We start from the raw sequence: 139,068 nt of genomic DNA, 5'->3' as shown, positions 1-139,068 counted from the left end.
CCCCTTCCCTCTTAATAAATTCTCCATAAAAGCAGCATAGCAGAAACGTTACACACCCTACCCTACTCCTTGTGCACACTGGAGTCCGGACCCGCCTTAAGTAGATTGATTATATATATATCTGCTAAGGTCCAGTATGCTTTAAGGATCTTGTAAACAACCTCTTATGTGACTTTATAGAAAAATTAGGCTGCAGTCCATAGCTCTATGTTCACAAAACTGATGTAATTTGCAGCATCCTCTTTAGCTGTTGATGTATTTATCTTCAGAGGTGTGGGGACCTCATGTTACCAAAACTTTAAGCAAGCATTGTGCTTTGCAAACCTGCATTGTATAAGGTTTATTTATTTTTGCAAACATATACAATGGAGATTAAAAGTGTAAAAGTAATATAAAGTAAAATACCAGAGATCCAGTTGTGGCTAGCGGCAGGGCAAAATGGTGGGGCAGGGGTCTGTGGGGAGGCCGTTTTGGTGGGCTGAACAAAACCAAAAAAATAACAATAAAAAAAGAAACCTACCTCAATCCCCGCCACATCAAAGCACTGCCGCACCATGGCTCTGTAGGTCTCCAACTCTCCACCGCAGGCAGGCACTGGCTATCCTATTGCTGGCAGCATGAGAGCATGAGAGAAGCGTTAGGATTGGCCTGAGTGCCCTGGCTTTGCGCTCCCAGGCAGACTGGGAGACTGTGCCTTCTGCCTTCAACCCGGCTACACCACTCAAGTTGGAGACAGCTCAATGCGGATGTGGGTTTGGCTGTCCGGAGATGGTCGACAAACAAGTTCAGGGCCTCATTAACAAGGAAATTACGCAGCCTGGCGCTGCGAGCCAGCTTTCTTTGGCATGCTGCATCATTTCAAAAGTGCAGGGATGCGTTGTATTTACAGAAATACGACGCATCTCTGTACTTTCCTCTGCTCTGGTGTGCAAACTGCTGCCTTGCGCCAATGCAGGAACCACTGATGCACCATGGTGCAAGGGTGCCTGCGTTGCAGGGATGATTGTTTATGTGCAGGAAGGGACGTGTCTGCCAGAATGAGATGCATATGATGAGCAATTCTATTGTGGCTGGAATGCTGACTTTTCCAAAGTCTTCCCTACTCAATTACTCACTTCAGCTGTGCTCTGAAATGTCTATGCAGTCACCATGCCAGGATCAAATCTAAAAAACTATAAAGTACATACCAAGAGATAAACTGGTGAGAGAGGGCTGCCATTTAAAAAAAAAATGATGTGTTTACAAGTTCAGGCTAATGTGAATAGACACAAAGGACTACTGGTAAAAGGAATGAAGTTGTTAATGTACAAACAATTGAGGCACATACAATAAACTAATAAAACATAGAACAGACAAAATCAATGTTACTTGTCTTTGGACTTATAAAAAGTTGGAGAAATGAAGGGTGCATGGCATTTCACCAGGAGATGCAGTCAATGTCTTCATGTGATGAGCTGCTTTTTAGTGTTATTTTAAAGTTTGGGAAAGAGAAGGGGTTTGTTGTGGGAACATCATTCCAAATTCTCGGAGGTTTCCCAGAAAAGAGCCAAAGGGCTTTTTCTTATTTTAATAAAAAGAGATGTTTCTACTAAGAGTTTATCCATGGGTGAATGAATGAGATCAGCATCTGGACTTCAGCACAGAGTGAATATCAGGGCTACGTGCAGCTTCCGTTAACACAGTTTTCAAAGTGGTGCAATATATCTTGAGAATGTTCAGATGTGGCTGGAGAATGCAGCCCCCTGCCTACTCAGCATTCGCTCACTCTTTTTATCCATTTACTTGCACATAATTTGCCTTCAAGAGGCACGTGGCTCATAGTATCAAATACAACATCTCAATTGCAGGCATTTAATAGGAGTTAATCAGCAATCCACTGGACAAAATTCGGATCTCTCATCAGCAGTAACATTAATCACCAGAGTTATATTGACATGTTTATTGTTGCCTAAAACTGTACGGGCTTCTTTACAAGCGGTCTGCACTGCTGGTGCGTCCCACCCGTAGTGCAGGCTCATATCTACAGGCCACGCACAGCCACTTTGCGTGTCTTTTCATGGCCTTGTAGATATGGACTAAGGCAATGCAGTGTAAGTCACTCCTTTGTCTTACTTTGCTTCAAAGAGGCATTCCATAGGTGTTGCAGTGTTGCAGTACACGCAACACCTATGGATTTTGAGGCATTCCCAGATTTACAAGATTTTGTAACCTGTGAATGCGTCAAAAGTCTACACTTCTCAGGGGAGGCGCAGCGAGGAGAAATATCCTTATTCCTCCTCATTTGTCCTCTTTCTATGTGTTCTGCATTCTGCAGCACACACAGAAGGAGGAAAACACATCCAGTGATTGTTTTTATGCAGGAAGGTGTCCCTACCTGCCCAAAAACAATCATTCCTACAATGCAGACATCTGTGCTCCATGGTGCAAGGGTGCCTATATTGGCGCATGGCCACCAGATGTGCGCGAGCACTGGGGGAAAGGACACGAATGTGCCACATCTCATAGAGTACAGTGATTCCTACCCTTTCCTTTTGATGCACACCAGTGCAGCAAGAACCCTTGCAGCGCTGCCCTGCACCAAAGCCTTGTAAACGTGACCCAGTGTTTTTAAACACAGCACCGGCACCCAAGTCAGTGCACCGGTCGTACCACCCTAAAGCCGGCCCTGCCCTCATGTTCTGGGCCAGGGGCCTGTGCACAGTGCTTGAGGGGCCCCTTGGATCTTTGGGGCCCCCACACCACAGGGGCTATGGCAACACATCTGACTTTCTTGCAATGCTCACTGTGGCACAAAGGGCCAATATTCCGTACATTTGAAATTGTTAAGAAGAAAATGACTACAAACTTTCACCAACCGAATAATGTAGTAAATGGTAGTGCAATCACCCGCGATATGCCACAGCCTTCTTGCACTATTAATATTATTAGCGCTCATAGTAGACAGCTAAACTCTGGGTAGCTAGATGCTAACCATGAGTTCACAGCATTTTATGCTCTGGTCTAAGACAGTCAAGCGATTCAATATCAATAAAGTTAAAGAAATGTCCCACAGTACAAATTCCAGTTGTTTCCCACACTAGAGATATATTGGTCCATACTTATGGGCTTTGTGGTGCAGCGTAGCGCAGCCGTTCACATTAGTGGAGAAGTGTGGCACAATCGTTAAAGTGGCAGACCCTGATGCAGAGATTTCTCCCGAGACCAGGGTTCAATTCCCACCTTGGTGGGTCTTTGGTTCAATTCCCTTGGACCAGATAATTCTTGCTTCGGTGCCTAATCTAATTAATGGGTCCCACTCTGTAACTCTCGGCAATATCTCGTTTAGGGCCAGATGTAGGAAACAGTTTGCGACTCGCAAACGGCAAAAATTGCCGTTTGCGAGTCGCAAACCAGAGTTTCCTATGCAGAAATGCATTTTGCGAGTCGGACCGACTCGCAAAAAGCATTTCCGACTCGCAAATAGGAAGGGGTGTTCCCTTCCTATTTGCGCGTCGCTGTGGGATGCAATTCCATTTGCGACCACGTATGCGGTCGCAAATGGAGTCGCAGTTACCATCCACTTAAAGTGGATGGTAACCCACTTGCAAATTGGAAGGGGTCCCCATGGGACCCCTTCCCCTTTGTGAATGGACCCCAAAATATTTTTTCAGGGCAGGTAGTGGGCCAAGGGACCACTACCTGCCCTGAAAAAATTCCGAAACAAAAGGTTTCGGATTTTTGTTTAAGTGCAGCTCGTTTTCCTTTAAGGAAAACGGGCTACACTTGAAAAAATAAATAACTGCTTTATTTACAAGCAGTCACTGACATGGGGGTCTGCTGACTACAGCAGGCCTCCATGTCAGTGAGTGCCCATAGTCGCTATGGGGCCGCAATTTGCGACCCACCTCATTAATATTAATGAGGTGGGTCTTTGCGACCTCATGTCTGAGACACCGTTCTACATAGCAAATTGCGAGTTTCAATTTGCGAGTCGCTCGGACTCGCAAATTGCAAGTCGCAATTTGCTTTGTACCTACATCTGGCCCTTGATCTCCACAACGGCCCTGACAGCGCTTGGATGCCTGACTTCACCCTGGGGCTGTCCAGGAGTGGGCACCTCACAGGGAAAAGCCAGGAGGGGTTCCACAGTGGTATGCGTGCAGTGCCTTGAGACCTTAACGGGTGAGTAGTGCGCTATACAAGTGTGAAATTTACATTTACTGTGCTGCCCTGCGTCACAGGGAAAGGGCAGGAATGCACCATGCTTATCCAATATGTTGCATTCCTGTCCTTTTCCCCTGCACTGTTCCCCTTTTGGCAGCCTGGCACCAACGCAGGCATCCTTGCACCATGGAGCAAGGGTGCCTGCGCTGTGTACAGGATTGTTTTTCTGCACAAAGGGACACCTTCCTCCACAAAAACAATCCTGAGAAGTTTTTCCTCTCTCTATGTGTGCTTCAGAATGCAGCGCACATAGAGAGAGGAAAAGAAGAGGAGAAATAATGATAGGGGCATTTATGAGCCCCTTGCACCACCATTACACCACTTTTTGTGATGCAAGGGTGGTGCAAGCCTTGAAATCATATCTATGAGACCACACCAGACCACTTTGTGTGGCTTTGCCTGGCCACATTGATATGGAGTAGGGCAAGGTAGCACAAATCACAAGGTAGGGATTCCATGGGCGTTGTGGTGGGTGTTCCCACGCTGCACCTATGGATTTTGACAAATCCCAAGATTTACTAGACCTTGTAAACCTGGGGATGTTCCAAAACCTTACTGCTCCCTAGGCGAGGTGCAACAAGGAGAAATATCTTTACTTCTCCGCTTTTTTTCTTCTTTTTATGTGAAAGAGGAAAAAGCCTCCAAGGATTGTTGTTCAGGAAGGTGCCCCTCCTGCACTAAAACAATCCTGCAGACAACACAGACACCCTGGCACCATGGTGGATGGGTGCCTGCGTTGGCTCTAGGCTGTGGAAAGTACAGGAATGTGATGTATTCGCACCAGATCCCCATAAATGAGGGCCATGGAGCTTGGGAGAATATGTTTATTTCCCATTTTTAAATGGCCCTCTGCTGTCAATATGTTTCCATTTTCAAGATGCTGATTGCTTTCTTTCATTTTATTAAGGCTTTACAACTAAGATGCCACACTGTTCTTGCCTTCACAAACAATAATTCTCACCTCCCTAAGGTAAATTTCAGATGTGGCCGCAGATCTGAAAATGAGGCAAACCACAAATAGACGCCTTCCTGCGTTCCTGTACTGAACACCAGCCATCCAAAAAATATTCATAGAATGGATGCCTGCTTAGCAGCTAATGGAAGTCTATTTCTACGGAAAAATATTGAAAAGAGGGAGCAAGCTGTCTCTATTTGCACAGTAGCAGTTTTTGATTGGCTCACTGTCTAGAGGCTTCAGCAGAAGACATTGTGAAGTCACAACTCAACTGTGATCAGTTGTTGCAATAATTGTGGGTCATGTTTGAGCTCACAACTGGACTGGGCTTAGGAAGAGTGTGTTTTATACAATTGCACACTTTCATGACTTGTAGCATTACAGCCCATTGCTGAGGGCTGTACTCATTGTTAAAGGCTCTGATCCAGAATTACAAGCTCAAGTCACAGGCCGGGCTTATAGCAAGAGAGAGGGCCTTTAACAACCAGTATCACCTAAGGAAGAAAGCAGTTAGAACATTCCACCCACCGAGGGAAGAATGTTCTAAATTCAAAAGGGAGAAACAGAAAAAAAGATGTCCCTGAGCGACTCTATTCTCTTGAAAGGTACTCTGGATATTCCAGAGTTTTATAGCCTGGAGACAGTCATTATGTACCCATTGCCCCCCATCTCCAATGAAATCTCACCACATTCACATTATCTTTCCTGTTTTAAATTTGTGAAAGGTTTATATTTTTATATAACTACTGGAACGCAGATTATTAAGAGGGGTAAGTACACACCAACCACTAGCGATAAGGCCACCAATCCAATGTTAGGTCTAGTCAAGGTCTCAAAACATTAGTCCCTAGCTCAACCCCTGGTAGCTTGGCAATGAGCAGGCAGGCTTAACTTAGAAGACAGATATGTAAAGCATTTAAATACAACAATACAGTAAAAATTAAAGACACAACACACAAAACAAATCCCACATCAATTTATAAAAATAGGAAATATTTTTATCTTTAAAAAAACACCAAAACAACAAAAATCCAGTATAGGGAACTGGGGATATGAATTTTTAAAGATTAAATCAGAAATGTGCTTTCTACTGCTTAGAAATCTATAACAGTGACATCTGGTCGCACTATACTGGGACCAAGGCACGATCTGAGGTCAACCACAATGGAGCCCTGCTCTGATACACTGAGTGGGAGACCTCGGTCAAAGTTTTACCTTCTGACGTACTCGTTTTTCTGAAGCTTTTTTTCTCATTGTCAGGCAAAGCACCTCATCAGCCCAGGATCCAAATGGACATTGTCAGATTGAATATCTGCGAAGCTCTGGTCAAATCCTGGAAGTCTTGTGGACGGGGAAAAGTTCTGGAGCTTCGGTAGGATGAACCTGAAATTCAGGACGGGTCACGGTTTGTCGAAAATAAAACTCTCAGCGACGGGTTGGTCACCTTTTAAAGCTTTTTCAAAAAGTTGCTCGAAACTTCTTCAAACTTCAAGAACTTCTTCTCAAAGTATCCACAACACAAATCCAAGGGTCTAGAAGCTCTGAGATTGTCATTTGAAGTTTAGGACTACAATTCCCACAATGCACCTGACCAAATCCTTAAAAGTCCACTGGTCACATTCCAGGCTGGAGACTTTTCTTACAGTTGGTGCAGGCAAGCTCTGTTAACCTGGTGCTTTCAGGGAGTCCACTTCTTAGTACTTTTTGAAGCAAGGCAAAGTCTTTAGGGCTGTTGTTCTAGTGTGCAACAGGTGCAGTCCTTCAGAGTGCAATCCTTTGGGTTGCAGACCAGGGTTCCAGCAGGGCAGTCCTTCTTCTTCTTCTTGTGGTTTCAGGCAGATTTAAGTTGCAATGCAGCTCAGCCATATTTATCCAGTCATCTTATGGGACAAGCAGGGAGCACGCCTACCCAATGAGATGCAGGGTGCCACCCAAAAGAATGACAGCTTCCTCCAGAGTGTAGCATTTTCTTGTCCAACAAATCACTGCACTTTAAATTCAAGATGGACAATTTCTCTCCAGAGGAGCAGGACCTGTCTAAACCAAGCTATTGATGTGGTTCATTTCCATTAAGTCTCTCCCTCCAGACCATCTGCAAATTCTATTCCTTGGCCTGCTATCTGTCTGTGGGGTACAAGGTGAGGGAGTAGACTTAGCTGGCATTCCTTTCTGTCCTATTTTCTTTGAAACCCAGTTTGATTTACTCAACCCATTTCTTGGCCTGGCCTCTGCAGCTGCAGAGCTCCCCTCACCAGATAACCTCTGCTCTATGCAGGCCACTTATCACCTAATCAAAGCAGCCTGGCTAATCCTGTTGAGCCTGACCAATCAGGAGAGATGACTAGCAGGCTGGATTTGGCTTATAGAAAAGAAAGCCCTATAACTTCTGTAATATTTCAACAGTGCCATGTTGTCGTATTTATCATTACCAATCTTTTGAGTCCTTGAATGACACATTTAGCTTCTTACTAGCAATATTTATGCTTATACGAAATATTCCAATGTTAGCCTATAGAGCTAAGTATCTACAACAGGGAATAATGACATGAGCAGCTTGTGCCTCATCAGGGCTTATAAAACACCATTTACAATGTCCCTGCTTATAGTTACATGGCGCCCCCACCCATGTGGCGCCTACAGGAGACCTTAGGGGTGACACGTATATGGAAAACTAAGGTAGATTAACAATTTGGAAGTACCTTTCATTCCAAAGTCGAATATGCACACATTTTACCTTTTAAAGACAGTCTGCAAGGCAGGGCTGCCTTTACAAATGGCAGCAGGCAACACAGCAGTGCACACTCAAGTACAGGAAATCTACTGGGCCTCTAAACCTCCCTCACCTATTACATACTTTGGGCGTATTAATAGTTTGAATCTCCCACTCCCTATTATATACTAGGGACTTACAGGAGTCTGTCATTGCCAATTGCGATTGTACCACATTACCATATACCCTTTGATACCTTTTGATCAAAGCACTGGCCCTGGGCTTGGTTAGCAGATCCCAGGGCACAGTCAGGGTCAGTTACCACCAGTACCAGGCAGACACATTGAGGGTGAACATGCTGAAAGGATGACTTTCTCACAATAACTAAGAATAAACCTCTACAAGGTGCATTCTTGTTCCTACACATCACCTGGAAAGCAGTGTACACCATGGCAGACCAACTACATCGACGTTTGTTTTCCTGCTGCAAAGTGAACTGCTGAAGAAGTAAAGTGGTAAAATATTCGAGATCATCCAGTGATATAATTGTACCAACTAACCAGGTCTCTGTCTACGTTCCCACAAGGTGAGGCATTAGGAATTGTGTGAGTGGGTATCTATGTGAGTTAAAGGGGGAAATATTCTGGAATATTGGAACCATGACGCACCACCTTACACACGCTATCCTGTTCTGGACCTGATAGACTGAGGTCCCGTGAAGAGGAATGGCGCATTCTGTTAGAACTGAAACAGATGAAGGGCCTGATTTATATTTCGGAGGAGGGATTAATCCGTCACAATGGTGACAGGTATCCCATCTGCTGAAATCTAAATCCCTTTGTTTCTTGTTGTTGCCCTAATCTGCTTTGGGCCTGTGAGAAGAGGGCATAGAAGGTTCATCTGGGAGGGCCAACGTCTTTGATCATTTGAACATTGAGATGTTTCTTCCTCATCCTTTACCTTCTGCATCCAGCTGTTACTATGGTGCCTTTCCTGGCATCTATGGTGTCAGGGAGCATTCACGTGGCATTCAGAATTCTCACCCCTTATGTTGGTCTTACATTGTTACTTGATTTCCTAATGTTGAGGACTGGGGAACCTCTCTAGGCACTTCTCCTGTCATTGTTTTAGTGCTGTTGCGATCTGTCCTGAAGGTGCTGTCACTATTAGCGTGGCGACAGTGGCTGACCACTCTTCACCTGCGGGGACCCTATCATTTATTTCTTTATCACAATACATAGATGTTGGTACCTGGTGGGTTGTGCAAGGAGGTAGCTTCGTGATATGCACAAAAGAAGTGATTCATACTGTATTCAAACTCAGTTTTTTGTTTGACTCCAACTTGCATGGTCTTTCTGGTAACCATATTTTGACTTTTTCTGTGGCCTGTGGCCAATTGGGGGTAATAGCTTACTGATGTATGTTGACTTTCTCTAGTAGTAGAAACTCAGGCACTAAAAATGGTGGGAAGTTTTCAGTTATGACTTCATCAGGCATGTCATAGGTGTCTGTAAAGTTCCACTTCACAGACTTCTTCTTATTCCAAGTTATCTTTATTATAGTTAGGAAGTCACAACACCTTCAGCAGATACAGACACAGCTCCTCTTTCTCCTCCTCCAGATCCTTCTCTCCCACCCATCATTCTATTCCACACCTCATCCTACTATTCTAGGTTCCATAAAGGAGATGCTACAATGAATGGTGAAATCTCCACACACCTCCCCCTTTCATTATAAAAAAAAAAAAAAAAAAAGAGAACAATGAAAACAATATAATCAACTATGTTCAACAATGTAAAGCACCCCGGAAATTTTAGCGATCAAGTTTGCAAACGTTCCCCAAGTCCCATGTAGATCCATTTTCTAAAACCACCACATTTTTCCTTACATTCAACACTCGTTGAGGAGGATAAAATTAGCTTTCTCCTTTAAGAACAATACCTTTCTTCTTTACTGCCACCCAATCTCCACTTCGTATGATGCTAGATTTCACACACATCCTCCTGTTATAGTATGTGGCACCCTTTTCCTGCATTTTCTCAACCTTTGCCCTTATTGACTCTCTATCAACCACCACCTTCTTATTGGTCTTCAACCACACCTGACACTCTAGCACACCAGGTTCCCTTCCTTTTAACGATACAAAAGGTGACACACCCGTTACAGAATGGGGAGTCGTTCGATAGGTCCACATCATTTTTCTCAACTCTTTTTTCCACTGAAGTTGATTCGCCAAAGATAACTGTATGTTTTCCATAATCAATCGATTTACCCTCTCCACTAGACCATTGGCTTGCGGATGGAAAAGTGCTACCCTCTTATGTGTGATCCCAACTCTCCGTAAATAATCAGTCATCTCTGATGATACAAATTGCACCCCATTATCGGACACATTGTATTTTGGTATGCCCTCTTCCATGAATACCTCCTCAAAGAACTCTATTACTACGGAAGTTCTCACATCCCTAACCACCTTAGTAATGAACCATTTAGAGTGATAATCCACTAACACCAGAATATATTTACACCCCACTCCCAGACTGGATATAGGTCCAATGAAATCCACAGCCAGTTTCTCCCATGGACCATTAGGGAATTTTACAGGAGCCAGAGGTACATGCCTTACCACCTTAGTCTTGTCACTGTTGGCACATGCCACACAATTTTTTACAGCCTCTTCCACTTGTTTGTCCATCTCAGGCCACCAGAATGTTTGCCTCACCTTCCTTTTCATTGTTCCCCTGCCCAGATGCCCTTGATGGGTAATCTCAATAATGTGTTTACGTACACTAACAGGTGGAACAAGTTGGTCCCTTCTTAATAACCTCCCACTGACTATACTTAGTTGATCCCTAATTCTAAAATACCTTACTAAGTCACAATCCTGCTCATCACCATTCCTCCAACCATTAACTACTCTTTCCTTCACAACCTGTATAGTGGGGTCACTCACCTCTGCCTGTTCCCATTCTTGCACCGTTATAGCCACGTCTCCTAAAATAGTGCTCACTACATCTTTTGACTCCTCTTCCTGGAACTCTCCTTCATTCACAGGCGCTCTAGACAAATAGTCCGCCATAACATTCTTACTACCCTTCACAAATTCCCCACCGTAAAGTTGTAGCTCAAAACTGACAACAACCATTTAGAAATTTGCGGGGTAATACCTCCTTCCAGTCCGCGTCCCCCTTTAAAAATGTAGGTAAGTGGCTTGTGATCGGTCTTCAATTTAAAGGGTAAACCCCACAAATAAAATTTAAAATGGTTTATTCCCCAACAACAAGCTAGGGCCTCTCTCTCTATTACGGAGTATGAAACTTCAGCACCTTGCAATCTTCTAGACGCAAATCCAATGATGCGTTCCTCACCTTCCTTAACCTGAGTTAACACAGCACCAACACCTACATTACTAGCATCAGTTGTCAAAAAGGTTTTGGCACATGAATCAAATATTCCCAAAGTGGGAACCTTTGAAATATTATCCTTTAGTTCTCGAAATGAGTACCTACAACTTTCATCCCACTCATACGCTACTCCCTTCTTCATAAGTTTTCTTAATGGTTCAACGATCTCAGTAAAGTTCTTAACAAACTTGGAGCAATACTCTGCAAGTCCCAGAAATGACCTTAACTCTTCTTTTGAGCCGGGTTCTGGAGCATGCCTGATCGCAGAGACAATGCTCTTCTTTGGCCTAATCCCATGCTCATTTACTGTGTGTCCCAAATATGTCACCTCCCGTTTACGAATCTGACACTTCTCTCTCTTAATCGTCAGGCCATTCTTTTTTAACCTATGTATTACTTCATGGAATAAAAGATCATGATCAGACTCATCTTCCCCTACGATCAGTATGTCATCTTGGAAGCATAACACACGACTCATGTCCCCAAAAATTCGCTCCATTATCCTTTGGAACACCGCAGACGCAGAGGCAAGTCCGAAAGGCATCCTCTTATATCTAAAAGCTCCTAGCGGTGTCACGAAGGATGTTAAATGCCGCGAATCAATATGCAAGTTTATTTGGTGATACGCGGAAGACATGTCCAAAACACTAAGGCCCTCATTCCGACCCTGGCAGTTTGAAACCGCCAGGGTGGAGGGCAACGGAAGCACCGCCAACAGGCTGTTGGTGCTTCCAGGGCTATTCTGACCGCGGCGGTAAAGCCGCGGTCAGAAAAGGGGAACCAGCGGTTTCCCGCCGGTTTTCCCCTGGCCCAGGGAATCCTCCGCGCCGCCATGGGGATTCCGACCCCCTTCCCGCCAGCCTGTTCCTGGCGGTAAAACCCGCCAGGAACAGGATGGCGGGAACGGGTGTCGTGGGGCCCCTGGGGGCCCCTGCACTGCCCATGCCACTGGCATGGGCAGTGCAGGGGCCCCCTAACAGGGCCCCACCATGATTTTCACTGTCTGCTATGCAGACAGTGAAAATCGCGACGTGTGCTACTGCACCCGTCGCACCCCTGCAACTCCGCCGGCTCCATTCGGAGCCAGCTTCCTCGTTGCAGGGGCTTTCCCGCTGGGCCGGCGGGCACTCTTCTGGAGATCACCCGCCGGCCCAGCGGGAAAGTCAAAATGACCCCCGCGGTCATTTGACCGCGGTGCGGTCTTTGGGCGGTTTCCGCCCGGCGGGCGGCGCCCGCCGGACTCGGAATAAGCCCCTAAATGTATTGCCCTTCGCCCTCACTGATAGCATCTCTGTAATGTTTGGAAGGGGTTGTCGGTCAACCCATATGCACTTGTTGAGATCTCTAAGGTCAATGCATAGGCGAATCTTTCCATCTTCCTTCGGTGCGACGACGACCGGAGCCAACCATTCTGAAGATTCGATTGGTTCGATGATATCTTCTTTCAATTGTTTCTCTAATTCTTGTTTCAATGGCTCCCTCATTAAGTTTGGGACATTTCTTACTTTATGCACAATAGGTGTAGCATTCCTTTTCACTATAATCTTATGCACAAACCCCTTTAAAAGTCCCAATTTAGAAGAGAAAACCTCAGGATATTTTGCAACTAAACCATGTTGTATAGATTCCGTCACAACACCAATATTAATCTCCTCAGTGAGTGACACAGGTTCCTTTGCGTTAGGATTCAAAATTATACCAAGATCTTTCTGATGGCGCCAACCAAGAAGATTTGTACCAGAATCTGTGATATACACCTTCCCCTGAATGATCCTTTCTTTGAAGGAAATGATCATGCAGCACATTCCTATAATCTCTATTTTTCTTCCTGCATATCCCACTGCTTTTATATCAGGCGTTGATAGATTTTTGCACAAAGAATTTGCCCATCCAGATTCGAACACTTCTTTTGAAATAAGAGTGAATAAGGTCCGGAATCCACCAATAACCTAACTGGAACATCATCTAACATAGCTTGGATATACGGTTTATCAAGTGCCTCAGTGCTCTCCTTTTTGATCCTTTGAAGTGAAATTTCTTCACAATTGTGGGAAACCAATTCTCCATGGACCGTCAAGATTATATCTTCCATAGTTTCACATATGTCTTGTACCTCCTGAACCATCTTGTTATCAGTACCCAAATTGAATTTCCAAACTTTGGCAAAATGCCCTCTCTTTCCACAATTGCGACAAATAGCGTTCCTGGCAGCACACATTTTACTGGAAGCTAAATGCCCTGGAGCATCGCATCGATAACATTTTATTACTCTCCATTCCTGCATTTTCCGTTTCTCATCTTTATTCACTCTAACACCATCATTATCCTTATCAGACTTATTCCATCGCACTACACCGCGAGGTTCTTCTTTCTTCTTGATTTCTGCTACAATCCCTTATTTGGCTTGTGTAGATTTTACATCCATTTCTTGCAGCATACAGCTGCATGCTCCATTCTTTTAGCAATCTGTATTACCTCTTACAAGTTCGGATCCTTCATTAATAATTTTTCGCGTATCCTTTTATCACTCGCACACCTCACAAGTTGATCCCTTTATTAGGGAATCAAGTAATTGATCAAATTCACAAGATAGACCTAGGCCCCTTAAACTCGCCACATAAGATGCAATGTCTTCGTCTTTTTTCGGTATCCTTGAAAAAAACTTATGACGTTGCAATACCAAATTTGTCTTTGGGATGAATTGTATATCTAACATCTGCATAGACATGTCAAAGACGTTAGAAGGCTGACCATCTCCCATTCCTAACGATACCTCTGGTAGATTTTCATATATCCTTCTACCTTCAATACCGAGGTGATGCAATAATATAGCTTGGCGTCTAGGAGGGGCATATCGATCACTGCCAATAGCCAACATATAAGTGTTAAAAAATTTCTTCCACTGTTTCCAAGGTATGGGTGGATCACCTGGAGTCGCTAGAAATGGTGGCAGCGCTAATATACTTTGATCGCCCATTTTTTTCTTTTTTTTCTTTGTGCACTAAATATTCGTTATTTTCTCCAATAACATGTATATTTATAGCAGTTATACATTTATTCTCATAAGTATAGTTGATAATGAAGAAATATGAATAGTATGTCTTCACTTTCTCCTTTTAACCTTCATTCACTGTACGAATGAAATAGTCTTTGTTCAGTTTCTTTTTTTTTTTTCTTAGTCCCTCTTCAACTCCTTTCCTTGATCTTCATCCAAATCTAGGTAAGATTTATAAGCTTAAAACTATTTGCGTTAAAACCGTGTACTCCGGTATGCTGATTTTCTTTAAAGAAACATAGCACACTTTGAAATGTTCCTAAATGTGTTGCAAGCAGTGTGCGCGGGTGTGTGTTTATCTTTCCTTTAAAATCAATCAGCACGCGTCAACGCGTGCACAGTCCTCGTGTTTACTTTTCTTTTGAAAATGAATTAGCGCGCGGCACACACAGACAGTTCTTGAAGCGTGAGGCAGCTAAAATCAATCAGCGCGTGTCAACGCGCGCACGGTCTTTGAGTATTTTCTTTTCTTTTTGAATGGATCAGCGCGTGGCACACCAGATAGTCCGTTCAGCGCGAGCGCGCACAGTCGCAACGGTAATAAGGGATTTAAAAAGGATTTGCGTGTTAACGCAACAGTAATTTAAAGTTTGAAAAGTCCAAAGTTGAAAGTTGAAAAGTAATTCTAATGCAGGCAGATAATACTAAATATTATTGTTCTGAGTACCTTCTGTCGAAGTTCCCTCGAAGATCAGTATTCATAACTGTTCATATAATCCAGGAGTGAAGGTGTCCCTCAACCTGTCTCCTGCACAGGGCCTCGTCGCCAATGTAAAGTTCCACTTCACAGACTTCTTCTTATTCCAAGTTATCTTTATTATAGTTAGGAAGTCACAACACCTTCAGCAGATACAGACACTGCTCCTCTTTCTCCTCCTCCAGATCCTTTTCTCCCACCCATCATTCTATTCCACAGTGTCCCACGTTTGGTTCATTTTCATAATAAGGTGTCATCATTCATGCAATTCATAATCTCTACAAGGAAGTACCTGGGAAACCTATAAAAAACCAAGCATGGTGAAAAGTATGACACTGGTTTTGCTCCATGGCTCACAGCACTCCTCCTTTGTGATGACTGAAACCTACCAGAATGGGCACCAGTTAATCATTCACACAACCTGAACTTCCAGTGAACCTACCTTTCTCCCTGACCCGAGAAGGTAATGTCCCCTGATGTCATACACCTGAAGCTGCAGCACCTACTTGTAATCTCTAGGTGGCGAATGATGGAGGATGGTCTAAACCTTTAAACAGGAGAGTGAGCATTTTGTGGTTTGTGATCTTGAAAACTGGTGACTGTAGAGGTGTAAACAGAAGCGCTGACATCCCCACTTGATGGCCTCCCTACTGCCCTTCATCAGAAGGACGCTATGTTCATGAGGGCAGAGCTGAAAAGGCACAGGGCCACCATTGAAGCACTATTCTTAGAGGAGGACTGCTCTTTGGCTACTGGGTCCCACATCAACTGCGGGAAGTTAAGGCATCCTTTGGGGATTTCACAATTTTGATGTCCTGTTCCCGTTTCCTGTCTGCCTTCTACCCTGCTTGAGAAGACACAACCAATGAAACGTACAGTGCCTTTTATGAACTTGCATTTGTTTCTGAGGAGCATGAGTCTTCATTCTGCTATGCAATGTAGCACCTCTTTCAGACATGTAGGTTGCTCAAAAATGGTGATGGTGTACATTAGTGTATCATCACTGACTGTTAGAAATGGGGTCTTTGGTTGGCAGTCAGGTTACCCCCTCTCCAAGCAAGGACCCTCACTCTAGTCAGGGTAAAGGAGACTCACCCTCAGTTAACCCCCACTCACAACCTTGGTAGCTTGGCACGAGCAGGCAGGCTTAACTTTAGAAACAATGTGTAAAGTATTTGTACCAACGCACACAGTAATTCAGTGAAAACACTACAAAATGACACAACACAGGTTTAGAAAAATAGGTAATATTTATCTAAGCAAAACAAGACCAAAATGACAAACATCCGACATACACAAGTCAAGTTATGAATTTAAAAAAGAATACGGTCCTCATTACAACATTGGTGGTCGGCCGAGCCCGACCGCCAGTCGGCCCCCTATGCGGGCAGGAACCCGCTGGCCGCATTTGGACATCCCCGCTGGGCCGTAACATTGCCGCCGGCTCCTAATGGAGCCGGCGGCAATGTGGCCGTGCGGTGGGTGCAGTGGGCAGTGGATTGCGCGATGGGGCTGTGCCTGTGGGCCCCTGCACTGCCCATGCCATGGAAAGGCTGGTGGTAAGGGGAGTCAGGATTACGACCGCCGGGACCACCATGGCGGTATTCCACCAGTCTGGGCGGTATGACCGTGGCGCTTTCGTTGTGTAGTACCGCCAGCCTGTTGGCGGTACTACCGTCACATTTACCCTGGCGGTCACCGACCTCCAGGGTTGAAATGAAGGCCTAAGAGTCTCAATCCTTAGAAAACAGTGAGAATGTTGTTATTGCACAAAAGTACCTGAGTAGTGTCAAAATAATGCTGCACCGGCGAGTGTGCGTCGAAAAACGCTAGCAATACGTCGATTTCTCACTAACAAGCAACACCGGGCGTCGTTCCTCGTCCGGTCGGGTCGGCGTGTGCCATTTCTTCTGTCCCACAAGAGAGCGATGCATCGATCCGGACCGGCACCTCAGGTCCGGGTAGGCTTTGCACTGATTTTCTGCGCCCAGCGATGTTGCGTTGAAATCCGGTCACACGTGTCAAGAAACTGCGCTGCATGAGTCGCTGCGGGTGTTGCACGTCATTTCTCCAGCCATGTTGCGTCAATCTCACAGCCGCAATGCAGATGGAGCATCGATTTTAGCCACGAGCTCGACGGTGTGTCGTTTATCAGCTGTGAGGTGAGTGGTGCATCTAAAGTTTCCCCGCACGACAGTCTTTGCCTGGATTTCTGTCCTTTTCCACCAGCTTCACCTTTCCGGGGCCCAGACACAGGTTAGGATGCCACTTGGCAGGCAGGACTCTCAGCAGAAAGCCCCAGGTGCTGGCAGAGAGAAGTCTTTAATGTCCCTGAGACTTCAACAATAGGAGGCAAGCTCAGTTCAAGCCCTTGGAGATTCTTCACCAGTGGGAAGTCACGCAAAAGTCAGTCTTTGTTCACTCTCAGGCACAAGCAGCTACTACAAGCCAACCCAGTAAAGCACAGTCACAGGCAAAGGGGCCGTACTCCTCCTCCTTAAGCTTCCAGCTCTTCTCATTGGCAGAGGTTCCTCTTGGTTCCAGAAGTAATCTGATTTTCAGGGGTTTTGGGTGCTCTTCTTATACCCCTCTCTGCCTTTGAAGTAGGCCTGCTTCAAAGAGAAGTCTCTGTTGTTTACAGGATCCTGCCTTGCCCAGACAAATACCAGGGGGTTGGAGACTGCATTGTGTGAGGGCAGGCACAGCCCTTTCAGGTGTAAGTGACCACGCCTCCCCTCCCCTCGTCCAGATGGCCCATCAGGATATGCAGGTTGCACCCCAGCTCCCTTTGTGTCACTGTCTAGTGTGAGGTGCAACCAACCCAACTGTCAAACTGACCCAGACAAGGAATCTACAAACCAGCAGAGTCACAGAAATGGTTCAAGCAAGAAAATGCATACATTCTAAATGTGGCATTTTCAAACGGACAATCTAAAAGCCAACTTCACTAAAAGTTGTATTTTTAAATTGTGAGTTTAGAGACCCCACATGTCTATATGCTCCCAAATGGAATCTGCGCTTTAATAATATTTAAAGGCAGCCCCCATGTTAACCTATGAGAGAGATACACCTTGCAACAGTGAAAAATGAGTTTGGCAGTATTTCACTGTCAGGACATGTAAGACAGATAAGTACATGTCCCACCTTTACATACACCGTACTCTGCCCATGGGGCTACCTAGGGCTTACTTAGGGGTGCCTTACATGTATAAAAAGGGAAGGTTTAGGCCTGGCAAGTGGGTACATTTGGCAAGTCGAATTGACAGTTTAAAACTGCACACACAGACACTGCAGTGGCAGGTCTGAGACATGATTACAGGGCTACTAATGTGGGCGGCACAACCAGTGCTGCAGGCCCACTGGTAGCATCTGATTTACAGGCCCTGAATACCTCTAGTGCACTTTACTAGGGACTTATTAGTAAATCAAATATGCCAATCATGGATAAGCCAATGTACACATACAATTTGTAGAGGGGACACTTACACTTTAGCACTGGTCAGAAGCGGTAAAGTGTCCAGAGCAAACAAAAACAGCAAAAACAGAGTCCATCACACAGAAACAACCTGGGAAGTCGTTGTAAAAGGTTAGGGGAGACAATGTCAATGATGCCAAGTCTAACACTGACATATATTGGCTTGCAATCCAGTAAGGGGGTGGTATTTTGAAAAAGTTGGCTCTTGAGGATATCTCAGATTTCAGTCTCTTGTGGTGATTAGGCATAATGCTATTTGTTCTGAAAATAAAGTTATGTATCAAGTTTCTTCTTCAAGATAAGCATCATCTAGGTTGATGTTAGGAAAACTACCCCCCTTTAAATCTGCTAGATGATCTTCAATGGAGGTTGTGAGGTGCTTCACTTATTTGATTGCTTTGTTTGGAACCCTCATATCAACATATACCCAAAGAACTTTCGGTGAGTTAGGTTTGGTAGTGGTTAGCATAGGAGAGATCCAAGGGGTAATGCCAATCAGTCTGTCACCTGCTGTGAATTTTACAGTGGGGAGAATGTGCGTGTTCACTGTCCTAGTCCTCAAGCATCCAAGGTTCTTTATCAAATGTTTGTATCTATATAAGTTTTGAACTCACACGTGTAACACCCTCTCCCTTTGGAAATAGGTGTGATGGCTGGGGAGGAGTAGCCTCCCCCAGCCTCTGGAAATGCTTTGATGGGCACAGATGGTGCCCATCTCTGCATAAGCCAGTCTACACCGGTTCAGAGATCCCCAAGCCCTGCTCTGGCGTGAAACTGGACAAAGGAAAGGGGAGTGACCACTCCCCTGACCTGCACCTCCCAGGGGAGGTGCCCAGAGCTCCTCCAGTGTGCCCCAGACCTCTGCCATCTTGGAAACAGAGGTGTTGCTGGCACACTGGACTGCTCTGAGTGGCCAGTGCCAGCAGGTGACGCCAAGACTCCCTCTGATAGGCTCTTACCTCTCTTAGTAGCCAATCCTCCTTCCTATGTAGCCAAACCTCCTTTTCTGGCTATTAAGGGTCTCTGCTTTGGGGAATTCTTCAGATAACAAATGCAAGAGCTCACCAGAGTTCCTCTGCATCTTCCTCTTCACCTTCTGCCAAAGGATCAACCGCTGACTGCTCAGTACGCCTGCAAAACCGCAACAAAGTAGCCAGATGACTACTAGCAACCTAGTATTGCTTCATCCTGCTGGCTTTCCCGCCTGTTTCCTGGTAGTGCATGCTCTGGGGGTAGCCTGCCTCCTTCTTGCACCAGGACCTCTGAAGAAATCTCCTGTGGGTCGACGGAATCTTCCCCCTGCAACCGCAGGCATCAAAAGACTGCATCACCAGTCCTCTGGGTCCCCTCTCAGCACAACGAGCGTGGTCCCTGGATCTCAGCAACTCTGTCCGAGTGACTCCCACTGTCCAGTGACTCTTCAGTCCAAGTTTGGTGGAGGTAAGTCCTTGCCTCCCCACGCTAGACTGCATTGCTGGGTACCGTGTGATTTGCAGCTGCTCCGGCTCCTGTGCACTCTTCCAGGATTTCCTTTGTGTACAGCCAAGCCTGGGTCCCCGACACTCTAACCTGCAGTGCATAACCTTCTGAGTTGTCCTCCGGCGTCGTGGGACTCCCTTTTGTGACTTTGCATGGACTCCAGTTCACTCTTCTTCCAAGTGCCTGTTCAGGTACTTCTGCGGGTGCTGTCTGCTTCTGTGAGGGCTTCCTGACTTGCTGGGTGCCCCCTCTGTCTCCTCATCCAAGTGGCGACATCCTGGTCCCTCCTGGGCCACAGCAGCATCCAAAAACCCTAACCGCAACCCTTGCAGCTAGCAAGGCTTGTTTGCGGTCTTTCTGTGTGGGAACACCTCTGCAAGCTTCTTCACAATGTGGGACATCCATCTTCCAAAGGGGAAGTTCCTAGTCCTCTTCGTTCTTGCAAAACACCAAGCTTCTTCCATCCAGTGGCAGCTTCCTTGCACCCTCAGCTGGCATTTCCTGGGCTCCTGCCCGCTCTCGACACTGTTGCGACTCTTGGACTTGGTCCCCTTGTCTTACAGGTACTCAGGTCTGGAAATCCACTGTTGTTGCATTGCTGGTGTTGGTTTTCCTTGCATAATCCCCCTATCACGACTTCTGTGCTCTCTGGGGGTTGTAGGTGCACTTTACACCTACCTTACAGGGTCTTGGGGTGGGCTATTTTTCTAACCCTCACTGTTTTCTTACAGTCCCAGCAAAACTCTACAAGCTCACATAGGTTTGGGGTCCATTCGTGGTTCGCATTACACTTTTGGAGTATATGGTTTGTGTTGCCCCTATCCCTATGTGCTCCTATTGCAATCTACTGTAACTTTACATTGCTCACATTACTTCCTTTTGCTATTACTGCATAATTTTGGTATTGTGTACATATATTTGTGTATATTTCTCATCCTCATACTGAGGGTACTCACTGAGATACTTTTGGCATATTGTCATAAAAATAAAGTACCTTTATTTTTAGTATATCTGTGTATTGTGTTTTCTTGCGATATTGTGCATATGACACCAGTGGTATAGTAGGAGCTTTACATGTCTCCTAGTTCAGCCTAAGCTGCTTTGCCATAGCTACCTTCTATCATCCTTAGCTGCTAGAAACACCTCTTCTACACTAATAAGGGATAACTGGACCTGCCACAAGGTGTAAGTACCTCTGGTACCCACAACAAGCCAGGCCAGCCTCCTACATTGGTTGTGCAGCGGTGGGATAAGTACTTGTAACTACTTACCACTTTGTCATTTTGTACTTTTCATAAGAGAATAATATAGTTCAGTGTATGTACACCTAACCAAAAAGTTTTTCTTTTCTTCTCTTACACTTTCTACTAAGTGCTGAAAAGTACTCCTAAACTTCTAAAAGTTTCCAAAAAGTTTGAAAAATATTTTTTTCTGTTCTTTAAAAAGTCCTGAAACTTTTTCTCTCTTCTCACTGTCTCTAAACCTTCTTCTATCATGTCTGATGTAGGAACTTCTCTTAAAATGGTCAATACAACTTATGACAATTTAGACTTTAAGAGCCTAAGGAGTCTCTGCATTGATAGAGGTTTAGTGATAGGAAAGAACCCTTCTAAAGAATTTCTGTTTAACATGCTCATTGAGAATGATACGTCCCTAGCTGGCACTTCAACTGAGAAGTTAGTAGATAGCTCCCATTCTGACTCAGGGGAACCCCTTGAGGGAGGAGGGGAGGGTTCTCTTCCAAATCTGCCCCTCAGCAGACCTCATAGCAATGCTGGTAGTAATAGAAGCTCCCATCATAGTAGGGATGTTTTTGTTCCTGGAGGCCAGGTTGTTAGAGTCCAGACTGTTAGGGACAGATCTCCCTCTGTTATTTCCAATTTGTCCTCAGTGTCTAAACATTCCCAACCCACCCACCCTGAAGACAACATGTTAGAAAGGGAACTCAAAAAGTTGAGAGTGGAAGAGACCAGACTGAAGCTTAAACAGCAACAGCTGGCTCTAGACAGGGAATCCCTAGACCTGGAGAAGGAGAGACAGAGATTGGGATTTGGACCCCATGGTGGCAGCAGCAGTATTCCTGATAGTAATCCTGTTAGAGAGCATGATTCCAGGAATCTGCATAAGATAGTTCCCCCTTACAAGGAGGGGGATGACATCAACAAGTGGTTTGCTGCACTTGAGAGGGCCTGTATGGTACAGGGGGTCCCTCAAAGGCAGTGGGCTGCTATATTGTGGCTATCTTTCAATGGAAAGGGTGGGGATAGGCTCCTTACTGTTAGAGAAAGTGATGCTAACAATTTTGCAGTTTTGAAGGATGCACTCTTGGATGGATTTGGCTTAACCACTGAACAATACAGGATTAAGTTCAGAGACACCAGAAAAGAGTCCTCGCAAGACTTGGTAGACTTTGTTGACTGTTCAGTGAAGGCCTTGGAGGGGTGGTTACATGGCAGTAAAGTTTCTGACTATGAAAGCCTGTATAATCTTATGCTGACAGAGCATATTCTGAATAACTATGTGTCTGCCTTGTTACACCAATATCTAGTGGGCTCAGATCTGACCTCTCCCCAAGAATTGGGAAAGAAGGCAGACAAATGGGTCAGAACAAGAGTGAACAGAAAAGTTCATACAGGGGGTGACAAGGATGGCAAGAAGAAGGATGGTAAGTCTTCTGACAAGGGTGGAGACAAATCTACAAATGAGTCTTCATCAGGCCCACAAAAATCCTCTGGTGGGGGTGGTGGGTCCAAATCCTCTTCAAATCAAGTAAAAAAGCCTTGGTGTTATTTATGTAAAGTAAAAGGCCATTGGACAACTGATGCCAGTTGTCCAAAGAAAAACAACAAACCTCCCACTACCACAACCCCTACTGCAACCTCTAGTGTCCCTAGTAATAGCAGTGGTGGTGGGAGCAAACCTACTAATAGCCAATCCAAGGGAGTAGCTGGGCTCACTTTTGGTAATTTATTTGGGGTTGGTCTTGTTAGGGAGACCACAGAGGTTGTGTTAGTCTCTGAAGGTGCCATTGATTTGGCCACCTTGGTTGCTTGTCCCCTTAATATGGATAAGTACAAGCACCTTCCCCTAATAAATGGTGTTGAGGTTCAGGCCTACAGAGACAAAGGTGCCAGTGTTACCATGGTAATAGAGAAACTGGTACACCCTGAACAACACCTACTTGGTCACCAGTACCAAGTGACAGACGCTCATAACAACACTCTTAGCCACCCCATGGCTGTTGTGAATCTCAACTGGGTGGGGGGGTTACTGGTCCAAAGAAAGTTGTGGTTGCTTCAGATTTACCTGTAGACTGTCTACCAGGAAATTATTTAGAGACATCAGCTTGGGCAGAAGTGGAGTTGGAGGCTCATGCAGCAATGCTGGGCATTCCTGGGCATATTTTTGCTTTGACAAGGGCTCAGGCCAAAAAGCAAAAAGGACAGGGTGACTTGGATCCTGGAACAATGGACCAAGTGCTCCCTAAAGCTAGGGGTAGCAAGGGTAAATCCCTACCCACTATTCCTCCCTCTACAGATGATTCTCCTTCTGAGGAAGAAGAATTTCCTCCCTGTGCAGAACCTTCACCAGATGAGCTGGCAGCAGACACTGCTGAGCTTTTGGGTGGAGGGGGGTCTGCCAGGGAAGAGCTGAGTGTGGCACAGCAATCCTGTCCCACATTAGAGGTTCTCAGACAGCAAGCTGTCAAGCAGCAAAATGTGGATGTCAGTGACTCACATAGAGTTTACTGGGAGGACAACCTCTTGTACACAGAGGCAAGGGACCCAAAACCTGGAGCAGCCAGGAGATTGGTCATTCCCCTGCAGTATAGAGAGTTCCTCCTAACTCTGGCACATGACATTCCTTTGGCTGGGCATTTGGGCTAGATCAAAACATGGGAAAGGCTTGTCCCCCTGTTTCACTGGCCTAGGATGTCAGAGGACACAAAAGATTTCTGTAAGTCTTGCGTGACCTGCCAAGCCAGTGGCAAGACTGGTGGCACACCAAAGGCACCCCTTATTCCACTACCTGTGGTTGGGGTTCCCTTTGAAAGGGTAGGGGTTGACATAGTTGGCCCCCTTGACCCTCCTACTGCTTCAGGCAATATGTTTATCTTGGTGGTAGTGGACCATGCCACAAGATATCCTGAAGCAATTCCTCTAAGGACCACTACAGACCTACAGTGGCAAAAGCCCTCCTGGAAATCTTTTCCAGGGTGGGTTTCCCAAAAGAGGTTGTATCAGACAGGGGTAGCAACTTTATGTCTGCATACTTGAAGGCTATGCGGAAGGAATGTGGTGTAACATACAAATTCACCACACCTTAACATCCACAGACAAATGGACTGGTAGAGAGGGTTAATAAAACTCTCAAAGGAATGATAATGGGACTCCCTGAAAAACTCAGGAGGAGATGGGATGTCCTGTTACCTTGCCTCCTTTTTGCTTACAGGGAGGTACCCCAGAAAGGAGTGGGCTTCAGCCCCTTTGAACTCCTATTTGGGCACCCTGTAAGAGGTCCACTAACACTTGTGAAGGAGGGTTGGGAACAACCTTTAAAAGCTCCCAAACAGGACATAGTGGACTACGTACTTGGCCTAAGATCCAGAATGGCTGAGTACATGAAAAAGGCCAGTAAACACTTCAGGCCAGCCAAGAGCTCCAGAAGCAATGGCATGACCAGAAGGCTGTTCTGATTTAGTACCAACCAGGACAGAAGGTGTGGGTATTGGAGCCTGTGGCCCCAAGAGCACACCAAGACAAATGGAGTGGACCCCACCTCATTGTTGAAAAGAAGGGCGAGGTCACCTACTTGGCTGACCTGGGCACTGCCAGGAGTCCCCTTAGGGTGATTCATGTCAACCGCCTAAAACCCTACTATGACAGGGCTGATCTCACCCTGCTCATGGCAACAGATGAAGGACAGGAAGAAGAGAGTGACCCTCTCCCTGATCTCTTCTCTTCCACCGAAGATGATGCTTTAGTGGAAAGTGTCGTTTTGGCAGACTGTCTTACTGCAGAGCAGAATGACAACTGCATAAATCTCATTGGACAGTTTTCTGAACTCTTTTCAACTGTGCCAGGCACCACATCTTGGTGTGAACACACAATTGATACTGGAGACAGCTTGCCTGTCAAAAGTAAAATCTATAGGCAGCCTGACCATATCAGGGACTGCATAAAGCAAGAAGTTCAGAAAATGCTTGATCTAGGAGTGGTTGAACATTCTGAAAGCCCATTGGCCTCTCCTGTGGTGCTTGTACCAGAGCCTCACTCAAAAGATGGAAAAAGGGAGATGAGGTTTTGTGTAGATTACAGAGGTCTCAACCAGGTAACAAAAACTGATGCTCACCCTATACCCAGGACAGATGAGCTCATAGATACACCGGCATCTGCCAAGTATCTAAGCACCTTTGATTTGACTGCAGGGTATTGGCAGATCAAATTATCAGAGGATGCTAAAGCTAAAACTGCATTTTCAACTATAGGAGGGCACTACCAATTTACAATGATGCCCTTTGGTTTGAAAAATGCACCTGCCACTTTTCAGAGGTTGGTGAATACAGTCCTGCAAGGGTTGGAGGCTTTTAGTGCAGAATATCTAGACGATATAGCTGTCTTTAGCTCCACCTGGGATGATCACCTGGTCCACCTTTGGAAAGTTTTGGAGGCCCTGCAAAAGGCAGGCCTCACTATCAAGGCTTCAAAGTGCCAGATAGGGCAGGGAAAAGTGGTTTATCTGGGACACCTGGTAGGTGGAGAACAGATTGCACCACTTCAGGGGGAAATCTAGACAATCATGGATTGGGTTCCCCCTACAACTCAGACCCAGGTGAGAGCCTTCCTAGGCCTCACTGGGTATTACAGGAGATTCATTAAAAATTATGGCTCCATTGCAGCCCCACTTAATGATCTCACTAGCAAGAAGATGCCTAAAAAGGTATTGTGGACAGCTAGCTGTCAGAAAGCTTTTGAGGAGCTCAAACAGGCCATGTGCACTGCACCTGTCCTAAAAACCCCATGTTACTCCAAGAAATTCATTGTTCAAACTGATGCATCTGAATTAGGGGTAGGGGCAGTCTTATCACAACTGAACTCTGAGGGCCAGGATCAACCAGTAGCTTTTATCAGTAGGAGGTTGACCCCTAGAGAAAAGCGTTGGTCTGCCATTGAGAGGGAGGCCTTTGCTGTGGTCTGGGCACTGAAGAAGTTGAGGCCATACTCACTTCATTGTTCAGACAGACCACAAACCTCTACTTTGGCTAAAACAAATGAAAGGTGAAAATCCTAAATTGTTGAGGTGGTCCATATCTCTGCAGGGGATGGACTATACAGTGGAACATAGACCTGGGAGTACCCACTCATATGCAGATGGACTCTCCAGATATTTCTACTTAGACAATGAAGGCTCATCAGGTCATGGCTAGTCTTATTGTCCTTCGTTTGGGGGGGGGTTGTGTAGGAAAGTACCATCTTGCCTGGCATGTTACCCCCATATTTCACTGTATATATGTTGTTTTAGTCTATATGTCACTGGGACCTTCCCAGGCAGGGCCCCAGTGCTCATAAGTATGTGCCCTGTATGTGTTCCCTGTGTGATGACTAACTGTCTCACTGAGGCTCTGCTAACCAGAACCTCAGTGGTTATGCTCTCTCTGCTTTCTAAATTGTCACTAACAGGCTAGTGACCAATTTCACCAATTCACATTGGCATACTGGAACACCCTTATAATTCCCTAGTATATGGTACTGAGGTACCCAGGGTATTGGGGTTCCAGGAGATCCCTATGGGCTGCAGCATTTCTTTTGCCACCCATAGGGAGATCTGACAATTCTTACACAGGCCTGCCAGTGCAGACTGAGTGAAATAACGTCCACGTTATTTCACAGCCATTTACCACTGCACTTAAGTAACTTATAAGTGACCTATATGTCTAACCTTCACCTGGTGAAGGTTGGGTGCAAAGTTACTTAGTGTGAGGGCACCCTGGCACTAGCCAAGGTGCCCCCACATCGTTCAGGGCAAATTCCCCGGACTTTGTGAGTGCGGGGACACCATTACGCATGTGCATTATACACAGGTCACTACCTATGTATAGCGTCACAATGGTAACTCCGAACATGGCCATGTAACATGTCTAAGATCATGGAATTGTCACCCCAATGCCATTCTGGCATTGGGGAGACAATTCCATGATCCCCTGGGTCTCTAGCACAGAACCCGGGTACTGCCAAACTGCCTTTCCGGGGTCTCCACTGCAGCTGCTGCTGCTGCCAACCCCTCAGACAGGTTTCTTCCCTCCTGCGGTCCAGGCAGCCCTGGCCCAGGAAGGCAGAACAAACGATTTCCTCTGAGATAGGGTGTAAAACCCTCTCCCTTTGGAAATAGGTGTGATGGCTGGGGAGGAGTAGCTCCCACAGCCTCTGGAAATGCTTTGATGGGCACAGATGCTGCCCATCTCTGCATAAGCCAGTCTACACCGGTTCAGGGATCCACCAGCCCTGCTCTGGCGTGAAACTGGACAAAGGAAAGGAGAGTGACCACTCCCCTGACCTGCACCTCCCAGGGGAGGTGCCCAGAGCTCCTCCAGTGTGCCCCGACCTCTGCCATCTTGGAAACAGAGGTGTTGCTGGCACACTGGACTGCTCTGAGTGGCAAGTGCTAGCAGGTGACGTCAGAGTCTCCCTCTGATAGGCTCTTACCTCTCTCAGTAGCCAATCCTCCTTCCTAAGTAGCCAAACCTCCATTTCTGGCTATTTAGGGTCTCTGCTATGGGGAATTCTTCGGAAAACGAAAGCAAGAGCTCACCAGAGTTCCTCTGCATCTCCCTCTTCACCTTCTGCCAAAGGATCGACTGCTGACTGCTCAGGACTCCTGCAAAACCGCAACAAAGTAGCCAGACGACTACTAGCAGCCTTGTATCGCTTCATCCTGCCGGCTTTCTCGCCTGTTTCCTGGTGGTGCATGCTCTGGGGGTAGCCTGCCTCCTTCTTGCACCAGGAGCTCTGAAGAAATCTCCCGTGGGTCGACAGAATCTTCCCCCTGCAACCGCAGGCAACAAAAGACTGCATCACCAGTCCTCTGGGTCCCCTCTCAGCACGACGAGCGTGTTCCCTGGAACTCAGCAACTCTGTCAAAGTGACTCCCATAGTCCAGTGACTCTTCAGTCCAAGTTTGGTGGAGGTAAGTCCTTGCATCCCCACGCTAGACTGCATTGCTGGGGACCGCGTGATTTGCAGCTGCTCCGGCTCCTGTGCACTCTTCCAGGATTTCCTTTGTGCACAGCCAAGCCTGGTTCCCCGACACTCTAACCTGCAGTGCACAACCTTCTGAGTTGTCCCCGGGCGTCGTGGGACTCCCTTTTGTGACTTCGCATGGACTCCGGTGTACTCTTCTTCCAAGTGCCTGTTCAGGTACTTCTGCGGGTGCTGCCTGCTTCTGTGAGGGCTCCCTGACTTGCTTGACGCCCCCTCTGTCTCCTCATCCAAGTGGCGACATCCTGGTCCCTCCTGGGCCACAGCAGGATCCAAAAACCCTAACCGCGACCCTTGCAGCTAGCAAGGCTTGTTTGCGGTCTTTCTGCGTGGGAACACCTTTGCAAGCTTCTTCACGACGTGGGACATCCATCCTCCAAAGGGGAAGTTCCTAGTCCTCTTCGATCTTGCAAAACACCAAGCTTCTTCCATCCGGTGGCAGCTTCTTTGCACCCTCAACTGGCATTTCCTGGGCTCCTGCCCACTCTCGACACTGTCGCGACTCTTGGACTTGGTCCCCTTGTCTTACAGGTACTCAGGTCCGGAAATCCACTGTTGTTGCATTGCTGGTGTTGGTTTTCCTTGCAGAATCCCCCTATCACGACTTCTGTGCTCTCTGGGGGTTGTAGGTGCACTTTACACCTACCTTACAGGGTCTTGGGGTGGGCTATTTTTCTAACCCTCACTGTTTTCTTACAGTCCCAGTGACCCTCTACAAGCTCACATAGGTTTGGGGTCCATTCGTGGTTCGCATTCCACTTTTGGAGTATATGGTTTGTGTTGCCCCTATACCTATGTGCTCCTATTGCAATCTACTGTAACTTTACATTGCTTGCATTACTTCCTTTTGCTATTACTGCAAAATTTTGGTATTGTGTACATATATCTTATGTATATTTCTCATCCTCATATTGAGGGTACTCACTGGAATACTTTTGGCATATTGTCATAAAAAAAAGTACCTTTTTTTTTAGTACTTCTGTGTATTGTGTTTTCTTATGATATTGTGCATATGACACCAGTGGTATAGTAGGAGCTTTACATGTCTCCTAGTTCAGCCTAAGCTGCTTTGCCATAGCTGCCTTCTATCAGTCTTAGCTGCTAGAAACACCTCTTCTACACTAATAAGGGAAAACTGGACCTGGCAGAAGGTGTAAGTACCCCTGGTACCCACTACAAGCCAGGCCAGCCTCCTACACATGCCTACATGCAGTTTGACATGTTTATTGGCATAAAGGACAAAAAAATCAATCTATGAATCGCAGAATTGGCAACAAGAGGGTAGCCCCAACACCCGGTGACCATAACTTAAATACACAAAACACAAGCTAGATTATTTGGTTTTCATACACAACCCTTCTAACGGGGATTGCATGGTCGGAATTGAAAGTAAGACGGTTTCAGCAAGTGCCAAGACAAAATGTGCATAGTACACAATTGAGCTTCAAAAATATTCCCCCAAATAACTTCTGACCAGTGGTTCAGGTAGTCATTTCAAGAATTCATTATGTTAACTCTCTTCTGCTAGGCACCCCAACATCTGCTCAAGCACCAATTAATGTTGTACTCCACCCTGCTGCTAGACTGATAACAGGCATGAAGAACTAAGATCACATTACCCGTGGCTCATGGATATCACCTACGTCAGGTGGCTCTTTATGGTATTATCTGTTAAATGCCAGGCATGTAGTTTTTTTAAATGTATAGTCCACCGATACCACATGGGTGAGTGCACTGTTTAAGAATTCTAAAATACATTTTAAAAACTCTTTAGAAACCCAGAGTGTAAGGCTTTTTGAAGTCTTCATCAGGATGTAAAGGTTTAATTCCTCTGAGTGGTCTGATTTCAAACCACGCATCCTAAGTAAAAAACCTGGATGCGAGCTTTTAAGTTAAGGTTCTTGTCCATATGAAGACTATAGACGTGGCACAAGCAATGATGCATAGACTTCATATCCTCAGTGAAAGTTTGGAGGCGAGCTTAGAAACTAAGATTCTTGCCCACATGAGGACCATGGATGTGGCGCATTCAGTGATCCATTGACTACATATCCTCAGTGAAAGGTTGGAGGCGAGCTTGCAGGTTAAGGTTCTTGTCCACGTGAAGACCAGGGACATGGTGCATTCAGTGATAGCTAGACTACGTATCCTGAAAGATTAGAGGTGAGCTCAGAGGTTAAGATTCTTGTCCACATGAAGATCAGGTTTTTGTTGATGCATAGACTGCATATCCTCAGTGAAAGGTTAGAAGCAAGCTTAGAAGTTAAGATTCTTTCCCACATAAAGACCAGGGACATGGTACATTCAGTGATAGTAAGACTACAGATCCTCAGTGAAAGGTTGGAGGTGAGCTTTGAGGTTAGAATTCTTGTCCACATGAAGACCATGGATGTGGCACATTCAGTGGTGACTACACAGCCTTAGTGAAAGGTTGGAAGCTAGCTTGGAGGTTAAGATTCTTGTCCACATGAAGACCAGGGACATGGTACATTCAGTGATAGTAAGACTACAGATCCTCACTGAAAGGTTGGAGACGAGCTTAGAAGTTAAGATTTCAGTCCACATGAAGATCAGCTTTTTGTTGATGCATAAGCTACATATCATTAGTGAAAGGTTAGAGGTGAGCTTGTATTTTAGGATTCTTGTCCACATGATGTGGCACATTCAGTGATGCATGGACTACATAGCATTAGTGAACGGTTGGAAGTGAACAGTTGGACGTGAGCTAGGACGCTAAGATTCTTGTCCACATGAAGATCAGGGATGTGGCGTAATAAGTGATGCATGGACTATATATCTTTAGAAAGGTTAGAGGCGAGCGCAGAGGATAAGATTCTTGTCCACATTAACCCCCTGGATGAGGAGATTTCAGGGGCCTATAGACTAATTTCCAGGGTGTTTAGTGTCCTTAGCCAGCTCTAAACAGATGGGGCTGATTACAGAGTAGAGATCAAAAAGAACGATGGGCCAGATTTATCATAGTTTTGAGCTGTCCTTGCGTTACGCATGCTGTCACAAGGGCAACGAAACACTAAAGTCAGATTCACCAAGTAACGAAGGCCACCTTGTGTAGCCCTGTGTTGCTTGGTAAACTGGACTAGGGCAGGGCGAGGCAGCGCCGGTCACAGTCTTGTGTTACTCTACCCTGGGAAAGTGTTCCATGGGTGGAGGGCAGGGGTTCCTAAACATCCACCCACGGAATATGGTGCAATCCTAGATTTACCAAAACTAGTAAACCTGACAAAATGTCCACATATAATGGATTCCCAGGGGAGGTGCAACAGAAAGAAATATTTTTATTTCTCCGTTGTAGGAAAGTCCTCGTTTTTGCCCTGGTCACCCCCACACTTTTTGGACAGGTACTGGTGGTTACTGACTCTTGGCTGTGCCGTCGGTATTGCTTACCAGTCCCAGGGGCCAGTGCTCTGTGTATAGTGGATATGCAAATTAGGCTAATTATAATTGGCTAAGTCAACCTACCTATAAGTCCCTAGTATATGGTAGGGCATGTAGGTTTAGGGACCACAGCATAGGTAGTGCACCCATAGGTGCACTGCTGAGGTGCCCAGTGTCATTTTAAAGGCAGGCCTGCCTTGCTGGCTGCTTTTAAATTAAAGTTGCATGCAAATTCGACTTTGGAATTAAAAGTAGTTCCAAAGTATTAAACTACCTTATTTTTACATATAAGTCACCCCTAAGGTGTGCCCTATGTGCCCCTAGGGCTGGGTGCCATGTAATTATTAGCAGGGACCTTATAAAAATAGTTTTATTAGCCCTGGTGCGGTAAAACAGCCAAATTTGTTTTCCCCTCATTGTAGTGAATGGCCTCCATAGGCTAGAATGGGGAGACTTTGTTTTAATTTTAAAAGTCCCCTTAAGTGACAGATGAAAGAGTTTGGTATCAAATTCATTTTTATAATAAATCCCACAACTTCCAGTTGTTGGATTTAATATAACTTGTTCAGGTAAAGAGTTTTAAACTTTACCTGAAAAGTTGCCAACTTCAGCCCTGCATTGTTCTTGCTGCTGTGCTCTGATTGGCCAGCCCCTGGCAGCCTGGCCAGGCTGCCTTGATGAGGTGTGAATTGGCCTGGCTTCACACAAAGAGATGTGCCTGTGGGAGGAGATCTCCTCTCAGCAGATGGTGAGGCAGGAAGGGGGAGGGCTGCCAAACTGGTCTTCAAAGGCAGAGAAGGACATTTGGAGCAACCCAGCAACACCCCCACATCCTGCAAACCCAGACAATTAGGTGTCCCCTTGATTAGATTAGGAGAGGGTAGGAGTTTTAGCCACACCAGTGGGTGGGCTCAGCCAGTTGTAACCTAAAAAAACCACTTTCAGCCATGATGGATTTTTGAGGAATGTTGCGCCCTGGGATTGATTTTTGCCACACTTCCTAGGAAGTGGTTATCAAAGGGGGAAGGACCCTGCACCTGATTGGAGAACCAGGCTCCCCCTGTTTTTCACCCAAGAGCAGGGATAAAACTGGCAGACCTGCACCCACACCTCAGATCCCCATCAGATTCCAACAAGGAAGAACCACAGAAGAAGAAGGACTGCCCTGCTGGGATCCTGGCCTGCAACTGAACGCTGCACGCTGAAGGACTGCACCAGCTGCACACTTGGGCTTCACCACAAGAAGGACTTTGCCTGGCTTCAACTGGTTCAAGGAGGGACATCCTGTTTGCTACAGGTGAAAGATTGCTAACCAGAGTCCCCTGCACCAACTCCTGAAGAAATCAACCAGCTGACCACTGTCCAGTGGCCAAAAAGGAGTTTGCGCCAGGTGCATTCTGGGAGTTGTAGTCCACACCCCCGAGGATCATCTCAGAGCTTCTGGAACCTTGGGGTGAGCTGTGGAACCCAAAAGAACCTTAAAGGAACATCTGGAAGAAGATCCAGAAGTTTGGAAAAGTTTGGAGAACTTTTGGAAAAAAGCTCCATAGAGGGACTGACCCGCCGTGGCAAATCTAGCTGGCTTGCCTCAACCGCGACCCGGCCTGATTTGCAGGTTCATCCCGGTGAAGAAAATCTCCAAAAAAGAGACTTAAGGGGGTCATTTCAACCTCAGCGGTCTTTTCACAAGACCGCTGAGGGACCGACATGCAGAAGACCGCCAGTGGTGGCGGTTTTCCGCTCGGCGAATTATGACTGCGGGCACCCCTCTGTCCTTTTCCGGATGGAGAGCCGCCAGCAGCCATACTGGCGGTCGGCGGGGAAGCGGAGGTTGCTCCACCTCCACCGCCCGTCAACAGAACAGCGCCCACCGAATCACGTTACGTGATTCGGCGTGGCGGTGTTCTATTGACGGGGTGCTGGCGGCGGAGCAGCCCCCATGGATCCCGTCCCCTCTCGGAGGATCAACGGACCAGGTAAGTTGATCGTCCGTTAGGGGTAGGGGATGGGGGTGTTGTGTGTTGTGTGCATGCATGGGGGTGTGCGTGTGAGTATGAAGAGGGGGGTGTGAGTGCGTGTATGCATGCAGGTGTGTAGTGTGTTTGGAAATGTGTGCGTGCCTGCCTGTATGTATGTCTGTATGGATGTGTGCATGTATGTCTGAATGTGGGTGTGCGTGTATGACTGTGTGTGTGTCTGTTGGCATGTTTGTTCGTGTGTGTGCGAGTATGTGTGTTGGTGGTGTATGCATGCGTGTCGGGTGTATGTCTGTGTAGTGATGTCGGGGTAGGGGTGGGGAGGGGGGGTCCTGCCACCTTTGGGGAGTTGCAGGGGGCTGGGGGGTGTCGGGGAAGGACTTGGGGGTAGGGGACACCCCTATCAGTGCCAGGGAAGGGATTCCCTGGCACTGGTAGTGTTTACCGCCATGGATTTCATGGCGGTTCCCAACCCCATGAAATCCATGGCGGTCAGCCGGGTCATGATACCGCCGGCAGTCTTGTGACGGCCGGGTAACCGCCATGGTCATGATTCCAATTTTTTTACTGCCTGCCTGTTGGCAGTAAGACCGCCACTTCTCCGCCAACCGCCAGGGTCGTAATGAGGGCCTTAGTCCGAACGTAGAAAGTTGACCGGGACCTCCCAGCCAGCGTATCCGAGGAGGACTCCAAGGACGTTGGATCAAGATCCAGGTTTGCCCCGGTCGAAGGATTTTTACCTCGAAAAAAATGACTACGTCCGAAGATAAAAGTCTCCACCGAGGGCTCACGCGACGCGTATCCGGAGAAGAGTTCCAGGAGGTTGGATTGGACTGGCAGGTTCGTCCCGCTGAAGAAAATCTTCAGGAAAACTACTAAGTCCAAAGGTAAACTTTTGACCGAGGTCTCCCGCGTGCTGTAGCCAAGCCAGGCTCCATCGCGGTCGGCCTTAAACTTAGACTTTGCCCCGGTCGAGGTGCGACCAGATGACCAGATTGGCGCTTTTTGTTTCTAGGCGCTAGCAAACAATAATTCTTAAAAAAATCATATCTCTGGTTCCCCTTATCCGATTTTATTCATTTTTGTGTCATTTTAAAGATACAAATATAATCTTTTATTATTGGATTTTTAAACTGTTTCCTGTGTTTTATTTAATTACTGTTTTGTGATATTTGAATGCTTTACACTCTGTCTCCTAAGTTAAGCCTTGTTGCTTGTTACCAAGCTACCAAGGGTTGAACTGGGTTTAATTTACTGAGGCCTAACTGGACATAAGTGGAGGTTAGTGGCCTGTTGCTAAGGGTAGGTACCTACCTGCCCTTACCAATAACCTATTTTCCAACATCCGTGTTGTTTCTTGTTTCCAAGTGTGCTATAGTCTGCAGCTCACTTAGAAAGAGGGAGAAGCCTTAGAGGATTGTTTTTGTGCAGGAAGATGCCATTCCTGCACAAAAACAATCCTGCCTGCAATGCAGGCACTCTTGCACAATGGCATAAGTGGTGTGCCTTTGTTGGCGCTATGCAGCAGATTGTGTGCCAGCAGATGCAGAATGCTGGAAATGTGCCATATATTGGTAAATATGGCACATTCCTGCCCTCTCCATTTCACGCAGCATCACCTAGCACAGCAAGTTGTGTTGCTGCATTGTATTGTGTGACACATTGATAAATATGGCCTTCGTTTTTTTGGATGAGTCTGATTTTAGATTAAGGCCCTCATTCCAACCCTGGAGGTCTATGACCGCCAGGGTGGAGGGCAACGGAAGCACCGCCAACAGGCTGGCGGTGCTTCCAGGGCCATTCTGACCGCAGCGGTAAAGCCGCGGTCAGAAAAGGGGAACCGGCGGTTTACCGCCGGTTTTCCCCTGGCCCAGGGAATCCTCAAGCGGCGCTGCTTGCAGCGCCACCATGGGGATTCCGACCCCCTTCCCGCCAGCCTGTTTCTGGGGGTTTACACCGCCAGAACCAGGATGGCGGGAACGGGTGTCGTGGGGCCCCTGGGGGCCCCTGCACTGCCCATGCCACTGGCATGGGCAGTGCAGGGGCCCCCTAACAGGGCCCCATGAAGATTTTCACTGTCTGCTTTGCAGACAGTGAAAATCGCGACGGGTGCTACTGCACCCGTCGCACCCCTGCAACACCGCCGGCTCCATTCGGAGCCGGCTTCTATGTTGCAGGGGCTTTCCCGCTGGGCCGGCGGGCGGCCTTTTGGCGGTCGCCCGCCGGCCCAGCGGGAAAGCCAGAATGGCATCCGCAGTCACCTGACCGCGGAGCGGCCATTTGGGGGTGACCGCATGGCAGGCGGCGACCGCCGCCCGCCGCGGTCAGAATGACCGCCTAAGATAGTGGTGCATCCTCCAGGTCTGGCATTTTGTGACGCTGGGATGTCCTCTGGGGAAGAGACTGTCACATGATGCTGAGTGTCACCACTATAGACATGGGAGCAGATGTTGGTAGTTAGGGTGTTTCAAGAGCTTACTTAAGAGCTCCCTGTAAAATCAGTAAACATTGAGCCTTGTGGAACTTTGTTTGTTCAGGTCTGTGGCCAGGGTAGGGAGAACAACCCTGCAAATGTCTAAGAGGAAGAGAGGGCATAAGCCTTCTTTGTCTAAGATGAGGAGGGCATCATTGAAGATGTGCATCATTGCAGTCTCTATGCTGTGTCACTACGGACAACCTGACTTGAGGTTGTCTAGTGACTTAGGGGCATATTTACAAGAGGCATGCAGCACTGGAGTGTCACTTTTTTTGACGCTCCAGTGGAACAAGCCTCTCAACCATGTCAGTGAGGCCACGCAAAGTCACTTTGCGTGGCTTTGAACGGCGTCATAGATATAGAGTAAGACAAAGCAGGGCAAGTCACTTTGTTGCCTTACTCTGTGCCATGGGGCATTCCACGGGCATTGCAGTGGATTTTACCAGGCAACACCCATGGATTTTGACGCTGCCCCAGATTTACTTAATGACATAAACCTGGGGCAGCACCAAAACCTTACGCCTCTCCAGAGCAGGCGTAATGAGGAGAAATATTTTCATTTCTCCTTTTTTTTTCTTCTTGCCATGTGTGCTGCATTCTGCAGCACACATAGAATAAGGAAAATGCCTATTGGGATCTTTTTTATGCAAGAAGATGCCCCTTCCTGCACAAAAACAATCCTGCATGAAACACAAACACCCTTGCACGTGGTGCAGGGGGGCCTGCATGGCGCTAGGCAGCAAATTGTGCTCCAGCGCAGGGGGAGAGGACAGGAATGCACCGTATTTTATAAATACGGTGCATTCCTGCCCTTTCACTTTGGCACAGAGCAGTATAGCAAGACGACTTGTGGCGCTGCCCTATGCCAATTCCCCATAAATATAGGCCTTAATTTCAGCTCTTACTTGTCAGAGCTGGTTCTCCATACATCTTCACAGGATCTTAACCAGGGAGGGTATTTTAGATACAAAGTGAAAGTGAAAGTGAAAGTTACTTGCATCTTTGGAATCAATTCCTGATGTTTTCTGTGAAAGTATTACTTGTAATACGTTTTAGTCAGTTTGAGATGACTTGTGAATTGCTCAGATTGGTGTCGAAGAGGAGCTGGTGTCTTTGATAAGAGATGGAGGAATTATATATTTAAGATGGTCTGAGGTTTGAAATAGATTTGCTTAACTCAGAGTGGGTGACTTATTTGAAAGCTTGGAAGCATGACCAGAGTTTTCTGCATTGGTTCAAGGTTATCTTGGATACTGTGTGACTGGGTGATGAAGGTCCCAATCTTTTCGATTTATTCTTAAAGTACTGGGAGAAGTTTTCACACATTGTCCCTCGATGCTCATGTTTAGTGCAGTGATGGAAGGAGCTTTTCTTCACCCTGATCCATTGTTCCATGTAGACTGAATATTAAGTAAATGAAGTCCTCCCCAGCAGGACATTCATGCACTTTTGTACCACATTAGTAACGGAGTAGGATAATTTTGACTTCACCCCTATATGTTACAAACGTAATATAAAAATGTAATCAACATCATATACTCTGTGTTCCTTAACATTAGTAATGTAAAGTGAAGCATCAAATGTTTTATTGAAGATGTATTCACTGTAGAAGCTAGAGTTTATACCTGCGTGCGTATTAATATTTAATCTCAACATGAAGATTTGCAGTTGTCATTCGCATTTATACATGTATTTTGAAATATTGCATTTACTGAAAGTATCTTGCATATGTAATCATGAATTCATTTGCTTTGCATTTATTCTGATTTTGTGTTTGTACTTATAGTTGTGTATTAGAAGTGCATGGCGACAATGATTCACTAAGTTTGCTTAATTAGGCCTCTAGTTTAACACAGGTTTATTTTTCCATATGCTGCATGTTTATCTTTTGCAGGTGTGCATTTGTGATTTCTTAGAGAAAAGAGTAGTGTGTACTAGAGATAGAGGGGCCTGAGAAGAAAATCTCGGCATGGACTGGATGATTTATTGAGCAGGAGAAGCCTTTTATTCATTTTTGTATCAGGGATGGAGACCTTCAAAGTTTTGCTTGAGTTCTGTGGGATTGGTGATTCGACTAATGTTGCATGTGTGCTCCGTGAGAAGGAGAAATAATTGGGCCTTTGATGATGTGTTTAGAGCTCTGGATGCTCCTGGAACTTTCCCCTTTAAGTCAGGGTTCACACTGTTAGAGACACAGCAGATTCCTTTAGATGTGGAGAGTTTGTGGAGCTTTGCAGAGCTTCATGCTAACACTGCGGCGTCCTATGATATTGACACCTGCCTTCCATCATCCCAGAATCCCTTGAGACGCTGTACCTCCCTGTTTTAGCTAGAACCTGAGGTCAATGACCTTAAATCTGTTCATGCTTAGAGGGAGCGGCTCAAATCCCTTTAGGGAATGTTAATTGTTGTTTTTTAGCATCTGTATTGTGATTGTACTTTCAGTAAGGGTCATGCTGTTGAGATTGATTCTATTTTGGAGTTTCAGCTTGCGGTTCTGATTCTGTACCTTTACAATTTGATTTTGACATGCGCATCTATTGGAGGAATAACAAATTTGTAATACATTTACTAATCTTCAATATTAATTTCTGGTCCTCATTGTGTGGCTAAATTATGTTTCTCGAGTTTCAAATTGTAAATCTGTTGCTAAGTCCTTTGCCTCCAAGACAACTTAAAGATCCAGGAGATGGAGACCATCATCCGCTTCCAAGCGCTCTCTCAGTAGCATCTGTATGAACCCACATCAGTATTCATACACGTATCCATGCGGCATCACCGTAGAGGCCCCTGCCTACCACACAACACCCAACCCAACAGGCACTCCATTCTGCAGAAATATATGTACATGCACACAAGGGGGTAAAGTACATGCCAAGCATATAGCCAGCCAATGACACATCCCTGTAGCAACCCCACATTCATATCTGTGCATCCCATGTGTAGACTGGCACACGTGCTCCATATGGACTAAATACACATCTGCCTCACCCTTGGACACGTGTGTATGTACACGTGCGCCCACTCCAGCGTAAAGAGGATTCTATAGGTATTGATAATCGATAATCCAAAATATAGCATTTGGACCCTCACACACCACAAGAAGGCGAACTCAGAGTACGAGTATCCTTACTCAAACCCAGTGATTTATTTTAATCGGACCAGCACAGATGTGATAATTAGTCTATTTGTAAAGTAAGGCTCACAACCAATGGAGTTAAAAACTTGAAAATAGTAAAGTCTAAAATATATGGAAAATAGGAGGATTGGATGGCATTTTAATTACAGATCAGTCTTGGTTGTATCAGGAAAACTTGTTTTATATACTTTGTTTTAATGAATACAGGTTAAATCCTAAGGTTTATTTAAAAGGCTGTTTTACCACATAGTACGATATTTAGTGTACGTTTAGTACAACTATTTAAAATATTTACAATACTTATACTAACTATATTTATAGTACACATAGAACATATATGTATAGTAGATATAGTAAATACCTTTATAGTACACGTAGTACATATATTAATAGTACGTAAAAATGCATATATTTAATCATAAAGTGTGCAAGGTAACCCAGTGACAGAGTGGGAGGAACGGAAAAAGCCCTTCGAAGCGGATGCATTTTTCCCGGTGCTGGGGGTATAGCGCCTCGTCAGTAACACGGCGCTTTGCCCTCTGCTGTATCCTTGAGATAAGTGCGCCAGAGGTACCTGCCTCTTCCCGGCAGAGGTTGCCCAGATGCACATTCCTGCAGGTGGACACACCTGCATGGGATGCGCGCGTGCACCAGGGACATCGCGCACCGACCCCGTGTGTGATTAGCCGAAGAGTGTCCCATCATCATCTTAGATCAGCACTGGGCTCTTTCCTAAAGTGCCCACCACCACGCCGTGCCCAGCAGCAGGATGCCGGCAAGGGAGGCCCCGCTCACTTGCAGGCTCCTGCCCCCACTGAAGTAGGATGCGATATTTCCGTTGTTGCACAAGTTTCCCTGGCAGCAGTACAAACTCTGGTAGGAGGGCACCGAGAGTGAGGCCGGCAGGCCCCGGCAGACATCCTCGGAGCAGCAGCCTCGCATCAATGTCTTCCCTTGGCCGAAATCTGGGGAAGGAAGCGCAGAGGTGTCAGTCAGGGGAGCGAGGGATGCTGGGCACAGCCGAGGTACAATGGACCCAGTAATGTGTGTCTGTGACCCGGACACATTCAGTAATGTGTCTGTGACCCAGAAGTATTCAGTAATGTGACGTCAATGTATTCAGTATTATGTGTGTGTGTGACCCCACCATTGTGGGGACGATGTATTCAGTAATGTGACCCCCCAATGTGAGGACGATGTGTTCACTAATGTGTGTATGTGATCCCACCGTTGTGCGGATGATGTATTCAGTAATGTGTGTTTGTGACTCCCCCCATTGTGGGGACGATGTATAGAGCAAAGTGTGTTTGTGACGCCCCCCAATGTGGGGACGATGTATTCAGTAATGTGTGTCTGTGACCTCCCCCCCTAATGTGAGGATGATGTATTCACTAATGTGTCAGCGATCCCACCACTGTGCGGACGATTTATTCAGTAATGCGTGTTTGTGACTCCCCCCAAAGTGGGGACGATGTATTCAGTAAGGTGTGTCTGTAGTCCGCCATTGCGAGGTCGACTGATTTAGTAATGTGTGTCTGTGGCCCAGCCATTGTGAGGATGATGTATTTAACAATGTTTGTCTATGACCCAGCTGTTGTTTGTACAATGCTTTCAGTAATGTGAGCGTATGAACCAGCCTTTTTGTTAGGTACCACCAGCGAAGATGGGAACCAATGTGTTTTTGTCTCCCAGTCTCTGGTGCATTCAATGAATTTAAGTGGGACACATTGTGATCAGCACTGTGCGTTTTTGGCCCAATCTTTGACATGTACCATGGCCTGAGGGGGAACACACTGTTGTTAAGAATATCAATCAATCAATCAAAACATTTTTATAGAGCGCGCTACTTACCCGTGAGGGTCTCAAGGCGCTAGTGGGGGTGAGTGGTGAGGGGGGTTACTGTTCGAATAGCCATGTCTTGAGATTTTTTCTAAAGAGTAGGAGGTCTTTGGTTTTGCGGAGGTTGGTGGGGAGGGAGTTCCAGGTTGTGGGGGCGAGGTAGAAGAAGGCCCTGCCTCCTGTGGTGGTTCGGTGGATGCGGGGTACTGTAGCTAGTGCGAGGTCAGCTGATCAGAGGTTGCGGGTGGGAGTGTGGAAGTTCACTCTTTCATTGAAGTAGGTCGGGCCGGTGTTGTGGAGGGATTTGTGTGCGTGGATGAGGATCTTGAAAGTGATTGTCTTGTCCATGGGGAGCCAGTGAAGAGATTTGAGGTGTGGTGAGATTCGTTCGTGGCGGGGGAGGCCAAGGACGAGGCGTGCGGCTGTGTTCTGGATTCTCTGGAGTTTGCGTTTGAGTTTGAATGTGGTGCCGGCATAGAGGGCGTTACCGTAGTCAAGTCTGCTGCTGATGATTGCATGGGTGACTGTTTTCCTGGTCTCTGGGGGAATCCATTTGAAGGATTTTTTTAGTGTGCGGAGTGTGTGGAAGCAGGAGGAGGTTAATGCATTGATTTGTTGTGTCATGGAGAGGGAGGGGTCCAGGATGATGCAGAGGATGCGTGCGTGGTTTGCGGGGGTGGGTGCGGGGCCTAGGGCGGTGGGCCACCAGGAGTCGTCCCATATGGATTTGTTGGGGCCGAAGATGATGATCTCGGTTTTGTTGGAGTTAAGCTTGAGGTGGTTAGTTGTCATCCAGTTGGCAGTGTCGAGGAGAGCAGCATGTAGGTTGGTTTTGGTGGGGTTGCGGGTGAGGGAGAGGATGAGTTGGGTGTCATCTGCGTTGGAGAGGATGGTGATTCCGTGTGGTCGGAGGATGTTGGCTAGGGGTATCATGTAAATGTTGAAGAGTGTGGGGCTGAGGGAGGACCCTTGGGGGACTCCGCAGATGATCTTGGTAGCGGTGGAGTGGAAAGGTGGAAGGCGGACTCTCTGGGTCCGGTCGGTCAGGAAGGAGGTGATCCAGTCTAAGGCTTAGTGGCGAATTCCTATGTTGTGGAGGCTGAGCGGAGTGTATGGTGGCAGACAGTGTCAAAGGCTGCGGAGAGGTCTAGGAGGATGAGTGCGACGGTCTCACCTTTGTCAACTTTGGTCCTGATGTCGTCAGTGCATGCGATGAGGGCGGTTTCCGTGCTGTGGTTCTTCCGGAAGAGTGTTGTTTTCTTCGAGGAGGTGGGATAGGCGGGCGTTGACTAGTTTTTCAGCAACCTTGGCTGGGAAAGGGAGGCGGGAGATGAGGCGATAGTTGGAGAGGATCTCCGGGTCGGCTTTGTTTTTTTTAGGAGAGCAGTGATTTCCACCTGCTTCCAGGGGTCTGGGTAGGTGGCGGAGTTGAAAGAGGAGTTGATTATGTTGTGGAGTATGGGGGCGATGGTTGGGCTGGCTTTGTTGTAGATGCGATGTGGACAGGGGTCAGAGGGGGATCGGAGTGGATGGAGTTCATGGTTTTTACGGTTTCTTCGTGTGTGGTGGGGGCCCAGGTGGTGAGTGTGGTGGGGTGGTCGTGAGTGGGGGTTGAGTTGGGTGAGTGAGGGGTGTGTGTGGTGGGCGTGTGTGGTATGAAGCTGTTGTGGATGTCCAGGATTTTGTGGAGGAAGTGGTTAGAGAGGGCGCCACATAGGGGCTCTGTGTGTGTTGGGTCTATGTTGCTGGCTTTGGGCTTGGCTAGCTCTTTAATGATGGTGAAGAGTTCTTTGTTGTTTTGAGAGTTGTTGTCAAGGCGTGTCTTGTAGTGGTCTCTTTTGGCGGTGCGTATGAGTTGGTGATGGGTGCGAATGGTGGCTTTGAGGGTGGAGAAGTTGCGCTTGGAGTTCGGGGGTGAACCATGGGGCGTACTTGATGTTGCGGGTGGCGATGTGTTTTCTGAGGGGGGCTACTGTGTCTGCGCAGGTAGTGATCCATTTAGAGAGGTTGTGTGCTCCTGCGTTGGGGTCGTTGGTGTGGGTGGGGAGGTTGTGAGCCAGTTGTGTGTTCAGGTGTTCTGTGGGGATCTTGTCCCACATGCGGTAGGGTGTGGTGTGTTGATGGTGGTGTGTGGGGGGGTTTGTGAAGGAGAAGTGGACGCAGTGGTGGTCAGTCCAGAGGAGTTCGGTGGTGTGGGTGTAGGCTAAGTGTTGGCTTGAGGTGAAAATTGCGTTGAATGTGTCTCCTGATAAGTGGGTGGGTGCGGTGACCAGTTGTTTGAGTTCGAGGTTGGTGAGGTTGTCTATGAGGGAGGTAGAGTTGTGGTCTTGAAGGTTCTCCAAGTGAAAGTTGAAATCACGGAGGAGGATGTAGTCTGTGGAGGTGAGGGCGTGCGAGCTGATGGTGTCGGCAATGGTGTCGCAGAAGGCGGGGCATGGTCCTGGTGGTCTGTAGATTAGTGTACCTTTGAGGGTGGAGTTGTTGTTAATGTGGATTAGGAAATGCATGTGTTCTGTGTTGTCAATAGTGTCTTGGGAGCTGGTGGTGACTTTGATGGTGTCCCTGTGTAGGATGACAATGCCACCACCTGGCCTATTGAGGCGGGCTTTGCATTGGAGTTTGTATCCCTTGGGGGTAGCGGTGGCTATGTCGGGTTCCGAGGAGGGATTGGTCCAGGTTTCCGTGAAGAAGGCGATGTCAGGTGTGTGTGATGTGATGAGGTGCCAGAGTTCTATGGCATGTTTGTGAAGGGAGCGGGTGTTTAGGAGCAGGCAGTTGAGGTGGTTGTGGTGGGTGGTGTTGGTGTGGTGCATGAGGGTGTTGTTGTGGAGTGTGTTCTGGTTGTGGGGTGGTGTGCTGCGGGGCTGGTTGGTGGGGGTGGGGGCAGAGCAGGTGTGTATTGGGTTGGGGCTGTTGTGATTGTTGTCGGGGGGTCGCTATGGTTGGTGTGTGGCGTGAGAGATGAGGAGCAGGAGAAATGACAGGTGTGGCAGATGAAGGGGCCATGAGTGTGTGTGGGGCTGGAAAAAGTGCAGGTGGGGCGAGGGCCTGAGTTGAGTTAGTGGAGGGTGAGTGGGGAGTAGATTTGTCTGAGGGGGCCAGGGGGGCTGGTGCTGGGCGCGGTCTTGGCGTGGACGGGCACAGACGGGCTTGCCTTTGGCGCCCCTTTGGCGCGCCAGCGGCGCGTCCGCACCGCGGCACGTCCGCACCGCGGCTGCCATAAATGGGGAGGAGGGAGGGAGTGGCAGCTGGGAGGAGGGAGGTCTGGGCGAATGGGAAGGCTGGGGGGGTGGGGCCGCAGGGATTAGCGGTGGCGGGAAAAAAGAACAAAAGGAAAAACGGACGGTGAGGAGGTGGGGGGAGGCGGGAGGGGCCGTGGGGACGCAGCGGCAAGGGAAAAGAGGAAAAGTTTGAAGAATGGACGGTGAGGAGGTGGGGGGAGGCAGGAGGGGCCGCGGGGACGCAGCAGCGGGGATGTTAAGCAGGAGGGAGCGGCCAAGTGGAGGGGCGCGGGGCGGCGGTGCGAGGAGCGACCAAGGGTTATGTGTACATAGCCTTGCCTGTGGTGTATGTATAATGTCACACAGCAACAATTTCATTGTGATTCTATGGTGATCATGTATTTTTGTCTGATGGCGATTTAACGTTTTACTAAAAGTGTGACATAAAAGTGTTTTACAGAAAGCAGTGCTCTGCCACTTCAGGGTCTGTGAAGGGGCTGTGGGCTCTAAGGCCCACCGGCTCTAGAGTGATCTCCAAGTACTGCCCTGGCACTCACCCACAATGTCCAGACAGCGGTTCATCTGTCCGGTGCAGTTCACCGTGGTGATCCTAGTCGCATTGCATTCGTTTTTGCCTGTCTCATTGCAGGCAAAGCATTGTAGCCCGTTCAGGGTGTTGTTGACACTCACTGCAATGGAGGAAAGAGGATAGCTTATGAAGGTGTAAACTAGACACGTCATCAAGGTCTGGACATCAACAGGGCTCTAGGAGGCTAATCTCTGTACTCAAGGACCTGGCCATGAACCATGAGCTCCTATAACCTCCACAAAGATGCTTCTGCCTATAGGGAGCCAGTCATGCACTAATGTCCTGTTTTAAAGGTTGCCTTACATGCACACAGGACATGTGCCCAATATCCCTGTTTTAAGACTTTCCTCCAGGACACACCCTCACTGTATTTGAGATCACATCACTTGTGCATAGATCTGTAATGGGTCGAATGTCGGTGCTGAAGCTGTATTATGCTGTTCTGCTCCTGATTTTATCAATCTCTGACAGACACCGGGGGGGTCATTCTAACTCTGGCGGGCGGCCAGAATATTGACTCCTAAATATGAAATGAATATATATATATATATATACATATACATATATATATATATATATGTATATATATATATATATTTTTCATATTACTACTGGGTTGTTATAGTTAGGCCAGCTGTTCCGTAGGAAAAGCATTTTTTTATGTTGTTAATAACTTAGGCCCCCGTTTGATGAGTCTCCAAGAAACGTTCTAAAAAGGTGCTACTTTTTGACTAGTTTATGCATGAAATGTTTTGGTGTGATCCTTTAAGCAGGGGCTGAGGCAAAAGTGGGGTCTCAAATCCCATAATCCCCATGCATTTTCTATAAACTTCTTTAAGAAAGGCATTAACTGCTGAACTGAATGACACCAAATTTAGCAGGAAGCTAGACCTTGGTCCACGGATTGTGCTTTGTGTGATTTGGTGTAAATCCATTCAGTAGTTTTTTAGAAATTAAGAAATTAAAGATATTTCTATTTATGTGGACGTGGGTTGGCAATTTATAAATCGAGCATTCTGATTGGCCCAGGGAGCTTTTTTCTCGATTGGCTGCCAGCATCGTCAGAAAAATGTTGCTGGCATCCATCACAGGATACGTCCCTGTCTTAAAGTGTCAAAAAAAAATAAGGGGCATAGTAGGGATACCCTTCCCCCTTGGCCCCATGCAGGGAACTCAGAGGGTCATTTGAGATGTCAGTGATATCATAGAAAATGTCATGAGTGATGTAATATGTGAGGTCATAAGCAGTGCTTGGCGGGGGCACACGTTATATTTAGCTCTGCTAGCTATAACTGGTGAATTTTTCTGTTTTTTTTTAGTTCAAAACATTATTGTTGTCGCTAACATAGTCATCTAACTATAAAGTTACTTTAACCTTTGCATTTTTCAGTGAATTCATGAGGTTTGTTTTTGTACAAAAACAGATCTTTTTATCACACCTATCTATAACTGTACTTTAAACTCTGTTTTTTTCAGTGAAAAAAGATCTATATATACATACACACACACATCTATCTATCTATATATACATATACATATATATCTATATATACATATAAATATATATATATATATATCTATACATATACACTACATAATATTTATATATATTACACAGTGACAGTTGGTTTAAGGTCAGAGTTTTCATAGGAAAAGCCTATGGCTTCAGCATACGGATGTCCATTGCACAGAATGCCATCCAACCCTGTCTCCGGACAGTTTTTCAGTGGATCATTCACAATCAATTGAAGTACAACACTAAAAAGATGGAGGTCCTCAGTTTTGGACACAATTTCACTCAATCTGGATGTTCACTGGCCTGCTGGGGTGTCTCCACCGGACACCCAAGCAGACTCTGTAAAAACCTGGGTATTAAATTTGATAATAAAATTGCTTTCCACAATCAAATTATTATGTTGGTAGGCGTCTGCTTTGACATTTTTTGCATTTCCTGTCACTTTCAACCAGGATCACAGTGGGATTGGCGTTGGTTATGTCCAGGCTGGACTATGCCAATGCCCTGTATGCGGGTCTGTCCAAGCATCTGCTGAGAAGTCTCCAGACTGTGAAGAATGCAGCAGCTAGGCTGGCCCTTCGTCTGCCAAGACGAGAACACATTACCATGCATGTGCGCAATCTGCATTGGTTCCCCATGGAAAAACTGATTCTCTTCAAGTGCTCTCTACTAATGCATAGTGAAAAGACGCCACTGAAATCTTCTTTTTCTTGATTTTATTCCAGACAAGTAAAGTACTACCAACCCTGGCAGATACCAACGACCACTGCCAGGGCAACAGCCCCTCAACATTCCCTTCCATCCCACTACGTTGCCAAGCAACATTACATCCACAACATTCCAACATAAACCCAACATATCTCCCTCCCAAACTAACAAAAAGTTTCTTGCATGAACATTGCAAAATAACCAACAACAACTTAATAACTTACCTAAATATAAACTACAACATCTACATTTACACCATGTAAAGATAAAATACTATTACACACTATTCAGTAAATACCTAAATCCAGATCACACATTGTCACTTAAATTACATAATCTTTAAAATACTCTGGACTCTTCACTACTCTTTTTTTCTCTTCCCCTCAATCCCACATGGCTCTCTTCCCGACCACCATCCTCTATTTCACTTTTCCATTTCCTCAACTCTAACTCATTGCACTTTACCACACTTTCCACATTCCACCTCCTTCCATCCTCCAGTTCCACACTATGGTGGTCATTCTGACCCTGGCGGTCTTTGACCGCCAGGGCGGAGGACCGCGGGAGCACCGCCGACAGGCCGGCGGTGCTCCAATGGGGATTCCGACCGCGGCGGTAAAGCCGCGGTCGGACCGGCACCACTGGCGGGGTCCCGCCAGTGTACCGCGGCCCCATTGAATCCTCCGCGGCGGCGCAGCTTGCTGCACCGCCGCGGGGATTCCGACCGGACCGCCGAGATCCGGATGGCGGTAGGGGGGGTCGCGGGGCCCCTGGCCCCTGGCATGGGCATTGCAGGGGCCCCCGTAAGAGGGCCCCTACATGTATTTCACTGTCTGCTGCGCAGACAGTGAAATACGCGACGGGTGCAACTGCACCCGTCGCACAGCTTCCACTCCGCCGGCTCGATTCCGAGCCGGCTTCATCGTGGAAGCCTCTTTCCCGCTGGGCTGGCTGGCGGTCTGAAGGCGACCGCCCGCCAGCCCAGCGGGAAAGTCAGAATTACCGCCGCGGTCTTTCGACCGCGGAACGGTAACCTGACGGCGGGACTTTGGCGGGCGGCCTCCGCCGCCCGCCAAGGTCAGAATGAGGGCCTATATCTCCTCACTTTCACAATACGTTTAGGGATAGACCACTTGGAACCGCCTTTCTTAGTTTTGTCTCACACCTTAGTTCGCACCCAATCACCAACTGCCAACTCTCGCTCCATCACACTTCCCATAGCCTTACCTTCGTACTTTCCCTGCATATCCGTCACACGACCAATTAATCCTCCCTCATCCACTCTTTTCCTACCTGCCTTGCCCATCCAACCTGGAACCGCTCTGGTACAAGGTTTCCTACCTTTTAACAACATGAAAGGGGTCTCCATCGTAAGGGAATGTGGGGTGGTGCGGTAGCTCCACAACATATCTTTGATCTCCTTTCTCCAATTCAACCCACTTTGCAATGCTAACTGAATGTTTTCTCCTAACACTCTGTTAAATCTCTCTACCAATCCATTCTCCCTGGGATGTGCAATAGCCGTCTTAATATGTTTAACCCCACAACACTCTAAATAATTTTCAAACTCGCTAGACGTGAATTGTGGACCATTGTTAGTTACTAAAACCTCAGGATAACCTTCACGCCTCCATATTTCTTCACACAACTCAATGATCACACTTGATCTGACGTCACGGACTAAACTGACCTCAGGCCATTTCGAGTGATAATCCATCATCACAATGGCAAAAGTTTTCCCTTCACCCTCCAAATTAAATGGACCACACACATCCATACCAAGTGGGGTGGTGCGGTAGCTCCACAACATATCTTTGATCTCCTTTCTCCAATTCAACCCACTTTGCAATGCTAACTGAATGTTTTCTCCTAACACTCTGTTAAATCTCTCCACACACATCCATACCTACCCTTTCCCATGGTTTATGTGGAAAAGGAATGGGAACTACAGAAGTACTCTTGCCAATATGCGTTTTATCACTGCATGCACAGCACAAACAGTTTCTGACAAACTTCTCCACATCCCGATCCATACCCGGCCACCAAAAATCCTCCCTCGCCTTCCTTTTCATACCTGACATACCCCCATGGCCCTCATGCAGCATTCCCAAAATATTTTCTCTCAGCTTGTGCGGCACAAGCACTTTGTTGCCCCTTCTTAACACTCCTCCCTGCTCAGATAACTCCGACCACACACATTTAAAATTCGATAACATCTCCACCACATCCTCTCCCAATTCCCCCCAATGTTTATTCAAATTGGTTAATATCGTTTGCATCACTACATCCTCCAACATTTCTGTCTTCCATACCTCCTCCTTTATAGCCTTTGTCTCAATTGCGTGAATACCAGCCACAACCCAATCTCCATCCTCTTCATATTTTACACCGTCCATTGGGAATCTCGACAAACAATCAGCGTTCACGTTCGCCACACCCGGAACATATTCAACAGCAAAATTATATTCCTGAAGTCTATACAACCATTTTGCTATCCGAGGTGATGCACGGCTGGCTCCCTTGGTTGTAAAAATATCCGCCAATGGTTTGTGGTCCGTCCGCAAGTCAAATTTTCTTCCCCATACATAATTCCTGAAATGTTGCACCCCCCACCAACAAGCAAGAGCTTCTTTCTCAATAGCCGAGTAGGTCGTTTCCACCCCCCTAAGTGTTCTTGAGGCAAAGGCAATTACATTTTCCTTGCCCTTCCTCACTTGTACCAAAACCGCCCCCAAACCGTACATGCTAGCATCAGTATAAATAACGGTATGATCACTTGTCACAAAAGGCTTAAGTTCCACAGCATTTATAATGTTCTTTTTTAGTTCAATAAATGCTTGTTGGCACGCCTCCGACCACTCAAACGCCTGGTTTTTCTTCATTAATGCGCGTAGAGGATGAGCTATGTCCGCAAAATTTCTCACAAATTTCGCATAGTACTCTGCTAAACCCAAGAATGATCTTAGTTGATCCTTATCCCGTGGATTAGGCGCTTTCTCAATCGCTTCCATCAATCCTACCCTGGGTTTTATTCCATTTCCAGACACCGTATGACCCAAATATTCCACACTCTGGCATTCAAATTTGCACTTTTTCATCTCAACACTCAAACCTGCCCTTTCCAAAATCGAACACACCCTATTCAGCACCTTATCATGTTCCACACTATTTTCTGCCCACACCAACACATCATCCTGGAAACACGTTACATTCTTAACCTTGCCCAACAAGCACTGCATCACTCTTTGGAAAACTGCAGAAGCAGATGCCAGGCCAAATGGCATTCGCACAAATCTATACGCACCCTCAGGCGTGATAAACGAGGTGAGATGTTTAGAGTCCGGGTGTAATAAAATCTGGTGATATGCATTAGACAAATCAAGGGTGGAAAACACCTTCCCCCCATGAATACTGGCCAGCAACTCATTTATATTCGGTATGGGATGTCTGTCTATCCATATATTCTTGTTTAAGTCTCTCAAGTCTATGCACATTCTAATTTTACCATTAGACTTCCGAGCCAACACCACTGGGCTTAACCACTCCGAAGACTCTACTTCTTCTATTACGCCCAATTGCAACAACCTTGCTAATTCCACCTTTAATGCATCCCTTAATGCTAATGGTACTGCCCTCACTTTGTGCACTTTGGGTATCGCACCGTCCCTTAAAATGATCCTATGTTGAAATTTCTTAAGACAACCCAACTTTTCCCCAAACAACAACGGAAACTTGGATCTCCACTTCTCTATCATAGGATCCTCATGTACCACAGTCAGCACCTGTTCCTCTGAGTTTGGGTTCATCACTATACCTAATGCTCTCTGCTCACTCCAACCCAACAAGCATCTTCCTTTTTCCACAACGTACACACACTCAAGAGTCTCTCTCCATTTGAAAACAATCTTCCCTTGAAAGCATCCGACCACAGGTATTTTGGTACCTCCATAACCCACTAGATCAATCTTAGATTTAAATAACTCCAATTTTCCTATCTTGTGTCACTGTCAATAAGTGTATGAGGAGAACACAAATCTGCCCACATATCTATTACCACACCATTCAAGCTCACACTACATTTTGGAGGCTTGTAACACTCACTCCCTATTTGCATCACCCTGTCCGCAACTGTCGTTTCTTCCGTAAGGGCATCACTTAACATTAATATTTGTATGTGGTCTTCTTCATCATCAGAAGACGTTCTCTCCACCTTTTTACAGTCGCCCTGTAAACAATTCACACTTTTTTTTTTCATTGCCGTTACACCTTTCTTTTGGTTACACACTTTAGCAAAATGACCCATTCTGTTACAATTAAAACATTTAACATTAGTTGCTGGACAATTCCCAGAAAATGCTAGATGTTTCGTACTACCACATCTATAACACTTTTTCTTTTTCTCTTCCAACTTATTGTCATTACTGGTGTTTTTAACTCTGTCAACGTCTCGCACAGTCACATTCTCTGCCGTGTTTTTACTCAATTCTTTTATATAACGTGACGTGTCTTCGATACGCCGTGCAATAAGTATTGCTTCATCCAAGGATGGATCCTTTAAACTTAAAAGTTTTTCCTGGATTTTCAAATTCCTCGTGCGATTAATTAATTGGTCTCTGATTATTTCCTCATGCAGGTCCCTAAATTTGCAGCTACCAGCCAAAGTTCTTAATGCACTTACAAATTGGTCAATCGATTCACCATGCGCTTGTGCCCTGGAAAAAAACTTGTGGCGTTCCACCACGATACTCACTTTCCTGCTAAAATGACCTTCTAACGCTTGTATAGCTCTCACGTATACATCGTCACCTTCCCCTTCTTCATCGGATCCTTCATCATTCACAACAACAGCATTGTATGGCAAAGTTTTCAATACTTTCCTGCCTTCAATACCTAAATTATGTTTCAACAAGGCTAATTTCCTTTTTGCTCTGAAAATAGCTCCTCCTAATGCCTCCAAATATGTTTCAAAGGTCTCCTGCCAATCTTCCCATGGCACAAGGGGGTCACCAGGGAGCGGTAAAAATGCAGGTGGTGGTGCTATGGACTGCATAGTATTTGATGTATTTCGCCTTAGATTCTTTTCCTTTCAGCTGACTCACCAAAACACACGTTTTTTTTTTTAATTACTATTTTTATTAGACTACTGCTCTTCTTCTTCTGTAGTCTGAATGTTCCTTTTCATTTTCAAACCCTTTTAGGTCCAGGCAAAAGTCCTCCTCTTATCGAAGGACTACACGACAGCAACCTGTTATCGAGCGTGGAACGTGTCGCCTAGGAAACGCCAATGGCAACACACACGCGAAGACACCAGCGCACGACCACACCCACCTCGGCTCGCGCTGGCACGAGCGGTAGCAGCCTTTGAAAACACACAAGTCTCTGCGCGCGCTAGCACCGTTGCTGCGCCATCGTTGCTCCTCTGTAAGCGCAAGCAGATTCACTCCGCGCGCACCAGCACCCAACAACAGGCCTCCAAAAATAACAATCCAGCGTGAGGTGCTCACATAGGTGAGTAACTTCGGCAGATGAATGACGAGCACAATCTCCGTACAGCGCTCAATTCGATAGGTTGCACAAACACAATGCCAATTAGCCGTACCTCAATTATACGGCAAACCTTGACATCAACGCACACTTCCCCATACCGAATCGCCGACCATCTTCTAGAATCTCTTCAGGTCGAATATCACCTGACGTTATGCAAGTTTCTCACCAGCCACACCTGGATGCTCTGTTCTTCGTGATGTAGGGATGTCGCTCCACCAGGGTTGGTCACTCGTGGCATCCCATCCTCGTCGCCACTGAAAAGACGCCACTGAAATCTTCTTTTTCTTGATTTTATTCCAGACAAGTAAAGTACTACCAACCCTGGCAGATACCAACGACCACTGCCAGGGCAACAGCCCCTCAACATTCCCTTCCATCCCACTACGTTGCCAAGCAACATTACATCCACAACATTCCAACATAAACCCAACACATAGAGCACTCCATCTTTCAGGACCTGAATATTTGCCTACTATAGCCTGAGTAGAGTCTTACGTTCCTCCAATAACCATCTGGCAAGGGTTCCAAGAGTGCATCAGGCTAAAGCTGGCGGACGCTCTTTCTCTTTTTTAGGCCTCTGGGTTGGAATAATCTACCTCTGAATTTGCATCAGATACAGGATGAAGCATCTTTTAAGAAAAAACTCAAGGCATGGCTTTTCTCACAGTAGTTGGCATATTCCTTGGTTTCTCTGGCTAAACCGTGCAGGCCGGACACTCCTTTGAGTAGCAGCGTGCTCTAAAAATCTCTTTACATAAACATTTTTTTTTCTTCAATAACTTTTCCACCGTTTGATCAACCTGTGTGAATCTTTAAAAAAAAAAGTTAATACACCCTTGGTCCTTCATGGAAGGTTTCCTGTCAATCCATCAAGTGGGGACCAAGAAAAAAAGAGGGGGGACAAAAGTGAGATTTCCCTTGTTATTTCCCATAGGTAACTTTGCTCTCTGATACAGAAAGAACAGCTGAACAGAATTACACCACACTGGAAAAACATTTAGAGTTTAACTCAGACCGCGTCCTTTTTGTTCTTGTGTGAAAATCAGTTCAGCCATTTTTGAGAAATCAGCTTTTAAAAAAGTGCCAGGGTGGCATGAAGAGGTTAAACACTGGTAAAACGTTAGAGATATCTGGACCTTGGATGTCTCAGATTGGCCCTTTAAAGTGAATGGGTGAATCTTGATTTGCTGGCCAAAACATGGAGAATATGTTGTGGCACCATTATAGGACTTGGGGACTCAGCTCCTGAATTCTGGAAAAAATTAAATAAAAGACCCCATAACAAAGCATGATGGGAACACTCTGTCCACCCAGGGTAATGTGGTGGGGTGAGGGTGTGCCCATGACCAAAAACATATTTCAGGACGTGGGGCTCGTGGTACTTAATGTAACACCCTCCCTGGTGCCATAGTGCCTGTCACGTGGCACTGTGCTACTGCGGTACCGTGGTACAGTGCTTCAGCAGTACCACTACAGATTACAAAAACAAAACACTGAAAAGGCTCTGCTTGTAGCCCAGGTCATGTGGCCAACTGCCACTGTGTAAGCCATAGGCCATGCGTATTGGGTGGGGGTTGACCTTCCGCAGTGGGTTGGGCACAGGGAGATCCACCACCGCTCATAGCTAAAGGCTGTGCGTTACAGGGGGTTTGGGCACCTGCAGGTGGTTAGCCAACCCCCATGGCGCACAGCCAAAAGCTGGTTGCAACGGGTGGTTGGCCACCCACTGGGGGGTTGGAAGGAGAGCCTGGCCAGGCTCAACCCCCATTCTGCACTGCCAAAGGTCACATGCAGCAGGGTGCTGTGTGCCCACAACAAAGGCTTTGTGCAGCAGGGTGCCCACGGGCAGTTCCTTGCAGACCTTGGCCAGAGACCGTGCACGTTGGGTGGTTGTGCACCCAGTGGGGGTTGGATGCAGGGTCTGCACAGAGGCTGGACGCAGCACCCAAACTCAACCTGCGCATGCCAAAACAGTGCCCAACGGGGGAGTTGGGTGTCTGTAGGAGGTTGGACTCCCTCAGGGGGGAGAGGGTGGGTGAAGGGCATCTCAGGAGGTTGGGCACCAGCAGGAGATTGGGCTCCTGCAGGTGGTTGGGTGCAGGTCCAGTCCATAGGCTAAGTCCTGGGGCTAACCCCCTGTACACAACTGTAGTCCATGCTCAGCTGAGGGGTTGGCCACATGGTCAACTTTGAATATGATAAAAGAAAACATGATTTCAACGAAAAAAAGAAGTAAAGTGACATTATAGTTCTATGTTGAAGTGAGATAAGAACTAATGTGTAAAAAGGTGAAAAACAACTGAAATTCACCAGTTATAGTTTTGCAAGCTCACTATAACTTTGCAACCCATCACGCAGTCCTTATACCCTCAAATAGTTCATCAGTTGTGACATATGAAATGACATCATTAATGACAGCACTGATGACGTGTCAAATGACATCGTCCTTAATACTGCTCTTCACATTAACCCATAGACCTTTACATTGCTTTAAGAAATGTAAAGGTCTTTTAGTTTTATACAACATAGAGGTACTGTGTGTACATGTGTGGGTGCAGGCAATGAAAATTGTGTAAGTCCTGTCGACAAATGTTGTTCTTCCTGTTGAAAGAATTACGGGGCACAATTTACAAACTGGTAAACTTTGCGAGGAAGGAGATGTTAATCAAGGTAAAGGCTGAGCACACCCGATGTGGGTTGCAGAGGTATATTTCACAGTAGGCCATGGCTTAACACCAAAACCTGTTGCAAAATATCTGTGAGAAAAGTCAATGCTTCTGTTGAAAATAGGTTGTTTACCAGTGAATGTCTGATGGCAAACAGGTTTAATCTAGTTCCAAAGACAAACTCTTTGTAACAAGGACTTTTATACGGTGTGGATGTTTATTTCCAGAATTTGGGATGAAGATTCTGAGGCATTGCAGATAGTTGAATAATGTAGAATGTAGGGGTGACCCACTCAGCAGCTGTTTAAATCATACTGGGGATCTAAGCTTGGCTTTAAGGTTGTGTAACATTTTGCCATCCTCAGGAATGTGTAGTGCAGTTTCCAAACTAAGGAGAATTGTCCATAGGTAATTCAGCTATGCACTGGCCTTGCTCCCAGGCCACTACACACCTCCAACACCCCCAAACACGACCTAAGGCACGAACAATGGTACTTGGCCACAAGATTTGGTCAAAGACCAGACATTTGTAAATTTGTTTAGTGGTTGTCACGATACCCATACTGTGGAACCACAGTACGAGAGTGTTATCCAAACTAAATGTAAAAATATTTTTTACTTAATGGAGGGTTTCTTTGGAACACCGCACACGGCCCTGGGTGTGTGTGTGTGTGTGTGCTTACCCTTCTCCCTCACGGCACTGTTGAAACTTTTTTAAGGACGCGAGGGCTGAGCTTCTGAGTTGTGTAACTGTGGCCACAACGTTTTCTTCAGTGTGGTGCCAGCCAATCAGATGATTTGTTACCATGGAACCAGTACCAGGATCACAGCAACAAAATGACTGATGGGAGAAAAAGCTCCCTTAGCCAACCAGAAGAGCCCATTGTTAAAATGTTCGTTCTACTGGAGTGTTGTGGGAATTCCATAGGACCAACCCTCCAGATGTCTCTATAGCTTTCTGAGGGTTAAACCATTTTCAACCCAGGCCCGTCTTTAAACGCTCATATTTAAAAAACAGCTGAACAGATTTACACAAAATCACAAAAATTGCATTACATAGTGGCTTTCAGCACTGTGGAGTTATGCTTCAGTTTTAGTTTCCATCGAAAAGGAATTTTTTGATTTGCCTACAATTGTTGACCTCTCGTGGACGGATGTCCACGAAACTTGGCAATCTACCTATTAAGGCTCCCATGTCTCATCATACCAAGTTTCACAAAGAAGTGTCCATGGGGAACAAAGTTGCGTATTTACCCATTTTAGCCCCATAGGAAATTTTGGAGAAGGACAGAGAACAAAAATCCTGAACAGATTTAAACCCAATTTGGCATGAATGTATAAATTCAGTCAGTATTTTTGAGGGATTTGTGTTAAGAAAAAGGTGCTGGGCAGGATATAAAGCGCCTATGTATATCTGAGACAATTCGTTCAAAGTAATTCAAAATTCGATTGGTTGAATTTGGGCTGCAAAATGATTTTATTGGAGCCGACTCTTACGTTTCAAAATTGGAAAAAAATAATAATAATTAGTCCCCCTGTTTCAAAACAGGTCTCTGCAGCCCTGGGGACTGATGCTGAGAAACAAAAATAGTACAAGCATTTGCAATGCAACGGGTCTCGCATTTCTCCGAGTTAGAGCTATTAACAGTTGTAAACTCCCAACCGGATTTTTCTTTCCTCATTAAATGGGAAAAAAAGAGCGCGATTGCGCTGCTAAATGAGATCGCGCTGCGAAAAAAGAGAGAAAAAGTAGTCCACAAACCGGATGGAAAACAACGAGCCTTATATGTTTTCAGTACTTGGTCGCTGCGCTTGAGGAGCACTAAACACCGGAAAAGGCGTGCCTTCAGGGCACCAGTAGCGCAGACACATTCTCTGCTGAGTTAAATATCCGTCCATGTGCGGGGCAGGGCGTGTCAGGAAGCCAGCGCTTTGCCGCTCATAAATAAAACAGGTGGGTAAAACAAATAGACTAACCAGGGTCCAGCAACCCCTCTGCCCACTCGCAGGGTGTCACCTGGGAACACCAACTGTAATGCCCATGGAATGCCTCCCTTGCGCAGAATAAAGTAACACATCAATTTACGCTGCCTTGCCTTACTCCATATCTTCGAGGCCATTCAAAGTCACTCAAAGACATGGTTGCAAGGAATGCGCCACCACTGCGTCACAAAAAGTGACGCAATGACGGTGCAGGGAGGTCATAAACATGCCCCCAGGTGTCTGCATTGCCTGGAGGAAGGGTTCACTGCGTGATGCTGGCAGATCAATAACAAATTCTGAACTTTCACAGAAGTTGGCTATGGCATCCATCTTGGATTGTGGAGTATAAGGTCCCTCGTAATTACCAGCATCCTTGCTAGTCAATCGAGCTACTTAGCTGCTGCAGTCAGGACTCTTTCATTGTGGATTAACGGTGGAGGAACAATTGTCTTCCTTGGGAGTTGCTGAAAGACATTCTTGTTTCAGAGAATTATCCTGGCAATCAAATTGAGTGTAAAATGATCTTCAAACTAAATTCTAATTTATTAATCACAGATTTAGGGACTTGCATTCCTTTTGAACTGTAAAGTATTTGTGAAGTAGCAGAAGAATTCTAGTATTGCGCATCATTGATCTTTGTTATGTTCCTATAATCTGCATTTAAGGTACAAACAGTAAATGGTGTAGGCAAGATTACATAGGGAAACACAAATAGTTAAAACAAAAGTTAATTATTTTCCATTTCCAACAAAGACATCTCAGTACCAAAGCCAATTAATATCAGAAGGCACAGAGATAAGGAGTTAAGTGTAGTTAGCTTGCTAGTAGGAAGGGAGATCAATGCAGGTTTGTGTGATACGTATTAGATGTTGGCTTTGTTCCAAGAACACAGAGAGCTGGGGACACAGGGATAGCTTCAAGATCTATCACTGGCGTTGAGAGAGGAAGATGTTTAGGGGCATGTTTACAAGAGGCTTGCACCACCGGAGAGTCACGTATTTTGACGCTCGGTGGCGCGCGCGCCTCTCAACCATGTCTATGAAGCCACTCAAAGCCACTTCACTTGGCATTTCATGGCCTCATAGATATGGAGTAAGACAAAGTAACACAACTCACTGTGTTGCATTACTCTGGACCTGGGGGGCGTTCCACGGGTGCTGCAGTAGGTTTTCCCAGGCAAAACCCATGGATTTTGATGCGGCTTGACATTTACAAGAGCCTGTACACTTGGGGCAGCACCAAAACTTTACGCCTCCCCAGAGCAGGCGTAACGAGGAGAAATATTTTCACTTCTCCTCGTTTCTTCCACTTTCAATGTGCACTGCATTCTGCAGCACACATATAAAGATTAAAACGCCTCTTGGGATTGTGTTTTGTGCAGGGAGGTCCCTTCCTGCACGCCAACAATCCTGCACACAACGTAGGCACCTTTGCACCATGGTGCAACGGTGCCCGCAGTGTAGCTCGGCAACCAATTGTGAACCAGCTCAGTGGGAAAGGACAGAAATGCACCATATTTCCTAAATATGGTGCATTCCTGCCCTTTCCCATTGGCGTAGGGCAGCACTGCAGGAAAACTTGCGGCTCTGCGCTACGCCAGTTCCTTATAAATGTGCCCCTTAGTACTCATGATAAAATATTAATGGTCTGTTCTGTGCCTTTGATGTCCATTCTAGCACTCAGACGTCAGGATCCAGCAGAGTGACGCGCAGAGTCTAGGTCTCTGTTTTCTCTCTCGTCCCATTCCCCTTCCCCAGCTTCTCGTATTTGTCTGATATCATCCTGTGTTTGGTCAGTAGTGGCTGTGGTCAGTGGTGAGACAGTGCCTCGCTGCCTCTGGATCCAGAGTACAGGGGTAGAGCTTTCCGACAGTACGCTGAGCCACCAGACAGAGATATTCCACTGGTAGTCCTCCTAAGTGGACACCAAGACTTTATCGCTCTAGTTTACACCTCTGATTTTGGTTCGAGTAGTTGGTTTAGCGTTAAATGTATTGGAATTTTTTGGGAAACTTAGTCATAGAGGTGCAAGCCAAGTGAGTTGTCCAGACTTCTACCCCAAGAAAGTGGGGCAGAAATATCATAGTAAATTTACTACATTGCATTCCACTTTCTGGCACTGTCGTCTCACTGAGCTGGTGCAATAAATGCCCTAGCACCCCCAAGACTCACAAAGACAGCCGAGGTACTCAAACCAGTTCCCATTCGTCACAGGGCTGGTGTTATTTGAAATATTGAGGTCACATCTCAGCCTCTGCTGGTGCTAAGACCTTCTAGCTGGTTTTTGTCCTTACTGTAATTGCCTCACATCGCTAGAGATACAGCTCTGGCCGGACAATTACTGGTGTAAAACAGTCTGAGTTTCTGAGTTCCCACTCTCCAGACATCCTGGGATAATCCCTGACCGGTGCCCGTCGACATCTTTTGAGAATCAAGCAGGCAGCATCACTAACTCGGTATCAAATTGTGAGGGACATCTGAAGGATTTTGGGGGGCCGGGGCCAAATGTACTTTGGGGGCCTCTGTTCAGAAAAGCTTTAAATGATGGCCCAATTTCAGCCATTTCCTGCCCTCTGTGCCCAAGTCACTGACAGGGCACAGGCACACTCGTTTAAATTCTAATTCTATTTACATCAAATATTGAGGAATAGTGACGTGTGCTTTCAATCTTGTAACACAGCAGCAGCTCACTAATATTATGGCAAATATTCTCTGTGGCCCCTCCCATGTATCATATGTGAGGTCCTGATTTAATCTAAAAGAAACTTTATTTATGGATGTTGCATGAAACATAAACACATTTCTCTGCACAATGTCTGTAATAGACACCCCTCCCCCCCCCACGTTGAACATAAATGAAATGAAAACTGCATTTAACACAATCAGTTGAAGAAGCTTTCAAGGTCATCAGGCCAAGACTCCGCAGAACAGAGCTGGCTCTATCAGGGGTCCCGGGGCCAGAGCCCACTTTGCCCATGCCTTACAACGTCTCTGCCAGGTGCAGGGCATTGGAGGCTGGCCCTGCCACAGCAGGACCTACCAGGGACCCACTGACTGCCCAGGACACTGAGGAAGGACCCCACAACCCCTGAAACCAGCAAACAACCTCAAAACCTGGTCCAGCGTATACTAATATTAAATAACACTTGTATTTACTATTTGCAAATGAACTCGATGCTGTTTCTAGTTTTTAGTTCAATTATTGGGCATTACTGTTTGACTTATTTAATTGCTCGGTTTTTGCACCTCTTTAATCTTCGTTCCCATTCATTGATATTTCACCTTTACAAATACTACACCATATAAACACCATCAAATATATTTTTCGTTATGTTTAAATAATACCATTACCATGTGTTTTTTTTTAATATTTATTAATACTTTGTTGGCTTTACTATTAATATGCAGCAATAAATCATAATTAACGATTATATGTATGATTATATGTAGTATTTCTATTACTAGAGTCATTTTTATTTGATTAAAATGCAGAAAAAAAGTTAGACATATTTTGATTGTGCATAGTACTACAATACTTATTATTATTTTTATTATTATTATTATTATTATTGAAGGAGGGCTGCTGAGAGGGAGGGGGCAGTGCTGAAAGGAGAGACAGCTCTGTGCGCTCAGAGAAAGGGCTTCAGGGGCGCTGGAAGGAGCAATATTCCAAGATGCTTAACTGACTGACTGTCCGGAATGCTGAAAGGAGGAGCTGTCCAGGGTGCTAGAACTTGGGGCTGTGCAGAGTACTGGAAGAAGCGGTAGGACACATCCTCTGTGGAGGCGATGTCCAGGATGCTGAAAGGAGGGTCTTTCTCAGGTGCTGAAAGGAAGGAGCTGGCAGACCGATGCAAGGAGGAGCTGGCCAGGGTGCTACTAGAACTTGGGGATGTGCAGAGTACTGGAAGAAGCGGTAGGACACGCCGTCTACGGAGGCGCTGTCCAAGATGCTGAAAGGAGGGTCTGTCCTGGGTGCTGAAAGGAGGGTCTGTCCAAGATGCTGAAAGGAGGGTCTGTCCCAGGTGCTGACAGGAAGGAGCTGGCAGACCGATGAAAGGAGGAGCTGGCCAGGGTGCTAGAAGCTGGGGATGTGCAGAGTACTGGAAGAAGCGGTAGGACACGCCGTCTTCGGAGGCGCTGTCCAAGATGCTGAAAGGAGGGTCTGTCTCAGGTGCTGAAAGGAGGGTCTGTCTCAGGTGCTGACAGGAAGGAGCTGGCAGACCGATGCAAGGAGGAGCTGGCCAGGGTGCTACTAGAACTTGGGGATGTGCAGAGTACTGGAAGAAGCGGTAGGACACGCCGTCTACGGAGGCGCTGTCCAAGATGCTGAAAGGAGGGTCTGTCCTGGGTGCTGAAAGGAGGGTCTGTCCAAGATGCTGAAAGGAGGGTCTGTCCCAGGTGCTGACAGGAAGGAGCTGGCAGACCGATGAAAGGAGGAGCTGGCCAGGGTGCTAGAAGCTGGGGATGTGCAGAGTGCTGGAAGAAGAGGTAGGACACGCCGTCTACGGAGGCGCTGTCCACGATGCTGAAAGGAGGGTCTGTCCAAGATGCTGAAAGGAGGGTCTGTCCCAGGTGCTGACAGGAAGGAGTTGGCAGACCGATGAAAGGAGGAGCTGACCAGGGTGCTAGAAGCTGGGGATGTGCAGAGTACTGGAAGAAGCGGTAGGACACGCCGTCTACGGAGGCGCTGTCCAAGATGCTGAAAGGAGGGTCTGTCCTGGGTGCTGAAAGGAGGGTCTGTCCAAGATGCTGAAAGGAGGGTCTGTCCCAGGAGCTGACAGGAAGGAGCTGGCAGACCGATGAAAGGAGGAGCTGGCCAGGGTGCTAGAAGCTGGGGATGTGCAGAGTGCTGGAAGAAGAGGTAGGACACGCCGTCTACGGAGGCGCTGTCCACGATGCTGAAAGGAGGGTCTGTCCAAGATGCTGAAAGGAGGGTCTGTCCCAGGTGCTGACAGGAAGGAGTTGGCAGACCGATGAAAGGAGGAGCTGGCCAGGGTGCTAGAAGCTGGGGATGTGCAGAGTACTGGAAGAAGAGGTAGGACACGCCGTCTACGGAGGCGCTGTCCAAGATGCTGAAAGGAGGGTCTGTCTCAGGTGCTGAAAGGAGGGTCTGTCTCAGGTGCTGACAGGAAGGAGCTGGCAGACCGATGAAAGGAGGAGCTGTCCAGGGTGCTAGAAGCTGGGGATGTGCAGAGTGCTGGAAGAAGCGGTTGGACACATCCTCTGTGGAGGCAATGTCCAGGATGCTGAAAGGAGGATTATCCAGGGATCTCGAAGAATGGGCTGAAAGGATGGGCTGCCACGGTGCTGAAAGCAGGGCTAAAAGCAGGAGCTGCAGGGGCTGCACAAGGTGTGTGTGGGGGGGGGGGGTCAGGATGTTCTGTGAGACGAAAGAAGTGGATGCTCTGCAGGGGACTGAAAGGAATGGCTGCGAGGACGCTGAAAACTGAAAGTAAGACCTGTCTGAAATGCTGAAAGGATGAGTACATTGTGGCTGTGTAGGCAACGGAGAGAGGTGCTTCCAGGGCGCTGGACAGACAGGTTGCAAGGATGCCCGTGATGCTAAAAGGAGGAGCTGTCTAGAGTGCTCTGAGACAGCTCTGTTCAGGGCACTGAAGGGAGAGACTGCTAGGCTGCTAAAAGGAAGGCCCCCAGGGTGCTTAACGAAAGGGCTATGCTGGATGCCGAACACAAACTGAGGGGCATATTTATACTTTTTTTGCGCCGAATTTGCGTCATTTTGAAAAATATTTTTTACGCTAGCCCACCCTTTGCACCGGCTTGCACCATTCCATAAATATGGTGCTCGGCTGGTGCTCAGCAATGGTGCAAGCCGGTGCTAAACCTTTTGGTGCAAAGCTGCGTTAGTGCAGTTTTACACCAAAATGTATAAATCAGGGCCTGATTGTCACTTAGCTGAAAGCCTCAGCTCTGCACGTCATGCACACATCACCTTAGAAGACCTCACCTGTGCAAACCGAATGCAGTGAGAACTAGTAACTGAGTGCTTCGTATAAAGCATGAAAGCTGCGGATTCATAGCTCTCTCTACAATCTTCGCGGGCAGGGGGAGGCGAGAGGTAGGCCTACAGCTACTGGTGTCAGTCGGGTTTAAACTAGGTTTTTTAATAATGGCAGTATAGAGGCAACCTTCCATTTTGGGGGAAAATATCCTATCTTAAACATTGTTTTAAAGATACTAGTGAGATTAGAAGCCATCATTTCTGGTGCTAGTTTGATCACAGATGGAGGGCAGGGGTGAAGTGGTGAGCCTGACTTGGCAGAAGTAATTTGCTTCATAATCTGGTTTTTGGAGAGTAAAGGCAATTCTGTACAACTAGGCTGGTCTAGACCTCGACTCACCTGCTTGTGACCGTTCCTCATAGTTTCTTTGCTTCCATCCAACTTACTAGAGATCTGCACGACCTTGTCTTGAAAAAAAGCTTGCAAGAGAGTTGCAAAAGGATTGATTGCAATTTAATTGATTTTTACAAGGAACTGGTGACAGTTTCTTCACTATCTGAAATATCTTTTTAGATGATTTTTTCGAGGGTTCAATTTGTTGAGAAAAAAATAGATTTTTCTTTAATCAGCAGAACTTGTATTCCCCCAGACACTGTTTATATATTTCTTTTTCTTCCCTGAGATAGCTTTTTCTCCACTTTCGTTCTTGGTTTTTGCAACATTGTTTCCGTGGTCTTAACGCATCTGCAATCCGTGCACAGACGGGCTTGCCTTTGGCGCACCTTCAGCGCACCAGCGGCGCGGACACATTCTCTGCTGAGTTAAATATCCCTCCATGTGTGGGGCACGGCGTGTCAGGAAGCCAGCGCTCTGCCGCTCGTAAATAAAGCAGGTGGGTAAAACAAATAGACTAACCAGGGTCCAGCAACCCCTCAGTCCACTCGCAGGCTCCCCTGTGAGGGGCTGATGCCGGTAAGGGAAAATAACCAACAAAACAGTGTGAAAATGAAACCATAAAATCACTAAAAACAGGGACATACACCCTTCAAGTATGGCACCCACCGTTGTAGAAGCCAGGCACCTCCTAAAAACCAGCACAGAGCGTGCTTGCAAGGAAATTAAAGCATGGGCATGTGCACACCTGATTAGCAGCGCACACCACCCATGGAAAGTCTCACCTGTTAGAACACACACTTGTGAGAACTGCTCACATAGGAAAGATCGAACCCATCGACCATCTGACATGTAGAACAGTTCCTCTTTGGTGCACCTCATGTGTGGGGCATCACACCTGTAGCACACTGCACCTGTGGAATGACTCACCTAAGGAATATCCTATGTAGGCTGTCTGACACCTGGAACACTCCCCCAGTGTCTTACCACATGTGTGTGCTGTGCAAGTCATCTGTAGAACACTGCACATGTGGACTGACTAATCTAAGGCATGCCCCACTTGTGGGCCTCTGATACTTGGACCTCGCCACCTCTCGATCAATCAATCAGAGTTTATTAAGTGCAGCTACTTACCCATACGGGTCTCAAGCCTCTGGGTGGGGTCATGGAGCATCCATCATGGAAATAGTTCTTCAAACAGCCATGTCTTCAGCTCCTTCATGAAGTTGAGGAGGGGGTAGACTGTCTGAGGTGGAGCCGTAGGGCGTTCCAGGCGGTGGCTGCGATGTGGGAGAAAGAGCGCCCCCCTGATCTTGTTTTCCTGACGTGGGGTACTTCGGCGAGAGAGAGCTACGCTGAATGTAGGGTCCTGTGGGGTGCGTAGAAGTTGAGTCACCTATTCAGGTAGGCTGGTCCGGTGTCGTGGAGGGCTTTGTGTGCGTGGGTGAGGATCTTGAACGTAAATATTTTTCTTTATTGGAAGCCAGTGCAGTGTGCGCAGGTGTTGAGAGATGTGGCAGTGTCAGGGCAGGTCGAGGACCAGTCTGGCGGCGGCGTTCTGGATGTTCTGTAGTTTGCGGGTGAGTTTCTTGTTGATCCCAGCGTAGAGCGCTGATTACTATATGTGTTGTGCATTACACCCATAGAACACTGCACCTATGTAATGACTCACCTAGGGAATACCCCTCTTGTGCCTCCCTGAGACAAGGACTCTCCTCCTCACTTTGTTGTACTGTATGTGTGGTGCATCTCACCTATATAATATTGCACCTATGGAATGATACCTAAGGAATGTGCGCTCCCTGCAACATGGACCCCCAAATTCCCACCCTGTTGACTGTATGTGTGGTGCATCTCGCCTGTATAATAATGTGCATATGGAATGACTCACCTAAGAAATGCCCCATATGTGGGCTCCCTGAGACATAGACCCCCATCCCTACTCTGTTGTACTGTATGTGTGGTGCATGGATGGACCCCCATCTCCACTCTGTTGTACTGTATGTGTGGGTGGTGCATCTCACCTATATAATATTGCACCTACGGAATGACTCACCTAATGAATACCCCACATATGGTCTCCCTGAGACATGGACCCCCCAACCCACTCTTTTGTACTGTATGTGTGAATTCTGTCTCACCTGCAGAGCATTTCACCTAAGGAATGACTCACCTAAGGAATGCCCCATTTGTGGGGTGTCACTGACATGTAACTCTCGCCCTCTGGTTTACCATTTGTGTGGTGCATCTGACCTGCAGCACATTGCACCTGTGGAATGCCTTATATAATAAAAATCCACTTGTGCGGGGTCTAACACACAGAACACCCCCTCTGGGTTACCACACGGACTGTGGGCTGTCTGACACACAGAACACTCCCCCTCTGGGTTACCACACGGGCTGTGGGCTGTCTGACACACAGGACACCCCCACTCTGTGTTACCACACAGGCTGTGGGCTGTCTGACACACAGAGCACTCCCCCTCTGGGTTACCACACGGGCTGTGGGCTGTCTGACACACAGAGCACTCCCCCTCTGGGTTACCACACGGGCTGTGGGCTGTCTAACACACAGAACACTCCCCCTCTGGGTTACCACACGGGCTGTGGGCTGACACACAGGACACCCCCCTCTGTGTTACCACATGGGCTGTGGGCTGTCTGACACACAGAACACCCCCTCTGGATTACCACATGCACGCGCATGCACCCCCTCCCGGAGCGCGTCACCCATACAACCGCTTTCCCTGTAGACCACCTCACCTGTGGGAACCTGTGGCTTGCAGTTTCTTGGATGGCAGCACTCCACCTTATTGTAAAGGGTGGTATTCCCGGTGTTGTACTCGAGGGTTCTTCCACAGAGTGGGCCGGTACCACAACCTTTCACCACAGTCTCTCTCGCGGCACCTCCTGTGAGTAAAGAGAAAGTATGATCAACACAAGCACTGCTGGGTCAGACGCAATGAATGATTCTAATGCTGTGGGTAGGGTCAGTCACAGGGGCCTCCACCCAGTTGTCTCCTAGGAGCACTCAAGCTACACACACACACACACACACACACACACCCTCCCCCCTTTCCAGCATTAGCTCCACACCGAAGGTGTGCACCTCGGATATTCCCGCCACTGTATCCACACACAGCAGCCTGCAGGTCCAGGCCGGGGCCCCACGCAGCTCTGCCTATACAGGGACCTTCGCTCCTGATCGTAGCCCTGTGATTGGTGCTTGGCCCGCAGCTCTGGCAATGCACCTCTTTCTGGGCTCGCAGCAACCTCTGTGATCACATTCCCACAGGCACTGCCATGCAGACATGGCTGTGCCAATGCAGGAGCATTGCCACGCAGATACCAGCTGTGCCAATGCATGGGCACTGCCATGCAGACACAGCTGTGCCAATGCAGGGGTGGGCAATACATGGGCACTGCCACACAGACACAGCTGTGCCATTGCATGAGCACTGCCAGGCGGACACAGCAGTGCCAATGTATGGGCGGGCAATGTAGATACAGCTGTGCCAATGCAGGGGCACTGCCACGCAGATACCAGCTGTGTCAATGCATGGGCACTGCCACAATGACACAGCTGTGCCAATGAATGGGCACTGGCACATAGACACAACTGTGCCAATGCATGGGTACTGCAAAGCTCTGCCATGCAGACACAGCTTTGCCAATGCAGGGGCACTGCCACGCAGACACAAGCTGTGCCAATGCATGGGCACTGCCACGCAGACACCAGCTGTGCCAATGCATGGGCACTACCATGCAGGCACAGCTGTGCCAGTGTATGGGCACTGTCACGCAGACACAGCTGTGCCAACTCATGGTCCCTGCAATGCAGACCCAGCTGTGCCAATGCATGAGCAATGCCACACAGACACAACTGTGCCAGTGCATGGGCATTGCCACGCAGACACAGCTACGCCAATGCATGGGTTCTTCCATGCAGGCACAGCTGTGCCAATGCATGAGCACTGCCATGCAGACACCATTTGTGCCAATACGTGGGTACTCCCAAGCAGACACAGCTGTACCAATGCATGGTACTGCCATGCAGATACAACTGTGCTAATTCATGGGCACTGCCACGCAGACACCAGCTGTGCCAATGCAGGCACTGCCGCACAGACACAGATGTGCCAATGCATGGGTACTGCCAAGCTCTGCCATGCAGGCACAGCTGTGCCAATGGATGGGCACTACCATGCAGACACAACTGTGCCAATGCATGGGTACTGCCATGCAGATACAGCTGTGCTAATTCATGGGTACTGCCATGCAGACACCAGCTGTGCCAATGCATGTGATATGTGTGCTTCAGCAACCACTGCTCTGTTATCTACCCCAGTACTGGTTGTCACACAAACACCTTTTCCATGGAACCACAAACCTTTCTTAATCAACCCACTGTTGACCCAACACTACCACTGTTACACAACGCTGACACTACACAATTCTGACACTACACCACATCTACTATTTTCTCACACAATCGCGCACACACTCGTGTTTAGCCGGGCATCTGTGTGGCCAAATGAATTTGATGAAATCAGTTAGCATGATTAATGTTTTTAAATGTGACCAGCTGGGCTGGTGCCATCCTTAGCATAGAGAGGACATCCATGCTCCCCGCTTGTGCACTGGGCTGGGGTGGAGAACAGGTGTAGTGGTGCGCCCTCGCGCAGTGTGCAAGCCACGTCTGGGCGCTCCATCACAGTGCTATGGAAGCGCGGGCCTCTGATTATGCATGAGTGGGGGGGCAGGGAGGAGTCACTTGTGGCCTAATGGTTAAGGTCTTTGACTCTCATTGCAAACACTAAGACCCAGATTTACAAGAATCCGGTGCATCATTACTGATGCGCCAGTTTCTTGCGCCCCCCACCGCCATCTAGCGACAACCTGGGGGTGCTGTATTTACAATACACTATTGTGGTCCTTTCTGCACCAGCATCAAAAATGTTGACGCTAGTGCAGCAAAGTGCAGGGAGGCCCCTTGACTTTAATGGGTGCGTCAAGTTAATGCCTGCTTTGAGCAGGCGTTAAAAATGACGCCAAAAATGGTGCAATGAAATCTTGTAGATTTCATTGCACCATTTTGCGGGCCTCCTAACGCCGGAACGCCCCCATGCATACATTATGCATAACGCAGGCATAATGTGCCGCAAGGGGTCGCAAAGTGGCGCAATGTATGCATTGCACCCCTTTGTAAACATGGCGTGGCTATCTTTGCGTCGTTGAGTCACATTAGCCTAAAAAAAAAAAAATATGCTAATATGGAGCAAGGAGGCACTAGGGCCTTGTAAGTCTGGCCTAAGTATTTTAGCCCTGCTGTACCAATGGTCAAGAGTCCGTTCTAAGGTCTAGTCAATTACAAAGAGTTCCAAGGTTCAATGAAAGACCAGTAATTAGAAGACTAACGGCCTGATTTAGATTTCAGTGGACGGAATATAAATTCCATTATATCCTGTGGGATTTTAGTGGATGGAATTCAAATTCCATTATATAATATGGGACTTAGACTTCAGTGGACAGAATTTAAATTCCATTATATCCTATGGGACTTAGATTTCAGTGGACAGAATTTAAATTCCATTATATCCTATGGGACTTAGATTTCAGTGGACAGAATTTAAATTCCATTATATCCTATGGGATTTAGATTTCGGCAGACGGGAGGTCACCATTGAGATGGAGTAACCCATCCACCGAAATTTAAATCAGGCCCTAAATCTAAAGGATCGGCAATAGTTTAGTTTTAGGGATGCTGTAGCAGAATACTGTGGTCCGCATTAAGAGCCAGGACAAATAGCCTTTGTTGAGTAGGGTTGGAAGTGATTAGTTACTAGGATAATTGAGTAACCAGAGCGTAATTAGGGCCCCTCATAATGATCCAGAGAGCTGTAAATTACTGGTGTTTGAGATCCACGCAGACTGAACCCGGGGTGCTACGGAGGACACTGTCCAAAATATTAGGATCATGGTGGACCCTAGAAAGAGTGAAAAGAAAAACCACCAGGAATCGAATAACGAGGCAGAACCTGATGAGGTGGTGTCCATTACAGAAGGTATCTACTGCAACTTGCAGTAGGCGGGTAAAGCAAGCCATCACTCAAGCTTGTATTGCAGCTGGTTCTCTGCTTCCAGAGAACTTCCAAGGCCGGTCAGCCAGGGCAGTGTCTCCATCCTGGGCAGAGTCAGCGGGAGATATATGGGGCAGCTACAGGGTCAACGCCCAGTACATGCCCAGCTCATTATAGTTCAGGACTGGATCTTCCAATGTTGCTATGGGAGTGTTGAAAGCTGCAAACAAGTGAATAGTATGTAATCTGTTTGAGTGGAAAGGTCGTTGGAGTAAATTTGGTCCAGTTGGACCTAAAGTGATGTCTCGTTGACTCAAAGGCCTGTGCATTTCCTCACAAGTGAGGACGGGGACAAGGGGCAATGATGAGGATTTAATGAAGCTGTTACTTACAGGTAATCTCTGACTCAGGAGCTCCTCCTCCCAGTCCAAATCCTAGCCCTCCCACCCATCCGGGCACAGATAAGGGAAGACAGGAGAGGCCTTATGGGATGTGCCACAAACACTGTAGAAGGACTACTGTTGGGGCAGAGCAAGGGTGTGGGAAGCCCTGGGAGGAGGAGAGAACCCCACAAGTGAGGACTGGGACGAGGGGTAATGAAGATTAACTGTAGGTACCAGGGGCAGTAACTCACTCTTCCTCCCGCACACTCACTCTGTTCCTCACCTTTGTAAGTGAACGTCAGTCTTGCCATCGGTATCCCCGGGTGGAAACCTTGAAACTTGAAACCTAGAGCAGCACCTGTCATTCCACTGAAGGCAACAACACACATATCCACCCTGACCTATAGGATCCCAGTACTGAGCCCACTCACAGCCCTCCTGAGGCACCTCAGTCCTACCCTGCAGCACTGCACCCCTGCTCTCTCAGTGATGGAACTCACAGCTCTGCTGAGGCACCTCAGTCCTGCCCTGCAGCACTGCACCCCTGCTCTCTCAGTGAGGGAACTCACAGCTCTGCTGAGGCACCTCAGTCCTGGCCTGCAGCACTGCACCCCTCCTCTCTCAGTGATGGGACTCACAGCTCCACTGAGGCACCTCAGTCCTGCCCTGCAGCACTGCACCCCTGCTCTCTCAGATATGGGACTCACAGGTCCACTGAGGCACCTCAGTCCTGGCCTGCAGCACTGCACCCCTGCTCTCCCAGTGCTGGAACTCACAGCTCTGCTGAGGCACCTCAGTCCTGCCCTGCAGCACTGCACCCCTGCTCTCTCAGATATGGGACTCACAGCTTGCGGAGGCACCTCAGTCCTGCCCTGCAGCACTGCACCCCTGCTCTCTTAGTGATGGAACTCACAGCTCCACTGAGGCACCTCAGTCCTGGCCTGCAGCACTGCACCCCTGCTCTCTCAGTGATGGGACTCATAGCTCCACTGAGGCACCTCAGACCTGGCCTGCAGCAGTGCACCCCTGCTCTCTCAGTGATGGGACTCACAGCTCCACTGAGGCACCTCAGCCCTGGCCTGCAGCACTGCACCCCTCCTCTCTCAGTGATGGAACTCACACCTCTTCCGATGCACCTCAATCCTGACCTGCAGCACTGCACCCCTGCTCTCTCAGTGATGGAACTCGCAGCTCCACTGAGGCACCTCAGTCCTGGCCTGCAGCACTGCACCACTGCTCTCTCAGTGATGGAACTCACACCTCTTCCGATGCACCTCAATCCTGACCTGCACACTGCACCCCTGCTCTCTCAGTGATGGGACTCACAGCTCCACTGAGGCACCTCAGTCCTGGCCTGCAGCACTGCACCCCTCCTCTCTCAGTGATTAAACTCACAGCTCATCCCATGCACCTCAGTCCTGCCCTGCAGCACTGCACCCCTGCTCTCTCAGTGATGGAACTCTCAGCTCCACTGAGGCACATCAGTCCTGGCCTGCAGCACTGCACCCCTCCTCTCCCAGTGCTGGGACTCACAGCTCTGCTAAGGCACCTCAGTCCTGGCCTGCAGCACTGCACCCCTGCTCTCTCAGTGATGGAACTCACAGCTCCACTGAGGCACCTCAGTCCTGCCCTGCAGCACTGCACCCCTGCTCTCTCAGTGATGGAACTCACAGCTCCGCGTAGGCACCTCATCATGGCCTCCAGCACTGCACCCCTCCTCTCTCAGTGATGGAACTCACAACTCCACTGAGGCACCTCAGTCCTGGCCTGCAGCACTGCACCCTTGCTCTCTCAGTGATGGGACTCACAGCTCTCCTGAGGCACCTCAGTCCTGGCCTGCAGCACTGCACCCCTGCTCTCTCAGTGATGGAACTCAAAGCTCTGCGGAGGCACCTCAGTCCTGGCCTGCAGCACTGCACCCCTGCTCTCTCAGTGATGGAACTCACAGCTCCACTGAGGCACCTCAGTCCTGGCCTGCAGCACTGCACCCTTTCTCTCTCAGTGATGGGACTCACAGCTCTCCTGAGGCACCTCAGTCCTGGCCTGCAGCACTGCACCCCTGCTCTCTCAGTGATGGAACTCAAAGCTCTGCGGAGGCACCTCAGTCCTGGCCTGCAGCACTGCACCCCTGCTCTCTCAGTGATGGAACTCACAGCTCTGCTGAGGCACCTCAGTCCTGGCCTGCAGCACTGCATCCCTTCTCTCTCAGTGATGGAACTCACAGCTCTGCTGAGGCACCTCATCATGGCTTCCAGCACTGCACCCCTCTTCTCTCAGTGATGGAACTCACAGCTCCACTGAGGCACCTCAGTCCTGGCCTGCAGCACTGCACCCTTGCTCTCTCAGTGATGGGACTCACAGCTCTCCTGAGGCACCTCAGTCCTGGCCTGCAGCACTGCACCCCTGCTCTCTCAGTGATGGAACTCAAAGCTCTGCGGAGGCACCTCAGTCCTGGCCTGCAGCACTGCACCCCTGCTCTCTCAGTGATGGAACTCACAGCTCCACTGAGGCACCTTAGTCCTGGCCTGCAGCACTGCACCCCTGCTCTCTCAGTGATGGAACTCACAGCTCTGCTGAGGCACCTCAGTCCTGCCCTGCAGCACTGCACCCCTGCTCTCTCAGTGATGGGACTCACAGCTCCGTTGAGGCACCTCAGTCCTGCCTTGCAGAACTGCACCTCTGCTCTCAGTGCTGGAACTCTCAGCTCTGCTGAGGCACCTCAGTCCTGGCCTGCAGCACTGCACCCCTGCTCTCTCAGTGATGGACCTCACAGCTCTCCTGAGGCACCTCAGTCCTGCCCTTCAGCACTGAACCCTTCCTCTCCCAGTGCTGGGGCTCACAGCTCCACTGAGGCACCTCAGTCCTGGCCTGCAGCACTGCACCCCTGCTCTCTCAGTGCATGGACTCACAGCTCTGCTGAGGCACCTCAGTCCTGGCCTGCAGCACTGCACCCCTGCTCTCTCAGTGATGGAACTCAAAGCTCTGCGGAGGCACCTCAGTCCTGGCCTGCAGCACTGCACCCCTGCTCTCTCAGTGATGGAACTCACAGCTCCACTGAGGCACCTCAGTCCTGGCCTGCAGCACTGCACCCCTGCTCTCTCAGTGATGGAACTCACAGCTCTGCTGAGGCACCTCAGTCCTGCCCTGCAGCACTGCACCCCTGCTCTCTCAGTGATGGGACTCACAGCTCTGCTGAGGCACCTCAGTCCTGGCCCGCAGCACTGCACCCCTACTCTCTCAGTGATGGAACTCACATCTCTGCTGAGGCACCTCAGTCCTGGCCTCCAGCACTGCACCCCTGCTCTCTCAGTGATGGACCTCACAGCTCTCCTGAGGCACCTCAGTCCTGACTTGCAGCACTGCACCCCTCCTCTCCCAGTGCTGGGGCTCACAGCTCCACTGAGGCACCTCAGTCCTGGCCTGCAGCACTGCACCCCTGCTCTCTCAGTGATGGGACTCACAGCTCCACTGAGGCACGTCGGTCCTGGCTTGCAGCACTGCACGCCTGCTATCCCAGTGCTGGAGCTCAGAGCTCTGCTGATGCACCTCAATCCTGGCCTGCCGCACTGCACCCCTCCTCTCTCAGTGATCGAACTCACACCTCTTCTGATGCACCTCAATCCTTACCTGCAGCACTGCACCCCTGCTCTCCCAGTGATGGAACTCACAGCTCCACTGAGGCACCTCAGTCCTGGCCTGCAGCACTGCATCCCTGCTCTCTCAGTGGTGGACCTCACAGCTCCGCTGAGGCACCTCAGTCCTGGCCTGCAGCACTGCACCCCTGCTCTCTCAGTGACGGAACTCACAGCTCTCCTGAGGCACCTCAGTCCTGGCCTGCAGCACTGCACCCCTCCTCTCTCAGTGATGGAACTCACAGCTCCGCTGAGGCACCTCAGTCCTGGCCTGCAGCACTGCACCCCTGCTCTCTCAGTGATGGAACTCACAGCTCCGCTGAGGCACCTCAGTCCTGCCCTGCAGCACTGCACCCCTGCTCTCTCAGTGATGGGACTCACAGCTCCGCTGAGGCACCTCAGTCCTGCCTTGCAGCACTGCACCCCTGCTCTCAGTGCTGGAACTCACAGCTCTGCTGAGGCACCTCAGTCCTGCCTTGCAGCTCTGCACCTCTGCTCTCAGTGCTGGAACTCTCAGCTCTGCTGAGGCACCTCAGTCCTGGCCTGCAGCACTGCACCCCTGCTCTCTCAGTGATGGACCTCACAGCTCTCCTGAGGCACCTCAGTCCAGCCCTGCAGCACTGAACCCTTCCTCTCCCAGTGCTGGGGCTCACAGCTCCACTGAGGCACCTGAGTCCTGGCCTGCAGCACTGCACCCCTGCTCTCTCAGTGCATGGACTCACAGCTCTGCTGAGGCACCTCAGTCCTGGCCCGCAGCACTGCACCCCTGCTCTCTCAGTGATGGAACTCATAGCTCTGCTGAGGCACCTCAGTCCTGGCCTCCAGCACTGCACCCCTGCTCTCTCAGTGATGGACCTCACAGCTCTCCTGAGGCACCTCAGTCCTGCCTTGCAGCACTGCACCCCTCCTCTCCCAGTGCTGGGGCTCACAGCTCCACTGAGGCACCTCAGTCCTGGCCTGCAGCACTGCACCCCTGCTCTCTCAGTGATGGGACTCACAGCTCCACTGAGGCACGTCAGTCCTGGCTTGCAGCACTGCACGCCTGCTATCCCAGTGCTGGAGCTCAGAGCTCTGCTGATGCACCTCAATCCTGGCCTGCCGCACTGCACCCCTCCTCTCTCAGTGATGGAACTCACACCTCTTCTGATGCACCTCAATCCTTACCTGCAGCACTGCACCCCTGCTCTCTCAGTGATGGACTCACAGCTCCACTGAGGCACCTCAGTCCTGGCCTGCAGCACTGCACCCCTGCTCTCTCAGTGATGGACCTCACAGCTCCGCTGAGGCACCTCAGTCCTGGCCTGCAGCACTGCACCCCTGCTCTCTCAGTGATGGAACTCACAGCTCTCCTGAGGCACCTCAGTCCTGGCCCGCAGCACTGCACCCCTGCTCTCTCAGTGATGGAACTCACAGCTCCACGTAGGCACCTCAGTCCTGGCCTGCAGCACTGCCCCCTTGCTCTCCCAGTGATGGACCTCACAGCTCTCCTGAGGCACCTCAGTCCTGGCCTGCAGCACTGCACCCCTCCTCTCTCAGTGATGGAACTCACAGCTCCACTGAGGCACCTCAGTCCTGGCCTGCAGCACTGCACCCCTGCTCTCTCAGTGATGGAACTCACAGCTCCACTGAGGCACCTCAATCCTGGCCTGCAGCACTGCACCCCTGCTCTCTCAGTGATGGAACTCACAGCTCCACTGAGGCATCTCAGTCCTGGCCTGCAGCACTGCACCCCTGCTCTCTCAGTGATGGAACTCACAGCTCCACGTAGGCACCTCAGTCCTGGCCTGCAGCACTGCCCCCTTGCTCTCCCAGTGATGGACCTCACAGCTCTCCTGAGGCACCTCAGTCCTGGCCTGCAGCACTGCACCCCTCCTCTCTCAGTGATGGACCTCACAGCTCCGCTGAGGCACCTCAGTCCTGCCTTGCAGCACTGCACCTCTGCTCTCAGTGATGGAACTCACAGCTCCACGTAGGCACCTCAGTCCTGGCCTGCAGCACTGCCCCCTTGCTCTCCCAGTGATGGACCTCACAGCTCTCCTGAGGCACCTCAGTCCTGGCCTGCAGCACTGCACCCCTCCTCTCTCAGTGATGGAACTCACAGCTCCACTGAGGCACCTCAGTCCTGGCCTGCAGCACTGCACCCCTGCTCTCTCAGTGATGGAACTCACAGCTCCACTGAGGCACCTCAATCCTGGCCTGCAGCACTGCACCCCTGCTCTCTCAGTGATGGAACTCACAGCTCCACTGAGGCATCTCAGTCCTGGCCTGCAGCACTGCACCCCTGCTCTCTCAGTGATGGAACTCACAGCTCCACGTAGGCACCTCAGTCCTGGCCTGCAGCACTGCACCCTTGCTCTCCCAGTGATGGACCTCACAGCTCTCCTGAGGCACCTCAGTCCTGGCCTGCAGCACTGCACCCCTCCTCTCTTAGTGATGGAACTCACAGCTCCACTGAGGCACCTCAGTCCTGGCCTGCAGCACTGCACCCCTGCTCTCTCAGTGATGGAACTCACAGCTCCACTGAGGCACCTCAATCCTGGCCTGCAGCACTGCACCCCTCCTCTTCCAGTGATGGGACTCACAGCTCTGTCAATGCACCTCTGTACTCTAGACACAGAGAAAGACCCAACCACAACTCTGCTGATGTTCCTCAGTGTATACCTTCAGCTTTCAGTGCTAAGGTTCACAGACGTCTCCTTAGATGCACCTCAGTCCAGACCAGCAGCCATCACAGCTGGAACCTAAGGACACATCTGGGGTGGGCACAGCTGATGGTGTTCACTGCTGCACCATCACACTAGCACATCTGTGCTGCACCTTTACCTACTTCAACCACAGCACTCTTGTGCAATTTCACACTTGTACCACAGTTGCCTCCCTCAGGTTTTGCACAGTTACACCTTTGACAAGTGCCACTGTTGCACGTTTTGCACTATCACATCTGTGCTATGTTGCACTTTTACCTACTTCCACTACAGCACTCTTGTGCAATTTCACACTTGTACCACACTCTTTCCCATCCTTGCACACGTGCATTCTTCGGAGCGTGCACAGTTGCTGTGTTGCACTATTGTTGCACGGTTGCCTGCCTGAGGCCTTACACAGTCACGTCTTTCACCAGTGCCACTCTTGCACGTTCGCGCGTGCACTACGTACGGAAGATGGTGAGGGTGGTGATGCTCATGCACAGATCCTGCACCCCTGTGCAGTGCATCACGCGCAGGGCCGGTGACGAGCAGGAGGCGGAGTCCCCTGAGCAGACTGCGCAGTCCGCCTGGCTCACCGTGGCTTTGGCTGCAGAGAGGAGACATTGGTTACTAAGGGAGCTGCCCTGAGAGAGCGGTCCTGAGAGAGCTGTGGTAAGAGAGGCGACATAAGAGAGCTGTGAGAAGAGCGGCGTCATAAGAGAGCTGTGGTAAGAGAGCTGTCCTGAGAGAGCTGTCCTAAGAGAGCTGTCCTGGGAGAGCTGTGGTAAGAGAGCTGTCCTGAGAGAGCTGTGGTGAGAGAGCTGTCCGGAGAGAGCCGTGGTAAGAGAGCTGTGGTAAGATAGCTGTCCTGAGGGAGCTGTGGTAAGAGAGGCATCATAAGAGAGCTGTGGTAAGAGAGGTGTCATAAGAGAGCTCTGGTAAGAGAGGCGTCATAAGAGAGCTGTGGTGAGAGAGATGCGTCATAAGAGAGCTGTGGAAAGAGAGTGTGATAAGAGAGCTGTCCTGAGAGAGTTGTGGTAAGGGAGCTGTCATAAGAGTGCTGCCCTTGGAGAGCTGTGGTAAGAGAGCTGTCCTGAGAGAGCTGTGGTAAGGAGCTGTCCTGAGAGAGATGTGGTAAGAGAGATGCGTCATAAGATAGCTGTCCTGAGAGAGCTGTGGTAAGAGGCGTCATAAGAGAGCTGTGGTAAGAGAGGCGTCATAAGAGAGCTGTGGTGAGAGAGATGCGTCATAAGAGAGCTGTGGAAAGAGAGTGTCTGTGCTAAGCTAACAGTGCTAAGAGAGTTGTGCTTACAGGGCTGCCCTCAGTGAGCAGTACTATGCAAGCAGTGGTAAGAAACCTGTCCAAAGTGAGCAGTGCTAAGCAGGCAGTACTGTGAGAGCTATTCTAAGAGGGCTGACCTAAGTGAGCAGAGCTACTCGAGCAGCGGTGAGAGAGTTGTCCTAAGCAAGCTGTGCTAAGGAAGCAGTGCTAAGAGAGCTATGCGAACAGGGCTGCCCTAAGAGAGCAGAGCTACGCGAGCAGTGGTAAGAGAACTGCAGTAAGCAAGCAGTGCTAAGCAATCAGTGTGCTAATAAAGGTATGCTAAGAGTGCTGCTCCAAAGGATCAGTTCTAAGCGACCAGTGGTAAGAGAGCTGTGCTAAGTGAGCTGTGCTAAGCAAGTAGTGCTAAGAAAGCAGTGGTAAAAGACCTTTCCTAGGCAAGCAGTGCTAAGAGAGCTATGCTAACAGGGCTGCCCTAAGAGAGCAGTACTAAGCAAGCAGTGTGCTAATAAAGGTATGCTAAGAGAGCTGCTGCAAGGGAGCAGTTCTAAGCGAGCAGTGGTAAGAGAGCTGTGCTAAGTAAGCTGTGCTAAGCAAGAATTGGTAAGAGAGCAGTGGTAAGAGAGCTTTCCTAAGTGAGCAGTGCTAAGCAAGCAGTGCTAAGAGAGCTATGCTTACAGGGCTGCCCTAAGAGAGCAGTACTATGCAAGCAGCGGTAAGAGAGCTGTCCTAAGCGAGCAGTGATAAGCAAGCAGTTCTAAGACAGCTACGCTAACAGGCATGCACTAAGAGAGCAGTTGTATGCAAGCAGTGGTAAGAGAGCTGCAGTAAGCAAGCTGTGCTAAGCAAGACTGCTAAGAGAGCTATGCTTACAGGGCTGCCCTAAGAGAGCAGTTCTACGCAAGCACTGATAAGAGAGGTGTCAAATGCAAGCTGTGTTAAGCATGCAGTGCTAAGAGAGCTATACTAATAGGGCTGCCCTAAGAGAGCAGAGCTACACGAGCAGTCGTAAGAGAGCCGCAGTAAGCAAGCTGCGCTAAGCAATACTGCTGAGAGAGCTATGCTAACTGGGCTGCTCTAAAAGAGCAGTTCTGTGCAAGCACTGATAAGAGAGGTATCCGAAGCAAGCTGTGCTAAGCAATACTGCTAAGAGAGCTATGCTAATGGGACTGCCCTAAGAGAGCAGTACTATGCAAGCAGTGGTAAGAGAGCTGTTCTAAGCTAGCAGTGGTAAGCAAGCAGTACTATGAGAGGTATGCTCACAGGGCTGCCCTAAGAGAGTAGTACTATGCAAGCAGTGGTAAGAAAGCTATCCTAAGCGAGCAGTGCTAAGCAAGCAGTGCTAAGAGAGCTATGCTTACAGGGCTGCCCTAAGGGAGCAGTACTATGCAAGCAGCGGTAAGAGAGCTGTTCTAAGCAAGCAGTGCTAAGCAAGCAGTTCTATGAGAGGTATGCTCACAGGGCTGCCTTAAGAGAGCAGTTCTACACAAGCATTGATAAGAGAGCTGTCCGAAGCAAGTTGTGCTAAGCAATACTGCTAAGAGAGCTATGCTAATGGGGCTACCCTAGGACAGCAGTGCTATGTGAGCAGTTGCAAGAGAGCTGTCCTAAGCGAGCAGTGCTAAGGAAGCAGTGCTAAGAAAACTATAACAGGGCTGCCCTAAGAGAGCAGTACTATGTAAGCAGTGGTAAGAGAGCTGTCCTAAGCGAGCAGTGCTAAGCAAGCAGTGCTAAGAGAGCTATGCTAACAGGAATTGAATAGGGTGTAGGGCTGAACTCAGGTCCCACCAAGAGAGGTAAAACGCGAAAAGAGGTCAATGATTTGAGTTTCTGGGTGACTGAACTCAGAGATTACACCTCAATTGAGGCAACTGATTGAAAGTGCATTGAGGCAGACCTCTGCTGCCACTAACAGACCTCTCCCCACTACTTCCCACAATAGGTGCCCTGGCTGCTGGTGCTGATACACACAGTCGGGGTGCCCAGGTTTATGCCCTGTTAGTACTCACCATAGTAGGTGCCCGAGTTGCACTGATTTCTGGAACAGCAGGTGTTGCTGATGTACACAGCTCTGGTGCCCATGTTCACATAGGCGCTCTCATTGCACGAGAGCCCCTGAGAGCACCCCTTCACCAGCAGTTCCTTCGTCCCACTGGAATCTGGTGCAAAGAGGAAACAGTGGTAGTTATTGGAGTCTGTACCCTGCCCCACATACACCTGAGAGTGGTAGAAGGGAAGGTGCCAGTCTGCATGACTATGAGAGGGTGGCAGGTTAAAGAGGGGCAATGCCAAGAGTAAAACGTGACCACCTTCCTTCTCTTCACCAAGGCCACTGCTGAGCATTGGGAATCATGTTTTGCTACCATTAATTCTGCATGTAAGGGTTGAGCCGAAGTCCAGAAGGTGGGGTGCACTTAGTATACAAGGCTCAGGCAGGGGTAACTCCTTAGGTGTACTTGCTGTTCACTTTTCAAGGGTTCATGGATGTCCTATTGTGAGAAAGTAGCCTCTTTCTAGCCTTGTTATCCCCACTTTTGGCCTGTTTGTGAGTGTATGTCAGGGTGTTTTCACTGTCTCACTGGGATCCTGCTAGCCAGGGCCCAGTGCTCATAGTGAAAACCCTATGTTTTCAGTATGTTTGTTATGTGTCACTGGGACCCTGCTAGTCAGGACCCCAGTGCTCATAAGTTTGTGGCCTATATGTATGTGTTCCCTGTGTGGTGCCTAACTGTCTCACTGAGGCTCTGCTAACCAGAACCTCATAGGTTTGTGGCCTATATGTATGTGTCACTGGGACCCTGTCACACAGGGCCCCAGTGCTCATAGGTGTGCATGTATATGTTCCCTGTGTGGTGCCTAACTGTCTCACTGAGGCTCTGCTAACCAGAACCTCAGTGGTTATGCTCTCTCATTACTTTCAAATTGTCACTAACAGGCTAGTGACCATTTTTACCAATTTACATTGGCTTACTGGAACACCCTTATAATTCCCTAGTATATGGTACTGAGGTACCCAGGGTATTGGGGTTCCAGGAGATCCCTATGGGCTGCAGCATTTCTTTTGCCACCCATAGGGAGCTCTGACAATTCTTACACAGGCCTGCCACTGCAGCCTGAGTGAAATAACATCCACGTTATTTCACAGCCATTTTACACTGCACTTAAGTAACTTATAAGTCACCTATATGTCTAACCTTTACCTGGTAAAGGTTAGGTGCAAAGTTACTTAGTGTGAGGGCACCCTGGCACTAGCCAAGGTGCCACCACATTGTTCAGAGCCAATTCCCTGAACTTTGTGAGTGCGGGGACACCATTACACGCGTGCACTACATATAGGTCACTACCTATATGTAGCTTCACAATGGTAACTCTGAATATGGCCATGTAACATGTCAATGATCATGGAATTGCCCCCTCTATGCCATCCTGGCATAGTTGGCACAATCCCATGATCCCAGTGGTCTGTAGCACAGACCCTGGTACTGCCAAACTGCCCTTCCTGGGGTTTCACTGCAGCTGCTGCTGCTGCAAACCCCTCAGACAGGCATCTGCCCTCCTGGGGTCCAGCCAGGCCTGGCCCAGGATGGCAGAACAAAGGACTTCCTCTGACAGAGGGTGTTACACCCTCTCCCTTTGGAAAATGGTGTGAAGGCAGGGGAGGAGTAGCCTCCCCCAGCCTCTGGAAATGCTTTGTTGGGCACAGAGGTGCCCAATTCTGCATAAGCCAGTCTACACCGGTTCAGGGACCCCTTAGCCCCTGCTCTGGCGCGAAACTGGACAAAGGAAAGGGGAGTGACCACTCCCCTGACCTGCACCTCCCCTGGGAGGTGTCCAGAGCTCCTCCAGTGTGCTCCAGACCTCTGCCATCTTGGAAACAGAGGTGCTGCTGGCACACTGGACTGCTCTGAGTGGCCAGTGCCACCAGGTGACGTCAGAGACTCCTTCTGATAGGCTCCTTCAGGTGTTAGTAGCCTATCCTCTCTCCTAGGTAGCCAAACCCTCTTTTCTGGCTATTTAGGGTCTCTGTCTCTGGGGAAACTTTAGATAACGAATGCAAGAGCTCATCCGAGTTCCTCTGCATCTCTCTCTTCACCTTCTGCCAAGGAATCGACTGCTGACCGCGCTGGAAGCCTGCAAACCTGCAACATAGTAGCAAAGACGACTACTGCAACTCTGTAACGCTGATCCTGCCGCCTTCTCGACTGTTTTCCTGCTTGTGCATGCTGTGGGGGTAGTCTGCCTCCTCTCTGCACCAGAAGCTCCGAAGAAATCTCCCGTGGGTCGACGGAATCTTCCCCCTGCAACCGCAGGCACCAAAAAGCTGCATTACCGGTCCCTTGGGTCTCCTCTCAGCACGACGAGCGAGGTCCCTCGAATCCAGCGACTCTGTCCAAGTGACCCCCACAGTCCAGTGACTCTTCAGTCCAAGTTTGGTGGAGGTAAGTCCTTGCCTCACCTCACTGGGCTGCATTGCTGGGAACCGCGACTTTTGCAGCTACTCCGGCCCCTGTGCACTTCCGGCGGAAATCCTTTGTGCACAGCCAAGCCTGGGTCCACAGCACTCTAACCTGCACTGCACGACTTTCTAAGTTGGTCTCCGGCGACGTGGGACTCCTTTGTGCGACTTCGGGTGAGCACCATTTCACGCATCCTTGTAGTGCCGGTTTCTGGCACTTCTCCGGGTGCTACCTGCTGATGAGAGGGCTCCTTGTCTTGCTCGACATCCCTTCTCTCTCCTGGTCCAATTTGCGACCTTCTGGTCCCTCCAGGGCCACAGCAGCGTCCAAAAACGCTAACTGTACGATTTGCAGCTAGCAAGGCTTGTTGGCATTCTTTTGGCGGGAAAACACTTCTGCACGACTCTACACGGCAAGAGGGATCCGTCCACCAAAGGGGAAGTCTCTAGCCCTTTTCGTTCCTGCAGAACCCTCAGCTTCTTCTGTCCAGTAGAAGCTTCTTTGCACCCGCAGCTGGCATTTCCTGGGCATTTGCCCATCTCCGACTTGCTTGTGACTTTTGGACTTGGTCCCCTTGTTCCACAGGTAACCTAGATTGGAAATCCACAGTTGTTGCATTGTTGGTTTGTGTCTTTCCTGCATTATTCCTCTAACACGACTTCTTTGTCCTTAGGGGAACTTTGGTGCACTTTGCACTCACTTTTCAGGGTCTTGGGGAGGGTTATTTTTCTAACTCTCACTATTTTCTAATAGTCCCAGCGACCCTCTACAAGGTCACATAGGTTTGGGGTCCATTCGTGGTTCGCATTCCAATTTTGGAGTATATGGTTTGTGTTGCCCCTATCCCTATGTTTCCCCATTGCATCCTATTGTAACTATACATTGTTTGCACTGTTTTCTAAGACTATACTGCATATTTTTGCTATTGTGTATATATATCTTGTGTATATTTGCTATCCTCTCACTGAGGGTACACTCTAAGATACTTTGGCATATTGTCATAAAAATAAAGTACCTTTATTTTTAGTATAACTGTGTATTGTGTTTTCTTATGATATTGTGCAAGTGACACTGGTGGTACTGTAGGAGCTTCACTCGTCTCCTAGTTCAGCCTAAGCTGCTCTGCTAAGCTACCATTATCTATCAGCCTAAGCTGCTAGACACCCTATACACTAATAAGGGATAACTGGGCCTGGTGCAAGGTGCAAGTACCCCTTGGTACTCACTACAAGCCAGTCCAGCCTCCTACATTGGTTGTGCAGTGGTGGGATAAGTGCTTTGAGACTACTTACCACTCTTGTCATTGTACTTTTCATAAGAGAAAAATATACAAAACAAGTTCAGTGTGTGTACACATAGCCAAAAAGTTTTGCATTTCCTCTTTTCACTCTTTTCTAAGTGCTGAAAAGTACTCCTAACTTTCTAAAAAGTTCTAAAAAGTTTTAAAAGATTTTTTTCTCTGTCTTTCTAAAAGCTCTGACAAACTTTTTATCTTTTACTATCACTTTAACTCTCTCTAAAAATGTCTGGCACAGGCCAAAATGTTGATCTGTCCAAACTTGCATATGACCACCTTAGCTGGAAAGGAGCAAGGAGTCTCTGTGTAGAGAGAGGTTTGAGTGTAGGGAAGAATCCTTCCTTAGAACTGTTAATTAACATGCTTAGAGAACAAGATAAGGCAAGAAGTGCCCCATCTGTTGAAAAAGTAGCTAATGGTTCCCAATCTGATCCAGGGACTCCCCCAGGAAAAGATTCAGGAAAGAAACTTCCTAGCCTGCCCATTACTAGACAGTCTAGCATAGTTGGTAATGATGATGAGCCACACCATACAAATAGTGTTGTCTCACATCATAGCAAAAGCATTTATTCTCACCATACTGGTAGTGATGTTTCTGTTAGCCAAGCTGTTAGGGTGGCCTCTGTAAGGGACAGGTCTCCTTCTGTCCATTCTCACCATACTTCTGTTTCAAGGCATGTCCCTCCCACCCACCCTGATGACAGATTGTTAGAAAGGGAGCTCAATAGATTGAGAGTGGAACAAACCAGACTGAAGCTCAAGAAGCAACAGCTGGATTTGGATAGACAGACTTTAGAAGTAGAGAAGGAGAGACAGAAACTGGGTTTAGAAACCCATGGTGGCAGCAGCAGTATTCCCCATAGTCATCCTGCAAAAGAGCATGATTCCAGGAATCTGCACAAGATAGTTCCCCCTTACAAGGAGGGGGATGACATTAACAAGTGGTTTGCTGCACTTGAGAGGGCCTGTGTTGTACAGGATGTCCCTCAAAGGCAGTGGGCTGCTATCCTATGGCTATCATTTAGTGGAAAAGGTAGGGATAGGCTCCTTACTGTGAAAGAAAATGATGCTAATAATTTCCAAGTTCTTAAGAATGCACTCCTGGATGGTTATGGCTTAACCACTGAACAATACAGGATAAAGTTCAGAGAGACCAAAAAGGAGTCTTCACAAGACTGGGTTGATTTCATTGACCATTCAGTGAAGGCCTTGGAGGGGTGGTTACATGGCAGTAAAGTTACTGATTATGACAGCCTGTATAACTTGATCCTGAGAGAGCATATTCTTAATAATTGTGTGTCTGATTTGTTGCACCAGTACTTGGTGGACTCTGATCTGACCTCTCCCCAAGAATTGGGAAAGAAGGCAGACAAATGGGTCAGAACAAGGGTGAACAGAAAAGTTCATACAGGGGGTGACAAAGAGAACACTAAGAAGAAAGATGGTGAAAAATCTCAAGATAAGCATGGGGACAAGGGTAAAACCAAAGATCCCACTTCAAATCTTAAACACTCTTCAGGGGGTGGGGATAAAACAAATTCTTCCTCTTCTTCTCAACCTACACAATTTAAAAAGCCTTAGTGCTTTGTGTGTAAAAACAGAGGCCATAGGCCAGGGGATAAGTCCTGTCCAGGTAAACCCCCTGAGCCTACCACCACTAATACATCAAGCTCTAGTGCCCCTAGCAGTAGTGGTACTAGTGGTGGGACTGCTGGCAACAGTCAAGCAAAGGGTGTAGTTGGGTTCACTTATGGGTCCATCATAGAAACTGGGGTAGTCAGTCCCAAGACAGTTTCTGTCACACCTAGTGGCATTGGCCTTGCCACACTGGCTGCTTGTCCCCTTACAATGGATAAGTACAGGCAGACAGTTTCAATAAATGGTGTTGAGGCCTTGGCCTACAGGGACACAGGTGCCAGTATCACTTTGGTGACTGAAAACCTAGTGGCTCCTGAACAACACATCATTGGACAACAGTATAAAATTATTGATGTCCATAACTCCACTAAGTTTCTTCCCTTAGCTATAATTCAGTTTAGTTGGGGTGGAGTTACTGGCCCTAAGCAGGTGGTGGTATCACCTAGCTTACCTGTAGACTGTCTCTTAGGTAATGATCTAGAGGCCTCAGGTTGGGCTGATGTAGAGTTTTATGCCCATGCAGCCATGCTGGGCATCCCTGAGGAATTGTTCCCTCTCATTTCTACTGAAATGAAAAAGCAAAGGAGAGAAGGCCTGAAAACTCAGGAACCCTCTCCATCAACAGGTAAAAAGGGTATCACAGTATCCCCTAACCACCCTACCATTCAGGATACCATTCCTGTGGTGGGAGAAACCTCTCCTGGGGTGGCACCTGTTCCAAGGGAATCATCAGTTGGCAAAACTGTACTCCCTGAGGTGGAAGTACCTCTCTGTGGGATAACTAACATTGGTGAGAAAAAGAGCACCATTTTAGTTAACATGGAGCATCCCTCCAATCCTCCCAGAGAAACTTTAGTGCAGAAACCCTGCACTGCCTCACAACACTTAGGACAGCATCCCTGCCCTAGTGTGGAGCTCATAGGACAGCATCCCTGCCCTGCTCCAACTCAAGAGAAACAGCATCCCTGTTCTCTCTTCCAGCCATATGGACAAAGTTTTTGCCCAGCTATGGCTTTTCTGAGACAGCATCCCTGTCTGGCATTTCCATCATTACAAATAGGTTCAGTGGACAATTCCCACTGCTCTAAACTAAAACTTACTGATAGAAACTCTGAAAATACATCTTCACATTGTTGCTTAGCTAAAAAACTTCAAACAGGGTGGTTTACATCCCCACAGGGAAGTAACCATATAGTGGATGATAAAGGGAGTAACCAGTCTATTGCAGAGCTACTCTCTACTTATCACCACTTAGACAATAAAGTCTCAACTGGCCAAGGTTAGCCTTATTGTCCTTCGTTTGGGGGGGGGGGGGTTGTGTGAGAAAGTAGCCTCTTTCTAGCCTTGTTACCCCGACTTTTGGCCTGTTTGTGAGTGTATGTCAGGGTGTTTTCACTGTCTCACTGGGATCCTGCTAGCCAGGGCCCAGTGCTTATAGTGAAAACCCTATGTTTTCAGTATGTTTGTTATGTGTCACTGGGACCCTGCTAGTCAGGACCCCAGTGCTCATAAGTTTGTGGCCTATATGTATGTGTTCCCTGTGCGGTGCCTAACTGTCTCACTGAGGCTCTGCTAACCAGAACCTCAGTGGTTATGCTCTCTCATTTCTTTCAAATTGTCACTGACAGGCTAGTGACCAATTTTACCAATTTACATTGGCTTACTGGAACACCCTTATAATTCCCTAGTATATGGTACTGAGTTAACCAGGGTATTGGGGTTCCAGGAGATCCCTATGGGCTGCAGCATTTCTTTTGCCACCCATAGGGAGCTCTGACAATTCTTACACAGGCCTGCCACGACAGCCTGAGTGAAATAACGTCCACGTTATTTCACAGCCATTTTACACTGCACTTAAGTAACTTATAAGTCACCTATATGTCTAACCTTTACCTGGTAAAGGTTAGGTGCAAAGTTACTTAGTGTGAGGGCACCCTGGCACTAGCCAAGGTGCCCCCACATTGTTCAGAGCCAATTCCCTGAACTTTGTGAGTGCGGGGACACCATTACACGCGTGCACTACATATAGGTCACTACCTATATGTAGCTTCACAATGGTAACTCCGAATATGGCCATGTAACATGTCTATGATCATGGAATTGCCCCCTCTATGCCATCCTGGCATAGTTGGCACAATCCCATGATCCCAGTGGTCTGTAGCACAGACCCTGGTACTGCCAAACTGCCCTTCCTGGGGTTTCACTGCAGCTGCTGCTGCTGCCAACCCCTCAGACAGGCATCTGCCCTCCTGGGGTCCAGCCAGGCCTGGCCCAGGATGGCAGAACAAAGGACTTCCTCTGAGAGAGGGTGTTACACCCTCTCCCTTTGGAAAATGGTGTGAAGGCAGGGGAGGAGTAGCCTCCCCCAGCCTCTGGAAATGCTTTGTTGGGCAAAGAGGTGCCCAATTCTGCATAAGCCAGTCTACACCGGTTCAGGGACGCCTTAGCCCCATCATTGGACAACAGTATAAAATTATTGATGTCCATAACTCCACTAAGTTTCTTCCCTTAGCTATAATTCAGTTTAGTTGGGGTGGAGTTACTGGCCCTAAGCAGGTGGTGGTATCACCTAGCTTACCTGTAGACTGTCTCTTAGGTAATGATCTAGAGGCCTCAGGTTGGGCTGATGTAGAGTTTTATGCCCATGCAGCCATGTACGCAGGCACCAAAAAGCTGCATTACCAGTCCCTTGGGTCTCCTCTCAGCACGATGAGCGACGTCCCTCGAATCCAGCGACTCTGTCCAAGTGACCCCCACAGTCCAGTGACTCTTCAGTCCAAGTTTGGTGGAGGTAAGTCCTTGCCTCACCTCACTGGGCTGCATTGCTGGGAACCCCGACTTTTGCAGCTACTCCGGCCCCTGTGCACTCCCGGCGGAAATCCTTTGTGCACAGCCAAGCCTGGGTCCACGGCACTCTAACCTGCATTGCACGACTTTCTAAGTTGGTCTCCGGCGACCTGGGACTCCTTTGTGCGACTTCGGGTGAGCACCATTTCACGCATCCTCGTAGTGCCTGTTTCTGGCACTTCTCCGGGTGCTACCTGCTGCTGAGAGGGCTCCTTGTCTTGCTCGACGTCCCCTCTCTCTTCTGGTCCAATTTGCGACCTCCTGGTCCCTCCAGAGCCACAGCAGCGTCCAAAAACGCTAACCGCACGATTTGCAGCTAGCAAGGCTTGTTGGCGTTCTTTTGGCGGGAAAACACTTCTGCACGACTCTACACGGCGAGAGGGATCCGTCCACCAAAGGGGAAGTCTCTAGCCCTTTTTGTTCCTGCAGAACCCTCAGCTTCTTCTGTCCAGTAGAAGCTTCATTGCACCCGCAGCTGGCATTTCCTGGGCATTTGCCCATCTCCGACTTGCTTGTGACTTTTGGACTTGGTCCCCTTGTTCCACAGGTACCCTAGATTGGAAATCCACAGTTGTTGCATTGTTGGTTTGTGTCTTTCCTGCATTATTCCTCTAACACGACTTCTTTGTCCTTAGGGGAACTTTGGTGCACTTTGCACTCACTTTTCAGGGTCTTGGGGAGGGTTATTTTTCTAACTCTCACTATTTTCTAATAGTCCCAGCGACCCTCTACAAGGTCACATAGGTTTGGGGTCCATTCGTGGTTCGCATTCCACTTTTGGAGTATATGGTTTGTGTTGCCCCTATCCCTATGTTTCCCCATTGCATCCTATTGTAACTATACATTGTTTGCACTGTTTTCTAAGACTATACTGCATATTTTTGCTATTGTGTATATATATCTTGTGTATATTTGCTATCCTCTCACTGAGGGTACACTCTAAGATACTTTGGCATATTGTCATAAAAATAAAGTACCTTTATTTTTAGTATAACTGTGTATTGTGTTTTCTTATGATATTGTGCATATGACACTAAGTGGTACTGTAGTAGCTTCACACATCTCCTAGTTCAGCCTAAGCTGCTCTGCTAAGCTACCATTATCTATCAGCCTAAGCTGCTAGACACCCTATACACTAATAAGGGATAACTGGGCCTGGTGCAAGGTGCAAGTACCCCTTGGTACTCACTACAAGCCAGTCCAGCCTCCTACACCTATTAGGTGAGATGCACTTATCACAGGTAGGTGTAAGGGTTGAGATAAAGGCAGCCACTAAATTGTGCTTGTTATTGAATGATGTTGGGGTTGAGGGAGAGTCATTCATCCAGGTGCACTTGCCAATAATAGATGTAGGGGGTGAGGTAGGGACATTCATTCAGGTTCACTTCCCACTGATATATATGTAGAAGTTGAGGTAGGGACATTCATGCAGGTGCACATGATATTAATAGTTGTAGGAGTTGAGCTAGGGGCATTCCTTGAGGTGTACTTGCCACTGATGGATGGATGGATGGATGTAGGAGCTGAGGTAGGGACATTCATTGGGATGCACTTGGTACTGATAGTTGTAGGAGTTGAGGTAGGGACATTCATTCTGGTTCACTTGCCATTCATAGACACAGGGGTTGAGGTAGGGACATTCATTCAGGTGCACTTGCCACTGATGGATGTAGGAGTTGAGGTAGGGACATTCATTCAGGTGCACTTGCCACTGATAGATGTAGAAGTTGAGGTAGGGACATTCATCAGGTCCACATGCCATTCATAGACACAGGGGTTGCGGTAGGGACATTCCTTGAGGTGCACTTGCCATTAGCAGATGTAGAAGGTGGGGTGGGGACATTCCTTGAGGTGCACTTGCCACCGATAGATGTAGGAGTTGAGGTAGGGACATTCATCCAGGTGCACTTGCCACTGATTGATGTAGGTGCTGAGGTAGGAACTTTCCTTGTGGTGCACTTGCCACTGATACATGTAGGGATTGAGGTAGGGCAGCAATTGAAGATTACTTGCATTATTTTGATTTGTTTCATGGGTGGGTCACTATGTGCACTTACCAATGAGAGACATAGGGTTTGAGGTAGGGGCAGCAGTTGAGGTGTAGTTGTGACTGATTGATACAAGGGTAGAGGTAGGAGCAGTGGTTGAGGTGACCTCATCATTGGTAGGCATATGAGTTAAGAAAGGGACAGTTGTTGAGCTGTACTTGCCAATGATTCATGCAGGATTTGAAGTCGGGCCCATCGCTGAGTGATAGATGATAGATGTATGAATTAGGTACGGTCACTCATGAAGGTGGACTGGGATTGACAGACATTAGACCAGAGGCAGGGACACTTGTTGAGGTGTACTTGTAATTGATTGATTTATGACCTGATGTAGGGCTGTGGTTGAGTTGTAATTGATTGATGTTTTGCTTGAGGTAGGGGCTGCAATTGAGGTAATTTTCAGATTGATAGATATTAGAAATGAAGTAGGGGCAGTCATTGAGGTGTAATTGGAACTGACAGACGTATGAGCTGAGGTAGGGTCAGATGGTGAGGTGCACATGGGATAAATAGACGTATGACCTGAGGTAGGGTCAGAGGATGAGGTATACTTTTGATAAGTAGACTTATGACCTAAGGTAGGGTCAGATTGTGAGGTGTACTTGGAATTGATAGATGTTAGACCTGAGGTAGACTTAGTAGCTGAGGTGTACATGGGATAGACAGATTCTTGACGTGAGGTAGGGGCAGTAGCTGAGGTGTACATGGTATGGACAGATTATTGACATGAGGCAGGAGCAGTTGCTGAGGTGTGCATGGGATGGACAGACTCTTGATGTGAGGTAGGGGCAGTAGTTGAGGTATACATGGGATGGACAGATTCTTGGCATGAAGTAGGGGCAGTAGTTGAGGTGTAGTGTACATGGGATGGACAGATTCTTGACGTGAGGTAGGGACAGTAGCTGAGGTGTACACGGGATGGACAGATTCTCTACGTGAGGTAGGGGCAGTAGCTGAGGTGTACATGGGATGGACAGATTCTTGACGTGAGGTAGGGAGAGTAGCTGAGGTGTACATGGGATGGACAGATTCTTGATGTGAGGCAGGGGCAGTAGCTGAGGTGTACATGGGATGGACAGATTCTTGACGTGAGGTAAGAGCAGTAGTTGAGGTGTACATGGGATGGACAGATTCTCTACGTGAGGTAGGGGCAGTAGCTGAGGTGTACATGGGATGGACAGATTCTTGACGTGAGGTAGGGACAGTAGCTGAGGTGTACATGGGATGGACAGATTCTTGATGTGAGGTAGGAGCAGTAGCTGAGGTGTACATGGCATGGACAGATTCTTGATGTGAGGTAGGGGCGGTAGCTGAGATGTATATGGGATGGACAGATTCTTGACGTGAGGTAGGAGCAGTAGTTGAGGTGTACATGGGATGGACAGATTCTCTACGTGAGGTAGGGGCAGTAGCTGAGGTGTACATGGGATGGACAGATTCTTGACGTGAGGTAGGGACAGTAGCTGAGGTGTACATGGGATGGACAGATTCTTGATGTGAGGTAGGAGCAGTAGCTGAGGTGTACATGGCATGGACAGATTCTTGATGTGAGGTAGGGGCGGTAGCTGAGATGTATATGGGATGGACAGATTCTTGACGTGAGGTAGGAGCAGTAGTTGAGGGGTACATGGCATGGACAGATTATTGACGTGAGGTAGGGGCAGTAGCTGAGGTGTACATGGGATGGACAGATTATTGACGTGAGGTAGGAGCAGTAGTTGAGGGGTACATGGGATGGACAGATTATTGACGTGAGGTAGGAGCAGTAGTTGAGGGGTACATGGCATGGACAGATTATTGACGTGAAGTAGGGGCAGTAGTTGAGGTGTACATGGGATGGACAGATTCTTGGCGTGAAGTAGGGGCAGTAGTTGAGGTGTAGTGTATATGGGATGGACAGATTCTTGACGTGAGGTAGGGTCAGTAGCTGAGGTGTACATGGGATGGACAGATCCCTGATGTGAGGCAGGGGCAGTAGTTGAGGTGTACTTGGAATTGATGGATGTATAACCTGAGGTAAGGTCAGAATGTGAGGTGTACTTGGCATTTGTTTTCGTAAGGTTCATGTGATGTAGCAGTAATTAAGGTGAACTTAGTTTCATACTGTAGTTGAGATAGTTTGTGGGAGGGGCATTACAAAATATGATCAGAATAGGGGAGGTATTAGAGGTATGCTTGCCATCAGATGTGCATGGTTGGGTTGCAATTTGGATTAGTTGTTGTTGAGATTATAGCTGGAGCAGTAGTTCTGTTACACTTGGGTTCATCAGTGGAGGATCGCCTGGTAGGTCGTTCATGGATGTAGCGTTTGGAGGGAGGGACAATGGTTGAGGTAGCTTGCTTGGTATTAATCCTAGAAGGTGAAGTCTAGTTGCCACTCTTTAGTGTATGAATGTGCAGAAGTTGTAGCAGCTAGAGTGTTTTTGTATTCATACATGTAAGGATTCAAGACTTGGGCAGCTGTCAAGGTGCCCTTGGCTTTCACGGGTGTAGCGAATTGATGGTAGTTTCATATACTGAGCTGCACTTCTCTTTCAATGTTGTAGGGGCTGACTGTAGGGGCTGGTGTTCAGATACTTGATGTAGTTTCACATACTGAACTGTACTTCAGTTTCAGTGTTGCAGGAGCTGACTGCAGGGGCTGGTTATGAGATACTTGATGTAGTTTCATGTACTGAACTGCAGTTCTCTTTCAGTTTTGTAGGGGCTGACTGCAGGGGCTGGTGATGACTGTAGGGGCTGGTTTTCAGATACCTGATGGTAGTGTCATGTACTGAACTGTACTTCTCTTTCAATGTTGTAGGGGTGAGTGTAGGGGCTGGTGATGAGATACCTGATGGTAGTGTCATGTACTGAACTGTACTTCTCTTTCAATGTTGTAGGGGCTGACTGTAGGGGCTGGTGTTCAGATACTTGATGATAGTTTTCATATACTGAACAGTACGTCTCTTTCAATGTTGTAGGGGCTGACTGTAGGGGCTGGTGATGAGATATGTGATGGTAGTTTCCTATACTGAACTGTACTTTGCTTTCTATGTTGTAGGGGCTGGTGTTGAGATACACAAACATTCCACTGGTGTGGTGGATTACATTAGGGGTATTTGTTCAAGGGTATTTAGGTTTTTGAATAGGGGAGTTGTATAGGGGAATTGTAGAGCTGTGCTTGGCTTTTCTCATAGACCGTGTCTAAGGCAGGCCTGCCTCTTATCATTATAGGTGCCCATCTTGGGAAGAGTGTATGACGTGTAGTTGACACTCACCCGAGGGTTTACTACCAGAACACAGAGATTTAATAATTGACAAAGGATTCGACAACAAATAGCTGGTGACCTACTGCTAGCTCTCCACCTACCTGTAGGTAATGTCTCCTGTATGTAGCCCAGACTACTAACTTAGAAGCTTTACCATGGTTAAATTAATATATGTATGCCTGAATTTAAAAGTGTGCATTTGAGATGAAACCATGTATGCTTTCAGAACTTACATGCTGATTTTTGGAGAAACATGGTTGAATTTCTAAAATATATTGAAAATTGCTATTTGGGTAATAAATAATGCTGCATTAGGAACAATTTTTACAAATATGATTACCCTGGTGCCAGAGGCACTCTACCCATGGTTGTTAAATATTACCCACAAAGAGGCATTCCCATTCCACAACAGCAAAGCTTTTTTTACAACTCTACTGGCAGCTTTACTTGATAAACTGAGGTGACCACTGGCAGTAATTTTCCATACTGTTGGCACTAATGTAGTCTTGTCTGATGTGGTCACTATTACAACAATAACAATATTAGTAGCTCAAGATGATTTTCATTGAACATAAGTAGCTCTTATTACGGAAAAGGTTGGAGACCTCTGCTGGCATAATATCGTGAAGCTGGGTTTACTATACTTAGCTACATGCATATAAACCTTCACAACATATATATATCTATCTATCTATCTATCTATCTATCTATCTATATATATATATATATATATATATCATCTTTGTCTGTTGATGTGGGGTCAAGAATAAGAAAATGATATTACCCATCACAGTATTCTGGCGTTCAATATTTTAGTTACAATTACTTATGAGCTCAATATTTTTGCCCTCACTATTCTGAAATACAACCCATCAGAACAGGGCTGTTGAACTAGCAGTAATATTGAGCAGTTTTGGACTGGCCTTTAGGGAAGTTAGGCAGTGCCTGATGGACTGGTCTAACAGGTCAGTGTGTGGGCTATTTTTTGGCTGTTTGTTGCCCTGTTTTATGTTCTGGGACAGTTTTTACTGTTCATTTCCCTGATATTACCATAAATATTCCCTGCAGCAAGCACCGATGCATGCAGTCTACCATATCTTACAAAACACTTTAAATGGGTTTCTTTACAAGTTAAAAACTGTCCTAATGTGAAAGCACTGGCTCCTTTTTTAGGTATCAGGGGCCAGATGTAGGAAGTTTTGATTTTGCGACTCAGTAATTTCGCGAGTCGGAGCGACTCGCAATTTCCGAGTCGCAAAATCATATGCAGAATGGTGTCCATGACACCATCTGCGAATCGCAAGGGGGTCGCAAAGACCCACCTCATTAATATTAATGAGGTGTGTCGCAATTTGCGATCCCCTTGCAATTCCCTGCAATCACAGGGATGGTGGCCTGCTGGAGACAGCAGACCTCCATGTCTATGACTGCTTTTTTAATAAAGCAGTTTTTTTTTTTTTGTATTGCAGCCCGTTTTCCTTAAAGGAAAACGAGTTGCAATACAAAAGAAAAAATGAAACCATTTGGTTTCATTTTTTCAGAGTAGGCAGTGGTCCATTGGACCACTGACTGCTCTGAAAAAATATTTTTTGCCCCATTCACAAAGGGGAAGGGACCCCTTCCCTTTTGCGAATGAGTTAGCACCCACATGGGTGGTAACTGTGAACTGCTTTGCGACCGTGTTCGCGGTCACAAAGCAATTCTGCATCACAGTGAGAATCGCAAATAGGAAGGGAACACCCCTTCCTATTTGTGAGTCGTATTCCCATTGTGCGAGTCGGTATCGACTCGCAAAATGGGAATGTGCATCGCATTGCGTGTTTTGCAAGGCGCAAACTGCGAATTTCGCAGTTTGCGCCATGCAAAACGCTTTGTACATCTGCCCCCTAGTTCAGTAATTGAGGCCACTTTTCTGAGGCCTACTTTCTGTCCCATTCTTACTGTGGTAGTGAAATACACTTATTTTCATGAATTTAAGGATTGGGGTATTTGTTGTAGTGCACATGACTCAACACTTACAGGCTCATCATAGGGGCATTTGTTGTGGTGTACTTCACTTGTAGTAATGTAGGAAATTACGGAAAGGTTGTTTTTTGTCTGTTCTTGGCTCCTGTTGTTGTAGGGGCTCACAGTAGGGCTTATACTGAGGCGTACTCGGCTTTCATAAGTGTAGGCGTAGGGGTAGGGATGATGTTGAGGTGCACTTTCATAGGTGAAGGACTTCAGACTTGGGGGGATGTGATGGTGTACTTGGCTTTCACCGGCGTACAGGTTCACAGTAGTGATGTTGTTGGGGTGCACAGTGTGAGAAGGTAGCCTCTTTCTAGCCTTGTTACCCCCACTTTTGGCCTTTTTGTGAGTGTATGTCAGGGTGTTTGTCACTGTTTTCACTGTCTCACTGGGATCCTGATAGCCAGGCCTCAGTGCTCATAGTGAAAACACTATGTTTTCAGTATGGTTGTTATGTGTCACTGGGATCCTGCTAGTCAGGACCCCAGTGCTCATAGGTTTGTGGCCTATATGTATGTGTCACTGGGACCCTGTCACACAGGGCCCCAGTGCTCATAGGTGTGCATGTATATGTTCCCTGTGTGGTGCCTAACTGTCTCACTGAGGCTCTGCTAACCAGAACCTCAGTGGTTATGCTCTCTCATTACTTTCAAATTGTCACTAACAGGCTAGTGACCATTTTTACCAATTTACATTGGCTTACTGGAACACCCTTATAATTCCCTAGTATATGGTACTGAGGTACCCAGGGTATTGGGGTTCCAGGAGATCCCTATGGGCTGCAGCATTTCTTTTGCCACCCATAGGGAGCTCTGACAATTCTTACACAGGCCTGCCACTGCAGCCTGAGTGAAATAACGTCCACGTTATTTCACAGCCATTTTACACTGCACTTAAGTAACTTATAAGTCACCTATATGTCTAACCTTTACCTGGTAAAGGTTAGGTGCAAAGTTACTTAGTGTGAGGGCACCCTGGCACTAGCCAAGGTGCCCCCACATTGTTCAGAGCCAATTCACTGAACTTTGTGAGTGCGGGGACACCATTACACGCGTGCACTACATATAGGTCACTACCTATATGTAGCTTCACCATGGTAACTCCGAATATGGCCATGTAACATGTCTATGATCATGGAATTGCCCCCTCTATGCCATCCTGGCATTGTTGGTACAATTCCATGATCCCAGTGGTCTGTAGCACAGACCCTGGTACTGCCAGACTGCCCTTCCTGGGGTTTCACTGCAGCTGCTGCTGCTGCCAACCCCTCAGACAGGCAGCTGCCCTCCTGGGGTCCAGCCAGGCCTGGCCCAGGATGGCAGAACAAAGAACTTCCTCTGAGAGAGGGTGTGACACCCTCTCCCTTTGGAAAATGGTGTGAAGGCAGGGGAGGAGTAGCCTCCCCCAGCCTCTGGAAATGCTTTGTTGGGCACAGATGTGCCCAATTCTGCATAAGCCAGTCTACACCGGTTCAGGGACCCCTTAGCCCCTGCTCTGGCGCGAAACTGGACAAAGGAAAGGGGAGTGACCACTCCCCTGACCTGCACCTCCCCTGGGAGGTGTCCAGAGCTCCTCCAGTGTGCTCCAGACCTCTGCCATCTTGGAAACAGAGGTGCTGCTGGCACACTGGACTGCTCTGAGTGGCCAGTGCCACCAGGTGACGTCAGAGACTCCTGCTGATAGGCTCCTTCAGGTGTTAGTAGCCTTTCCTCTCTCCTAGGTAGCCAAACCCTCTTTTCTGGCTATTTAGGGTCTCTGTCTCTGGGGAAACTTTAGATAACGAATGCATGAGCTCAGCCGAGTTCCTCTGCATCTCCCTCTTCACCTTCTGATAAGGAATCGACCGCTGACCGCGCTGGAAGCCTGCAAACCTGCAACATAGTAGCAAAGACGACTACTGCAACTCTGTAACGCTGATCCTGCCGCCTTCTCGACTGTTTTCCTGCTCGTGCATGCTGTGGGGGTAGTCTGCCTCCTCTCTGCACCAGAAGCTCCGAAGAAATCTCCCGTGGGTCGACGGAATCTTCCCCCTGCAACCGCAGGCACCAAAAAGCTGCATTACCGGTCCCTTGGGTCTCCTCTCAGCACGACGAGCGAGGTCCCTCGAATCCAGCGACTCTGTCCAAGTGACCCCCACAGTCCAGTGACTCTTCAGCCCAAGTTTGGTGGAGGTAAGTCCTTGCCTCACCTCGCTGGGCTGCATTGCTGGGAACCGCGACTTTGCAAGCTACTCCGGCCCCTGTGCACTTCCGGCGGAAATCCTTCATGCACAGCCAAGCCTGGGTCCACGGCACTCTAACCTGCATTGCACGACTTTCTAAGTTGGTCTCCGGCGACGTGGGACTCCTTTGTGCAACTTCGGCGAGCACTGTTTCACGCATCCTCGTAGTGCCTGTTTCTGGCACTTCTCCGGGAGCTACCTGCTTCAGTGAGGGCTCTTTGTCTTGCTCGACGTCCCCTTTCTCTGCAGGTCCAATTTGCGACCTTCTGGTCCCTCCTGGGCCCCAGCAGCGTCCAAAAACGCCAAACGCATGATTTGCGTGTAGCAAGGCTTGTTGGCGTCCATCCGGCGGGAAAACACTTCAGCACGACTCTCCAAGGCGTGTGGGATCCATCCTCCAAAGGGGAAGTCTCTAGCCCTTGTCGTTCCTGCAGTATTCACAGTTCTTCAGCCTAGCAAGAGCTTCTTTGCACCAACCGCTGGCATTTCTTGGGCATCTGCCCATCTCCGAGCTGCTTGTGACTTTTGGACTTGGTCCCCTTGTTCCACAGGTCCCCTCAGTCAGGAATCCATCGTTGTTGCACTGCTGATTTGTGTTTTCCTTGCATTCTCCCTCTAACACGACTATTTTGTCCTTAGGGGAACTTTGGTGCACTTTGCACTTACTTTTCAGGGTCTTGGGGAGGGTTATTTTTCTAACTCTCACTATTTTCTAATAGTCCCAGCGACCCTCTACAAGGTCACATAGGTTTGGGGTCCATTCGTGGTTCGCATTCCACTTCTGGAGTATATGGTTTGTGTTGCCCCTATCCCTATGTTTCCCCATTGCATCCTATTGTAACTATACATTGTTTGCACTGTTTTCTAAGACTATACTGCATATTTTTGCTATTGTGTATATATATCTTGTGTATATTTCCTATCCTCTCACTGAGGGTACACTCTAAGATACTTTGGCATATTGTCATAAAAATAAAGTACCTTTATTTTTAGTATAACTGTGTATTGTGTTTTCTTATGATATTGTGCATATGACACTAAGTGGTACTGTAGTAGCTTCACACGTCTCCTAGTTCAGCCTAAGCTGCTCTGCTAAGCTACCATTATCTATCAGCCTAAGCTGCTAGACACCCTATACACTAATAAGGGATAACTGGGCCTGGTGCAAGGTGCAAGTACCCCTTGGTACTCACTACAAGCCAGTCCAGCCTCCTACATTGGTTGTGCAGCGGTGGGATAAGTGCTTTGAGACTACTTACCACTCTTGTCATTGTACTTTTCATAAGAGAAAAATATACAAAACAAGGTCAGTGTATATACACATAGCCAAAAAGTTTTGCATTTCCTCTTTTCACTCTTTTCTAAGTGCTGAAAAGTACTTCTAAACTTTCAAAAAGTTCTTAAAAGTTTAAAAAGTTTTTTCTGTCTTTCCAAAAAGTTCTGAAAACTTTTTTCTCTTTGTCTATCACTTTAACTCTCTCTAAAAATGTCTGGCACAGGCCAAAAAGTTGAACTGTCCAAACTTGCATATGATCACCTTAGCTGGAAAGGAGCAAGGAGTCTCTGCATAGAGAGAGGTTTGAGTGTAGGGAAGAATCCTTCCTTAGAACTGTTAATTAATATGCTTAGAGTACAGGATAAGGCCATAAGTGCCCAATCTGTAGAAAAAGTAGCTAATGGTTCTCAATCTGATCCAGGGACTCCCCCAGGAAAAGGTTCAGGAAAGAAACTTCTCAGCCTGCCCATTACTAGACAGTCTAGCATAGTTGGTACAGAGGTTGAATCACATCATACTGATGATGTGCTCTCACATTATGCTGGTAGCCAAGCTGTTAGGGTGCCCTTGGTAAGGGACAGGTCTCCTTCTGTTCATTCCCATCATACCTCTGTATCTAGAAATGTCCCTCCCACCCACCCTGATGACAGATTGTTAGAAAGGGAGCTCAATAGATTGAGAGTGGAGCAAACCAGACTGAAGCTCAAGAAGCAACAGCTGGATTTGGATAGACAGTCTTTAGAAATAGAGAGGGAAAGACAGAAAATGGGTTTAGATACCCATGGTGGCAGCAGCAGTATTCCCCATAGTCATCCTGCAAAAGAGCATGATTCCAGGAATCTGAATAAGATAGTTCCCCCTTACAAGGAGGGGGATGACATTAACAAGTGGTTTGCTGCACTTGAGAAGGCCTGTGCTGTACAGGATGTCCCTCAAAAGCAGTGGGCTGCTATCCTATGGCTATCATTTAGTGGAAAAGGTAGGGATAGGCTCCTTACTGTGAAAGAAAATGATGCCAATAATTTTACAGTTCTTACGAATGCACTCCTGGATGGTTATGGCTTAACCACTGAACAGTACAGGATAAAGTTCAGAGAGACCAAAAAGGAGTCTTCACAAGACTGGGTTGATTTCATTGACCATTCAGTGAAGGCCTTGGAGGGGTGGTTACATGGCAGTAAAGTTACTGATTATGAAAGCCTGTATAACACAATCCTGAGAGAGCATATACTTAATAATTGTGTGTCTGATTTGTTGCACCAGTACCTGGTAGACTCTGATCTGACCTCTCCCCAAGAATTGGGAAAGAAGGCAGACAAATGGGTCAGAACAAGGGTGAACAGAAAAGTTCATACAGGGGGTGACAAAGATGGCAATAAGAAGAAAGATGGTGAAAAATCTCAAGATAAGCATGGGGATAAGGGTAAAACCAAAGATCCCACTTCAAATCTTAAACACTCTTCAGAGGGTGGGGATAAAACAAATTCTTCCTCTTCTTCCCAACCTGCACACATTAAAAAGCCTTGGTGCTTTGTGTGTAAAAACAGAGGCCATAGGCCAGGGGATAAGTCCTGTCCAGGTAAACCCCCTGAGCCTACCACCACTAATACATCAAGCTCTAGTGCCCCTAGCAGTAGTGGTACTAGTGGTGGGACTGCTGGCAACAGTCAAGCAAAGGGTGTAGTTGGGTTCACTTATGGGTCCATAGTGGAAACTGATGTAATCAGTCCCAAGACAGTTTCTGTCACACCTAGTGGCATTGGCCTTGCCACACTGGCTGCTTGTCCCCTTACAATGGATAAGTACAGGCAGACAGTTTCAATAAATGGTGTTGAGGCCTTGGCCTACAGGGACACAGGTGCCAGTTTCACTTTGGTGACTGACAACCTAGTGCACCCTGATCAACACATCATTGGACAACAGTATAAGATTATTGATGTCCATAACTCCACTAAGTTTCTTCCCTTAGCTATAATTCAGTTTAGTTGGGGTGGAGTTACTGGCCCTAAGCAGGTGGTGGTATCACCTAGCTTACCTGTAGACTGTCTCTTAGGTAATGACCTAGAGGCCTCAGGTTGGGCTGATGTAGAGTTTTATGCCCATGCAGCCATGCTGGGCATCCCTGAGGAATTGTTCCCTCTCATTTCAAGTGAAATGAAAAAGCAAAGGAGTGAAGGCCTGAAAACTCAGGATCCCTCTCCATCAACAGGTAAAAAGGGTATCACAGTATCCCCTAACCACCCTACCATTCAGGATACCATTCCTGTGGTGGGAGAAACCTCTCCTAGGGTGGCACCTGTTCCAAGGGAATCATCAGTTGGCAAAACTGTACTCCCTGAGGTGGAAGTACCTCTCTGTGGGATAAATAACATTGGTGAGAAAAAGAGCACCATTTTAGTTAACATGGAGCATCCCTCCAACCCTCCCAGAGAAACTTTAGTGCAGAAACTCTGCACTGCCTCACAACACTTAGGACAGCATCCCTGCCCTAGTGTGGAGCTGATAGGACAGCATCCCTGCCCTGCTCCAACTCAAGAGAAACAGCATCCCTGTTCTCTCTTCCAGCCAAATGGACAAAGTGTTTGTCCAGCTATGGCTTTACTGAGACAGCATCCCTGTCTGGCATTTCCATCATTACAAATAGGTTCAGTGGATAATTCCCACTGCTCTAAACTAAAACTTACTGATAGAAACTCTGAAAATACATCTTCACATTGTTGGTTAGCTAAAAAACTTCAAACAGGATGGTTTACATCCCCACAGGGAAGTAACCATATAGTGGATGATAAAGGGAGTAACCAGTCTATTGCAGAGCTACTCTCTACTTATCACCACTTAGACAATAAAGTCTCAACTGGCCAAGGTTAGCCTTATTGTCCTTCGTTTGGGGGGGGGTTGTGTGAGAAGGTAGCCTCTTTCTAGCCTTGTTACCCCCACTTTTGGCCTGTTTGTGAGTGTATGTCAGGGTGTTTGTCACTGTTTTCACTGTCTCACTGGGATCCTGATAGCCAGGCCTCAGTGCTCATAGTGAAAACACTATGTTTTCAGTATGGTTGTTATGTGTCACTGGGATCCTGCTAGTCAGGACCCCAGTGCTCATAGGTTTGTGGCCTATATGTATGTGTCACTGGGACCCTGTCACACAGGGCCCCAGTGCTCATAGGTGTGCATGTATATGTTCCCTGTGTGGTGCCTAACTGTCTCACTGAGGCTCTGCTAACCAGAACCTCAGTGGTTATGCTCTATCATTACTTTCAAATTGTCACTAACAGGCTAGTGACCATTTTTACCAATTTACATTGGCTTACTGGAACACCCTTATAATTCCCTAGTATATGGTACTGAGGTACCCAGGGTATTGGGGTTCCAGGAGATCCCTATGGGCTGCAGCATTTCTTTTGCCACCCATAGGGAGCTCTGACAATTCTTACACAGGCCTGCCACTGCAGCCTGAGTGAAATAACGTCCACGTTATTTCACAGCCATTTTACACTGCACTTAAGTAACTTATAAGTCACCTATATGTCTAACCTTTACCTGGTAAAGGTTAGGTGCAAAGTTACTTAGTGTGAGGGCACCCTGGCACTAGCCAAGGTGCCCCCACATTGTTCAGAGCCAATTCACTGAACTTTGTGAGTGCGGGGACACCATTACACGCGTGCACTACATATAGGTCACTACCTATATGTAGCTTCACCATGGTAACTCCGAATATGGCCATGTAACATGTCTATGATCATGGAATTGCCCCCTCTATGCCATCCTGGCATTGTTGGTACAATTCCATGATCCCAGTGGTCTGTAGCACAGACCCTGGTACTGCCAGACTGCCCTTCCTGGGGTTTCACTGCAGCTGCTGCTGCTGCCAACCCCTCAGACAGGCAGCTGCCCTCCTGGGGTCCAGCCAGGCCTGGCCCAGGATGGCAGAACAAAGAACTTCCTCTGAGAGAGGGTGTGACACCCTCTCCCTTTGGAAAATGGTGTGAAGGCAGGGGAGGAGTAGCCTCCCCCAGCCTCTGGAAATGCTTTGTTGGGCACAGATGTGCCCAATTCTGCATAAGCCAGTCTACACCGGTTCAGGGACCCCTTAGCCCCTGCTCTGGCGCGAAACTGGACAAAGGAAAGGGGAGTGACCACTCCCCTGACCTGCACCTCCCCTGGGAGGTGTCCAGAGCTCCTCCAGTGTGCTCCAGACCTCTGCCATCTTGGAAACAGAGGTGCTGCTGGCACACTGGACTGCTCTGAGTGGCCAGTGCCACCAGGTGACGTTAGAGACTCCTGCTGATAGGCTCCTTCAGGTGTTAGTAGCCTTTCCTCTCTCCTAGGTAGCCAAACCCTCTTTTCTGGCTATTTAGGGTCTCTGTCTCTGGGGAAACTTTAGATAACGAATGCATGAGCTCAGCCGAGTTCCTCTGCATCTCCCTCTTCACCTTCTGATAAGGAATCGACCGCTGACCGCGCTGGAAGCCTGCAAACCTGCAACATAGTAGCAAAGACGACTACTGCAACTCTGTAACGCTGATCCTGCCGCCTTCTCGACTGTTTTCCTGCTTGTGCATGCTGTGGGGGTAGTCTGCCTCCTCTCTGCACCAGAAGCTCCGAAGAAATCTCCCGTGGGTCGACGGAATCTTCCCCCTGCAACCGCAGGCACCAAAAAGCTGCATTACCGGTCCCTTGGGTCTCCTCTCAGCACGACGAGCGAGGTCCCTCGAATCCAGCGACTCTGTCCAAGTGACCCCCACAGTCCAGTGACTCTTCAGCCCAAGTTTGGTGGAGGTAAGTCCTTGCCTCACCTCGCTGGGCTGCATTGCTGGGAACCGCGACTTTGCAAGCTACTCCGGCCCCTGTGCACTTCCGGCGGAAATCCTTCGTGCACAGCCAAGCCTGGGTCCACGGCACTCTAACCTGCATTGCACGACTTTCTAAGTTGGTCTCCGGCGACGTGGGACTCCTTTGTGCAACTTCGGTGAGCACCGTTTCACGCATCCTCGTAGTGCCTGTTTCTGGCACTTCTCCGGGTGCTACCTGCTTCAGTGAGGGCTCTTTGTCTTGCTCGACGTCCCCTCTCTCTGCAGGTCCAATTTGCGACCTTCTGGTCCCTCCTGGGCCCCAGCAGCGTCCAAAAACGGCAAACGCATGATTTGCATGTAGCAAGGCTTGTTGGCATCCAACCGGCGGGAAAACACTTCTGCACGACTCTCCAAGGCGTGGGGGATCCATCCTCCAAAGGGGAAGTCTCTAGCCCTTGTCGTTCCTGCAGTATTCACAGTTCTTCAGCCTAGCAAGAGCTTCTTTGCACCAACCGCTGGCATTTCTTGGGCATCTGCCCATCTCCGAGCTGCTTGTGACTTTTGGACTTGGTCCCCTTGTTCCACAGGTACCCTCAGTCAGGAATCCATCGTTGTTGCACTGCTGATTTGTGTTTTCCTTGCATTCTCCCTCTAACACGACTATTTTGTCCTTAGGGGAACTTTGGTGCACTTTGCACTTACTTTTCAGGGTCTTGGGGAGGGTTATTTTTCTAACTCTCACTATTTTCTAATAGTCCCAGCGACCCTCTACAAGGTCACATAGGTTCGGGGTCCATTCGTGGTTCGCATTCCACTTTTGGAGTATATGGTTTGTGTTGCCCCTATCCCTATGTTTCCCCATTGCATCCTATTGTTACTATACATTGTTTGCACTGTTTTCTAAGACTATACTGCATATTTTTGCTATTGTGTATATATATCTTGTGTATATTTCCTATCCTCTCACTGAGGGTACACTCTAAGATACTTTGGCATATTGTCATAAAAATAAAGTACCTTTATTTTTAGTATAACTGTGTATTGTGTTTTCTTATGATATTGTGCATATGACACTAAGTGGTACTGTAGTAGCTTCACACGTCTCCTAGTTCAGCCTAAGCTGCTCTGCTAAGCTACCATTATCTATCAGCCTAAGCTGCTAGACACCCTATACACTAATAAGGGATAACTGGGCCTGGTGCAAGGTGCAAGTACCCCTTAGTACTCACTACAAGCCAGTCCAGCCTCCTACACACAGGCTTTTATCAGTATAGGGATACAAGCTAGGGCGGTTTTGGTGGCATTATTGGCTTCCATTCCCCTAGGAGTACAGGGCAGGGCCACTGATGAAGTGTACTTCATTTTCCTGGGTGCTGGGCTACCTGATAGGATGACTGTTTTAGGGTTCTTGGCTTTCATAGTTGTAGGGCTCCGCTGCAGGGGCAGATGTTGACCTGTACTTGTCGTCTGTCGGAGTAGGCACTCACGATACTGCAGGCGCTACTGCAGGTGTTGAGGTGTACTTGGCCTCATCTGATGATGGTTCATGTGTTACTGTGGTCTTGGTGTTGGCTGCTGTAGGAGTTTATGTCAGGGGCTGACTCTGAAGTGTACTTGTCTTTCATTGGTGAGGGTTTTACTGTTGGGAACCTCTCCTGGTGCACTCACCTTCATAGGAGTAGGCTGTGGAGATGCAGGTTGGTTGATGTGCGTAGCACTCTCGGACAGTCTCTGTGCAGTTATAGGGTAACCCGTGACACTCCAGGCACTCCAGGCAGAGCCCTGATGAGAGAAAGACAGCGTTAGAGGGAGAGAGCTCAAGGCAGGGGGAAGAGGAGAAGGGGTGGAAGAGACAAGAAAGAAGATTAAGGAGGGGAAGGGGGAAAAGGAAGATCAGGGGAGAGACAGATGAGCAGGAAGGAAGAGAGACAGCAGAATGGGGGAGTCAGAGGGATGGAGTGAGGAATAGATTGGAGAAGTGGATTACGATAGATAAAGTATGTGTGAGAGGTAGTAGGGGAGAATGACTGTGGAAGGAGATGAAGGAGGAACAATAAGGACACAACGGAGAAGGAGGTGTGTGTGAGGATGAGACAGAGATGAAAAGAGGTTAAAGAGGAGGCTGGGCTAGGTGGAGAGGAGTGAAAGGAGGGAGATGGTGTTATGCCATTAATTGTGTTTGACCAATGACTTTGTGTTTCACCACTGCGGATATTAGTTGTTCAATGTTCACCAGTAGCACATTATATGTTGTATTCAGTTTAGCTGCCTAATGGCTTTTACGTGGCATTAGACATTACATTCTGTATTCAGGTTAGCTGCCTATTGGCTTTAACATGGCATTAGACATTGCATTTTGTATTCAGTTTAGCTGCCTATTGGCTTTAACATGGAGTTAGACATTGCAGTTGAGACATTGCAGATGAGCTGTGTTTTTCCACATGGTAGACCAAGCTGTGTTTTTCAAATTGAATTCACACGAACCCTAACGTGATAAGAGAGCGTATATTTGGTGTTTTCCTTTCTGCTCAACCTTGTGAAGAGGAGAGGCTTAGGAGATCTGGCCAATCAGCAGGAAGGGGAGATTCTCCAGGACTTCAGTCAGGAGCGGACGTCAGCTCCCTGGCCTCCTGTTTGTGTGGAGAATCTCCTTCTCGCAGTTGAACAGGAGTCATCAACTTGCAGGCATGAGAAGGATGACGAGTAGTGATAGGCCCTACGGTGATGACATTTTTACTTTTATTCTTTGCTTTGAAGTTATGCTATAATATAATCACATGTATTTGTTGTGTACATTGCAACTAAGAAGTACTTTGATATATTTTGCTTTCATTGCTGCGACTACTTTTAAACGTGTGCTTCCAACGTACTAATCTCGTCTTTCAGGAACCTCGTGGTGAAGTAATGATAATAAATGTCTTCTTTAAACTAAGAATTGCATTCCAGAGAAGTTTTGTCAGCTCGGTCATAAGATAAGATAAGGAAAGCAAAACAGATGGGCAGATGGTTAGAGAGGACAGAGGCAGCTGGAGGATGAGTGTGCAAGTGAGGGAGAAGAGCTGAGGATGGGGAGGAGAAATGGTTGGAGATGAGGGAAGGAGAGAAAAGGAACAGGCAGGTGGGAAGTGATGGGGGGGAGAGGGGGAGAGAGAGAAAAGGCCAATTACAGAAGGGGAGGGTGAGAGGGAGCCAGAGAGGAAGAAAGAGACAGGAGATTGTGGAATCTGATTTGAGGGGCCATTGGGTAATCAGGGTTTCTTTTGTGTATTGTTAACACTTGGACCTTTGGAGTTCTATGCTTCCCACAGATGACATCCAAAAACGGAGCCCAAAGTTCATCCTTCTAGCACTTTTGGCTTCCATCCAGTTAACCAGGGGCCTGAAGTGAAGACCATAAATTGATTGACATATTCTGAGTCAGAAATTAAAAGGTTTTCAGGACATCAGACAGGAAAACAAGCTCTCCAGAAGAACATTTGTGTGAGAAGAGATGCTGTTCACGATCAGACTGTCTGGATCTTTGTCCTAAGTTAAAGAAGTCTACTCATCTGTTTAGGTAACCCAGAGCAAAGGACCATCTGAGCACTTCACATCTCACAGCACAGTCAAGTCTAGGTTAGTACTAATGAATATCAACACCAACAATATTGTGGTATACTAATATCTTTCCTTGTCATAGGACGCTTCCCTCTCGGGATGGGACACTGTTGTACCCTAGGAGTGTATGAACCCCTAGCATCCAGTGGCGGCTGGTGACCTTTAAACGTGGTGGGGTGTAATCCTTGGCTGAAATTCCAAAGAGGTTTTTCTTGAAGGTCTCTCTCACACTTTCTTGCACTAAGTTTACTGTCTCACTCTGACTCACTCAGTCTCACTAATTCACGCAGTCTCACTTGTTCTACTCTGGCCCACCCTTTCTCATTCAGCCCCACTCATTCTCACTCATTCTGAATTACTCAGTCTTACCGTGACTCAGTCTCACACACAGTAACACTCAGTTACACTCACTGTCATTCTCCCTCACCCGCTCACATTCATTCTCACACACACTGGTCCCTACTCTCACTCATTCTTACTCACTCTTACTCATTCCTTCACTGACTCTCTCTCACTTTAACTCACACACATAGTCACGCAGACATGCTCACAGTGCTGGAACAGCACATGGACGTTTAGGCACCTGTGTCAGCAATCAAACGTCACTAGCTGCCTCAGTTTGCTGCTGGACCCGAAGCAGGTCTGCATTATATTTTTAGCACACAAAGAGTGAATAAATATTCACTCTTGATACAATAAAAAGGGACCACAAACCTTTTAGTGTAGCTATGGAGCCCATAAAAGAGGTGTAGTGTAGCTATGGAGCCCATAAAAGAGAGCCACCACTGGTGCCAGGGACACCCATCCATCAAACCAATTCAGCCACTCAATCATCCATCCTTTCACTTATCCACTCCCTTTTAGCCATTCATTTAATCATCCACTTATCCTTAGCATCCTCTTCCACACAATCCTGAGAAGCCTACTTGAGTCCGTCAAGAAGAGTGGCATCTTTTTTTAAACTTACAAACCACTCCGGTAATGATCCTTCAACCATTCCTGATGCCCTTGCTGTGAGCAGACTCCAGCCCCTGGTTTGCTTCGGGCTGGTGATCCTCCTCCCCTCTGGAGCCCGACTTACGGCCTTCTGAGAGTCTGCCCTTCACACCTTGTTCAGCCTCCACTCTTTAGTCTCTCTTCCTACCAAGCTCCACAGGGCTCAGCCCCTCTGATCCCTCAACATCTGACCTTACCATTTGGCCCCTTAGGACAGTCAAGGGGGCTCTCACCCCAAAGCAGGGATCTCATGGATAACCTAGGGACCGCACCAACCTGTGTTCTGCTTCTAGTCCCTTCTTCCGAGAACTGGTCCTGGAACAATTTCCTTCATTCCCCAAGTGAGTGATACACTTATTGCACCTTGCAGAGTTCACCCTATGTATTTCTTTAAGTCCTCAGCAAGTCCTACAGGTCTTGCAGGGCCAAAGACTGCTGCACATGGTCACTATGTATGATCCGGATTGTCGTAGTTGGGCTCTCGCTCCTAGGCGAGACTGCTGGTTTAGGGATGGCAGCACTTATGTTTGTGGGCGACTAGGCCAATCCTACAAGTCGCAACTGTCGGGCCAACCCCCCGGCTCACAAGCAGTACCTCACCAAGGGCCAGATGTGGCCGTTTGCGATTGCAAAAATGCTATTTGGTATGTAACAAGTCCAATTTGCGATTCCGTAACTTGTTACCGAATCGCAAATTGGATTTGTGACTACATACCGATTTGGTATTAGGAAGGGGCGTGTCAAGGGCGTCCCTTCCTGAAACCGAATCACAGAGGTATGTATGATTGTTTTGTGACCGTGAATGTGGTCACAAAACAATCGCAGTTACGACCAATTTCAAATTGGTGGTAACCCTTTCGCAAAGGGGAAGGGGTCCCCAAGGAACCCCTTCCCCTTTGTGAATGGTTCCCGAAAACATTTTTTAAGAGCAGGCATTGGTCCCACAGACCACTGCCTACTCTTAAAAAATGAAAAGAAAACTTTTAATTTTTCTTTTTTAAACACATCCCGTTTTCCTTTAAGGAAAACGGTCTGCATTTAAAAAAAAAAAAAGATTGCTTTATTTTAAAGCAATCACAGACATGGTGGTCTGCTGAGCCCAGTAGGCCAGCATCCCTGTGATGGTAGCCATTCGCAATGGCTCACAAATTGCGACCTACCTCATGAATATTAATGAGGTAGGTACATTTGCAAGCCCTTGCGTATCGCTATATGAAACGCCTAGAGTTTCATACATTCCAATAGCAATTACTTAATTGCGATTCACAAAAAAATCGCAATTTGGTAATCGCTATGTAAAGAATGATACATCTGGCCCAAAAACCCAAACAGTAAAAGGGAATTTCTGGCAGCCTTTACGCATGGACTCTAGACTCTAGAGTACAACATCTCAGGGGAGTCATGGTGGAAAGGAAGTTATCCTTTTCTCACATTAGCAATAAGTCTCAGTCACACAAAGGCAATAAAGGAGATACAGGAAAGTTTTCAATTGGTTTAGTAAAAAGACTGCAATTTATTGTAAAATGCATGACCTGCAATGATTAGGATAATAATGAACAATGCAAGAAGCAGAATTGTAAAGATGAGTTGTCAATACAAGGACCTACACTATCTTGCAATAAACATGAAAAGTAATATATCCCTAAAACCCTAGCATGGAGAAACTAGGGGCATATTTATGAGCCTCTAGTGCCACTGGAAAGTCACTTTACATGATGCTCCAATGGTGCTAACCTGTGTTCCATATTTACAAGGAGGTGTAACACCACTTTTTGAGGCGTTACACCTCCCTGTAAATATGGGCCCCTCTGACACATTTATCTGCATCAGAGGGGTGTGCAATGGGTGTTGCTGTGGGCGTGCCACAGCAACACACATTGCATTTTGATGCTGCCTCAGATTTACGAGATGTCGTAAACCTGAGGCAGCACCAAAATCTAGTGCCACCCCCAGGGGTGGCGTTAGTAAGGCAAAACGAGGAGGGATACTTTTATGCCTTCTTGTTTTTTGCATTCTGCAGCTCACATAGAAAGAGCAAAATGCCAGAAATGATTGTTTATGTGCGGGAAGGTGTCCCTTCCTGCACATAAACGATCATTTGAAAATGACGCTTTGGCACTTCTGTGTGTGCTGCATTATATAGCTCACACAGAAGTGCCAAAGCGCCATTAGTGATTGTTTATGTGCAGGAAGGGACACCGTCATGCACATAAACAATCACACCCCTCAACGCAGACATCCTTGCATGATGGTGCAAGGATGCCTGCGTTGGTGCTGGCAACTCAATTTAGCGCCAGCACAGGGGACAACAGAGGGGTGTGCCGAATTCACTTAAATGCAGTGCATCACTGAGTTGTGAAAATGATGGAGCGCAGGGCTGCCAATTTTACTGCAGCGTCGCACTCCGTCATTTTCCCCTAAATATGGACCCTAATCTCTAACCTAAAGAGAGCGAGGTGTGATAAACCTAATCTTCCAGTACCAGGTCCATGAGAAGCGCCCCCAACCCTTGTTACCTTGGAATGAGGTCTCTAGATCAGACTCAGTGGTGACACGAAGGCTGGGTCTGCATCAAGGCGAGGTGCATCATAGATAGTATCGATAGCATCTGGTAGGAATCCCTCTGATAACCTTGTCTGTGTGAGATGTATTCATACAGATATTGTAGGACCCCTGACGCAGGTATGTTCCCAAACAGTAGATAAGGGGGCAGGCTTGTGGTGCAAATTATGTAACCAATTCCCATCAAATGTGCATTATGTTCCTGTCACACCTATGATGATGTGAATAACTATGTCCATCACTTGGTTTTGACGCTGATAGTGACACCTTCACAGAGTAGCACTGATAATGCAAATCAAAACAGGGCAGGATAATTAGGTTAAAAGTCACCAGGTGATGGGGGCACAGACCTGCAAGCCAGAAGGCTAAGCTAAACTCTTGATTCTCTTTAAAACTAAACAGGATCCACTACAGGATCAGTGGGTCATGTAGCAGCCGAACCCTGAAGACTGCTAGAAACGTGTGCTTGGGACTTCCCTTACTTTGCCTCTCTCCCTTTGGAGGTACCTCTGCCTCACTAGGAGACTGCCAAGCAGTCTGGGCTCAGGTCAGTACAGTTATTCCCAGTGGAATACAATTCTACTAGAGACATAAGATTTTTAATTTCTTCATGGTGCATGCCTGCCCTTCACTTTATTATGAATTCTGCTCAGTGGAATGGGGTCTCTGGGGCCACCACTGGCTCAGGGATGGGGGCCCACACGCCCCCTCCCTTAATTAGAAATACCTAGCCCCAGGGATGGGTCCCGAGGGCCCAAAACTGTCTGGTAGAGGGGGACTCAACTCATGCTCCCCCACATTAATATAAAAAATTGCGGCGGCCTTTTTTGTTGTGTTTGCTGTGAACTGTGGAAGTCCAGTGGGACGATGGCAAAAATTGCTGATTGTTTTTTCCATTTTGGCCTCAGGGGGTCCCTCTAGGCCCCCCCAACAGGGCCTAGAGGGGCAGGGTATCCCTACCCTACTCACTTATATATATTTTTTATTTTTACTTTAGGACAGAAGACTAAGGGCCAGATTAGGACCCTGGCGGTCAGACTGCCAGGGAACCGCTGTCTCCGCCAGGAACATTGTTCCCAATGGGGTGACGGTGGTCGGAGTGTAACCAGCCAGGGCAGTGCTGAACTCAGCACCACCTGGCTGATTACAACCCTGTTTTCTGCCAGCCTTTTCACCGCGGGGACCCTGCCATGAAAAGGCTGTCAGAAAGCCAGTTGCAGGGGCCTCAAGGGGCTCTTATTTGCCTTTTAAACAAGGGTACACTAAAAACTGCTAAACAGAATTACACCAAATTTGGCAGAAAGCTCAGATTCTGTTTTTTGTGTGTTTTCCTTTAAATCTGTTCAGTAGTTTTTGAGAAATTAAGGTTAGAAAATAATAGTATATCTGGGCGGTTGGGTAAGCAAGTCTTGAGAGGCTCTTGGGGAGCGCCAATTTAAAAACAGAGTGTTCTGACTGGCCCAGGAAACTTTATTTCCCTTGGACCATCTTGCTCCCATGGTAGTCAGACTCCCGCAGGAGCAAGCGCTCTGAATGGCTGCCATGAGAAAAATGTTGCTGGCAGCCAATACAGGACTCGGGGACTAAGTTCCCTGACCTGAACATATTTAAAAAAATATAAGGGGGCAGGGTAGGGATACGCTAACCCCCTAGGCCCCATGGGGGGAACCCAGAGGGACACCCCCTGGGGTTAACAAAAAAATCACAAAAAATTGCCCCAGTCCCACAGGACTCACGTGGGATTGTAAAAAACAAAAAATGGCAGCCGGGGCTGCTTTGATTTATTAATGGGAGGGTGCATGTGGCGCCCCACCATTAGTCTTTACAGGCCTTGGGAGCCCACCCCTGGTGCTAAAATTATTATATATGGGGAGAGGGGGTCGTGAAGCCCCCTCCCGAGCCATACGGACCCGGGGAGTCCACCCTTGGGGCTGAAAAAAATTGTATATGAGGAGGGGGACGAACAACATCCCTCCTCGAGCCATCAGAGGCCTTGGGGAGCCCACCTACAGAGCTGAAAACATTATATATGGGGAAGAGGGTGCGCTGTCCCCCTGAGCCATCAGAGGCCCCAGGGAGCCCACCACCTGGGGCTGAAATTATTGATTAAGGGAGGGGGACTGGACGGCTCTTCTCCCCGAGCAATGGCAGGTTCCAGGAATCCCACCCCTGGGGCTGTATTTATTCAAACTGGGGAGGTGGTCAGCGCAGCCTGCCTCCCTGAGCCACTAAAGACCCAAGAAGCTCACTCCTGTGGCTGAAATTACTGTAAATGGGGGAGGGGCCACTAATGGCCCCAGGGGACCCCATCCAGCTTAGCCAGTTCACATGCTATGTCCTGGGTAATCCTGGGCAGAGAAACCAGTTTTTGCTCCCATTTTTCAATCTCCCACCAAGCGGACGCAAACACAAAGTCTGCTCCCAATCAGTGGAAGCTTTAAAAATGCTCCTGCTGGCTGGGAGCAGACTTTTGACCTGTTTTCATCCCCGCACTAATGCGGGCTGGGAAACAGATCAAAATATTGCTCCCGCCCGGAGGGAGCAGCATTAGTAGGTGCTATCTGTGGGTGTGAGCAATGCTGTCACTGCAGGGGCCTTCTAACTCAGGGGTTTTCAAACTGGGGGGCGGGCCCCCTAGGGGAGCCTCAAGTAATCCTAAGGGGGGCACCAGGCTCTGGCCAAAAGAAGCCTTACACAGATTTATTTATTATATTTTTTATTAACATTTTGTTGTTTTACATTTGTATGTCTGTTCAAGGTAACCTCTTGCACTCGTTATAAATGATCATTAAACAAACCGCATTTGTGGTATACATTACTTGTGCTTCATTGTATATTTCTTTGGTACTCCCAGTATCATTTATGCGTTCGTCGGACCTTAACTCTCATAAACTAATCCTATTGACAAACTGTGCTATGTTCTCCGTTGTTCTACAGTGTTGATTTGTGTCACGCATATAAACAACAAGCCTAAACCCGTTCTAAGCTATAGCTTGGAGGAGAAAACAAGAGAAAAAGAAGAACTAGAAAAAGGAAAAGAAAAGAAAAGAAAAAGGGGGGGGGGGAAGGTATATAAACTAAACAGAAGGTCAACTTTACAGCATTGTGTGGGTGGGATTTGTGGCTGATAATATTTAAGGAACTAAAGCAAAGCAACATAAATGAAAAGGCCATGCCCGGGGCGCACCAGTACATGGAGGGGACAGCAGTCCACTCGCTCCACCCCCCATCCCTAGTGGTATTGTGGCAATTGGCGGCTCGTTCGTCTCTATTTCGCGTTCCTCTTTGCGGACCATATATCAGTTCGGACATCTTAGGGCACCACTTGGGAGACTTCCTCCTCGGGACTACCTCCTAGAATGTGCTAACCCTCTCCCACTCCTACTTCGGTGTCTACTGCTCTCTTGAATAGCCCATCCCAACTCGACACTAGGTCTTCCCAGGCCGGGGTAATAGGAACTTGTAGGATGCCCTTGGCCTCCTCAGCCTTCAGGACCTGCAGTTCAGCCCTGGACCATTTCGTAACATCCCTTTTCCAGTCAGCCAGCGAGGGGTGGACTGAGGCTTTCCAGCCCTTTGAGATCAGTCTTTTATAAAGGGCCAGAGTTAGGTCCAGGAAACGCCCTCTTACCTTCCCACTTAACGCAGTCGGCCTGAGACCCAATAAGCACATTTCCGGGGTGGGCTGCAACTCCGCTCCAAATAGCTGAGACAGGACAGCCAGTATCTCCTTCCAACCAACCTGGAGTACTGGGCACCCCCACACCATATGGTCAAAGTCCGCTTCTCCCCCCCAACATCTCGGGCATGTCCTGGGGGCCCCCCCTTATATACGGAATAGTCAGTGTGGTGTGAGGTACGTCCTGTGTAGGTAATTGTATTGGATGTATCTTAACCGCGCATTACGAGAAATCACCCGGGGGTAAGCCAGTCTTTTGTTCCATTCTGAGTCAGACAGTTCCCGCCCGACCGTGCCTCCCCATCGTTCCCTCAAGGATTGCAAAGGATCTAATACGGCCTGAACCTGGGCCCGGTATATTTTGGCTATCAGATGAGGTTCCTCCCCTGATGTCAGCAGGAGGTGCAATACCCCGTGGGCTGTGGGCTCCGCGTTTATCGTGCACCAGTGGTCCTTCAGAGTATGAACCAGCCTCCCGAAGGAACACCCACTCCGATAGGTCAGCAAATCCCCTCAGTACTCCCCCCTCATGAGCCCACCCACTATCTCAATCCCTGCTCTCGTCCAGGAAAAAAGCCCCAGACTTCCCGATCCCTTCCCCCCAGACTCCAGAGCCAGTGCCGAAAGCGGTAAAGCCGGAGAATATGGCGGGCCCACTCCTACCCTTTTCGCACACCTCTTCCAGCATGCCAATGTGACACTTATCATTATGTTGTTTCCAGGTAGGGCTATTTTCCTGTCTGTCATACATGCCACAATCCATGGCGTATCCATTATCCCCTGGGCTGTACATAGGTCCAGGTGTCCTCTGCCCACCAGCCAGCCGGACACCCACTGTAGTTGGGATGCCAAGTAATAAGCCTCAAAGTCAGGGGCACCCAGTCCTCCCATATGGGTCGGTCTACAGAGGGTCGTAAGTGCCGTGCGTCTACGTCCATCGTCCCAAATTAGTTCCCTGAGCAACACGTTCAAGTCACGGAAACATGATGGGGGGATCAGCAGTGGTAAATTAACAAAGTAGTAGAGGAGTCGGGGAAGCATAATCATTTTGGACAGCGCCACTCTGGCCATTACTGATAACTTCAGAGAGCGCCAGAACCCAACCGAGGACCTCAGGGATCGAAACGCCCTGCCAAGATTACCCTCTCTGAGATCTCCCAACTCGTGGAATATTTGAATACCCAGGTACTTGAAGGTCCATGGGGCCCAGTTCATGTCTAACGGGCATGCTGCTGGGCGTGCGCAACCAGGTATGAAGGGAAACACATACGTTTTGCCGCGGTTAAGGTGCAGTCCAGAAACTTCACAAAGTCCTCCAAAACCCTTAGGGCCCAGGGGAGACCATCAGCACCGTCCTTAAGATAAATTAGTATATCGTCAGCGTACAGGGAGACAATATGTTCAGTTGGCCCCCATACAACCCCCCTTTCCACACCCTCCACCCGCAATCGGGCCGCAAGGGGCTCAATCGCCAGGGCAAACAGTAGTGGGGAAAGGGGGCACCCCTGTCTGGTTCCGCAAAACACCCGGTATGCTCTGGAGATTGTTCTGCCCGTCTTCACTCTTGCCAGTGGGGACGAGTACAACAGGTCCACCCATCTTACCCAGTTCTCCCCCAGGCCCATTTTTAACATCACCGACCTCAGGTAGTCCCACCTAATCGAATCAAAAGCCTTCTCGAAATCCACCGCCAACAGGAACCCCGCTGGCGGTTTCCATTCTTTGGGCATGTGTAACATGGAGAAAATTCTTCTAAGATTCAGGGAGGTGCTGCGACCAGGAATGAAGCCCTTTTGGTCATCATGTATCAGCATGGGCATATGAGGAAGCAGTCGGTCGGCTAAGATCCTGCTGAGAATCTTGAAGTCGCTGTTCAGCATTGATAACGGGCGGAAGTCGGCCACCGAGGCTTCCCTGTTGGTAGTCTTAGGGAGTGGCACTACCAGTGCCTCATGCAGCGTGCCTGCCAACTCACCGCTCTATACTGCCTCCGCGTACATCTCCGCCAAACTGGGAACTAGGAAGGATTCATATTTTTTGTAAAAATCCATTGGAAGAGCGTCCGTACCAGGGGTCTTCCCGGGGGCCAGCTGTGCTATGGCATCATTAATCTCTTCCACGGTCACCGACCCCCCATAGGTTGTCCCTGTCCTCTAGTCTCAGCACCAGGAGTGGGGTCTGCAACAAATAATTGTCAAATGTCGCCAGCTTCAGGTTGCTAGGTCTCCTATACAGGTGCGTATAATAATCTCTGAATGCGTCATTGATGGGGCATGGGCTAAGTCTGCGATTCCCCCCTATGTCTAATACACTTGTGATGGGTTCGCTGTCCCCACTCGGGCGCACCAGCCATGCTAGTAGCTTACCCGACCTCCCCTCCTTTGATTGTAGGGATGCCAGGTATTTTTGCGTGTTATGACATCTGAGCTTTTCTTCAGTCTGGGTGTGTTCCCTGCGGGCACGGTTATATTCTTCATCCCCTTGTGCTACAAGGCCCTGTCTTAGTTCCCCCTCGTGTATGACCTCCTCCAGGGCAGTAAGCTCCCTCTCTAGCGTTTGCCTCACCCCCACCGACTGCCCAAGACAGAAACCCCTCATCACCACCTTGAGTGTCTCCCACTCCACGGCCCTGGAGGGGGTGGATCCCTTGTTAATTTCAATGAGTTCTGACAGATGGCTACACAGCGCCTCTCTGTGCGCCTGATCTTCAAGCGCCGCGGGGGCCAGCCTCCATGATGGTATGGGGGGTCTGTCCTGTGACACCCTCAAGGTCAACAGTAATGGATTATGATACGAAATTGTGCGGGCGAGGTATTCAGAATGTGTCACACCTCGAGCCAGACCTGGGGTGCAGGCCACCCTGTCAATTCTGGTGTGCACCCGGTGGAGGCCCGAGTAAAACGAGTAGTCCCTGACGGTCGGGTGCTGCACCCGCCAGACATCTACTAATCCCCATGTGCTCAGCCACTCGGCTAGGCTTTGTGCTATCTTAATTGATGTTGCTCCTTGTAGTGGCGGGATGGACCTGTCCATGTTTATATCTAATACTGCGTTGAAGTCCCCTCCTATTAGTACCTCCTCTGTGTGTTGGCAGGTGAGGTGTCGTGATAAGCCCGTCATGAATGAAACCTGGTCTTGATTAGGGGCGTAGATGCAACTCATAACTATCGGAGTCCCATGTAGCTTCCCTTCTAGTATCACAAACCTGCCCTCTTTGTCTATGTTTGAGGCTTCAATTGTCAGGGGGACTCCCGCTCTAATCCATATCAGTGCGCCTCTTGCATAAGCTGAATACTCCGTAGCAAACACCTGCCCCCTCCACCTCCGTCTTAGTTTCTCTCCCTCTCCCGGTGCCAGGTGGTTCTCCTGTAACATTGCTACCTGCACCCACCTTCTCTTTAGGAATGATAGTATGCTATGTCTTTTGTCCGGAGTGCCCATCCCCCTGACATTCCAGGTTATAAAATTGTAGTCTGCCATTTTGTTCTTAGAGCCTGACAATAGCGGGCCTGGCGCGCCCAGGATTCTAATTGACCCCCTCCCGTTCCTGTATTGTGGTCAGATTTCACTACCCATGCTGTCGATTTAACTCGTAACTGTAAACCCCAACTCCCCATCCCCAGGGCACCTCCGGAACTATAGGTTGCCTAATAAACTGTGCAACAGTGCAACTTTTCCAAACACATAACTGCAGTACTCGCCAGCCAAGCCAGACAGGCGAGAGATAGGTCAGGGGGAGCGGCCAGGTCCGGAGGGGCCTCTCGTTCACACAGCGTGCCATGTCTCCAGGCGCCACCACATGGCCTGGCTATCCGAGTTCGTCAGCTGTTTGTGGGGTCACCTTCGGTGCTCGAGACGGACTCCCAGAGTCTCCGGCAGAGGACACCACCGTGTCGTCGGACTCTTCTTCTGAGCCCTCACGGGGGGACACCTCACCCCCCACTCGGGCCGCCGCCTCCAGGGCCGCCCTTCTGCCCGTTTCTCTCTGTGTTTGCGTTGGCGCCAGCTGTGGGCGATCTCTGGACCTCTTCTCCCTCGGGGCACGGCGGGTCCCACTCGCGCCAGTGTTCACATGCGCTGGTCGCACCGTTTGGGACCTGTGCCTCTCGAGCCATTCCCATGCCTCCTCCGGGGATTGGAAGAATGTGGTCTTTCCCTCCACGATCACTCTCAGCCTTGCTGGGTATAGGAGCGAGTACTGAATCCCCTCGTCTCGTAATGCTCTTTTTACCGCTAGGAATGAGGCTCGCTTGTTCTGGACCTCTAGAGTGAAGTCCTGGAATAGTGTCACTTCCCCATTTGCTACTTTAAATGGGCCCATCTCTCTGGCTTTCTGTAGGAGAATGTCCCTGTCCCTGTAGTGCCAGAGTTTAGCGATTACAGCACGGGGAGGTCTGCCAGGGGCAAGAGGTCTCGACGGTACGCAGTGGGCCGGTTCCAGCGTGTAGTAGGGGGTCAGGCACCCCGGTGCAACCACTGTGCTCATCCATTTCTCCAGGAATTCCACCATGTTCGCCCTTTCGGTCCCTTCGGGGAGGCCCACCATGCGCACGTTGTTCCTCCTGTTTCTCCCCTCCGCATCTTCGGCACGTTGTTCAAGTCTTGCAACTCTGCCGGCCAGGGAGGTTACTTCCGACGCCATGTCTTTCTGCCTCGGTGCAATGTCCGCCAGCGTGGTTTCCGTTTCTTTGACTCTGTCAGCCAGTTTATGATGGTCAGCTCTCAGGAGTCCCACCTCAATCGCGACTTGGTTGATGTCTCGTTGCAATGCTGACTTTGTGTCCTCTATAGCCCCCAGTATCTTGTCTAGGGTGTCTTGAACTTTGGTATGTGATTGGTTCAGTGAGTCCGCTTCACCATCCCCGGGCGGTGTTAGGGGGTCCATGGCTCTGTTCTTGTGTCGGCCCTTGGGGGGCATCGGTCCAACAAGGGGGTGTACCCCGGGGGTCCGGCAAACGACCCGTGTGTTTCCGTATGAATCACTACTGAGTCTGTCCCCTCGTTTCAGTCTCCGCGGCTTTAACTTCCGCTCACGGGCGCCGCAGGCCGAGCTCCAGGCGCTCCATCGGCCGCGCCCGGTGTTTAGTTCCAAGGGCAGGGGGCTCTACTGTAGCCGACCGTGGCTGATTGCCACCTGTGACTGTACTGGCTCCTCCGCCAGTTCCTGCTACCAGGCCTCGCCCCGCCAGCCGGAATCAGGCGTGCGCTGCAACCGGGGTCTGGCTGTTCCCCCGCGCTGGGCACCCACCCATTCTCCAGCTGTTCTTCCGCGCCGCTGTTCTTCCGCGCCCGTGGCTGCTCTCCCGTACTTGCCCAGTGTCCTCACTCAGTGGCCGGCGGTGCCCCAGGATGTCCAGTAGATCCATGGTTCCCCCATGTTGGCCGCCGGTCAGGAACTACCAGCCGATTGCGCCTCTCCTGGGGCGTGACCTAGTGGGCCCCGTGCCCCCTCTCAGCGACCCCACTGGTGATCTCCTCGGGGGGCCCACCGGCCACGCCGCCACCGCTGCTCCCCAGTGCTCCACCCGGGCCCAAATCAGTGTTTCCGGGCCGGCCCCAGTAAAGGCAAAGCCGCGCCCGCTCCTCCGGTTTCAAATAAATAAAGCGCCCGCTGGGGAGAGGTCCTACCAGGGCTCCCAGTGCCTCACAGGCGAACTGGGTCCCACAATCAGGCTGCTGGATCCAGCCGCGGCCGCCGCCGCACGTGGGCCACTCTCTCTGCTCTCGCCGCGGCCTGCCTTCCCACGCGAGGCCGCGGCTTTAAGGGAGAGGAGGGGCCGCAAGCCTCCTCTCGTTCCGGACAGCTCAGCGTGGCCCACCGCTCATCTCGGGTCCGCAGCGGGGACCCAGCCGCGCCGCCCGCCAGTCTGCTGCACAGCGCCCGGACTCCGTGCGTGGACGGCCCGGACTGGCGCGTTTGTTCGGAGTTTTCCGGCCTGCCCCTCCGGAGCTGGTTCTCTAGGTGTCTGCCATGTTCCGGACCCTGGCCACGCCCCCTCAAGAAGCCTTACACTGATAACAGTGTTTTGTTTTAAGCAGAAACATGTTATTGCATTTTTAAAAAGGTAATAGTTCTTAACTGCACTGTTTAAATACGTCTAGACATATTTAAACATTGCAATCTTTTTAAAATATTTGTGAAAAATTCTGAAGGGGGGCCCAATCAGTTTTATCTTTCAACTCGGGGGCGCGGCATTAAAAAGTTTGGAGACCACTGCTCTAACTAGTATATGGTGGGTGCCCTGGGTGGGCACCAGGGCATCCACCTTTAACAATGCCTGCGGGCCCAAGGGGATGTGATCCCGGGGCCAGAAAAGGCTCGGGGAGAGACCGTGCGCCCCACCCTCCTCTTTCATTTTAGTAGTAGCCCTGAGGGGTCAGGGTCCCCAGGACCTAACAAGGCTTGGGGAGGGTGGCCACATGGCCCCCTCCCCTTTCATTATCAAAGAAGAGCCCTGGGGGATGGGATCCCCAGAACCTAAGACGACTCGGGAAGGGGGCCATGCGGCTCCTCTCCCCTTAGATTAAAATAAACAGCCTTGGGGGATGGGGTCCCTATGGCCTAACAAAACTCGGGGAGGAGGGCCACGAGGCCCTTCTCCACTTTAATTTTGAAAAAAAGGGCAGTGGGGGATCTGGTTCCCAGGGCCTAACCATTGTTTGGGGAGGGGTGCGCCACACTGCCCTGCTCCCCTTTTACTAAAAAAAAAATGGACCTTGGAATTGAGTCACCAGGTCCTCAGAAGGCTCAGACAGGGGGCCATGCAACCCTCTTCCCTTTTAAATTAACAAAACTGCTCTGGTGGATGGGGTCCCCGGGGCCTAATAAGGATTGGGGAGGGGGGTCATGCAACCCCCCTCCACTTTAGTTTAAGTAGTGGCCCTGGGTTATGGGGCCCCCAGGGCCTAAAAAGGTCCCATGGCCAAACCCCTATTGCACATGACTAAATGTTGTGTGCAGCAGTGGGACTGGCTTTACCTATGGTAAAAGAATATTAGGTTATATTTTTAAAAAACGCTAGAAATGTACTAAAAAACAAGGGTTAAATTAACATTATGGTTAGGTGTGATAGAAAAGATCTGTTTTTATTTATAAAAATCCTTAAAAATACACTGAAAAAACAAAGGTTAAACTACTGTTATAGTTAGGTGAATATGTCAGTGACAACATTTGCATTTTGAACTGAAAAAACACAAGCAGAGCTAACCATAACTTGCACACCTACCATGAACAGCTTATGACCTCACATATTACATCACTCATGACATGTTCTATGACAATATTTATGACATCACTGATGACATCTCAAATTACATCATTGATGACATCACTGATGACATTATCCAAGTTTCTTTTCTACAGACTGCTCTATAAACAGATTAACACTAGAGCTATAAAAGTGCAAAATAGCTAAGAATAACATGGAACATCATTAATGCTATCATACGTACAACCCCCCATCGGTAAAGCAAGCTTGTGTTATGTGCAACACTGACCCTATACCATGCACTTCATGAGTAGCTGAGTTCATGTTTACTTTGAAGCAACGTATCCTGCACACATTGTTCAATCTGTATACAACTGTTCAGGGAAATCGAAGCCCCGTTACATAACTAATGCCCTACTGTGGACAGTCTTTACCTGTGTCAAACCTGTGACAGTCACTGAACCTACATTTAGAAATTAGGTGGATAGAAGTAGAAAAGTGGGTACTGTTAGCACTATTTACTCTATGGAGAGGTGTACACTGCAACACACTGTTTGGAGACAGTATTAAAAAGTATCTACACGGAACAGTGTGCACTGTATGCAGAGCTTGTCCAAAGAGCGATTATTCACCTAAAATAACCAAGGTCTGAATGTGCTCAAGATCATACTACCTGCAGCCTTCATACTGTGGTGCAAACTTTACAGATAGCCCATCTTCTGAAGCGAAACAATCCTATTTACATAGGTTAGTACCTGGTGCACACAGTGTTCTATGTTAAGTAGAAATTGTCATTCTGAGACGATTCTCTCTAATAACTCGAGGCTCCTTACAATACTTAGGGCCTGACTGAGATATTGGCGGACGAGTTATTCCCTCACAACAGTGACGGATTCACTACCAAAATATAAATCCCATAGGATATATTGGGATTTAAATTTCGATAGACGAGACATCCATCAACGTTGTGACGGAGTAACTCGCCAGCCAAGATCTTAATCAGGCCCTCTATATGTACTATGTAGAATCTTTGCCCTGCTGGAAACGTTTTCTACAGAACCAAAAAAACCTGTGTGCAGCATTCTGGACACAAGTCGTCTACTGTCACCTGTACACAGAGTTACTCTTCAATTTAAAGGTTTAGAACATGTTCAATACATCTATACACCTACGCTGTCTTAGGTGCACATACATTTTGTAAACAATTACATCCATGAGCTGGGCACAGGCTGTACAGAATTATTTAGAAAAGTATTATGATAGTTACTGTAAAGATGAAGACAAGTATGTGGTTTTTCCAAAGCATCAGTACGTTCAATTTTTATTTGTGAATCTTAAATTTGTAAGTTAGCTGGACATTGAACATCTCCTATCAAATCTTCAGAATCTCCCTTCACCATTCAAATTACCTCACAGACATTCTCTCAAACATCTTGGACTTGCTGATCAATCACTTGAGTTTTCCTATTGCTCCCCATCTCAAACTTGAACCTGCCCACTTTTGCAAAATGTCCTCTCTTCCCACAATTTCTACACATTGAGTTCTTTGCTGCACACATCTTGCTAGATGCAATATGTCCTGGGGCTCCACAACGATAACATTTAATTTCTCTCCAATCAAGTCTTCTCTGGCTTCCTTCTTCATCGTTTTTCACTTTCCCTTTCTCTACATTATTTGTTAGACTCTCTTTATTCTTTACAGTCCTGTCTGAATCAGTCTTATTTCTAATTTCCTCGATGGCATTGTATTTCATTTCCTGACCTGGTTTATCAAATTCTTGCAACCACACAGCCGCGTTTTCCATTCTTTTGGCTATCTGTATAGCTTCTTCCAAAAACGGATCCTTCATTAACAATTTTACTTTTATCTTTTTATCGTAGGAGCACCTTACTATTTGATCTCTTATCAGTGAATAAGTTAATTGTTCAAAATGACAAGATAGTGCCAGACCACTTAATGCCGCCACAAACGATGCAATATCCTCATCTACTCTTTGCGTTCTTGAAAAAAAACTTGTGACGTTCCAAAACTAAGTTAGTTTTGGGGATAAATTGAATGTCTAACATCTATATAAACATATCGAAAACATTCATAGGTTGGCCATCACCCATCTCTAAAGATACTTCTGGTAAGCCTTCATAAATTCTTCTCCCTTTAATTCCCAGATGATGCAGAAGAATATCTTGTTTTCTAAGTGGACTATAGCGATCACCACCAATTGCTAAAATATAGTTCAGAAAAATCTTTTTCCACTGTTTCCAGGGTATGAGAGGTTCACCCGGTGTTGAAAGAAAAGGTGGTGGTGATGCCATGCTTTGATCCCCCATTTTATGTATTTTATCTTTTTTTTATTACCTAAATAAACTACAATTGAATATAATAAAGTAATACAATTAATTAGAATAGTAAACTAACATAACAAGCTATAATAACAAGTCATAAAAACTAACTAAAATAACAAAAGTCCATTCTACTTCTTCTATTTCTTGTTGCTAGTCCTCTTTCTATGACTATTTCCTGGTTTGCAAATTTTAGTCCGTCTTTTATTTTGTTACTCCTTGTGTATGAGGCTGAAGAACAGTCATCTGCAGGTATAGTACTATTTATGAAATGCGATTATTATTATTTTTTTTTCAAGTTGTTTGACTTCTGTTAAACAACTTCCTGTTGTTTAACTGAGAAGGTTGCTCTTGCGCTTCGTGTTGCGCTTCACCACGCAACACCCTCGCACCTGCTTGCCAGTTTCTTCGTGCTTCACCTCACGCTCAGTTTCTCGTGCTCGTTGTGCATTGAAGAATCGTGCTGCAGCTCGCGGTCCTCACACTCCTCGCACTTAGCATGCAATGCGCGTTTCAAAACTAACGCTTGCGCAAGTGTAGTTAGCGTTACATACCCCGATATGGTTCTTGAAAATCCAAATTTTGTATCCAGTTAATTTTCAAGTTGCTTATGTTGTCAAATAATTTAAGCCAAATAGACTTGCCTTAGTTCGCACTACAGCCGTACCAAATTTGAATTTTTGAAGATCGAAGATTGAAGATCGAGGTTTCCAGGGGTGGAGATGTCCTTTGTCATTAGTCTGCCCCCTGCTCAGATAGGTCCCTCGCCGCCAGTGTAAAGATGAAGACAAGTGGTTCTCCTTTACTTCTTTATTTCATATAAGTTCAGTACACATGACATCTCCAGCAGAGCCCCTCGCCTTCAGCTCTTTCTACCTCCTCCAGTCTCCCTTCTACATTCCATATGACCTCACAGAACCACATCACATTCTAAATCACTCTCCCGGCTCATAAGATGTCTTCACAGTTGCCCACCACTATGTAAACTATTAAACAAAATAACATACTCAATGGATGATGTCATCAGTGGTGTCATCAATTATGTCATTTGAGATATCATCAATGGTAACCCTGACAGCCTTCGGGAGGTCTTCCCCACAACAGTTTGCCTGCCTACTCCAATTTTTGTACCTTGTTTCTGCTGGCATGAGGACCCTATACACTTTACCACTGCTAACCAGTGCTAAAGTGCTCTCTCCTTAAAACATGGTAACATGGCATATGTCATGCACTTATAAGTCCATAGTACAGTAGCACTACATGTTCCCAGGGCCTGTAATTTAAATGCTCCTTGTGGGCCTGCAGCACTGATTGTGCCACTCACGTAAGTAGCCCTGTAACCATGTGTCAGGCCTACCATTGCAGAGCCTATGGGGCATATTTATACTTGTTTTGTGCAGAATTTGCACCATTTCTTTTACGCAAATTCAGTGCAAAACTAACTCCATATTTATACTTTGGCGCTAGACCCGTCTAGCGCCAAAGTTATGGAGTTAAAGTCATTTTTTTACTTCAATGAGATGCAAGGTAGGCGTTCCCGTGCAAAAAATGACTCTATGGCCTTAGCGCCATATTTATCGCCCGTGCTAAAATCACGCACAGGGGCGGAGGGGTCAAATAATGGTGTAATGTTTGCTTTGTACCATTATTTAATGCCTGGGTGAGGGCAGGCCTTAGGGGACCTGTGGGCCTATAAGCTCACAGGTGCCCTCCCCACGCCCCAGGGACACCCCCACCCACACAAGAGGGACAGTGGAGGATGGGGGAGCCCCATCCCAGGTAAGTATAGATAAGTACAGGTAAGTATTTTATTTTATCTTTGAAAGTGCCATTGGGGGCCCTGAAATGGGCCCCCTTACATGGCACCGGGTGCAATGGCCATGCCCAGGGGACACTGGTACCGTGCTCTGGTCATTGGGGTAGTGGGCATGACTCTTGTATTTGCTGAGACAGGAGTCATGTGGTATGGATGGTTTTGTGTCAGAAAATGACGCTAGGCTGGTTAGAGTCTTTTTTTTTTTTTACTCAAACCTGCCTAACTTCATTTTTTGGTGCAAAACCCCCTTCTCCCATACCACCACCCCCACCTAGCTAACTGGACTTCAGACACCATCAGTTCAGTACACTTCTGGACTTGTGGTTACTGAGAGGAGGCACATGGGAATGAGTGAGTGGTTCACCCTGGACACCAAGCTCATACTTCCGGAAAGCATCACCAAAAAACAAAGGCAGACTGGTACCAGCCTTCCAGTCCCTAAGTTGAGCCAGTGATTGCCGATGGGCCTTACCAGCACTCACTTTTGGGACCGGCACTTAGTTTTCCTCAAGGACCTTTGATCCAGAGCAAGAAAGAGAGAACACAGGAAAGGAAAAGAAGGGGAAAGGAAAGACAGAAAAAAGTCACAAAAAGACAATGCAGGAACCTGCAAGCGTGGGGTAGTGGCAGGGAGTATCTGGAGGTTGATAAAAGAGGCAGGAGGTGGATTCCAGACTACGCAGCCCTGATACCCGGTGCACCCTTGCCGTCTACAAGAGTTTGAGCAGAGCTTTGGGCACCAGCACTTATTCTTCTACAAATTAAGCACTGCAGCTCTCTCTTCTAAAGAAAGTTTACCCATTTTGTCAAGAAAATGACTTGAGAACTGCTGTTCAAGTCCTTGTACTCTTGCATCAGGATGGAGGTCACTCCTTTGTCCATGGGCTCCTAGACTCCACTTTGCCCCCCACCTTATGGACATGCTACACACTGCAGCATGTCTCATCCAGGGGCTGCAGAAATCTAACAACATCACCCACACCCTGAAGAAACTCAGGTGACTCCACTTGCTGGCCCACACCAGCTGCATAAGCACCCGCGCTTAGTATGCAGACAAGCTCACCATCTCTGGTGGTCCTCAGCACACCATCAGTGCATCAACTGTCCACAAACCAGCTTCCTCTCCTGTGATTCACTGGCTTCCTGCTTGTTGTACAGCGTTCAGCTGCCTTTAGGCTAGGTTTGTCATATAGAAATACCACATACATACGTGCATACCTACACACATACATACATACATACATACATACATATAAAGAGAGAGAGAGAGTGGTGGGAGTGGTATATGTGGAAAGGGAGAGAGGGGTGGATGAAAAAAATACACAAAGATGTGGACAGGCAGTGAAGGAAACAACAGGTACAGGGGTTCCTGGGAGAGAAGGGATTATGAGGGACAGAATGGAGCAGCAGGCAAGGCTGAATGAGAGGGAAGCCATTCCCTGCACTCAGCAGTCCTGCCGCGGGATGCTGAGGAGAGCATCAGAGCTGCTGAGGAGAGAGTGGAGACCAGAGTAAAGGCAGAAAGCACCAGGGCTGCTGGAGTGAGAGTGGAGACCAGGGGAGGGACAGAAAGCACCAGGGCTGCTGGGGAGAGAGTGGAGACCAGAGGAGAGGCCAAAAGCACCAGGGCTGCTGAGGAGAGCATCAGGGCTCCTGAGGAGACAGTGGAGACCAGAGGAGAGGAAGAAAGCACCAGGGCTGCCGAGGGGAGAGTGGAGACCAGAGGAGAGAGACAAAGCACCAGGGCTGCTGAGGAAAGAGTGGAACCTAGAGGAGAGTGTCAGAAAGCACCAGGGCTGCTGAGGAGAGAGTGGAGACCAGAGGAGAGGCAGAAAGCACCAGGGATGCTGAGGAGAGAGTGAAGACCCGAGGAGAGAGACAAAGCACCAGGGCTGTGAGGAGAGAGTGGAACCTAGAGGAGAGGCAGAAAGCACCAGGGCTGCTGAGGAGAGGGTGGAGACCAGAGGAGAGGGAGAAAGCACCAGGGCTGCTGAGGAGAGCATCAGGGCCACTGAGGAGAGAGTGGAGACCAGAGGAGAGGAAGAAAGCACCTGGGCTGCTGAGGAGAGCCTCAGGGCCATTGAGGAGACAGTGGAGACCAGAGGAGAGAGACAAAGCACCAGGGCTGCTGAGGAAAGAGTGGAACCTAGAGGAGAGTGGCAGAAAGCACCAGGGCTGCTGAGGAGAGAGTGGAGACCAGAGGAGAGGCAGAAAGCACCAGGGCTGGTGAGGAGAGAGTGGAGACCTGAGGAGAGAGACAAAGCACCAGGGCTGGTGAGGAGAGAGTGGAGACCCGAGGAGAGAGACAAAGCACCAGGGCTGCTGAGGAGAGCACCAGGGTTGCTGAAGAGATAGTAGAGACCAGAGTAAAGGCAGAAAGCACCAGGGATGGTGGAGTGAGAGTGGAGACCAGGGGAGGGACAGAAAGCACCAGGGCTGCTGGGGAGAGAGTGGAGACCAGAGGAGAGGCCAAAAGCACCAGGGCTGCTGAGGAGAGCATCAGGGCTCCTGAGGAGAGAATGGAACCCAGAGGAGACACAGAAAGCACCAGGGCTGCTGAGGACAGAGTGGAGACAAGAGGAGAGAGAGACAAAGCACCGGGGCTGCTGAGGAAAGAGTGGAACCTAGAGGAGAGGCAGAAAGCACCAGGGATGCTGAGGAGAGAGGAGACCAGAGGAGAGTCCGAAGGCACGAGAGGATATGAATATTCCGCCTGTAGAGCTCTCAGCGACTCAGGGTACCTTTTAAGGCATGGGCAGAGTGGGCAGTGCCAGTGCCCTTCACTTCCAAAGGGGAAAGAGACCTTTGCATCTCTTACTTTTGTATTTTTGTATCTTAACCTTTATCGTGTTATTTAATAGAGTTAGCCACCACTGGGCTTAAATTAGCAAAACAAAGTGAATAAAATTCAAAGATGTTCCAAAAAGGGCCAACAAAGTCCTTAAGATGGCAGTGCCCGGATCTATAGAAGAAAGGTGGATAGGGGAGCTAGATAGTCAGGCCCCGCCCCTCCCCGCATCCCAGCACCCTCCACCCAGGCTGCACCCCACGGCGGCTGTGCAGAAGGCACTGCCAATGGGAGGGTCGTGCGTTGTATCTAAAAGCGCCCTGAACCATGGGCGTAGGAAGTGTGGGGGACGCGGGGATGTATCCCCCCCAGATTTTGGAGGGTGGGGGACACGGGGGACGAAGGTGGGGGGGACAAGGGGACAAAAAATGTCCCCTCTCACTTCTATTGTTCAGAGGGCCATTAGCGCACAAAAGCGCTACTTATAATGCCCTGTACGGACCATCCTCCAATCTGATGGTAGCAGACTGAAGGTGAGTCCGGAGGCCCCCTGCACCCTCTGCCCTTTTGTTTGTCCTGTTCACAGCTCTGGGCATTAAGGGTGCTCAGAAGAACAAAGGGCACGAGAAGGAGTAAAGAGTTTTTGATGATTACTGTTTGCATCACCTGCGGCCTTGAAGAGGAGCACTTCAGGGCGCCTTCAAGAGGAACTGCAAGACAATAAGGAAGATCTAAAGAGGAAAAACAGTCCCACTCACCCTGATGCCTGCAGGCTAGAAAGGAGACTCTGTGAAACACAAGATTTGTATTTGCATAAGATCACACCAGTTGGTGAAACAGTAAAGTCGAGATTGAGCCCATATTTTACCTTTTCACACAACAATTTAGCTATTAGAAGAGTATATTGTTCTAACATTTATGTTTAATGTTTTGTTATCTAGGTAATGAAGGGCTTGATTACAGCTTGGCTAACAGGGAGAAGCCATATTTCATTTTGGGCAGTTATACCTAGCGTTATTATTTATGTTGTTGTTATCGTTACATACTTAAGCATATTGAAGTATATTATCTTGTCTCTATCTTTTCTTCACTCTACTCTGAAACAATCTACCCTATGCCACTGCACCCTACACCACTTTTCTCCACTATGTGCTACTCTACGCCACAGCAATCTACGCTGTACCACTCCACTCTACACTACGCCACTGCAATCTATGCTATTCTACTCTAACCATAGTACACTACACCCCTGCACTCTGCCAGTGCACTCTTCACCACTTTACTCAAAACCAATGCACTCTATGCCACTGCACTCTATGCCAATCTACTCTGCACCACAGCACTCTATTCAGCTGCTTTCAATGCCGCTGTACTCTGTGCCACAGCACTCTATGCCACTGTACTCTATGCCACTCTACAATACACCACTGTACTCTGCGACCCTGTAATCTGCAACATTGCCCTCTCTGCCACTGTACTCCGTGCCACTCTACTCTGCACCACTGCACTCTTTTCTGCACCACTGAACTCTAATCTACTCTACACCACTCCACTGTAGGGCACTTCATTCTACTTTGAAGTCATCTCCTCTATGCCACTGCAATCTACGCAACTCCACTCTATGCTATGCCAGTCCAATCTACCCTGCACCACTCCAATGTACCCTGTGCCACTCCAATCTGCTCTGCACCGCTATATGCTACTCCACTCTACATCACTATGCTCCTCTCTGCAACAATCTACTCTTCACTACTATACTGTACTCTGCAGCAATCTACTCTATGCCACGGCACTCTATGAAACTCTTTTGTACACTGCACCACATGCCACTCCTCCACTCTGCATCACTCTACATCACTGCACTCTATGCCAATGCATTCTGTGCCACTCTACTCTACACCACTGCCCTTTATGACAGTCTACTCTGCAACACTGCCCTGTGCCACTGAACTATACTCCTCTCTACTCTGCACCACTCAACTATATGCCACTTTACACCAATGTACTATATGCCACTACACTCGATGCCACTCTACTCTGCATCACTGCACTCCACCACTACACTCTACACCAGTCTACTCTACCTTGCACCACTCCACTCTACGGTGCACTGCATCACTCTATGACACAGCACTCTGCACCACTGAACTCTATGATGTGCCACACCACTCTACCATGCACTGCATCATTCTATGACACAGCACTTTGCCCCACTGCACGCCACACCACTGCAATCTATGATGTGCCACTCCACTCTGCTCCCCTCTACTCTTCACCACTCTACACTAATGCACTGTACGCTAAACCAGTGCAGTCTTCACCAATGCACTCTACAGCACTTTACTCAAAACCAATGCACTCTATACCACTACACTCTACACCAATCTACTCTGCACCACTGTACTTTATGCCACTTCACTCTAGACCACCCAACTCCACTCTGACATTGCACTCCATGATACTAGATGCTGAAACTCTATTCCATTAAATTCTAACACTTTCTCCACTCTGTAACTCCCTACACAACTCCCTATACGCTACTCCATTCCACTTTGCTCCACTCTATACCACTCCATGCCACTTCAATCTATGATACTCTACGCCACTGTACAACCCTGCATGCCACTCTACTATACAACAATGTACTATGCTCAACAACACACTACCCAACTTTCTCTATGCCACTTCACGTTACTTTACTTCACTCTATGCCATTTCACTCTATGACACTCTATTACACTGTGACACTACTCCACTCTACTACTACTTTATGGCACTGGCGCTTGATTAGAGATTCAGATCTCCATTGATTGACTTCTCACTCATATGAGACGTGAGTCAGAATTATCTTCGCCGTTTTGGTTACAAGCACTCTGTAACCCTTTTAACTCAAGCTTAACGAAGGCTTAGGATGATCCTGATACTTTTCTAGGGGATCGAAATATCTTGACTTGAATTTGTGATATTATACATAAGTTGGCATAAGCATAGGCACCATGAGCTAATGACTTCTTGATTCACTATTTGAGTCATTCATGTAAAATTCGGTGTATAAAAGCTTGTAAATCACTATTGTGGATGCTAACCTTGTAGGAAAGTAGCCTCTTTCTATCTTGGTTACCCCCACTTTTGGCCTGTTTGCCAGTGTGTTAGAGTGTGTCTACTGGGATCCTGCTAATCAGGACCCCAGTAGTTATGCTCTCTCCCTTAAATTATGGTTGTTGCATAATGGTAACCCAGTATTTAACCCACAATTGGCATACTGGTGCCCCCTTATAAGTCCCTAGTATATGGTACTTAGGTACCCAGGGCATTGGGGTTCCAGGGGATCCCTATGGGCTGCAGCATTTCTTTTGCCACCCATAGGGAGCCCATGAAAAGGCTTCTGCAGGAATGCCATTGCAGCCTGCGTGAAAAGGTGCATGCACCCTTTCACTGCCAGTTGCACTGCACCAGGTCACTTATAAGTCACCCCTATAGCAGGCCCTCCAGCCCTGAGGGCAGGGTGCAGAGTACCTGTGTGTGAGGGTACCCCCTGCACTAGCAGAGGTGCCCCCACTACCTCCAGGACCATTTTCCCAGACTTCGTGAGTGCGGGATGCCATTTTACACGTGTACGGGAAATAGGTCACTACCTATGTCCAACTACATAATGGTAACTCCGAACATAGGTACGTTTGGTGTCAAACATGTTGGAATCATACCCCAGGGCTTTTGCAAGCATTGGTTGTATGATTTCATGTACTATGGGGGCTCCTTAGAGGACCCCCAGTATTGCCATTCCAGCCTTCTAAGGTTTTCCAGGTAGCCCCAGCTGCTGCCACCTCTCAGACAGGTTTCTGCCCTCCTGTTGCTTGAAAAGCTTAAGCCCAGGAAGGCAGAACAAAGGATTTCCTTTGGGAGAGAAGTGTTACACCCTCTTCCTTTGCAAATAGGTGCTACAGGCTTGGGAGAGGAAGCTTCCTTCCCCAGGCCACTGGAAATGCTTTGAACTTCACATTTGGTGCCCTCCTTGCATAATCCAGTCTACACCGGTTCAGGTACCCCCAGTCCCATATCTGGCATAAAACTGGACAAAGGAAAGGGGAGTGACCACTCCCCTGTCCATTACCACCCCAGGTGTGGTGCTCAGAGCTCCTCCAGAGGGTCCCTGGATTTTGCCATCTTGGATTATAAGTTTGCAGCGAACTTTGGAAGCATCTGAGTGGCCAGTGCCAGCAGGTGGCGTGAGAGCCGTCCCCTGATAGGTTACCTGTTTAGCTGACCAATCCCCCTTTCAGGGCTATTTAGGCTCTCTCCTTTGGGAGGTTCTTCAGATTCGGATTGCAAGCCTCCAGCAGGAATCCTCTGCATCCTTTACTTCACCTTCTCACCTTAGAAATACACCTGGACCCTCCAGGAACTCCACAAACTGCAACAAAGAAGCAAAGACGACTTCTGCAACATTGTATCTTCAGCTCTGGCCAGCAAATGCAACTGTTTCCAGGTCGTGCATCCTCAGAGGACAGCCGGTTTTCAGCCTGCACTAAAAGAATGAAGGAATCTCCCTTGGAGTGAAGGAGTCACTCCCTTGCTTCAGCAGGCACCTCTCTGCAACGACAACCATCTGCGTGGGTCCCCTCTCCTGATGAGTTGCATGGATTCTGCATCACGGGTGGTGGACTGAAGTGGTCCCGATGGTCCTGAGGTCCTACTGTCCATCTTTGGTATAGGTAAGAGCTTGCCTTCCCACGCAAGACAGTACCCCTGTGCACCAAGTGTTTTTGAGTTGCCAAGGCTTGTTGGCATCTTTCTACGAAATTCTTTGTGCACAATGTAGCTCCGGCCCCCAGCACTCCTTCCTGCGATGCACAGCTTCCTGAGTGGTTCTCTGGCGGCGTGGGATCCTTTGATTTTGTGCTGCGTGGGCCTCCTTTTGCAACTCCTTTGTCCCCGTGCTGGGGGACTCCAGTGTGCACTGCCTGGTCTTCTGTGGGCTCTCCGAGTTGCTGAGAGCCCTCTTCAACTCCCCCTCCTTGGTATAGTCCACCAGGTCCCTCCTGGTCCTGGGCAGTGCCATTTTCCGCTAACCGTGAGCTTTGCGTGTGCCAACGCTTGTTGGAAGACTTCAGCGAGGCAAACCAGACTACAGTCATCCATCCTGTGTGGGATACCATCTGAACCAACCAGGAACTCGCATCTATCTTCTTGGGTGCAGTACTGACTGTTCTTCACCAGTGGTTCTTCTTTTGCACCTTGATTCAGGTTAGCGGGGGCTCCTGTCCTCCCTGGACTCTTCTGTGCTTCTTGGACTTAGTCCCATTCTTCCACAGGTCTTTAGGTCCAGGAATCCACCCTTTGTGTCTTGAAGTCTCTTCTGGTTCTTGCATTTTCTTCTTTCTCGTGTTCTTGTGTGTTCTAGGAAAGTTACTGTGATTTACTCCTGCTTTCCTGGGCTCTGAGGTGGGTTCTATTACTTACCTTTGGTGTTTTCTAATACTCCCAGCGCCCCTCTACACACCACACTTGCCTAGGTGGGAAACCGACATTAACATTCCATGGTGTTAGTATATGGTTTGCGTTTCCCCTAGGCCCATTTCTAACCATTGTGATTTTCACTAATTGCACTGTTTTCTAACTGTTTTTATTGCTATTGCTGCATACTAGTGTATATAATTGGTTATTACTTATCTCCTAAGGGGGTATAGTCTCTATTTTAGTGACACAAATGTCAAAAATGCCATAAAGTACCTTTATTTTTGTAACACTAAGTATTTTCTTTCATGTGTGTGAGTATTGTGTGACTACAGTGGTATTGCATGAGCTTTGCATGTCTACTAGATAAGCCTTGGTTGCTCAGCTACAGCTACCCCTAGAGAGCCTGGCTTCAAGACACTGCCTTCATTTTACTAATAAGGGATAACTGGACCTGGTATAAGGTGTAAGTACCATAGGTACCCACTACAAACCAGGCCAGCCTCCTCCAAACCACTGTACTATATAGGTTACTTTTTACATTTTTGTTGTAATTGGTGACATTTACAGATAACTTGTGTAATGCCCGAATACCAGTCTTTCTCGATTTCCCCTTTTGATGCTTTCCCACTACATTTGATCTTTTATATCTTGATTGAATAAATGCATGAAATATTCCATTTGCATACTACTTTAATATCATTGTTTATGGGAGTGGTGTTGCATTTTATTCAAGGGACCCCTGTTCCTATAAAGTTAGTTTACTGCTCCATTCTAGGACACTCTACTTACTCTATGACACTACGCCACACCAGTCGATGACGCATCATTCTCCTTTATGCCATTAACTTTGAGCCATGCTGAATAGTAGTCGTACTAGTGTACAGCATGGCAAAAACACATTGGCAAATGCAATAGAACTTGCATAGGCGAGACCTATTGGCTTTGCCAATGCTTGTTTATAAGGTATGAACTTCAAGGTGACTTGCAATATCCTTATGTACGCAGGGGGTATTTTACCCCATATAATACATGGTCACACCACCAACTTTCCCACAAACCACTTAAAACCTTTGTGCATAGCTTCTGTCATTCCAAGCTATTAAAGTAGAGCAGAAGAAAGAAAAGCAACATTCCATTTTTTGCTTTAAACAGCTGCATTAATTATGCTCTGTGACCTGATCTGCCTTTCACCTTGGCTGCTAGCTCTGGCAGAAGGCAATGTAATGTCAGAACTCGACTGTAATAAGACTATCTGATTTTCTGATGTCTTTCCTTTTTAATCAGTGACTTGGTGCATCACAAACAGCTGATTCTAAAGAAATTAGTGACTGCAGTTTTTACAGAGATTAAAGAATCCATGTTTATATAGCCTGTAACTCCAAGAGCGTCTTCTGTTGAAATGCTTCTAGTTGTGACTGATGTGGAGCTGAGCTGCCCAAGATCACACACAGGGGTAGAAGTGTTATTAGAACTATGGCTTCCGAGCACAGGTTACAGCTGTTGTACCTGATCGCTTTTGATCTCTCCAGTGCAGTTCCAATTGGCATGAGGCGAAGGGCATGATGGGTGTGGGCTGCAAAGGGTATGTTCTTCCTTTTTACCCTCCTACCTTTATTTGCTTGGTGCATGAAGATGCAAGGTTAATCAACATGTTATTTTCACATTTGAGCTAATAATTACTTTGTGAATGTAAATACCAATAAAAGATACTTTGAAAACATGCCTTCCTTTCTCCCTATTTGATTGTGTATATTTATCGGAGCCTGCAGTTCGCAAACAACAAGCGATTTGTATAGAGTTGATTGAAAGTCCCCAAGGCTGTCCCTGTCCCCCCCAGAAATGTGTTGTCTCCTACGCCCCTGCCCCGAACTGAACCCTTCAGATGTGACGCTGTTGTTGGTGTTATAGACGGGCGTTGTGAAAGTACAGCGAAGAGCGGGCTTTACCGGGCAGCAGGAGGCGCTATCTTACCTGGTTGCAGCAGGCCACAGAAGACCACGAGGGTCCACGCCCCCCTCATCCTCCAGCCGCCCTCCAGAGGGTCCGCGGGCAGTTTTCCCCTCTGATGCTGCTGTGATGGCAGGGTGTGGTCTCTAGGCACTATACCACAACGTGCTCGGGCGCAGTCCGGTGTCCCTGTGGCGCAGTGGAATACCACGGTGGCCCCTCAGGGTGTAGTTTCCGCTCCTTGTGCTCGCCCCCCACAGGACCCTTTATTAGCCCCCTGTCTTGGCGAAGAGCCGAGCCACCTGCTGACGGGCGCCTTGTGCCTCACCCTGCTTCTCTCTCTCGCGGCGCTATGCTGGGCTCCTCTCCGTCACCCTCCCCCAAGGGCCCTCCCAGGCCTCGCCTTGCTCGCAGAGCGCCCGCGGCCACAGGGTGGGTGAAACAACCAAAATGTGTCCTTCTGACGCACAACCTGTTCAACAGGTGCGTCGGAGGACAAGAATGTGAAGACGAAAGAGGGAGGTGGGCGCCAAGAGGGCGCAGACTGCGCAGAGAGGGCAGTGGCTGCGGAGAAGGAGGGCGCAGAGTGCGCAGAGAGGACAGTGGCTGGGAGGAAGAGGGCGCAGAGTGCGCAGAAAGGACAGTGGCTGGGAGGAAGAGGGCGCAGACTGCGCAGAGAGGGCAGTGGCTGGGAGGAAGAGGGCGCAGAGTGCGCAGAGAGGACAGTGGCTGGGAGGAAGAGGGCGCAGAGTGCGCAGAAAGGACAGTGGCTGCGGAGGAAGAGGGTGCAGACTGCGCAAAGAGAAAAGGACGGCGCAGAAGTGTGGGACAGACTGCGAAGAGAGAGGGCGCAGACGGTGCCTATAGAGACCTCGGACTCCGGAAGGAGGGCGCAGGCTGCGCAAATAGAGGGCCCAGAGAGTGCAGCGGTCTGCAGAGGGAGCAGAGGTAGGGACACCCCTTGCAGACACAGGGCAGAGGCAGGGCAGAGGTAGGGAGCACACTGTGCAGACACAGGGCAGAGGCAGGGCACAGAATGGGCAGAGGTAGGGAGTCCCCTTGCAGACACAGGGCAGAGACAGGGCAGAAGTAGGGAGCCCCTTACAGACACAGGGCAGACACAGGGCAGAGGTAGGGAGCCCTTGCAGACACAGGGCACAGACAGGGCAGAGGTAGGGAGCCCCTTGCAGACACAGGGCAGAGGTAGGGAGCCCCCTTGGAGACACAGGGAACAGACAGGGCAGAGGTAGGGAGCCCCCTTGCAGACACAGGGCAGAGACAGGGCAGAGGTAGGGAGCCCCTTGCAGACACAGGGCAGACACAGGGCAGAGGTAGGGAGCCCCTTGCAGACACAGGGCACAGACAGGGCAGAGGTAGGGAGCCCCTTGCAGACACAGGGCAGAGGTAGGGAGCCCCTTGCAGACACAGGGCAGAAGTATAGAGCCCCCTTGCAGACACAGGGCAGAGACAGGGCAGAGGTAGGGAGCCCCCTTGCAGACACAGGGCAGAGACAGGGCAGAGGTAGGGAGCCCCCTTGCAGACACAGGGAACAGACAGGGCAGAGGTAGGGAGCCCCCTTGCAGACACAGGGCAGAGGTAGGGAGCCCCCTTGCAGACACAGGGCAGAGGTAGAGAGCCCCCTTGCAGACACAGGGCAGAGACAGGGCAGAGGTAGGGAGCCCCCTTGCAGACACAGGGCAGAGACAGGGCAGAGGTAGGGAGCCCCCTTGCAGACACAGGGCAGAGGTAGGGAGCCCCCTTGCAGACACAAGGCAGAGGTAGAGAGCCCCCTTGCAGACACAGGGCAGAGACAGGGCAGAGGTAGGGAGCCCCCTTGCAGACACAGGGAACAGACAGGGCTGAGGTAGGGAGCCCCCTTGCAGACACAGGGCAGATGTAGGGAGCCCCCTTGCAGACACAGGGCAGAGGTAGAGAGCCCCCTTGCAGACACAGGGCAGAGACAGGGCAGAGGTAGGGAGCCCCCTTGCAGACACAGGGCAGAGACAGGGCAGAGGTAGGGAGCCCCCTTGCAGACACAGGGAACAGACAGGGCAGAGGTAGGGAGCCCCCTTGCAGACACAGGGCAGAGGTAGGGAGCCCCCTTGCAGACACAGGGCAGAGGTAGAGAGCCCCCTTGCAGACACAGGGCAGAGACCGGGCAGAGGTAGGGAGCCCCCTTGCAGACACAGGGCAGAGACAGGGCAGAGGTAGGGAGCCCCCTTGCAGACACAGGGCAGAGGTAGGGAGCCCCCTTGCAGACACAAGGCAGAGGTAGAGAGCCCCCTTGCAGACACAGGGCAGAGACAGGGCAGAGGTAGGGAGCCCTCTTGCAGACACAGGGAACAGACAGGGCTGAGGTAGGGAGCCCCCTTGCAGACACAGGGCAGATGTAGGGAGCCCCCTTGCAGACACAGGGCAGAGGTAGAGAGCCCCCTTGCAGACACAGGGCAGAGACAGGGCAGAGGTAGGGAGCCCCCTTGCAGCCACTGGGCACAGACTGGGCAGAGGTGGTACGCACACTGCAGGTAGCGCTGACTGCGCAGAGACCCGGCCCAGACTGTGGACACCGAGAGCACAGACTCTATGGAGACAGAAAGAGAAAGGGGGGGCGGGCTCTGCATGGGGGTGCAGACTATGCAGAAACAGGGAGCTGACTGCACAGACGTACGGCACGGACTGCTGGGATGGGGCGCAGACCGACCAGAATGCAGCCCCCCACTGAAAACCACCTGTCAGAGCATTTACTTTGTCTCATCACTGGAATCGCTCGTTTGATATTTTGTTGTGTTTTTTGCCCGGGGGCTTTAAGGGGTCAATACTGATTTTTTTTTTAAGTCGGTAGACGAAATTATTTGAATCTGCATTTTTTTTCTTTCTTTATCGTCAATGTTTTATCAGCAGCAAGTTAATTCTGCCCACCTCTCTGTCACTTACAGGTGAGGATCCTGTTACATCACTTCCTTCTACGTCATGACACCTGAGCCGTGTCTTGGCACGAGGTGATACAAAGGCCCATATTTAAGAAAAAGTGGAGCATCAAAGCTGATGCACCACTTTTTCTGCGCCCCTCCCCCACCGGCACCTAACGACACCATAGCGGTCATTAGCACAATAGCGTCAGCATTTTTGACG

General features: G+C 48.3%; 1 protein-coding gene across 2 annotated transcripts; it reads right to left on the bottom strand.

Annotated features, from left to right (window-relative positions):
- Positions 1-39,207: 39,207 nt before the first annotated feature.
- Positions 39,208-136,283, bottom strand: LOC138246622 (urokinase plasminogen activator surface receptor-like). 2 transcript variants are annotated; one of them, XM_069201331.1, is made up of 7 exons: positions 135,961-136,282; positions 105,215-105,328; positions 79,721-79,870; positions 76,899-77,036; positions 66,411-66,557; positions 44,838-44,969; positions 39,208-40,185 (listed from the first exon to the last, which is right to left on the bottom strand). In XM_069201331.1, the coding sequence occupies exons 1-7, from the start codon at positions 136,007-136,009 to the stop codon at positions 39,953-39,955; spliced, it is 963 nt and encodes a 320-aa protein (XP_069057432.1). In that variant the 5' UTR covers positions 136,010-136,282; the 3' UTR covers positions 39,208-39,952. The 2 variants fall into 2 exon arrangements, with proteins under 2 accessions (XP_069057432.1, XP_069057433.1); XM_069201332.1 differs by lacking the exon at positions 105,215-105,328 and having other exon boundaries at positions 135,961-136,283.
- Between the last annotated feature and the right edge of the window lie 2,785 nt (positions 136,284-139,068).

Source organism: Pleurodeles waltl, chromosome 7, assembly GCF_031143425.1.
Source record: "Pleurodeles waltl isolate 20211129_DDA chromosome 7, aPleWal1.hap1.20221129, whole genome shotgun sequence".
Lineage (NCBI taxonomy): Eukaryota > Metazoa > Chordata > Amphibia > Caudata > Salamandridae > Pleurodeles > Pleurodeles waltl.
This window is presented reverse-complemented; position numbering and strand designations above follow the sequence as displayed.

Excerpts from the sequence above, each read along its gene's own strand:
- LOC138246622 (XM_069201331.1), bottom strand. The coding sequence starts at position 136,009 with ATGAGGGGGGCGTGGACCCTCGTGGTCTTCTGTGGCCTGCTGCAACCA. Across the intron at positions 105,329-135,960 it reads CTGTGGCCTGCTGCAACCAG|GGCTCTGCCTGGAGTGCCTG; the intron begins GTAAGATAGCGC and ends TTCTCTCATCAG. Across the intron at positions 77,037-79,720 it reads CAACTCGGGCACCTACTATG|CCAAAGCCACGGTGAGCCAG; the intron begins GTGAGTACTAAC and ends TCCTCTCTGCAG.